Raw genomic sequence first — 144,179 nt, forward strand, 5'->3', positions numbered from 1 at the left:
ATGGCCTTGTAAATATGGGCCCCTTTCATGCATTACTCTGTGTGGCAGGGGCATTCCATGGTGGCCTTAGTTCCCTTAGGGACTCATTTACTATATTTTGAAGCATGGCAACGCAACAAGCCTTCCTGCTGCACTGCCATGTATAAAAATAAAAGGGCAGGAATGCGCCATATCTAGGAGATACGTGGCATTCCTGTCCTCCCCTTCACCGGGCAACAAGAACACAGACACCCTTGCACCATGGTGCAAGGGGGCCTCCTTTGCGGGGATGATTGTTCTTGTGCAGGAAGGAACACCTTCCTGCACAAAAACAACCATTAATGGCATTTAGCTCCTTCTATGCGTGCTGCAGAGTGCAGCACACATAGAAAGAGCAAAAAACAAGGAGAAATCGTTGAATCACTCCTACGGCTCCCCTGGGAATGCATGGGATTTTGATGCATTCTCAGATTTACGACACTTGGTTAATCTGGGAATGTGTCAGGTTGCATGGATGTTGCGTGGGAACACCCACATTAATACGCAAGGAACACCCATTTCACGCAGTGTAAAAGGGGCCCATAATCCCATGTCATGAAAAATAATGCAGGACGACTTTACGTGGCCTTGTAAATATGAGCAGGCACTTTGCGCAGCCAGTGCGTCCAAAAAAGAGACACATCAGCAGCGTAATGGGCTTGTAAAGAAGCCCCTTTGCTGGCGCGGAGCTAATAAGAATAGCAGCGCATACAGCAGTTTATCTTAATCCCTCAACAAGATCATCTTTGTGACCTGGACGGAAGCTTCATTTTCTTTAGAGGGTGGAATGAAGTTTGAGCTTGAGGAAGATCCACAAAATAAGCCCTCCGTCCACAGACAGCATTCAGCGCAGTGTGTCTCTTCATCCTAGCATATGAGGCATGCTTCTGTGGGGGTGGCAGGACAGGGGAGGGTCAGAAAGGCCTCTCTTTGTGGCTCTTGGATAAATGCACACTAGTTGCACTGGCACAAATCTAACCCCTGGCAAAAGTGGGGAGAGCCTTCACTTAACTTCCTAAAAGTGCAATATGTAATTGAGCTATTGCCTGAACTGTAGTTAGTGATTGACACTGGGACAAATGCAGTTGTGGTCTTGGAATAACCATAACATATCACTATTGATGTGATCTGCAGCACGATAAACGTTTCAGACGATTGTAGCCCACGAATCGCCCAGTGAAGATTGGTTGAATTTTACACTGATTGTTTCATATAATATCTGTACCTGTAAGAGTCTTGGAGTAGACTACTATCAGTACTGATTACCTCTCCAATAAAGTGATTTTCCCCCATTTGTAATTCTATGCATCATTTTATCCCCTGGATTTTTAAATGTACTTTTTCTTTTAAAGTAAACACTCTGTCTGGAGCTTGAGTCATTAACTGTTATTCGCTTGGATTGCTTTACCTAGTCACCCAGAGTGTTAAGAACAAAAAGAAGTGTACTTGGTGTTCAATGTGTGTAGAACTGAAGGGTAATCCCCAGGAAGTAGGAAGTATAGCTCTTTCACTGTTACAATAGCCCAGAAACCCCTGATTGCACTAGGACTTCTGAAAAAGTTCCCACACTAAGGGCCAGATGTAGGAAGGCAAATACCGGTCGGTAACGGACGATTTCGACCGTTACCAACCGATATTTGGAGTTTGGGATGTAGGGGCATGTTAAAATACAGATTCGGTAATTTTACCGAATCGGTAAAATACCGAATCGGTAAAATTGCCGAATCTGTATTTTGACATGTAGGTAGCACTGTAATCAGTGCTACAGGGGTTTAAGAATTCGTTATTTACCACCAACTAGAAGTTGCTGGTAAATAATGAAAACCCTTTAAAAAGCATTTCTTTTGCTTTTTAAACAGTGCCATGTTGCAGTAATACATGCCCTAAGGGCATATAGGTCGCCAACATGTGCACCCATGCACAATTGAGGGGTGCACAGGGTGTCAAAGTAACACCCTCCCACCCTTCAATGTTTCCCCCAATTACCGAATCGGTATTTACCGATTCGGTAATTGCCATTCATTCCTATGGGCCTGGAAGCCCATAGGAAGGAATGGCAATTACCGAATTGGTAAATACCGTTTCGGTAATTACCGAATCATACCGATTCGGTAATTAAATCGCTAAAATTACCTACATCTCAATTGCCAGTTCTTAAATTCCGAATCGGTATGATTCGGTATTTAAGAATCGGTAATCTGGGATTACCTACATCTGACCCTAAGTGTTTTAATGTGGAGTGCACCCTACGTTCAAGATGACTCTTATAACATGGATGAGCCCACTAATTTAGGCTTGTGTCCTCTTACTCTGAATGTCACAGGCTCCAAATTCAACCACCTCCCAAATAATCCTCCAAGAAGAAAATAAATATTACAACTCAGTCTCTGAGCTTCAACCTAGACAACTGTCTCTTTAGTTGCAGATCACACCATCACCTGCCAATGTTCCACATCATTTCACATCATTGCCCATGTTGTCTGGTGCATGCTTTCCTCTCACTGCCCACCAACCGTATAAGGCACCACTGTTTTCTATCTGCTTCTCTACTTGACCACAATAATGCTTACTCACTGTGTAGTTTTGTTCCTGACGCCCTTTTCTTTTCTGGTGTGGCCCGTGGTACAGCACAAATCCATCCCACTCTATCCGCTTCAGACAATCTGCAAGCACCATGCCCCAGCACTTCTTGGCACATTGCATCATCTGAAGGACAAGACAGATATGTAGGGTGACCGCTGACTGACAGCAACCAGATGCACTCCACTCAGTCGAGTCAACCAGCCAAAAAAAAGAAGGCATTTTAATTGTGGACTATCCCCAGACCTACTCAGGCTCTATCAGACATCACACACCATGACTTTCAAGAGCAACAAAGCAATTCAAGTGCCCAGTGCAACAGCAATCAAGTTAAGTCAGTTAAGCTACCCTCCTCCACTGGAATACCATAGCATAATTTGTTTTTGTAGCAGAGTACACCCCTTGTGGCATCTTGGTGCTGAATTGCGGATATTTATTGTTGGACTTGGCCCATTTTGCAGGGTCATCCCTGTACTTTTTGCCATCCTCCGGTATTTTGTCTGACCTGTTTTTGTTGGTTTTATGACTCTGAGCACTTTACCATTGCTGATCAGTGCTAAAGTGCATATGCTCTCCCTATTGTACATTGCTGTGATTAGTGATTCCATAATTGGCTGGTTTGGTTTACTTGTCAGACCCTAGTACAGTGCACTGAGTGTGCCAGGGCTTGTGAACCAAATGCTGATAGTGAGTCTGCAGCACTGGTTGTGCCACCCACAGATGCAGCCTGTAAAAGTGTGTCTAAGGCCCGCCATTGCAGAGCCTGTGTGCAGTCTGGTACTGCCATGCTGACTGGGCAAGTGCACCCACTTGCCAGTCCCTAAACCTTCCCCTTTTTTCATTTCAGACACCCCCATGGTAGGCCCAAGGGTAGGGCGCATTGTAAGTATAAGGTAGGACATGCCCTGGTGTGTGTGGCATGTCCTAATAGTGAATTATAGCCATTTTAGTTTTTTACTATTGCAAGGCTATCTGTTCTCCATAGGCCAGAATGGGCAGTTAGATTATTACATTTTATAATCCTAACTGACTCAGGGTACGTGGTAGAAATTCGAGTTTAGTGTGCCTGAACTCAGAATTATAAAATACAGCTTTTAGTGAAGTTGGTTTTTAACATTTTGTGTTTAAAAATACCACTTTTAGAAAGTAGGTATTTTCTTGCCTAACTAGCCAAGCCTGCCTCTGCTAGGTTGTGTATTCCTTGTCTGGAGTTTGAGTGACAGGGCTGGGGGATTCCAGGAGACAGAATGAGTCAGCCCAGTGGTGAATAGAGAGATCTGACTCTAGATGGGAGGGAGGAGTTGCACCTGGGACCTGAATAGGACTGTGCCTGCCCCCCACAGTGCTAGCTTCACCCCCTGTGGTGCGTCTGATGTCTCTGCCTTGCACTGTGAAAAAGAGAAGGAATCATGTCAACAAAGTGCTCGAGGGCTGTGCTTTCCCACCACAATGCTGGCTCCACCTCCTGTGGAGCGTCTGATGTTTCTGCCCTGCACTGTGAAAAGAAAGAAGGAGTCATGTAAACAGAGTGCTCTAGAACTGGTTTGGACTGGGCAAAGGCCGCTCTGCCCTGAGAGGACAAAGGATATTGGGGTATAAATATTGGGACCCTGATCCCAAGAAATTTGATCACTTTTGGACTACAAGAAGAAACCTTTGCTGAGGAGAGGAACCTGAAGAAACTGAGGAGAGACTGTCCCTAAGCTGAAGTGCTGCTTGGGCGATTGGCCTTCAGTAGTTGCCTGACTGCCAAAGAAAGGAGAAACAACTTTGTGTGCTTTATTTTCAACTTGTGAAGGATCTCCAAGGGCTTGGAACAGAGCTTGCCTCCTGCTGAAGTCTCTGGGACAACAAACTTCAGCTCCCCAGAGTTCTTTGGACGTGCCTGCTGCTGCATTGGGCTTACTGAGGGACTTCGTGTCGCAAGGAGCTGGAAGCGCGACTCAAGAGGAAGAAGCGTGTCGTCTTCGCAGCCACTGCTGTCGCAACTCTGAAGGAGGGTGTCGACGCTGTAACTGACGAATTGCACCACATCAAGAGAAGCGTCTCGCAACAAAGAGGAAGCGTGTCACCATCGCTGCTGCTGCCGTCGCATCTTGAATGTCGCCGCTGTATCTGTCGCATTGTACCGCATCAAGAGAAGCGTCTTACAACGAGGAAGAAGCGTGTTGCCGTCGCTGCTGCTGCCATCACATTATGGATGTCGCCGCTGTAGCTGTCGCACTGCACCGCATCGAGAAAAGCACCACGCATCCACTGAGAAGCGTGCTGCCGTCGCATTTTGGATCTCACCGCTGTAGTTGTCACATTGCACGGATACGTATCGCAAACGTCGGAGAAGAGTGCCACAGCCGAGGCTGTTGCTGTCGCAAAACTGAATAAGGGTGTCACCGCTGCAGTTGATGCATCGAACCGAGATTTCTCGCATCATCGGAGAAGCGTGCCGTATCTGGAAGATCTTCACGTCTTTATTTCTTTGCACCAGAACTTTGCCGCATTTCCATCGCTGCAACACTTTTGTTGTAGAAGCCTCACGCATCGCAAGGTACATTGACTTAAAGTGTCGCATTTCAAGAACTGAATAGAACTAAGCTAAAACTACCATTTCAAGTACAGTATTGCGGATTTTTGTCATTTGTGGTATTGTGTTAAGTCTATATAAAGAATTATTATTTTTAATATACAACTGTGTGGTGTCCATCTGTAGTGTAGGTTTTTAGATCTCTAATAAAGCACTACCAAGAGGTGTCCAATATGTTAGAGAACATGGATTTGGACGTTCTCTTCCTAACAGAAACTTGGACTAGCCCTGATTCCTCAGTAGAAATGGGCTTTGCTTGCCCTGATATATATAAAATATTCCATAAACCGAGTACTCTTGGAAGAGGAGGGGGGGTCGAGATGATCTTTAAGGAAAAGTGGAATTTTGCACCCCCACAGGTAGATGATGTTACAGGGATTGAACTGCTGGGCTTCTCACGTCAAGAGGCTAAAGGTAGGATACTCACAGGAGTGGTCTGTTATAGACCTGGGTTTAGACACTCATTATCAAGCTCTATTTGACATCATTACCAACTTGAGTTTAACCCACTCTAGAATAATTGTTTAAGGGGATTTTAATCTGTGGGATAACGATAAATTAGATAATCATTTGAGAGATTTAAGGCACACATGTGAGAACTCTAACTTACATCAATTGGTTCATCAACCGACCCATCTAGGGGGGGCACGTCCTAGATCTTTTGTTTGCAAATCAGACTGAGACTGATGTGGTTGATGTACTGCCTTAAACCTGGACCGACCACTCCCTTATTCACTTTGGTATTATGACATCTAGTGCAGAGGATAGTAACAATCTTTTGTGTACTGAGTGGCAGACAATTGGGCATGGAGACACAAACAATAAAGCAGGGATTAACAGATGTGTACAGTAGGGGAAGACAATAACATTCTGGCAGAGAGTCACTGATAGAGGCACTAGGCCAGAGAGAGATAGATACATAGGAGAGGACAAGGCGATGCAGAGATTGAGACATGGTTTCAATGGCATAGACACCGGGACAGGAATTTATTAACCTGACCACTCGGCAGGGAGGCACTGGGCGTAAGATAAAAGCATGGGCAGTTGGGCCAAGTGAGAACTAGATATAGACACTGGCCTTGAAAGTCCAGGCTTCTGAAAAAACATACCGAGGACCTCAAGTTACCCAGGTGTTGGTGTGGATGCAAGATCACAAGACAGAACCACCCTGTGGGGCTCCCACCCAGGGAAAGCCTCACCCAGGAGACTTCACATTGTTAACCTGGCCAGCTGCCACTACAAAACTAAAGGGCCTATTATGAAGGCGGGTGGACTAAGTCTACCCGCCACCGTACCGGTAAACGGGACCGACCACCAGAGGTGCGGCAGTCCCGCATTTGGATGTGGCGGTCCCCCAATAGGATGTGACTGCCACCCTGGCCGTCGCAACCCGCATATTCAACATTGTGACGGGGGGTGCTGTAAGCAGCACCCGCCACAATGTTGAATATGCATGTTGTGCATTGGCATGCAGAACATGACAGGCACCGCGCGGTGCCTGCCATCTTGTGTATGGCAATGTAGGGGGGGTACAATAGGTACCCCCCAAGTGCTGTCCCTGACCCCCCTAGCCCCACGGGGGCCAGCAACGGGCCCCCAAAGTGAACTCTGCATGCCTTTCCATGGCAGAGTTTCTGCCAAGGAAAGGCATATTAGCGCACACTTCGTAATATGAATGGCAAGGCACTGCCACCATATTATGGGAATTTTCCGCCCGGCAGGCAATCGTGACGATTGCTGGCGGACGGACTTTCCATCCGCCGCGGTACCCCCGCCATGCTAATGTGGTGGGGGGTAAATAGCCATCTGGCGGTGCAATTTGGCGGGCGGATCGCCACCGCCGGTTGGGCGGTGGCTATCCACCCACCATGATAATAGGCCCCATAATGTGCAAAAATGAGTTGTACTTTTTTGTGTGCACTTTTATGTAGCATGGACTTGGCCCAGGAGTATTTAAGCACTTTATATGAACACCGATTACATTACACAAGGTCGGATTTTATTTTTGGGTGTAGTGAGATTAAGGGATGTGCCCAGAATCACAAGATGTTGAGATAACCTCAGGGCTCAAACCTAACCTGATTCTCCACTTCCAAATTTGCAGCCCTGGCCGTTAGGCCATATCTTCCTCTCCTTAGTATGAATAAATAATGTAAAATAGCACAACTCTTTACAACACAGATTCCACCTTTTTGCCAGTGTTCTTTATTAGCTGCAAAAAGACATCTCCATCTGTGCTCCAAAACAAATCACGTCCATTCTTGTCTCTGTTTGATGGACAGCATTCTTCCAATACTTTTCAAATAACTGCTGTCTGTGCTTTAGTGCTCACAGGCTCAGACAGTGAATATAAACAGCAGGAAAGGCACATGTTCAAGATAAATCAATTGAGACAGTATTTCTTTGACTTGTTTTATTTGCACAAGAAAGGTGTTTTGTTTCCTTACAAGAGCAGGCCCTGTGGCACACGACCTCCCGAGAACCGAAAAAATCTAATAACTCTTGTGTTCCTGGAGAAACTGCAGCTGAACAGGCACAAACGGATTGTCCGGGATCCAGATCCTGGTAGGTAGGGGTTTGGACATATTTCCTATAGCTAACATTCAGTATTATTCCAGTTTCACCTTGTAAGAGTTTAATGGTACGTATGATGCCTGTTTAGTTGTTATTTCTATTGAGCAGTAGAACTGTCCTACTTTTTCTTCCTGTGTGTTTGACAAAAGCACCAGAAAATGCAACTGTGTCTCCATGGCATTTTCCACGTAATTCTGATTTTTCACACTCGACACACAATCCATATTCTGCTGCATGATTTGCAGAATTTTACAAGAAAGACTGTTTGTAGCTGAAACTGATTACAATTTATTAAAATTGATGCACATGGGGTGCAATACTATCCCGGGCACTTTCACACAAATAAACTGGTCGCCTTCAACTGTTGATTGCTTTAATCACTTTATTAAAGAGGGGACAGTGTTTTTCAATCACTTTTGTCTGCAGTAGGAAAAAAAAACTTTCCATACTTAAGTTCAATTCTAAATACTGCAGGCGACTTAGGGGACGATTTAAAGTTTGGTGGAGAGGGTACTTCCACACAAAGTCAACAGAGTGCCCTCTCCAACAAACTGAAGGTCTGCCTGCCTAATGTACAGATGGGCGAGTGGTCTGTATATAGACGACTGAGACTAGTCTGTCTCCGCTGCCTTAATGCCCTCCTGACAGACCGGAAGATGGCCGTTGGAGGTTTGTCCATGTGTCTGTCCACCCAATTTAGAGTGGGTGGACACATGGCCAGTTTTTACTTTTACAAACTGCTACCCAAAACGTGGCAGTAAGTTAAAATAAAAACGTTCAATGATTGCCATGAGAGAAAACTCCCATGGTGAGAGGGATGTTGTTGGTTTTTTTGTTCAAAAACAAATTCCTGCTTTGGGATTTGTCTTTGACAATAATAAAAGAAAATTAAAGTGTCTTGTCATGTTGACGGAGCCACACGGCACACTTTCAATGCATTTACAGGAACAGCCATCATGACAGTTCCTGTAAATACTTGAGATGTCTGCTGGGCTGGTGGATAGCTCTAAAATTTGGTAGATGAAGTACCCACTCAATGGCATGAGTAAAACACTCCACCATGGCAAAGATAATAACACAATCTGCCAAGCACTCAATCGGCTTCCGAGTTTTTGAAGTATCTCTTTTTACAGTTAATTTCTCAAAATGTAAAGTATCTCATAATGTTGTCAGAGTTTTGTGCATTTTTTTTGGGTGCATCATTAACAATGTGCAGTAAGTGGATTTACTCTTGATTACATATGTATACACTGATATAGTGCGATTGCATTTCAAACAAATTTCCTATGACATGTCGAAGTGTTTTTTCTTAGCTCTTGTAACTAGGCCTCAATGTATGCCCAGTCGCCATCTTTTTCAAAATGGATGCCTCAGCTATCTTCTCCAGCACATTTGACTGTTCTTTATTTCCTATCTCAGTCACAATATAGTATATTTCTACAAGGACCTTCTTCCATCTCACTGTGCTCTATTCATTCATAATAGTTTGCTGTTGTTCATGTAATCTAGAACTCAATTATTGAATGGGCTTTTGCCTAATTAACTGTATTTTTGTGTGCATTGAGGTGCCTAACCTCAGAGTCACCTTGCCTCATGAAACTGAGGTTTAACATATCTGATTCTTCAACGTGTCTGGTTCATCAACCTCTGGGTGTTCTGTTGGGGTAAACTTTTGGGTTGTAATATTTTCAGGATTCCCCCGCCCACAGTAAGACACACATGTATAAGAAATGTTCAGATCTTTTGTTGCTGTTTATAAAGGAGAGAAGTGCTGCAGAGTTCCCATATAAGTCGCCTATCTTTTCCGCATAATTTAGTCAACCCTGCCATATAATTTGGTGCTCCATTGGAGCCTAATTCCATTGACAATGGTGTATGGGACAGTGTCCATGATAGGTATATGTATATGCTGTGAGAGTGAGATATGTGTATATGACAGTGAAGAGGGAGGTAGGAGTACACAAGAATGAAGGGCAGCTATGAGTGTATGACAGCAAAGTGGAGTAATAGCCCTGGGGAGTGAGAGGAAGGGTATATGTCTGACACAGAGCATGGTCAAAGTGTGTGGTTTTGACAACGGCATGTGGATGTGTGACTAGTGGGAGTGTGCATGCAAAATACTAGGACTTTGCATATACAAATATAGTAAATGGGAGAGAAACTGCACATTTCATGAAGTTTTGAAATTTTATTTGCAAGAAGAAAAGTCTGCAAAAATGTTTTGCAGGAAAAAACACAGAACTACTTTTTTTGCTGACTTTTTATCCCTTTACTTAATAATAAGCATTCCTTATGTTTCCACTTATTTCCTTAAAAAATCATTAAAAAGTATTGAAAAAAACATTCGGGAAATGGCTAAATGATGTGAATTATCCATTCCATTACCAAGAAAGGGGTGTATTTCTAAAACCAGTAAACATGCCATAGTTCTAAATCTAGTGGACATGCTGTGTTTCTGAAACTAGTCCCTTCGTTTTGGTACACCGGGGGACATGCTGAGATTCTAAAATGGAGGGAACGTGTAGTGATTCCAGAACCCATGCAGGTGCCATGCTTCAGAGACTGATGGACTCATCCTGACTTGGAAAATGCAGAGAAGTCTGTCATTCTGGAAATGTGGGACATGTCTTGGTTGTGGAACCTGCGGGCATTTTCTGTTCGGAAACTGGTGGGCATTTAATTATTCTGTAAGTGGCGGGCACTCCCTTACTTTTTTTCTCGCTTTTTCAGGTTCTTTTTCATGCCCATTTTCGCCCTTTGTCACTGTTTTCCCGTCTTCCGCTTCCTTTTGTGTTTTTCTCCTCTTACTCTGGATCAAAGTTTATTGAGGAAAAATAAATGATAGTCCCCACAAATGAGTGTGAGTGGGTCCCATATGCTCATATTAAGCATGGGGGCATGCCACGTGATTATAAACCTTGTTTTCATGTGCATAGTGTCTAACACTGCTAGACATTACTGGATCCTAAAAATAGTGATGGCCCGATTCTTAAATTTTAGGGTATGGTATGACTTCAACTAACTGGAGCCCTCTCTGAGTCAGTGAATAGTTACTCACGTAATCAATTAGAATAGCGAGAAACATAAAGGGAAGCCACGAGTACACATTTAATTCTAAGAAATATCGATCAATTTATTCACAAGTATACTTGTTTAATATGAATGTAGATGTGGTAAAAAATTATGAGTAAGCACAACCAAGCCAAAACATGTTAAACAAACTCACTGTGTGAGGACAACTACAACAGGCTTTGAAGTGATTTTTAAGTGATTTCTGAAATGGGTTGTTTTATCCACTTCCTATGACATCACTTCCTAGGACGCAATCCGGTCAAAGGATGCTGGAAACACCACAGGCCCGATTCACTAAGGTGCTTTCGCCATAAAAGTTTGCTTATGAGTGAAAATATGTTAGTGCTCACCAAGCATGCACAAAAAGAATCCTAGCAAAAGTAATGGGTTTACTGTGTCTGTGGCGTTCTCTGCCGCAAGTACAGAAAAATCTGCAGCATTAAATGTAACGCAGAGGCAGGGAAGTGGGTGTTACACAACTTGATTTCCCTTGTTAGTGTGGTAATGGCCACAAATATGTACGTTTTGGGCATTCACAAACTCCAATCTGACTCCTTCTCTCCCTGGAAACGGTTGGAGAGTTACCCCAGCCATTAGACAGTCTAACTCCCGTTTTTGGCGACGATATAGGGGAAAACCTTTCTCCATGGCGTAAAACATCATGTCTGCAAAGTAAAAAAATAAAATTCGAGCCTGTGGGAGATGTCAGTTGACATTCTGAATCGGGTTTCCAGGGTATGTCTGGGAATATTTGTGAATTTAGAAAATATGTATAAGTATGTTAATCCATAGATTTTAATCTTCGTGTGCAAGTTAACTTTTTTTTTCTCGTAAAGCAGGCCCTGCACATTTCAACCTAATGATCTGATCTGATACTCGCAGACTGCAGGATCCTTAAGACCTTATTTCATTGGGCCTGTCATTTGAGGGTACCAGTTTCTGTATGTAGGAGACCATCGGTCTGTCTTGAAAGGGTTCATAGATGTTTACATGGATTTAAAACCTAAGTCAAGTTGTTTCTCTTCTAAACACTTATGATTTTGATGCATTATGTCAATTTGTACGTTTGATGTCGGGGTTTGGCAAGAGGTGATCCCTCCACCATGATGGCAAGTTGGCCTTCTTAATTAAGACTTGGACAGGCAGGTGGGTGGCGGTCAGGGGAAGAGAAGAACGAGGTGATGAGCCCCCCCCCCTTTTGCAGGCTTTCCAAACAGTAAAGATTTCCATAAATGTTGCTATTCCTGATAGACAGGCCTGGACAGGCTGTTGCGGGCACCGGGCAATCCCCCGGTGCGCCGCAAGGGTGGGGGCTGGTTTTGGGCCCTGGGGGCCGTTTTTGTTACAGGGCCGGTTTTGCAGCATAGCTGCAAAATCGGCCCTGTAACAAAATCGGCCGAAAACCGGCCCTGGCAAAGAGCTCGGTCGCACCCCCAGGGGGCCGGCCGAGCACTTTGCCAGGGCCGGTTTTGGTTCTCAGTCCGGCCCTGCTGATAGACGTTTTCATTATCCTGGTATATTAACCCCAACCCTACCTCAACTGGAAACAAATAACCCAGCTCTTCCAAAGGTTTGCTGTTTCCCCAAAACCTACCTGGTGTGGTTCAGTATTGAGGAAAGAGGCAATGTCTTCTCCTTGTGAGATAATTTTCTGTCCAGATACACGCTGGGGTGAATACATTATGTGATAACGTAGGAATGCTACTCTTACATGCTCATCTTGATATGATATGTCCGGGATTTGGCGATTTAATTTATCCTCACCCTCTTGACCTAACCAATGGTGCATTTTTGCTCCCTCCAAGCTGTGTATACCCCACCTCCCAGCCTTTTGGGTTTAGTACAGCATAGCACATACATTTGTAGCATATTATTTCTTTCACAGGATAGGGATTTTGGTTGTCTGTGAGAATTATATGAAATTCAAGAATTTCCAAACAGCTTGTCCCCACGAAATATCCATAAGGTGGGAACAACATCACTTCCATGTCAGGCGTCTGGTTGGCTTTTCACTGACACCAACTATGTGACTGACGTTCCCAGAGCTATGTTGGCTTTCCAGCACCCATCCTGTTTCTTCCTTAGTACAAACCCCCTCTCTGATCCACAGGCTTCTCATGAACAGCAGAAAAACCAGGACTTTACTACTGTGTGACCTGGCGCTCCGAGCCTAAGTCCTTCTGGCCAAGGCCGCGCAGTAAATATGTGGCAAAAAATTCTGGTGTATTGAGCTCTGGCTTGAAGAGCAAGATGTAGCACTTGGGCAGAAAGGCGGCGACCAGGACACCAAGACAGCTGAAAAGTATGATGGCAGCCTGGATCAGGGCCTTATCCTGGCCAGTGACGCTGGCGTAGCATGGGATGAAGACAATCCAGGCAGAGAGGAAGATAAGCATGGCAAAGGTGATGTCACGTGCCAAGTTATATTGGTGGACCGGCTTTGGTGACAGAAAGGAACACATTAAGGAGATAAGCACTAACAGGGCATTGTAACCAAACATGATGGAAAATTCAATAATTCGATCAATAGAACAGCTGAGGCTGATGGTCAATGTCGTGATGCTCATGGTAGCCAATTTTTGCGATAGCAGTGGAGAAGCCCGTACAAACATGGTGCAGAACAACACTTGCACAAGCAATAGTAGTAGGACCAGCAACCCGCCTCCTTGGGTTATTAACCAATGGGTACAGGAGCCAAGTTTCTGGGGAAAGGCTGTGCATGCTACAATTCGGAGTGACTTGACCAGAAAGCTGGACAGGCAGATGGACAAGGCGCTGGCAAATAATGGCTGCTGTAATTGACAGATGAGATCACTGGGATATGCAACAAACAGGAAGACGCTACAACACATGGTAGCCAGGCCAGCCAGGGCCAGGATACTCAGACTAGCCCCGCAGGCCTGCAGCAGGGGTGTCTGTCGCCGAGCCAGGAAGAGTAGGGTCACGAACACCACTATCAATACCAGAAAAGCCTTAACCACCATGAGGGTGATGACGAAGTTGTTGGTCCATGTCAAGGCCAGGTAAGTCGCAGGGCGGCAGAATGTGCTTCCAGGTTCAGACCACTGACTCTCAGGGCACGGCAAGCAAGTTCCAGGAAAAACTAGGGGAAAGAAAGACATTTGAGGCTGCAGAATCAAGAAAAGGGAAAAGCAAGAACACTACACAGACAAACCCATGAGAAAACAATGGCAAAGGAAGAAAAGTAAGAGCCAGAAGGCTGAAAGCATTCACTTCTGTGGGGTTGTTTGTACATCTCAGGGTCTTATCCACAGACCTTGAAATCTGCAGCGGCTAATGGGTTATAACTTTGACTGTTCTTAAAACTTACTGAGGTTAATTGTGTATCTCAAAGAGAGATGTCTGACCTCAGGAGAGTCAAAATCACTTTCAGGGTTAGATATTTCCAATCTCAGGGTTAATAATGCATATGAAGCAGAAATGTTCCCTAACCTCAAGGGTTAAACTTCCATCTCAAGGACATCAGATGGAAAGAATACATAGCAGGTAATGACCTTTTTCACCCCAGGAACAAGGAATCAGTTTTTGGTACACTCTCTACTAATCTCTGGGTTTGATAATCCGTCTCAGGACTCCGTTTTTCATTTAAAAAACTCAGCTTCACATTTCCCACAGTGTTAAAAAAATGTAAGGGCCTGACTTAGAGGTCAAAGGATGGAGTAAAGGCAGTCAGGGTGGCAAAAGACCTTACTTCTGCATCCATGAATTTACACCCACCATTTAGAGTTCACCACCTGCTCTGTGGTAAACTACGTGTTTGTACAAACCGCCACTACGGCGTTTCATACAAAGCCATTTAGAAGTTTGGTGAGCGCCCTTCATTGGTAATGGATGCGTACAATAAACTCTTTAAAGTTTTTACTTTTCCAAAAACAAACTCCCAAACTGGGAATTTTATTTTTACTGTCCCTCACTGCAGGATATCCCTGGTGGTGACGAACAGCAAAGAAAAAAAACCCTTCCGACTGCCTACTCTAAACAGGAGATATGGTCAGATGGCTTACCTCCGACAACCCATACTCCATTGGGCCATCTGCCAAAGATTTATGCTGAATGAGTAAATTTCACTCAGTCGCCGAAAACCTGGTGGTCCACCCAAGTCTAAATTGGGTGGACTAACTGAGAGGGTGATGGACAGGTTACTTTGTCACAAATTAGGCTCTATATAGCATTTCATCATGTATTGTGTCATTTTTGTTTTTCCCAGTGCATTACATATAGTTGTTCATCTTCTTTACACCAGTGGCACAGAGATACATTGATATGGTTTCTTGCCTTTAAAACGATAAAACTTGCTGCTGCTCTCGCGAGTTCTGACCTTGATGTGTTTCCCTAAATTAAGGGGTGTATGCCATGTGGTACTTTGCATGTGTTGTTGGGGCATTAATGTAAACTTTATGAATCTGTTTACACAACTCTAGATGCATCATATCTGTCTGAGTTATGTCATTCTTATAATGGCCACATTCAAAGTAGTCCCCAGACTTTACCACAATTCGGGAGAATTGATTCACTGGTGGGTCAATTGGTGTATAAACTATAGTATTACCTATGGGTTCATATTGAACCATTAGAGAATGTTATAGCATACATTGCTATTATTGCTTTTTCTGGTTCAATACATCCCACCATCCCAGGCAGAGACCTTCAGGTATTTAAAACCATCACAGGCACAGTTCTTCCTTATTTTAGGGGTAATAGTCTATCACGTACACAAATTCTCCTTGCCTCAGATATTAACTTTTTATTGAGACCCGGATAATTCTAAACGGAAGGGCAAGTAATTCACTTTAGAATCTCAAATACAGTCATGTTTACCCCGTCCTGTTGTAAAGACACTATCCTCTGGGATTTAGGAACATATTTTTCTGAGCTAACTGCAGATTCTTTAGTACATGAGACTGATCCACAAAGCATTTTTTGTGAGTTTTTGAATCTTACTTCAGACTTAGGGCCCGATTTAGAGTTTGGCAGAGAGGGTACTTCATTGCAAGAGTGTTGGAGTACTCCTTTCGCCAAACTCTCGGGTCACCCATCCAATTTTGAGTCTTGCAGACTTCCCGCTGTACATCCTCTGATGGCCCAAGGGATTGCAGGTCCTCAGATATAAGCCATCCGATTGTCTGCCCTACTAAGAGTGGACAGTCGGATTTTTTTTTTACTGTCTGTCACTGTAAGCAATATCCTGGGAGTGAGAGACAATAAAAATAAAACATTGTGAATCAGGCCTGACAATTCAAGTGTAGTACACACCTAATAAAGTATTAATCGACACTGACTTGTAGGAAAGAATGGCTGCTGTGGTTGATCGACTCTTAGAATAGGACACTGGAATTCCTGTTTTTCAATATAGTGCTCAAGAAACAAAAATAGAAGTATACAGTCTGATTGTCAGTACTCATTATATCATCAGACAATGACAGGCCCTCCTTGTTTATATCAAGACCAAATGTTTTCAACCTTGAGCTTAATAGAATATTGTAGCTCAACAAGGGTGTTAAAAGGAATGGTAATGATAAAACTAGGTAAAATCTGACGTGTTCTCCACTCTTTGGGGCACTTAGAGCACTACTTTGCTGAGATTTCACTTTCTTGCAGCTTCAATGTTTCCTGAACTACAGTTTTTCACTTGGTGCAGAATTTTAGCCTATCATTTTTGTTATTAGAAAATAACCCTGTCCATTTCTTGACCGCATCAACCTTCATCATCAGGGCAGGAGCCATAATGCAACCTTCAATCCTTCAATCCTCATCTCCATACTGAAGCTGCTTTTGTTGGCCCGGATTACAAGTATAGGTGCTATTTAGAGCACCTGATAAATAACGATACCACAGGTTACATAGTATGAGTTTGTGGGGAATAACATGCAGATTTTGGTGTTTAACGCACCAAAATCTGCATGGTGCGGTAAATAATGTACATATTTCCCGTTACATTTCAGCAGAATAGATCTGCTAAAATGTAATGAAGCTTGAGGTATTTAACGCATCTGATAACTATTGGATGTGTTAAAACCGGCAAACTTTTAATTCCGACCCCTGCATAAACCGGGGTTTACGCAGAGGTCAAATTAAACTCATAATCAGGCCCTTAGTCTTTATTGCTGCCGTCTGCCTTTATCACATCTTTTAAATACTCTGATGCTCAAATTAAAAATTAGCACACACCTCTCTGGCTCCACTTTGGCAAGTAGGACGTCTTCCATTCATGGAAACATAAAGAATTTTAATCAGGGCATTATTGGCTTCAAAAAGGGTAGTATTTAATCTATGGAAATATTCTAGTGGGCTCATTGTGAGATACTGTGTGAAATCCAATGCAGGAACACTGGACCAGGAATTACCAATACCATGGGGAATGGTACATACTGAGAGGCGGATTTACAAGCCCCATGCGACATCTTTACAACACCATTGCGTCACTTCTGTGACTCAGCGGCGTCGTAAACAATGCGCCACTATGCGACATAATTACAACGTGGCGCATCTAGTGAGATGCGTCACGTTGTAAAGACCTGCACTACATTATACCTGCGTCAGGTATAATGTATGCAGGGTGGGTGTTCCATCGCAAGGAAACCCCGTAAAAGTGACGCAGTGAAATCTACAAGATTTCACTGAGGCACTTTTACGTCCCAGCTGCGTCAAAACCTTACGCCTGCTTGTAGCAGGTGTAAGAAGTGACGCAGCACAGCAAGAATAGGGCGCCCATGACCAGTGCTGGAGTTGCGTTGTACTTGTGACACAACTCCAGCACTGCATCACGTATACGCTGACAGATGCATCAAGCATCTGTATATCCTTGCGCCACGGTGCACTGCATTGTAAATGCGGTGCATCCATGGTGGCACAAGGGGTTTTTAACATCACACAAAATAACTGGCGCATCCCTGCTGATATGCAGGGATGCGCCAGTTAGGATAAATCTGCCCCTGAGTGTGGTATTATGGTAACATGAGGAATTCAACACTCAGTATGGGGGTTGTTTTCAACACTCCGAATGGGGGTTGTTTGTATTTATGTTTTTAACCTAACTCTGTGCTTTATTGTGTTTGCTTCTATTTTCTCCAGTATACTTTTATAAAGTTTCTAATCAAATCGATGAATATTAACTCTGGAACTCAGTGTTTGTGCACTTGTTTGTGCATTTACTCCAGATTAATTCCACCTGCTTTTCGCAAGTGTTTGTGTCCAGGGAAAAACACAGGACCTGTTTCACAAAGGGCCTCCGTAGTCGTGGGGGAGTCTCCGTACTCGGGGTGGAATCTCCGCAATGGATGTATTACAGAGATTCCGCCCCAAGTGTGGAGACTCTCTCATCACTGAGCAGCCCCCGCCACTAGTACAGTGGCCCTTTGTGAATCAGGCCCACAGATTTAACCGCAACAGCTGTAATCCTGATTTTAGAGAGGCACAAGGTGGAATTTCTCCTCGTTTTTTCCTCTTTCTATGCATGCTATAATATGCAGCACACATAGAAAGAGGAAAACACCTCTTGTGATTGTTTTTGTGCAGGTAGGTGTGCCTTCCTGCACACAATCTCCCACAACGGATGCACCCTTGCACAATGGTGCAAGGGTGCCTGCGTCGGTGCATGGCAGTCAACTGTGCACCAGCGCAGGGTGAAGCACAGGGATCCATCATATCATTGTAGGTATGACGAATCCCTGTGCTTTGAAAGTGACTAAGTGTTACTCAGCAAAATGGCTTGCGGCACTGTGCTGAGTCACTTTCTCCTAAATAAGGTCCTCTGTTCTTTTGGCATGTCTATCTGCTGAACAACCAACCAGCTTGCCTCTGGTGCAGATATACTCTGCAAGAGTTGAATCTGTACTTTCAGTATATGCATTTTGTTTATTAACATTTTTACAAAATTGCCCGCTCCCTTCCCCGGTTACCATTGGACACCAGTCCCTTGAACCGCAAGTCCTCCATAGCAGTACAAACCTGTATAGTTGGCATAGGTGCCTTTTGGGCACGCGATGCAGTCAAAGCAGCAAGATTGGGATCCTTTCGCTATGGCCATCGAACCCTCATCACATTTCTTAAGGCAGGTAGATTCAGGCTTCTGTGAAGGGAAGACATCAACAGCTTATGAATCATGAGCCGGTCCTGGGGAAGTTCAACTTGCAGCCCAGTTCCATGCAATTAACATAACGTAATTAGAAATGCATGTCATATATAAAGCATTATATACATATGTGCAGTAAAATAATTCAAATTTAGAACAGAGAATCCAATTTGTGGAAATTGCATTTTATAACTTTACATTCTTGTCTATACTGAAGATCAGGGGAGGGAAGAAGTGTCTGCTTGCTTCCCAGATGATGCATACCCTGTGCTTCAACCCAAAATGATGCTCTTGCTGTGCCATGAAGGAGAATGTGAAGACATGATTTTCTCTTTGGCCCAAGAATGTTTAGTAAACTCATAGATTAGCCGTAGCACCCATAAACCACACCTTTAAGACAGTCATAATTAAGATATTTAAAGTTATTTACATCTAGCAGCAAATTGTTATAATGCATAGCATATGCGATTGCGGTAGTAGATTGATTAGAAATATTTAAAAAATAAAATGTGAACATTATGTCATCGAATATATATTTTGCTTTTGAATCTGTAAGTTATACTGAACACTCGTATAGTAATGGTATATTGAAAAAGATCAGTCATTACTGAGTAATCTGTTATTAAAATGATCTGTTCGCATTCTGTTTTCACGCAGTAGACCTCATTGCATTATACCAAAGTCACAGCAGTATTGTTGATCTGGCTCAGGCTTCGAGAATCCGCAGTTGAAACTGGATGGAGCCTCCATGATGAGTTGTGCAGGGTGTGAACTAGTTGTAAGGGCAATGCTGGCTGAGTCCAGGAGAGATACAGTGACCTTGATAGGTCCAGCTTATGGGCACTCTCCTCAACTAGACGGATTTCAATTAAGATGAACGGTTTTAGTTGCAGGCTCAGGGGCCTTCTCAACCATGATCCACCCACAGTCCCTTCATTTATGGTTAGTCCGCTCCTACTGGTAGAGTACACCCTGTTTGGACAGAAGCTCATTTCTGTCTGTCTCAGTAGAAGGATGCTGCATCTTTCAATGCCTCATAGCATTCGTCTAGTTTAGTGTCCACTACAGTACGTAGCGCTCTCAGTATCTTGGGGTATTGAAGTTATTTGAAGTCTTTACTAGGATACTCTAAGTCCTCAACTGTTTCTGATTTATTTTTTCTTCCTGTTGCTTTTGTAGCTATCTTCTCCATGCCCAATAGTTTCTGTGTCCACATGTCCTCAGTGTAGATTACCAGTGAACCTCATTGAACCAGGATAATCTGTTTCTCAGCTGGTAACATGTGATATTGTTTTCCCTTTTCAGTTATGGACGGGCAGGTTGTTTCATATGGGCTTCCCAAAAGTCTAACCTCTGAGCATTTCACTACATAGGACTCTGTAGCTTCTTTGAATACCTTTGTACCCTGTTTCTACAAGGATCAGAGGGTAGGATCCTTGAATGTGTGTTAATGTACCTTCGTCTTAGCATGCCCTTTAGCATGAACTACCTTCCAGGTGCCCCGCATCTCCTAGTGCCAATGGCGTGTGATGTCGATGGTGTAGGTCCTTTAGAAGACCTCACCTTAAACTGATCCTACAAAGGTGTTGGTGTTAGGAGAATATCTTTCTGTTATTCTCTGTCTAAGGATATCTATGATTCTCTCTCCCATGCCTTCTGGAGTAAGAACTTCTCGTAAGCCTTTGAGATACTCAGGATTCAGCAGATCCATGATATATATAGCATGACCCTCATTTTTATATTTGCTATCTGGGGACATCGAATCCTGCTGGATTTGCATATATCTAAGTCGTTCAACATCAGACAGATTGAAGTCCTTTCTGGCTTGTTCAAATCACTTGAGCTCCCTCCTCTGAACACATCTCTCACTATTTGTCAGCCCCATCTCTCCAAGTCCAGATAATTTACCTTTCTGACTGGTGTTAAGCTCCTGTTCCCCTATAAGGGTGTCAATGGGAAAGGCTATATTATCAACCTCCCACTTATGCCAATGCTGTCCCGGATTCTCAGTGTGGCCCCTGGAATTGGGAAAAGATATAGCTCGGCATCTATGTGTGCCTGCGGGGTCCAAGAGACCACCCGAAGCGGTTTCCCAATATTGATGCAGTTTCCTGTTTGTATTTCTATTCATCACCATATTCAAGCTCTATATTTATTTGCATTAGTTTGGGAAAACAGCATATTTTACATACATGTTTATTGAATATTTTATTTGATTTAAAATTTGCATGTGAGTTTGCCCTTGCAATATTTGAGTTTAACGTTATGTATTCTTACGGTAGTACTTTCTTGATATTTGATAAGTATTTCATATGTAAGTAGTTCCATTCTACTTCCCTAACTATGTAAAGCTATACATTTGTATGAAATGAGTCACATACTATAGCATGAATGTAAATTACGCAATTGTTCTACAAGCTCCTGTCATATGAGTGTACATATGGTCAGTGCATGAAGGTCTCAGGTCAACTTAACCACAGACTAACTGAGAACGTTCCTTTTCCTATTTATACCCACAGCTTTAAGACACATGTTAAAGGGGAAAGGTCTCAGTTGTGAAGCAAACAGCTTCATTGAAGTCAGATCCCCACAGAGTTCTTACTGATTAGATACCTATTGTAAAGTTAAGAGTTGTGTAGCCGGAAAGCTGCTTCTAGCTGCATCAATACTGTTTCCAACTTTCATGCTGAAGTACGAGCAGGGGTTTCTTAACCACATCGATGCGGCGGCTTTTCCCGCTGTACGCGGTAATTTTTAAATTACCGCGTTACATGACGAGCTAAGCTCGTCATGAGCGCACGGCAGGTTACGCTCATGATGAGCTGAGCTCGTCATGAGCCTGGAAGGGGTTAAATACATTTTTTTCTTTTGATAAGTTACATACATTTGCATAGTGCCGCTCTATTATTTTTGCGCTCCTTTTGAAAACCGGGCACCCTTTTCAGTTCTGGGATTCTTGTTGATCAGACTCAAAATCATTTGTTGACATTATATTTGTTGTGTCTTTTATTGTTTAAAAGTGAATTATATTAGATAATAGCCAACAAGGACAGCGTATACATATGTATTGTTAGGTGATGGAATAGATTGTGTGGAAGTAGTGCTTAATTTGAGCCAGTGGTTTCCAGTGCTCAGCACCAGCACTTAATTCTCAACATTGGTCCTATTGACACTCCACCGCATGGTGGCGCTGTCTGTCTAATTTTGGGATTGTGCACAAGAACAATGTTTAATACTTCAATGTACATTAAAAATGAATAATACCTGCCACTCCTGCTATTCTAATAGCTTTAGTGGCCTGGGATAGTCTGAATTGTCGCTGGGCCAATGGATGGCATATGCCGCAGCGGCCTCCTGAGAAGGGGCCTGGCCTTACTTTTTTTACAAATTAAGCATTGCGTGGAAGGCTAGTTCCTATTATGGATCAGTGTAGAGCATTATATGTATGGATGTGTATAGCAAAGGACTTTGCCATATGTTTCATTCTGGTGCAGTGCACGGTTACCGGTTGCTGGTCTTCTGATGCCTTGATGCAAAGTTGTGGGCATGTGATTGTGGTAGATACACATTGACTTCTGGGTGGTGTACATATAGATTCGTGAGAGGATATGGATTTGCTTTTAGGGTAGCAAATTGTTAGCCAGCTATTGGCTTGCAATTCTGTTGTGTCTAATGTGTACTATCGCTGTAGGGCAAAGTCTGAATATGACTTTATTTAGATGCTCTGTTGAGGTGGTACCACTTAGTCACTGTGTGGCTTCCAGCCCTATTGTGTCCATACTGGTGTAAGGGGTTGTGTCCAATGCATATATGCCGTATGATAGCAGCAGAGTGAAGTTGAGTGTTTGAGATGTGCTGGTGTGGTGGCAATGCTTGTCCAGCTCTATTGCACGTGATGGTTAGGTTACTATTAAGGTTACAGTAAGCAGAAGGGTGAGGCATAGGGTCAGGTTGATAATGCTACGGTTAGGCTTGCGTGAGGGGTTGGTGTTATGGTCCAGCTAGGCTAAGAGGTAGTTGTGGGTTAATATAGGTGTATAATACACTGTTGTCAGTATAGTTTCTATTTTTTTTTTAACACAATTTTTATTGATTTGATAGCACAAAAAATATGACATCAGAACGATAATCAGCATTAGCTGTCAGCCCATCACTGGCCGCGGATACGTTGACGTGCATCATACAGTAGGGTGCAATACATCCATGGTCAAAGAGCTTTTGGGAGCGACGTCAATGCAATCAGTCCTTTGCGAATGGTACAACAAACACCCCCATGGTATCCCCCTTCCCCCACCCCCCAACATCCACAGGCTATCTCAACTATAACCCCCTGCCTCCCCCCCACCAGAACATCCCCCCTCCCTCCCCTCCCCCAAGCGTGTCGTGATGTAGTCGCGCTGTAATGCCAACGGGCTTACTACTCCAGTCTTGCCCGACCAGCAGGCTACTGACTATTTTATGGTAGGTGTCATCTCACTTCACAAGAAGGGGCAGCAGTTCAGCAACTGGACCACGCGAGGCGTTGTGTACTCAACGTGATACACTGTGGTGGGTGCGCCCCTGGGCTGGTTGCGGGAGCTACCTCATCGTCATCTGCAGCGAGTGTGAGTTCTATGACTAATCTTTCCCAGTCTCTCGCCCTCTCTAATGCTCGTTCATTACTCGTTCGAGGTGCCATTAGTAGGCGGGCCGCCCCCTCACATTGTGCCCATTTACGAAATTCATGTTTCCATTTGTCTACACTGGGCCCCCTGTTCGCCTTCCACTGAGAGGTTATGGTTCTTTTAGCTAAGAGGAGCCCCAGGTCAATAAATTTACTAGTGACTTTGTTCTTTGATGTGTGGGGAAACCAATGTAGTATACAGTGTGCCATGGAGAATTGTAGGTCCCTCTCCGTAACCTCCTTCAATAGTGTCGTCACCCCTTGCCAAAAGGAGTCAAGCTCCGGACAATCCCACAGCATATGTCTAAAATCTGCATCATCCCTTGTGCATCTTGGACAGGTCACTGATTGGGCTGGGAAGAATTTATGCAAACGGACTGCTGTCAGGTATGCCCTGTGTAGAATGTGAAAATGCACCAGCTTTTTGAGTGTGACATTCAGGTCTTTCTTTGAATCACCCTACCCTTTTCATTTCACACCTTACACTTCCCTCCCTTTTCCTGTGCATGGGGATTTATTATAATTGTGTTTAATGCTTGAATTAACTGATCAGCACATTGTGATTAAAAGACAGTGTTTGCTTTACCAAATGTGATGAATTCTTTAGTTGAAAATGTTTGAAATATTCAATTGCGTACGTTTATGATACGCCTCTCTCTGGGACCCCAATACATGTACTACCTAGCACCCAGGTCCCAGTGACTTTTTGGGTATAACCCCTCTTTGATAACGCAACTGCTTCTCTGGCTTCTAATAAGTCATCCTGCTTGTCCGGTCGCTCGGGGCGTTCCCTCTCTAAGACACGCAATCGTTCATCATCCCTTTGGATGTCTTGTAATAGTGTCTTCCTGGTTCCAGACACCGCCGAGATGCATCTCCCGCGCATCACTAACTTATAGGCATCCCATTCTACATTCACTGACCCCGCCGTCCCCCCACTAAGGTGAAAGTAATCTTCAATGGCCTTGGCTATGGTAGTTCGGAATACCTGATCTTCAAGTACTTCCGGACGCAAACGCCAGGTAGGAATCTTGGGGCGCAGCCGTGACCACTGCCACTGGATTAACAGTGGATTGTGGTCAGAAATAGTGCGAGTAAGATATTCGCTATCACGAATTTCACCGTGTACATCAGGTGAGCATAGAAATGCGTCTAGTCGAACATGCAATTCGTGGAGGGCAGAGAAAAAGGAGTAATCCCTAACCGATGGGTGCTGAACCCTCCAAGTGTCAATTAATCCCCACTTCCGATGCCAGGTTGATCGCGCCTCTGCCAGCCTGCCCGCCGGTGCATTCTGTAAGGGGGGATGTGATCGGTCCAGTTCAATATCGGTGACACAATTAATGTCGCCTCCAAGTAATAGTGGCCCTACCAAGACTGTCGCTAGCTTGCGTGAGAGCAAAGAAAATAAGGCAGGTTGGTCTATATTTGGTGCATATAGGCATCCTAGTGTTAAATCCCTACTGTCTAATTTTCCTTGAATCACCACGTATCTGCCCTCCGGGTCAGTCAATTGTGTTGTGCACTGAAAGCGAACCCCAGCCCTTGCCCAAATTAAGACCCCCCTCCCATATGCCGAGTATGTAGTGTAATAAACCTGTCCCCTCCAGCGGCGTTGGAGCGTCTTCCCTTCTTTGGCAACGAGGTGGGTCTCCTGTAGGAAGGCGATATGAATACCCCTACGTGTTAAAAAGGAGTGTATCTTGTGCCGTCTAGCCATGGTGTGCATACCCCTTACATTCCACCTGAGACATGAGTAACCTAGTGCGGGTCCCATTGCTGACATTGATATAGGCGCTGTTTCGTTTCACCCATCGCCCCGACACGCCCAGGTCCCCTGAACCAAACCCCCCAACTGAAACATCCCCAACTCCCCCTCCCCAGGACAGGCACCCAACACGGCACTCCCATCCAAACAAATAAAATGTACGTAAAAAGTCTAGTCAGTGCAGGCTGCTTGGAACGCCGATTCAATAAGTCCAGATTTCCCCCCAACCCCTTCCCTTCTCCCACGGTTTCATCCCTCCGTCCAGATCCCCCTTAAGTGACCCACCACGCGTCCAGGTGTCTCCCCTCCTCCCTCCCCAAGTGGCACTCAATCCCAAGGCCCAACAGGCAATACAGATACCTCAGGAAGTCAGTCTCGTCATGCATAATGTTCTATTCATCCAAAGACCCCGTCTGCTATTTGTGGGGTGACCACCGGTAGATCGGTCTCTGAGAGACCATGGCCACTGCTGGAACTTGGGCTCTGATCTCCACTCTTCGTACGCTCCGATTTGCTGCTGGCTGGGCTGAGATCTCCATGGCTGATGGCCGCCACCGCAAGACTGCCTTGTCTCGCTCACGGCGCCAATCTGCGGGAGAGGTTGGTCGTTGCATCGGTCATGTGGTAGGAGAGCACTGTCGAGCCGGGTCCGCTGTCGGTGAATGCTCGCTGTGCTCCGTGCGGGCCTCCAGCCAGTCCCAGGCAGCTTGCGGGGTGAGGAAAAAGTGCGTGCTCCCGCCATCAGTGATCCGCAGCCGGGCCGGGAATAACATTGCGTACGGGAGGTGGAGAGTCCTCAATTTCCACTTCACCGCCAAGACTCCAAAAACTGGACCGCATCTGATCCTTCTTCTCGCTCCGGTATTCCCACTATGCGGAGGTTATTGCGTCTAGAGCGCCCTTCACTGTCTTCTGCCCGTACCTCCAGCACCATGACCTTCTGTACCACCTCATTTAGTGTTTTCCGTAGCTCGTCAACCGGGTCTGGGATGTCCTCCATGATCGCTTCGTTAGACACCACCCGTTCCCTGAGTTTCCGGTGGTCATCTTTTAGCAGGGAGAGGTCCGATCCAATGGAGTCCATTCGTTTCTCCAAGGCCTCCCTTGAGGCCATGATAGCCTGCATATTGTCGCTCAGAGAGGGGTCCCGCGTTTTCACAGGAGCACTGGCCCCGGTTTCAGAACCCTCATCACCCATAGTGTGACCCGGATCATCGAGTCGTAATACTCCAAATCCTTTCTTCCTAGTCACCCTGCCCATCCTGGGCGCAGTAGTGAGTGTCTGGATCCCCTGCACCACCTCACACACTGCTTCTCAGGGCCGCCTTGCAAGACTCACTCGACACCATACTGGCACCACACCGGGGTTTCTCACGGAGCAAGGAACATAACCCACGTGGCGGTCCCCCCTCCGATATGAGGTCGCAGTCGTTCAGTGGCTCATGGGTGCAGCGTCTAGCCCCAACTGACCTCGCAGGCAGGTCCTGGCACAATCATCCAATGGGGGGACAGGACTCACCCCAGCAGATCAAGGCTCCTTCCCAATGTAGTGGCCCGAGTACCCCCGTCCACATCAGCTCCGGTGGGGGTCTCTCAGTGGGCCCTCATCAGGTCAGGTCTTTCGGGAGGCAGTAGCATGAGTTGCTCCTCATGTCCACGCAGGGCCCCGGGGGGATTTTGCAGTCGATATGCAGTCGCCAGAGTCGGCGGCCGTCCCCTTCTCTCGATGCCGGGGCGGGCCCTCGTTTCACTGCCTGCACGGGTAGGTCGTCGCTCTCCCAGGGTCAGGATATTGCCCCTCAATCTCTGCTGGGCAGTGTATCAGAGCGGAGCGCGGGCGCCGCCATCTTAGGGTCAGGGACCCCGTCACTGAATCTCCCGTGGAGGCTCACTGGGCACATTTAACAGCTCCCCACCTCTCTTGCCTGCTTGAATAGTGGTCCGGTGCCTGCCGCTCCCTGGTACGGCCCGCTGGAGACGTCTTCCCCCAGGGGAGAAGCTATAGTCAGGCGCTCTGCTTTGCAGCCCCGGCTGCCATTTTGAGGCTTCAGATCTCGAACCTCGCTTAGAGCGGTGCAAAGTGTCCCCACGCTGCCCGTGGGCCTCGGCGCCGTCTTTCACCCGTGTCTAGAGGCGCACGGGAGCACCAGCATTGCTTTCCGGGGTTGGGGACCCGGATCCGAGTTCAGGATGGCTGCGGGAGAAGGGCGGCCACGGAGGAGCTCTGGAGTCCGTTGCCGCCTACATCGGCGGCCAAGCCACGCCCCCGTCAGAATAGTTTCTAATTACATTATTGTTGATCAGTGAAGTTGCAGTTCAGTGTAGTGGCTTGTATGCAGTAGTAGGCCAATAGAGTTATATATAGCCTTTATTATTCTTTAACACAATGGTTTTTAGTCTATTGTCTTTGAAAGGATGAAAGGTCTAGCTCATTCTGCTGAATTTCGAACCAGTGACTAGTGGGTATCTGGGCAGCTGCTCACCCCACTGATCTTTGATAATGGCTGTTTCATAGTCTCTTTTGAAGCTCACCCACATATTAACTATGGTGTGGTTCTGTGTTGCAAGTGAATGTAATGAATCAAATGTATGAAATGATTACTGCATATGTAGGATGTGAGAGGGAGCTGGGTGTCAATGTAGGATGCAAGGCTATAAGGTCGCAGGGCTAAATGGTTAGAACAACTGGAGCTTGGTGTTTGATAAGGTCAGGTGCCTGAATAAATGTTCATTATTACAAAGATTTATAGAGTGTACTGCCACCCGGAGGGTATACAGGCACTGAGCAGATGTGAGTATAGCCAAATCTAGGACCTAGTGATACAACTGAATAAACCAGGTCTTCCGCTTCTTAAAGAGTTCAAGAGGAGGCTCCTATGTGTAGCAGCAGGTCATTCCACACTTTAGGTGCGATGTAGGAGAAGGTCTGACTGTCTGATTTGGTTTTCCATTTTAGTATGTAAGTAGGAGTCTGGACGAGTAGAGTTGTCTGTAAGGTTTTTGAAAGCAGATGCGATTGTTGAGTTATGCTGGCTATTGCTGTGTAGTAAGCAGGCCTAGACTGACCGTTACGGGCACCGGGCAATCCCTCGGTGGGCCGCATGGGTGGGGGCCGGTTTTGGGCCCCTGCGGGCCGTTTTTGTTACAGGGCCGTTTTTGCAGCATAATCGGCCCTGTAACAAAATCGTCCAAAAACCGGCCCTGGCAAAGAGCGCGGTCGCACCCCCTCCCACCGCACCCCCTCCCCTACCCCACAGGGGGGCCAGCACTTTGCTAGGGCCGGTTTTGGTTCTCAGTCCAGCCCTGGTAGTAAGGCAAAACCAAAGGGGATGATGGACGGATTGTTGAACATTGCAAGCACTCACCCCCAGTCACCTGATCTGGGTTTAATCCATCATCATTCTTTAGCTCACTCCGCCACCCCAGTTTTTTAATTGTGCTCATTTGTGTATCGGGAGCATGTGGAGCTCCTTCAGGTGTGGTGTAATGTGAGTGTGGCATGGGAGGTTTGAAGGAGTCTGACTGCTGAGTTCTGAATGGTCTGCAGCCTTATGGTGAGTTTGTGTTGATTCTGGCATAGAGGGTGTTCCCATAGTCCAGCTTGTTTATGACAAGGGCGTGAGTGACAGTTTTCTGGGAGCTGACTGGGAACCCCTTGAAAATCTTCCTCAGCATTTTCAGGGTATAGAAGCTTGACGCAGTGATGGCATTGACCTGGGCAGTCATGTAGAATTTGCTGTCGATGATGATTCTTGGCATGGGCGGTAGGGGTGGGTGTCGGTCTTAGCTCTGTTGTCCACCAGGTGGAGTTCCACAGTGAAGTGTTTTTCCTGAAGATCATGATTTCGGTCTTGTCGGTGTTCAGCTTCAGAGAGTTGGTCTTTATGCAGTGGGTGATTTCAGTCAGGCAGGTATTGAACTTGATCGCGGTGTTATTGTCTGGATTCATACAGCTTCATGCCTATTAGCAGATCTTCACATTTGGCAACTGAAGACCATAGCCAGCAGCATTTGCTAGTAAATCTTCCATCATGTGTTAGCTAATGTGTTGAGTTGCCGGTAAGGGTCCTTATAAGGAACAAACTGCTAGTCCCCGCTGAGCATTGCAGCAGAGATGAGCATCTGTTCATCCAAATAGATACCCATGGCATTTAAGCATCGTTTAACAAAGGCTGTGCCAATGAGCATTCTGGAAAGTCACCTATGGGAGCAAAGAACAAGAGAGTAGTGTGTGCCTGCACAAAGACACACTCTGCTGAGAACAAGGAAGATGCTGTCATGAATTGAGCTAGAAAACACAGGAAACATGTTACCCTTGCTGCAAAATGATCACTGTTCATTGACCAGCTGTCCGTAAGGTCAAAAGGCCATTGTGTAGTGGTATATCAGGCAACCAAGGCAAAATTGAATTTGGGATCTTCCTGTAAGCTGTCACTACCCTTTGGACTTTGTGAGGAAAACCAGCGCTTCCCAACCTTCACGCCTCGCGGAACCCGCTGCGCGGGTCCCGCATCGCAGAGGGGCACTCTCCATTCTTCCTGTAAGCTGCTGCTGGGGTTAAACAGGGGTTGAGGGCTGCGAGCTAAGGGCTGGGACTCCATATCCCAGGAGCCCCAGGAACCCGCGCCCGTTCCACCTGGGCTGCTCTCCCTCCCCGCCCCGCTCCCAACGGACCGGAGGAATAAGTACCGGCTTGCCCTTCACGTCGTGGGATCTTCCTGTAAGCTGTCACTACCCTTTGGACTTTGCGAGGAAAACCAGCGCTTCCCAACCTTCACGCCTCGCGGAACCCGCTGCGCGGGTCCCGAATCGCAGAGGGGCACTCTCCATTCTTCCTGTAAGCTGCTGCTGGGGTTAAACAGGGGTTGAGGGCTGCGAGCTAAGGGCTGGGACTCCATATCCCAGGAGCCCCAGGAACCCGCGCCCGTTCCACCTTGGCTGCTCTCCCTCCCCGCCCCGCCCCCAACGGACCGGAGGAATAAGTACCGGCTTGCCCTTCACGTCGTGGGATCTTCCTGTAAGCTGTCACTACCCTTTGGACTTTGCGAGGAAAACCAGCGCTTCCCAACCTTCACGCCTCGCGGAACCCGCTGCGCGGGTCCCGCATCGCAGAGGGGCACTCTCCATTCTTCCTGTAAGCTGCTGCTGGAGTTAAACAGGGGTTGAGGGCTGCGAGCTAAGGGCTGGGACTCCATATCCCAGGAGCCCCAGGAACCCGCGCCCGTTCCACCTGGGCTGCTCTTCCTCCCCGCCCCGCCCCCAACGGACCGGAGGAATAAGTACCGGCTTGCCCTTCACGTCGTGGGATCTTCCTGTAAGCTGTCACTACCCTTTGGACTTTGCGAGGAAAACCAGCGCTTCCCAACCTTCACGCCTCGCGGAACCCGCTGCGCGGGTCCCGCATCGCAGAGGGGCACTCTCCATTCTTCCTGTAAGCTGCTGCTGGGGTTAAACAGGGGTTGAGGGCTGCGAGCTAAGGGCTGGGACTCCATATCCCAGGAGCCCCAGGAACCCGCGCCCGTTCCACCTGGGCTGCTCTCCCTCCCCGCCCCGCCCCCAACAAACCTCCCATCAATATTGTCACAGCTATATAATTAAGCGAGCATACCGCTGCGCGGGAGCGCGCGGGAGCTCGCCGGGAGAAGCCCGGGACAAGGGCGGGACCGTCTGTGGCCGTCCGGGGCCGACGGAGGCCGGGCTGGGCCAGCCCCTTAACATCTGCAGTTTAGTGTCCCGTGCCTGGCTATACGCTGGATATGGCGACAGAAGAGGGGACCCCAGGGAAAAAAGGTAGACTACGCAACGGTTTATTGGAGAACTACTTCCCCAAGAAGAGCGAGGGAGAAAAGGATTTCATTCTAGCGGAGCGTAGGGCAGAGCGGCGTTGCTCAGTTGAGAGTTTGAAACAAAGACCCCTCATTGACAGTTCCTTGTTGGATTTAACCCGGGAAGGAGGCTCTGTAGATTTGAGTGTGGATAACGTTAGCCCAGAAGGCGTCCCCTTATTGTTCCGTGACTTTGTATCTACACCCGATTTTCCCTTGGATAATATTATAACTGTTTCTCCCACCCCTAGTCCTAATTGTGCCCTTGTCACATCTGTTCCCAGGAAACAAAAACCAAAGCTTTTAATCGCGGCCCAGATCCACCGTCCACCACCTAGTAAAAAAAGAAAGAAACTTAGGGTGGTACCTGGTAAAGTCAAAACCCCGCATACTGAGTTCGGCAAAAGGTCAAAAACCCCCATTTTATCTGATATCACCCCAGTAGTAGAACAGGATTTTATACCAGCAGTAGTACCACCATTGGGTCACAGCCCGTCTGAAGTTGTTATAAAGACAGTGGTTCCAGAGGATGGTACTGGAGCTGCAGTAGCTGTTACCTCATCCCCCCCCCCATCGATAGGAAACTTGGAGTTCTTGTTGAGATCTCTCCTTTTACCTATCAATGAGTCCATTAAAAAGGTGGAAATCAGACTGACCATACTGGAAGCCACCATAACTAGCATGGCCACTCTGACTAAAACCAAGGGGAGCGGGGTGGCGCATCCTACACCTTCGACATTGCCCCCTTCTAATTTGGTACAAAAAAACCCTCCCGCCCCAGTACAGCCGGCCAAGCAAACTCTACAGCCCCAGGGTAGAGTTGATCCCCCCTCCCAAAACGCACAGCCCCCAATTCAACCAAAGCCACCAGGTACCGACTTAGGTGACGCCCCTAATAATCCAATTTTAGAGGCCACGACAAGCAGCAATCAGAACATCCAAGGGGTAGGTCGGAATAACAAGATACCACACAAAAAGGTTCCACAAGTGGAAATTCCCCCAGAAGCAGTGCCCTTTGTGGTGGTCTTGACAGGGGTCCCTCAGATAGCGGAAAATAAGAAGGAGGGTTACGTTGACCTCAAGAATAAAATTATTCATTGGTTGAGAACGTATAGGCCGATAGCGCCCAATATAGATGGGGACATAGTCCATGTTAGACGGATTAATTGGCTGGGAAGTAGAACTAAAAATCTAGAGGGGGACATAGTGGTGGTTAATTTTAGAGATCCCCGGGCTGTTGATTATATTTTAAACTGGCCACCAGGAAACGGCGAAACCCGTATCACCCCTCGAGCTTTAACATATTTCTACCCCAGGACAGAGGCTACCTCTTTTAAATATCCAAATAAATTTCAATCTAATAGGCCTTCTTTTACCTTGCCTCCTAAAAACAACTATCCCCAGCATGGACAACATTTTGCCTTGTTGCCTGATCAGCTCCTACCGTGGTCTAGGGCCCCTTATAGACATATGAGTAACCACGACACCAGGATGAGTCGTTTGAGACCCTTTACCCCGCTGGACACATACAATCGGTTTTCTCAGCTCTCGGGGCTGGAAGACTGCGATTGAAGTTCAGCGCCTGGGGGGGAGTCAAGTGGACCCCGTGAGGGGGAGATCTCACGACGTCCCTGTAGCAGTGTAGATATGGAGGAAGTCGGGCCACCCCCAGTCCAAACTGTGATTACCAATAACATCACTGAGGCTTCTATGTCCGCTAGTCCCTTGACTAGCGTGGATGGCTGTCCTGTGACCACTATACCCCTGGCACAGGAGGGGGTGCGCTGTATGACCATGGTGGACAATGAGGGCGGGACCGGAGAGGGATACACCTTAGTGCCAAAAGGAAGGCGGGTAATAAGCCTCCTTTCCTGGAACATTGCGGGGTTAAAAAGGAAGTTAGAAATACCAGAGTGGCATGTGTTTATTGAGAGGTTCGATGTTTGCCTGTTTCAGGAAACTTGGAGCCTATCTCCGCTATACAAAGCGGGGTATACCACCCACTTTCTTCCAGCAGTAAGTAAGGGAAAGGGTAGACCAGCGGGGGGCCTTACGGTGTGGATCAAAATAGAACTGGATTGGGTGGTTACACGCCACACCCTGGAGTGTAACGATATTCTCCACCTTTCCTGTAGAGGAAAGGTGGAGGGTAGTAGGCTTGATTTTTTTAATGTTTATGCTAGAGGGGCCCCTGGGGACTCTGCTTCTCTAATTTTAACAGCGTTGGACTCCGCCTTAGCCAATTGTCCGTCTTCAGCAAAGATCATCGTGGGGGGTGATTTTAATTGTACGTTTGAACCCCTCCTCGGAGATGATCCTTTGGGCATCGAAGAGGAGGATTCAAAATGGTCCATTCCAACATTATCCCTGCCCCCGATTAGGAAATGGTCAGCTAGGGCAATTCAAATCAATGCACTGACCAGGGACCACAAGCTAAGAGCCCTTAACGGTAGGACTATATCTGATCAGGTAAGGGCACTGACCTTCAATAGACTTACTGGGCCATCCCGAATTGACTACATCCTAATGGATGTCAGTTCTTGGGCGGACCTTATTGATATGGAGGTCTACCCAAGTCAGGATAGCGACCATAATCCCTTGTATTGCAAGTTTTACTGGGCTACCTTAAAAGACAGGAGGGTGAAAGTCACCCCAAAAACATCCATGGAGGTTATCCCATATAATAACAATCGCAGATTGAAATGGGATAAGGTTAAACTCAAGGAGGATGATCTAGGGGCCATTAAATTCTTGGTGGAGCGCTTGACTTTAGACCTGGAGGGCTGGATTGGTGAAGACCCGATTAGCAGGCTCCCTTACCCCTCCCTTGATTCTGCCTATAAAGCCACACTAGACCACGTAGGTCAATTCTTCACCACGAAAGGGAAGAGCAACAGGGCCACTATTGTACCCCCCACTCTTACTAAACCTTGGTATACTGACCAGTGTAAGGGCAAAAGGAAAAAACTGACAAAAGCCCTGATTTCGGGGGACCCCTTGCTGGTTAGAGCGGCCAGGAAGGATTACCTGAAAGCATTATCACTGGCCAAACGCGAGTGGGAGGAACAGCATTGGCAGGACCTATCCAATGCCGTGAGCAGTAGGAACCCAAACCTTTTTTGGGATTTGATTAATAGATCTAGACAGAGGAAATCGCAACCATTGGCTGCACACATAACTAGTCAGCAATGGTTTGATCATTTCTCATCCCTGTATGGAGGTATTGAGGAAACAACTAGCCCTGGGGCAGATGGTTTGGGTGAGGGGGATCCCTTAGGGGTGAACGACCTCCCATTTACGACCACAGAGGTAGTGGCGGCGATTAGACACCTAACCCCCAAGAAAGCAGCCGGACAGGACGGGATTCCTGGAGATTTGTTGATAGTGGAGCCACAGGTCTGGGCCAAATTAATAGCCATAATAATGAATCTGATCACTAGGGGCCACCAGGTGCCAGATTCTTGGAAAGGAGCAGAGGTAGTAACCGTGTTCAAGAAGGGGGCTAGAGAGGACCCTGCAAACTACAGACCTATCAGTTTGATAGACATAATTCAGAAAGTGGTTGGCAGGGTCATCATCTCTAGAGTAGGAGATTGGATGGAGGAGGCCAGTATTCTTTCCCACTTACAAGCGGGTTTTAGAAGGAAGGTAGGCACGATGGACCAGGTCTTTCGTTTTTTTGTTATCTATTGGAAGGCAGTGACCATCAAGAAAGGCAGTTTATATATGGCCTTCATAGATCTCAAAACAGCTTTCGACCTGGTCCCTCGCGCAAAATTATGGAAAATCCTAGGGGAGATGGGATTTCCTAATGGTCTCCTTAATCTAATCGTAAAGCTCCACGAGGGGAATTACGCGAGGGTTAGATGGGGATCCCAGGGACAGTTAACAGATAGGGTCCCTGTGAGGAGAGGAGTACGCCAGGGCTGCGTCATGGCTCCGACCCTTTTCTCCCTATTCGTGAATGGAGTGGTGGACCATCTGAAGGGGGAGGAGGCGGACGCCCCATCCCTGGCGGGGGAAAGAATCCCCACTTTACTCTTCGCCGATGATACCTTATTAATCTCCAAATCCCCAGTGGGCCTGCAAAAACTCTTGAACCGGTTTAGCTCCTTCTGTACCACCCGAGGCTTAACCATTAACACCTCAAAAACTAAATTGATGGCACTCCCCCCCTCCAAAAGATTCAAAAATAATCTTCTGCTGAATGGCGTTCCTTTGGAGTTGGTTGAATCCTTTGATTATCTTGGTGTCCGGATAAACAGCCGCATGTCTTGGAAGAATCACTTGGCCAAAATGCTACTCAGTCACCAAAGAGTATCCGGGGTGACTTTGAGGGAGCTCCGCGAATCAAGCAGTAAACCTGTCTCCCCTGCCATGGCCATTTATGAGGGCCAGATTCTCCCTGCGGCATTATATGGCTCTGAACTCTGGGGGTTCGAAAATGTGTCTGAACTATCGACAGCGGAAAATAACTTTCTAAGGAAGGTGGTGGCTCTTCCTACTTCCACCCCATTGATCCCCCTGAGACTAGATCTGGGTAGAAGAGCACTAAAGGACTTGGTAAGGCTTCGCCCGTTGCTCTTTTGGACTCGTTTGAGAAGAACTCCCGAGCTTGCAAAATACGCTGAAGGGCTTGATGATCTTCTGCTACTGGACACGGGTAAAAAAATAGTATGGCTGAATAGATTGAAAGACCTGGCTCTTAACCTGGGGTTAAGGGATGCATGGGAGTCACAATCGCCACCACCCAAGGAAATGATTAAAAAGCTATATTGGGACTGGGTCCAGAATAATGCGCTGAGGGCTGCGGATGGGGGCTCACTCACGGATCAATTTTTGTTATTTAAGTGTGTGAGGAAATTGGAGCCCTTCCTCGACCTGATAACTAAACCTCTAGATCGTGCGTTATACCTAAAACTGCGATATGGGATGCTTCCAGTGCACGATTTCACGGCGAGGTGGTCAAACTCTGGTACCCCCCTGCGTTCATGCCCTTGCTGTGTGGCACCAAAGGAGTCTGTGGCCCATTTGTTTTTTGCCTGCCCAGCTTACAAAGGAGCTCGGAATCTTTGGTTGAAATCAGTCTGCAGGGAACTGGGGTTGAGGTGTCATAAACAGGCACTCCGTGTACTCTCTACGGACACTTCATCTTCCATCATGATTTGCGGGGTGGCAAAATTCCTGGGTAGTGCGTGGTTGACGCGCTCCAGATTATTGAAACTGCGTCCGGGGGTCTCAACGGTCTAATGCTGCATTTGTTGGTAGCAAACTAGTGTCTGCTGTGTATCTTCTTTTATTTGTTTTAACAATTTTAAGTAGATCTGGTAAATGTATATGCATATGTATCTCTTTTATGGTGATTAATTTGCCGAATAAAGATTATATGAACTGAACTGAAATTGTACAGAGTATTTATTATAGAATACATCATGTATGCTGAATGCCCAATCAGCATCTGACATGGAGTTGAAAAACACTGCATTGGAAATATCATAAGAATCAGCACTCTTCACAGATGTAGATAGTAACTTAAGCAGGCAGCAGTAACAGCTGACAGTAGATGCCTGTGCTGATAGAGTTCTTTAAAAAAATACTAAGTGGACTTCCATGAGTATAACCACCTGCATCCCTATTGTAATGCACAGGAGACAAACCTATGACTTAGCCTCCATGCAAGGCATATTTAGAGATTCATGAGTAGGTTAGAGAGATTGAAAAGTTTACTCAGGGGAGAAAAAAGCTTCATTGCTGCTTAATGTAATCACAGAAGGATTGCGGGTTTACAAACTCTTTAGCACCAGAAGAGCTTATGCAATGACTGAACTAGTTCTAACAGCTTTATGTGAATCAGTTGGAAGTTGTGAGTTTAAGGAATGTATGCACCAAATGGAGCATTATTGTTGTGACTCGTTAGGTAACCACAGGCAAACGTGGATTTATGGGCACTAATTGTGGGAATTGGGTTGTCTGAAGTCCTGGGGCTGACCTAGTATGCAAACCAAAACCGAAGCACCAATTACACTTTAGCGTTCAACTCTCAGGGTATTCAATTTTATTTATTATGTTTTGGCTCTCAAAAGAGGGCCACATAAAAGTGTACAAACTTCAACACACAGCAAATACATTTACACAAAGGAAGAAAAAAGCAAGCACAAAACATATACCAATTGAAAACCCTAGGATAAATACAATACAGACATGTGAACAAAAACTACACAAAGTCGGCAAGTCAAAACATCTCCCGGAACATATTAATAAATAACTAGGAAGCCTTTAAAAAAATTAAAAATATGAAAGCAGAACATTTCATTGGGAGGACAATAAAGTGCAGAGAGGAAGCCATTCAATGTGACAATGCCCAGACGAAGACAGATGGTTTTTAACCATCTGAAGCGCAATTTACGAAGCGCAGGGCAGATCAGTAACACATGCATACAGTCCTGAATATTCACTTTACATAAATTGCACAGAGGAGATGAACCATTCCATTTAGATAACAATCGATTAAGAGGTATTAAATCGTAGCGTAGAAGAAACCAAAATCTACGTATACCATGCGGTAGGGACCATAAAACATAGGGTTGAGGTTGTTTCAACTGATAAGAATCAAGGAGAAGAGCTACATTCCTTTTTTCACAAATTAATTTTTTATCAGATAGAAAACATAGGTCCCATGAGGCTGCTTTCAACACCGACTTTAACTGTAATGGAGAGTACAGAAAAAGAGTAGTTTCATCTAGATTTAACAGTTTTACAGCTTTTCTAAAATTACAAACAAGTTGAGAAAACTCATTGAAATTACCCAACAATTCCTTTCTGAGGAGAGCTCTCATTGTCCCTACTTCAGCTCTAGCAAGGCAAGCCACCCATCTTACAAGCGCACATAATCCCTGGACCCAACTACTCCTAAGCCCAAAGTCGAGCCTACAGGCTGCCAGCGAGCACGCAGTATTTAAGGAAGTAAGAGATCTTAGGAGCTTCCCCTCAATCCTATGGCAAAAGTCCCATTTTTTCACCTCAATAAGTTCAATACCATACAGTATTGTAGCGGGGATTTTGGATCTATATACTTCCAATAAATTCGGAAAGTGCCGTTTCCCCGTTGCATGGTATAGGGAATTTAAACCTTTGCCATGGGCAATAGCTTTGCGTGTACAATGCTCTATATGGAGCTTCTCACTCAAATTAGCTGTAACAATTTTCCCTAAAAAAGTATAGGACTTTACCACCTCCAGTTTTTGATCCCCAATAAACCAACCATAATCTACAGATCGGCACCTCTTCCTGCCAGCTATACACATGACTTTACTTTTGGTAATGTTGATCTTCATGACATGGGCTGCCGCAAAAGAATGCAAAGCATGAAGCCGATTGGCTAATCCCTTAGGAGTTAAGTCAAGTATGAGGACATCATCGGCATACATCATGCAGGAGATCGGTGCCCCCCCCACCACCGGGGCAATGCCCTCCCCGGCTGCCAAGGCGGCAGGTAAGTCTGCCGTATATAAGGAGAACAAAAGGGGAGCCAATAAACAGCCTTGTTTAAGGCCATTCGAAGTTAAAATTGTATCAGATAACCCCCTTTCGCCCCCCAACAAGACCCTGCACCAGGTCTATGTGTGTAAAGCCTTCACCAACTCCAACAAATAGAGTGGGAGCCCAAGCACTGCCAATTTTCTCCACAGCGTTCCACGATCAACTTTGTCGAACGCTGTGGAAAAATCAATAAAGGCGGCATACACAACCCCTCCTCTCACCTGAACATACTTATCTATAACCACATGAAGGGCTGTAAGGTTATCTAACGTACCGTGGTTCCTACGGAAACCAGTCTGTTCTATTGGCAGAATATTGTTCTCCTCAACCCACTCGGAGAGGGATGTTAAAATACATTTCGCAAATACCTTTCCGATAGAGTCGAGGAGCGCAATCAGACGGTAGTTACTAGGACTATCCCTAGTACCCTTCTTAAAAATAGGGACCAAGATACTTCCCCTCCAAGAGGCAGGTACCATCTTAGACAAGAAACAGGCTCTAAAAAGCGGATACAAGATTTTACTCCACCTTACAGGATCAGATTTCAAAACCGTCATTGGGAGTTCATCTGGGCCCATTGCTCCTGAGACGCGCATGGTTTTTATAGCCATCTCGATTTCTTTTTCAGCTGGATAATTACTTAGACCCACAGAAGTAGCACCGCTGTCAGAATCATTACCAATGGTAGCACCGTTGGTAATATCATCAATTAAACTCCCATTCCCTGAGTAGAGATCCCGAATATAGGTAGTCCATACCTCCTCCGCTATAGCGATAGGAGATGGGCTTACTCTAGAGCCACACCCCCTGCCGGTTATTGCCCAAAATTCTCTGATCCTGCCATGCACAACTGCTTCCCTCAGGCTAATCCATACCTTATCCTCCCCTTCCTTTTTTATGTTTTGCCGGAGTCTACTTCTCTTTCTTTTTAACCTGGAAATTTCTTTTCCACGATCCATGACTCTGTCGAGATATTGTTCACGGACTAATTTGTTTATTTCCCCATTCAGGCTACGCAAAATACTGGGGACCACCACTCCGTTTTTGGGTCGGGGCATTTTTTTTGCATACGAAGTAATTTTTCGCATGAATTCTGCAAAGTAAACCATTTCATTCCCACGCCACTCATCTAAAACTAATAGGGTATCGGATAAAAAATCCTGCACCCCATTAATGGCTGAAGGATTCCAAAAGCACCTTCCAGAAGAAACATGGAAGGCCGCATCACTGCCGTGCATAGACCAAGGTGCGATTGTCAAAGGATTTAAAGAAATGGTTACAAACAGTATGCTATGATCACTCAGAGAGGTAGCTATGACCTTAAGGTCCAGAATAGAAGGAAACAAACCATAGTCTGTGATTACATAATCTAGGATAGGAGACCCAAAGGGAGACCTGTGAGTAAATTTAGCAGGCACATCCGACGGTAATCTCCCATTTAATATGAGTCCGTCGACGACCGCTAGTTCATTTAGCAAAATCTTCCCACGTTTATTTGTCACTAATTTATCGGGGAAGAGTGATTGAGGAATAAAGTAAGCCTCTTCCTTAGGTTTATTCCTAAAGTGCTCCAAACTAACATTGGAGATTTTGCAATTCAAGTCTCCCGCCAGCATAATTTCCGGAGGAGATGGGACATTCTTGATTAAAACAATATATTGGAATACCTGCTTTAATATCACATTAAAACACTCCTCAGGAGGAATATAAACATTCAAAATCACAATAGGGGACTTTATGCCATTGTTAAACAAATTATCAATGGTTATAGCATGGAACAATTTGCTTGGATCAATATAATGGGAAAATCTCCATTGCATTTTGTTGGATAGTAAACAAGCAATACCCCCCCTAGCATGCCCTTTCTTAGAAGGGACAGCAGGCACTTCCAGGGCATAATAGTCCTTAGAAACCTTCAACGTATTAATACACCACGTTTCCTGTAAACAGATCACATCAGCTCCCAGGGAATATAAAAAAATCAAATTTCTCTGGGCTACTGTGAATCCCTGCCGCGTTCCAGGAAATGATATTTAATGAGGTGTTAAAGATGTTGAAACAGTCTGGGATTATCTTTAGTTCTTGTAGATAAGGCCCTTTGCAGCCAGTTCCACCGATTCTTGTCCTCTGAAATAGAGGAATTCTGAGTCAGCGGAAGTGGCTTTACTTGGGAGACCGAGCGTTTTCCCTTGGATACCCAAATCCTCAGGTCTCTAAGGGGAGAGGCTATACCATTTTGCCCCTCTCCTCTGAATACCTCCCCAGAAAACAAATTTGTATTCCCAAGCTTGAAAATCGGAAGAATATCAATACCTGTACGTTGAAAGTGCTCAGCTTGCTGTAATATCAAGTTTACAATGATAGGTGAATAGAATTTAACCCTTATACTCGTTACCTTAACTTCACCAAATAGGGAAACTAACTCAATGTCCCTAGTTTGGATATGACGGAGACTTTCTATCTCATTAAAACGTTTAAGGAGCCAAGCTCTATTTAAGGGCAAGTCCCCGTCAAAAAGAGGTAAGAAGTCTAACTCAAGAGTTTCCACTGGAGCTTTTAAAGCTGTTACGGGGCGATCCGGAACCTGGCGATCTCCCCTCTCAGCAACTACTAAGAAAGGAGAGGCCAAAGGATTAAGAGACCCCGATTGATATTGAATGGAACCTCCAGTCGCTGTCGGTAGAAAGAGACTAGGGAGGGGGCCCCCCCTTTGTGGAATACCATCCAAAGATGTTGACGGACACAATTCACTTTCTACCTTAAAAAAAGTAGAAATGGGGGGGTTCACTTCCATATCAATATCCGCATTTGTGGGTATAGAAGAAGGATCTGAAACTATCACTTCATTCTCCAGTGTGGTCAGAGAATTTTGAAAAATTATCCGACGCTGCCTTTTCTTCTTGTATTTTCTTAATGGTTTCTTTTTATTCCCCTTATTCTTTCTGAGTTTACCATTTTTAACCTTTATCTCCTGTTTATCATTAATAGGTTCTTTGTTATTTTCAGACATGAAGATGGGAAAAAGATCTTGAGCTGCTTTAAGGCCCGATGTGGATTTATCTTCCTCCACAATCTCAAGAACTGAGTTGTTAATACAGTTGGGCGCTGCAGTTTGAGGCATAACTACAGTGTGTGATATCAAGACCGATGTCCCCACTTTCTTGTCAAGATCCACTGGAGCCACATTTATTTCCCTCAATGACAAACCATGTTCACTCATAGTGGGGGGGACACTTCTTGTTTCAGATGACTTTTGTAGCAAGGACTTCAGTATTTGGGTGACAGACTCCAAAATACAATCCGAGTTACCAACAAATTTCCCTAAAAGAGATAAAATAGAGGCTAGTAATTGTTCCAAAGCAATCATCGATTCAGAAATTGGTTTTTCACATGCTACCCCTGGGTGACAAATACCTGATAAGTCAAGACCCGGGGGCCCAGAAGCGATTAACAAATCAGACATATCCTGACCATTCAACGAGGGGGTACTACTATACAACAATAGTCCAGATGGAGTAGCACCCCCCGAGGATTTAATAGGGGCTAGAGACTCCACTTTCCCTGTACTTACATAACGGCCGCAGAGATCAAAGTCAATGGATAGTGGTGACGAATCTCCGCCCAACTGATCCTTCGGCGGGGTTTGGGACGCAGATGGTAAATTAGATGGTAAATGAGTGAGTTCCCTATCAAGTACTGGGAAGACAAACTCACTCTCATCATTCCCTTCCGAGAGGACACGGGGAGGAGACACCACTGACACAGACTGTTGTAGTACAGGCTGCACGAGAGAGGGCAGCGGGGATGTAGTGGCTTGACTATGGACCCCTAAAGCCATGGCACAGGCACCTTTTTTTGTAGATAAATTAGCGGTCTTGGGGGAGGGCAAATCCCAAAACTCGAAGAGTTGACATTGGCCCTTCAAAGGGGGGTTATTTACAGATTTATTTCTGGTGCGATTAATATCTTTGTTCACAACAGATATACCACCCACTTCCCTACCAGACCGCAATTTCTTAGACATATTCTAAACAAATGTATCCACAAAATAATCTTATAAGAATAAAATTACTCCTGAAGGGTAAAACACAGAATGATATGGCCCTCCTAAAATAAAAAATATAGTCCAGGCGATGCAAAAATGACTGCCCGACAATGAGGGCAGAGAAAGTGACAAAACAGTCTCAATAAAAAGTTACTTTCTCCAACAGACAGAGGTATTTCCCATAGGCGAATGAACACAGGATATAAATCACTGTCGATGAAAATAACTGGGCCCAGCCCGGCCTACCTCGGCCACTGAGGGCCACAGAGGGCCCGCCCTTGTCCCGGGCTTCTCCCGGCGCCCTCCCGCGCGCTCCCGCGCAGCGGTGCCCTTCAACTTCTAATAAGCTATTGGAGCTAAGGGGGGAGGAGCCGGCAGGGAGAGCGCCCCAGCTGATGTCGATTTGGGGAAGTTGCTGGCGCTCCTGGGACAGGTAGTCCTACGCCAGCAACAGCTCGCAGCCCTGCTTCCCTCTCTCACCCTCGTTCAAGCTGAAGTCCGCCTTCCTCGCAGCGGGACCCGCGGAGCGGGTTCCGCAAGCAGTGGGTTGAAGGCAGGTAAAAGGAAAGGCTCTGCAAAATGTAACAACAGCGTCAGGGCACAAAGGATAAATCCGCCGGTATGTAGAGAGGTAGCAAGACGAGCATTCCAAGGCTTACTCAGGGAGCTGATGTGGGGATTAAAGACTCAAAGCTCAGACACTCACAAAGTAATTCTTGATAAATTGATTGAATAGCCAATGCGTTACCTTGATTATGAAAAAGCACTTTCTTTTACTCTCGACCTAACACTACACCAATAAATCAGCTACCACATCAGGAATATGCTAACACCTTTTGGAAACAGACAGGCAATGCTTCACACAGTTTTTTGAGTGATATGGCTTCTGCCTATGACCACTTGGATCTGTTCTTGAGTTCTTTTATGCCAATTGTGAATTTAACAGTACTGGGGAGGCTAAAAGGTCAATCAGTGTGCAAATGGAAAGTCTCAGGCCCCTATAGACCTCAGCGAGACCATTTACCTTGATCACTGTACGAAGGACTCAATCCGGGTGGGTGCCTTGTTGGTACAGATGCCCAGTCAGTACTTCTTTAACCATCCAGTCTCTCTCCTTCCAGATTCCTCTGAATCCCACAGAGCAGACATAGTCAGGCCAGCAGTGGTGACAGTCGCACTCCCAGGGGAAGATCAAATTATGCGGCTGGGTTGACTAAATTATGCAGCAAGAATAGCCAAATTATGCGACCTAATGCAGCACATTTTGTTGTAGTATTATGTCATAATTTTGTTATTCTGTGGTTGGGAGATGTGGTCTTCTCCCGGATATCACATCTCATAGCAATCTGCCAGTAGCTGTCAGACCTGCAAGGGGTTCTCACCATTCTTGCTGGATATTATTGCCACAGGAAGCACTTCATGTCATCCATCCAAGAATAGTGCAGGATGGAAACTCAGCAGGAAGACGTGGATACCATGGAAACCGATTGCAACTGACAACACAATCTGCAAACAGACTAACCACAAGGAACGATTTGATCTCTTCCCCTAAATGTCAAGAAACATGTTTTCCTAAAGAAAATAGTGCAATAAACAAACAGAGAAACCGGAGTCATCTGTACTTCCAGATGAATAAAAAGATATTGAGGATGATTTCTGAGAAGAGGGTGCTGACCAGTTGTCTCCACTCATGGCATATGATCGACTTGTTACCAAGTGCTACCTCGTGGTCTTATTTATGCCCTTGTTCAAAGAAATGATAGGGAAGTAAAAAATGACTCTGAAGAAAACCTAGCTATGGATTTTATTTCACATTCAACATTTCCAGAAGGGTGCCCAAGCCCCATGGTGAGCTAAGGCCCTGCAAAGACTAATGAAAACCAAATACAATTGCTGTGAGAAACCAAGTGTGAGACGGCGCCCCGGGCCCCCCTTCATAGTAGCCGCCCTCCCACTCACGTACCTCCTTCCTTTCCGCCGGGACTGCAACCCCGCAGACACTTCCCCGCGCCGAGGACGGGGCTCGGAGCAGCAGCCATAACCCACGGAACCCCGCCCTTCTCTCTCTTGCAGGAACCAACCAGAGCCCTGAGTCCGGAGGAAGTACATCCCACCGACCCCGGAAGTCCCGCCCCCGGGTAGCGCCAGAACAGGGAAAAGCCAAGCCCAGGAAGCAGAACGCCGTCGGAGAATCGTGGCAGGACCCTCGGACTGAAGCTGGAGAAGGAGAGGAGGCGTACGACGAAGAGGTGTGGACCGAAGAGTGGTGGAGCCCTCAGGAGGTGGCTGAAGAGCGGCCGTGACTCACAGGAGAGTTGCGGCGGACCGCGTGAGTACCCTAGAGCTTTCTATTCATAGCTCACTAGGAGCCCGCTGTATAGCCCCTGTAAATACCCCTTTCTCTGTAGCGTCACATCCCTTGAACTGTAGTATATTTGTATAGCACTCTCACAGCGTAGGAAGCCCTTCCACGCCCGACCATTCAACACCCTTTTCTGTCTGCCGCCCTGCCTTTCCTCCACCCCGCGCCCTTCCTTCCCTCACTGGCTCTTTCCTTCCCCCATATACAAAGGCAGAGCTCCTTCTCCTGATTTTTATTAATCGTGGGTGGTGTACCAATCCCAACCGGGACGTTGTAACTCCTTGTAATCAGCAAGATAAAGCTGGAAAAGGCAAAGAGTGAAAGGTAGCTCCCAGAGGCGTCCTCCTAACTGTGAAAGTCAATATGAAAATAGGACCGGATTGAAGGTGGTCCATTTTCATATAATCTGAGTGAAAGACCGACAAGATCGATATTTAAGAAGATAAGAAAGAAATATGAGCAGATGCAAACAGACTCATAAAGATTGACAAAACAGATCCAGGGAATAAAATTCACCTGGATGTGACAAATCAGGGAACGAGTCCTGAAGAAGGTGCAAGATTAAAAGAGGCACCGAAACGCCGCGTCGACAGTTTGTTCCTATAAATCTATTGTTCAACAATTATGATGTTTTAACATGTTTGTGGAAAATAATGCTGTATAAGCATGTTTTAACTTAAAGATTTTTTAGAGAGTGTTTAAATTTTTTGCAAAAAGTGTATGTGGATTTCTTGTTGTTTTTTATAACAAAATTGTGTTATTATGAATTTTAAACTTTACAAATAAATGAATGACATTTTTAATTAAGTTTTTCTTGTGTATATGAAGTTTTTCATGGTACTTTTGGGTCTGATATATCTAGTTGTAAATTTGGTAACCCAGACAATACTGCAAATCTCTTTCATTCAGGTGAACGGCCCGGTTGGGATTGGTACACCACCCACGATTCATAAAAATCAGGAGAAGGAGCTCTGTCTTTGTATATGATTGTTGACCCAATCCTTTTCCTGACAGAAAGGGTAGCTCCCTACTCACCACTTTTTGGATATCTTTCCTTCCCCCCTCACTGCCTGGGTGACGGTGACTGCTACCTTCGTGACTTAAAGCTCAAGATAGGACTAACGGTCCCTTGTTTTTCTTCTCTTGCCGCCCTCCGTGGATTCTCCCCACTACCGGAGCCGTCATCGGAGTTCCCGAAGATCTGGACCCGACCCCAAGACCCGGAGAGAACAGCGACCTCCTCCCCTGGATATTCTTGGTTCTACTGGGACGTTACTTTCTGTCTTTTGTTGAATAAAACTAACAGCATAGCCCACTATATTCGGCCTCCTTGCCTGCTTTTCCGGCCTGCGACACACCCACCCTCACATTTGGTGTCAGAAGTGGGATCTGCTGGAAGCATGGAGGCCGTCATACAAAAGATGGCGGATTCACAAGAACAATTCGGAAAACTCATGGAGCAATTCCTGAAGACCACAGAAGACGACAGAGGACAGCTCCACGACGTTCTGAAGGGTCAGGGAGTAGCCCATGAACAAACACTGGGAAAACTCACCGACGCCATGGGACAAGAAAGGCCTATGACCTCTCTTCCCTCTGTGGTCCTTCAGAAGTACGTGCCGCGGGGAAGACCCGGACTACTTCTTCACCAACTTTGAACGACTAGCCCAAGCAGCCAATTGGCCTGTGGACAGATGGGGCCAATATTTAGGTCCCCTTTTAACCGGAGACTTGCAGGCCGCCTATCAACAGGCCAACATACAAGGCAACAACCCGTATGCTGACATTAAACGGTGTATCCTGGAACGTCTCGGTATAGATGACGAGACCTACAGGGTACAACTGAGGCAAGCGAAAGAGAGACCCCAAGAGAACCCCAGAGCCCTATCGTTTCGGATTAGGGATCTCGCAAATCGTTGGCTCAGACCAGAAGCCTCCACAAAAGAGAACATCCTAGAGAAAATATATCTCGAACAATTTTTGAATTCTCTGTATCCGGCTACTCAGCGCTGGGTAAGACAACACTCCCGCCTCACATTGGAAACTGCCATCGAAATTGCTAGTGCCTTTAGCCGTGCTCAAGAACTCCAGCGGGGCAAGGAGGACCATATTCACAGGCCCCACAACGTGACAGGACCTCGCCCCCCCCCGACCTCTGCTTCCCCGAAGACCAGAACTAACCCCCCTTATTCCCTCACCGGTCCTGTTCCGGGCCCCGAATCCCGGACCCCAGTGCTATTCGTGTGGGGGTTTCGGACACATCGCCCGTGTGTGCCCACAGAAGGAGGAGCCAATGGAGATTGGCCTCGTGAGGATACTATGTGTGCACCGCTCAGGGAACCGCACCTCCCCCGTTTCACTGCCCTGTGTCAATTGATGGACAACGAGTCATGGCTCTTGCCGACACCGGTTGCCGTCAAAGCGTTCTCCGGCCTCAGGACCTTTCCCCTCCGGTTGGTAACCCTACGGGAGTCGTAGATATCCAGTGTGTCCATGGGGATACCAAACGTTATCCAACCACCCAGGTTCATGTCCAGCATCACAAAGACCCCGGAACAAGTCTCACCGTCGGACTGGTGACGGCTCTACCAGAGCAAGCCATTTTGGGGAGCGACTATCCGGGACTGCCTATGCTCCTCCAGGACACCACCGACTCCCTGACTCAGTGGTGGAGGGAGGCTCCCTATTCTCAGGGTATGACATCCCCGGCTACGGATCCGAAACCACACAAGCCCAAAACCCAGAAGAGAAGAGAAAAGAAAGACTACACCAGTGCTTATCCCGCACTCACGGAGGACCACCCCTGGCAGACCGACAGGGATTTCAGGGCAGCACAACAAGAGGATTCCCTCCTTCAGGAAGCGTGTGGAAGGGCCCTTGATAACGAGGATCCCTTGCAAGTAGGTCCCTACTTCTACAAAAAGAACGGGTTGCTGTATCGAAAGGGGGGGCCACAACAGAACCCACAGTTGTTAATCCCCGCTCCTTTCCAAGGTACTCTTCCTAGCCCACAGCCACCTTTTAGGGGGACACTTCGGGGACGAGAAGACCAGTCAGGCGGTTTTGGAAAAGTTCTACTGGCCTGGCGTACATCAGAGGGTTAAGACTTACTGCCGGGAATGTGCGGTCTGTCAAAAGCACAGCCGTCACAGACCCCCCCCCGAGTACCCTTACAGCCTCTCCCTCTTATTGACATCCCGTTCAGCCGCATAGGGATGGATATCATAGGACCCCTCCTACCCTCCCGAAGCAGGTGTCGCTATGAGTTGGTCATAGTCGACTATGCCACTCGCTTTCCGGAGGCCATACCCCTACGTCAACCCACGACCCAGAGCATAGCCAAGGCCCTTATCTCTGTATTCTCCCGGGTGGGGTTTCCCCGGGAAATCCTGACCGATCAGGGTACCCCTTTTGTTTCTGCTCCTATGAAGCAAGTTTGTTCCCAGTTAGGGATAAAACAGATCAGGACATCAGCGTATCATCCGCAAACAGACGGATTAGTAGAACGCTACAACGCCACTTTAAAACAAACACTAAAAAAACTTCTAGGCCTAGAAGCAAAGCGGTGGGAAGACATGCTACCTCTGGCACTGTTCGCCATCCGCTGCAAGACACAGAGCAGCACTGGTTATTCCCCATATGAGCTGCTGTACGGGCGCCCCCCACGTACTCTGTTAGACATGGCACAGGAGGCCTGGGAAGCAGAGCCTGATCGCACACGTCCGCTCCCTGAATATCTGGAAAACCTGAAGACCCACCTGTCTATGATTCGGGACATTGTCAGGCAGAACCTCGTCAGTGCCCAAAACAACCAAAAGAGGCAATATGACAAGGGCACCAGAACCCGTGTCTTCGCTGTTGGTGATCTGGTCCTCCTCATGATGCCCTCGTCAGATCAAAAGCTCCTGGGTCAATGGCAAGGACCCTACGCCATCCAACGGCAGGTGACCCCGGTTACCTACAAGGTGGAGCTGGACCCCACTCGGGGTACTTCCCAAATATACCATGTGAACCTGCTAAAAAATGGGAAGGACCCCGTCCGGTCCTCTCCGGAACCTGCCTGCCCCTGCCTTTCCCTTTTGACCCCTGCCTTGACCCCGAGCTGACTCCCCCACAAACTCGAGATATCCAAGAAGTCCTATGTTCTGTGAAAGGGGTCTTTTCCTCTTCTCCGGGCCGCACCGCTATCGCAGAACATGTCATAGAAACAGAGCCAGGGAAAGTTGTCCGTTTACGGCCCTATAGAGTCCCAGAGGCTCGACGGGCGGTTATACGGAAGGAAATAGAAGAGATGCAGAGGATGGGCATTATAGAGCCCTCAGTGAGTGACTGGAACTCCCCTGTCGTCCTGGTACCAAAACCTGACGGGTCTGTCAGGTTCTGTATTGACTTTCGGGAGGTCAATAAGGTATCCAGCTTTGACACCTATCCCTTGCCCCGGGTGGATGAGATGATAGAGAGGATAGGAAAGGCTAAATATATCTCCACCCTTGATCTCTGCAAAGGGTATTGGCAGATACCCCTCAGGGAACGGGACAAAAAGAAAACCGCCTTTTCCACCCCTGAGGGGTTGTACCAATTCACAGTCATGCCCTTTGGGCTTCACAGCGCCCCCGTCACTTTTCAGCGTGCTATGAACCACGTCCTATGGCCCCACTCAAAACACGCCGGAGCCTATCTAGACGACATCATCATCTTTAGTGATAGCTGGGACCAACACTTGACACATCTTTATAGTGTTGTCTCTTCCCTAGGCTCCTTTGGGTTTGCCATCAACCCCGCCAAAACCACCCTGGCAGCGAGGACAGTCAAATACCTGGGTTATCTCCTGGGGGATGGCCTGATAAGACCCCAAGAAAGTAAAACCATGGCCATCAAATCCCTTCCCTTCCCTCAGACAAAAAAGGACCTCCCAGCCTTTTTAGGCCTTCTGGGCTATTATCGGAGGTTTGTACCTAATTTTTCACAGAGAGCCTCAGCCCTCACAGATCTACTGAAGAAAACAAACCGATCTGATGAGATACTACGAAACCCCACACTCGAAGCATGGAATGCCTTCACGGACTTAAAAGACGCACTGACCTCCAGTCCTGTCCTGGTGCCCCCTGACTATTCACTGCCCTTTATACTACAAACGGATGCTTCCGATCAAGGGCTGGGGCAGTGCTATCACAAAAAGACGCCCTAGGGAACGAAAAACCCATACTCTATGTGAGCCGCAAGCTGTTCCCCAGAGAAAGACAGTACGCCGTAGTGGAAAAAGAAGCCCTGGCAATCAAGTGGGCAGTGGAAAGCCTGCGATACTACCTAGAAGGAAGAGACTTTGTCCTCTACACTAACCACAAACCCTTGGAGTGGATGGCCCGGAACAAAGGTCAGAACGACCGGGTCCTCCGCTGGTTTCTGTCCCTACAGCCTTTCCGTTTCATGGTAAAACACCGAAAAGGGTCAGACCAGGGTAATGCCGATTTCCTTTCACGATACCCTCAGTCTCCATCCAGTACAAGAAGGACAGCTAGGGGAAGGGGATGTGAGACGGTGCCCCGGGCCCCCCTTCATAGCAGCCGCCCTCCCACTCACGTACCTCCTTCCTTTCTGCCGGGACTGCAACCCCGCAGACACTTCCCCGCGCCGAGGACGGGGCTCGGAGCAGCAGCCATAACCCACGGAACCCCGCCCTTCTCTCTCTTGCAGGAACCAACCAGAGCCCTGAGTCCGGAGGAAGTACATCCCACCGCCCCCGGGGCAGCGCCAGAACAGGGAAAAGCCGAGCCCAGGAAGCAGAACGCCGTCGGAGAATCGTGGCAGGACCCTCGGACTGAAGCTGGAGAAGGAGAGGAGGCGTACGACAAAGAGGTGTGGACCGAAGAGTGGTGGAGCCCTCAGGAGGTGGCTGAAGAGCAGCCGTGACTCACAGGAGAGTTGCGGCGGACCGCGTGAGTACCCTAGAGCTTTCTATTCATAGCTCACTAGGAGCCCGCTGTATAGCCCCTGTAAATACCCCTTTCTCTGTAGCGTCACATCCCTTGCACTGTAGTATATTTGTATAGCACTCTCACAGCGTAAGAAGCCCTTCCACGCCCGACCATTTGACCCACTTTTCTGTCTGCCGCCCTGCCTTTCCTCCACCCCGCGCCCTTCCTTCCCTCACTGGCTCTTTCCTTCCCCCCTCACTGCCCGGGTGACGGTGACTGCTACCTTCGTGACTTAAAGCTCAAGATAGGACTAACGGTCCCTTGTTTTTCTTCTCTTGCCGCCCTCTGTGGATTCTCCCCACTACCGGAGCCGTCATCGGAGTTCCCGAAGATCTGGACCCGACCCCAAGACCCGGAGAGAACAGCGACCTCCTCCCCTGGATATTCTTGCTTCTACCGGGACGTTACTTTCTGTCTTTTGTTGAATAAAACTAACAGCATAGCCCACTATATTCGGCCTCCTTGCCTGCTTTTCCGGCCTGCGACACACCCACCCTCACACCAAGATTATTTACTACTCCTCTCTGTTCTCTTAGACCAACTATACTGAGCAATGGTTTAGCAATCCTGACCTCTGTGGTCCACAGAATATGGTGCACATTTATCACAGAGATGAGTGGAAACAGCTTTTTAACAGTACTTTGTGATGCCGTTCAGCCTTTGCAGTGCCCCACTTGCATTTCAACACTTTATCAATGAAGTATTGAGAGAATATTTAGATCAATATGTGGTGGTCTACAAGGACAAAATTCTTATCTTGTCTAGCACCTTAAAATAACACAAACATGTCAAAGAAATCTTGCAATGCCTATGTCAAACTCCATAATGTGAATTCAACGTCACCTCAATAATCATTCTTGGCTGCACTCTTCCCATACATGGAATAAATGTGCGTCAATCAAAGGTACAAGCCTTTATCCTGTGGCTGCCACCTAAAACTTTTAAAGCTATCCAAAGATTTATAGGTTATGGTAACATTTATGACTGTTCATTCCCTTATTCTCTACTCTTCTCATTTATTATTTCACACTCACAGAAAGGAGTACTCTTCAAATGGGACACGGAATAAGGATAAACTTTTTCCTCCTCTGATATCTATCTTCACACCTGCTCCCATTCTGAGACTTCTTAAAGTCAACCTTCCATTCATGGCCGAAGCAGCTGCACCAGCCGTATCAATGGAAGCCATTTTGTTCCAAAGAGATGAGGCATTCCATCTGTCCACTTATTACTTCAGAATGCTAACAGAAACTTGAGACATTTCACCATCTACGACAGAATGTTGTTGGCTATCAATGACACATTAAGATGTTGGTGTCATTATCTAGAAGGAGCCAATTATGAAGCAACACTATGGAGAGATCTGAAGAACCCGTTTTGTTTTTTTAAACCATGACATGAGAAAAGCATGCACATGCATATTGGATCCTATTTTTCACACAGTTTTGTTTTTAGATACATTTTTGTCCTGTAAATTGACACTGAAAGGCAGATGCATTGTCAAGAAATAGTACAACAATAAAAGAAATGGAACCTCCTTTTATCCTCTTATTATTTCAGCAAAAAGATAAGACTCCAGGGGCACAAGAACAGCCCACTAAAAGAAGGACCAAAAGTGGGCTACTCTTTCTTCAGGGTAAGCTTTATGTTCCTACATCACAACTATAAAATCAGTTATTACAGTGGTATCATGATACTCCAATGGCCGGTCATTCTTTGATCAGACGTACTGAAGAGTTGTTAGCTCCTAATTTCTGGTAGTCTCATCTACAAGTCTGTATACCATTATGTGTCTTCATGCAACTTTTGGCTACAAGTCAAGAGTAGCCATGCTAGGCCTAAGGGATTGTTATGACCTTTGCCTACACCCTAGCAGCCTAGGAAAATAATAGTGATGGACTTTATGTTAGACTTACTACCTTTGAGTATGGCATAGTCCTATGGGTGGTAGTGGATCTGTTTAATAAACTGGGATATTTCATTCCTTACCCACACTTCCAAAATCAATCAATCAATCAAAATGTCTTTAATCGGACAGAAAAGCAGAGGATCAGCAATAAAATACAAAATATTGACATCTCAGCTAAGGCATAGTCTCCTACAGTGGGCGATAGAGTGTTCATGGACAATTCACAGAGCATATGTATCACAAATATTTAAAATACATAACGTTTCCTAATAATAAAAGCCACTCTAATGTAGTTTAAAATTGCATGGCAAATGTCTAAAGATCCTAAACCCTGCAGGAACTCAAGCCCATCCATATAATGTCTCAGTTTTATCTTTTGTAAAATGGGGCCCAATAGAAAGACCGCGGGTTGAGTACAAAATGCAAAACAATGTACAGTGACTTGTGATTTGCATACAAACATTGTCACAATAACATTAAGGTAGATCGTGTTGCCAGACCCCTGACTGAGGAAATCAATTTAAAGTGCAATGTGCATAATCAACAAAATGTGAGATAGTGACTATAAGTGGGGTTCATAATCCATTCTAGATAGGCTTCCATGCTCCTTGTTGTTGACACTAATGAGTATCCAACAATTGATTCCTTGAACTGGGCCTTCTCTAGGCGTACGTTGGTACAATAAACTAAGTAATGCTGTTCAACCAGTTCCTTATGTGTAAACCCATTTTAAGAGGGTTTTTGTATAGTTCTGGGGCCCTATAGTCTCAAACGTTTCCCTCAAATAGGAAAGCCAAGGAATCAGATCAGCCCTGTCATGCGACAAACAATCAGTAATACGACTTCTGATGAGGGCAGCCTCCGGGGTTCCTGAAGATTTAATCCAGAGGAACCCTCCAGGCAAGATATTCCAAGTTCCTCATTGCATATAAGGGTGGCAGTACCCCCAGGAACAGTCACTAGCCTATACATAAAACGATTTTCAGCACGTTGAAGGACCCCCGTGTTACAATAGCCCCAAAGCCCTGCTTTGTATACCCCTACCGAAATACATTTGCTTTCAAATAAGTTTAGCATTTCTTTGATTGGTTTGTGCTTTAACCTATGTGCAAATCTAAATATGGACTCAATATTCCTGTAAAGATGTTGCGTTATTGAGGTTAATATTGCAGTCTTTGCTAAATGTTTTTCCCCCATGAAAAAACGCTTGGATTTCATACTTGAATAGCCACAGGTCATAATATATGTATTGTAATAATTTACCTGCAGGTTCAAGTCGTTCATATAAACTAAAAACAAATCTAAAAGAGTCTGTAGGCCATTTGCCGCGCAGGCAACAAGCATCGCGCCATGAGCATACAACAAAATGGGTATTGATTTGTTTCCCATATGTGGCATCTCCTTTAAATTTTCTAAGTATTTATTAATCCTGTTAACATAAAGCAGGAATAGGAAAGGAGCCAAAACACCCTTGTCTAATGCCCTGGGTATAGCTAATATGAAGGGAGCATTCCCCTGAGGGACTGTAACGGACCCTTACTGTGAGGTCGGTTGTAAGCGCCTTATGAGGATGAGGGGTTCTTTCTTAACACCCATCCTTTCCATCATATCCCATAGCTTGGAGCGATTCACCAAGTCAAAGGCACTCGATAGATCGATGAACGCCAGATATATCGAACACCCTTTAGTCCTGACATATTTCCCTGCTATGATGTAAACATCTAGACACTACAGTGCCAATTCCAGGTCTTAATCCGTATTGGGCTTCTGTCAGGTCATTGCATTCCACAGCCCAATCTTCCAAGCGGTACAGTAACATTCTACCCAAGGTTGCTACAGTCCAATAAAGAAATTGGCCCATAGCACGTCAGCTGGGACCTATCCCCCTTTTTAAAGATAGGGACAACAATTGCTGTCCTCCAGGAATCAGAAATAGGGCCTGACACTACAGGATCTAAAACATTTGTTAATAGAGGGACCCACAAATTAATGTTCGATTTAAAAATGTCACCCGGGACACCATCAGGGCCAGGAGCATTTCCAGAAATACATTTTTTAATGGCTAGAGTCACTTCATGAATATTATTAGGGCTTGGGAAATCGTAGGGGTACTGAATATTTGGACTTCAATCTCAAATTATATTAGTCGACAGATTTTCTGGTGAAAAAAATCAAGAGAACTGGCCTATTCTTTGATGATAGAGATAGCTTGTCTACATGTTCTACCTACAACCTTACTCTCAGATTGAAGCTCACAATTTACATTAAAGTTTTGGATAGCCTTAATGTCACCACTGGGCGTTAAGACCAGGTTTCAACACAAACAGATGGACAGACTGAGAGTAAATCAGACCATCAAACAACATTTCTGATGTTTTATTAAAGAGCATCAGGATCACTGGATGTATGGGATTCCACAAATTGATTTCTTGTATAATTATTCTTTACTGAGGGCTGATTTAGCATTTGACAGACGGTACTCCATTTGACAGAGTGGCAGAGAGCACTACCTTCATCATGCTGATAGACCACATCCCTCAGATTAGACATGATCATCAGCCCAGCGATCATCTCTGAACATTGAAAAGAATCGCCATCTCGGAGGTAAGTAACAAAGAATTATTATTTTAAAAAACTATAGTGGAGGTGTATGGTAACACTGTAACATCAGGACAAAAAAATGTAAAACAAAGGGTAGCAAGGGGACCTCTCTCAAGAAGTGTTAAAATTATTTGTAAAAACTAGTGGGCAAAAAGTCAGCAGGACCTTCTATGGCCAGGAAGCTGAAACAGTGAGGTTGCTGTGAAAACTGACCTTGAACCTCGTTTTGGAATCCCTCCCTGCAAGTGGTTAACACCCAGTGGTGCATCATTAGTCATCAAATGGGGGAACATCCTTTACAACGCAACTTTTACTCCACACTACCATTACGACGCAGCTATTACAACGCAAGTCGTTACAACGACTTGCGCTGGAGGGCGCTGTAGGATAGGGAATAGTTTAATTTTCTATCCAACACCTTCCCTACTATCCACGGTGACTGGAGTTGGAATAGAAAATTAAACTATTCCACTATCCAGTGCCCCCCAACGCAAGTCGTTGTAACGACTTGCGTTGTAAAAACTGCGTTGTAATGGCATGCGGAGTAAAAGCATGCGTTGTGATGTCATACATCCCATCAAATGTAAGGAGGTCTTCATTATGTAACACATATCAGGTTTAGGTAATGAGGAAATAGTAGATGTGCTAACAGGCCAGTGCGTCCGAAGGATGTGTCTGATCCCAGCACGCTAGCGCTGTTTGCCTTGAAATTAAGGTGTATTACAGGTGCCCCTCGGGGTCAAAGGATATTTCATATAAGCTCAACTATACTTTTTCATTATATGTAAATTGCTGCAGTGATAGTTAGTGCATCACAGAAAGGCAGGGAGGAAGGTTAAGGCCCTTGCAAAGGTTTGACAAAGGAGCCCAGATCAGGTGTAAAATGGTCCCTTCATCTATGGTCCCACAACCACAACCCATGGGTTTGTCAGAGGAAGGACTCTGGAGCTGTTAATTGTCCTGGATCCTTCTGTCACTGGTGTACTCAGAGCTGAAGCTCACCCTCATACCTGAAACCCCTTGGCACTGCCAAGGTGAGAAAGGGAGAGAGTATAATGGCTGGGTGGAGAAGGTGACACAGATGCTACTGTTCTCTTCTGGGTGGAGGGGTGGTTGGCTTTCATTAGTCTGTCTTGGCTGAAGTGAGTAGGAAGATTCTACTCCTCTCTTCTGAGCAGGAAGAATAGGGTGACTTGCATGGCTCGCTTCTGGGTGGAAAAGTGTGCGATGGCATCCACTACTCTCTGCCGGGAAGGGGAGAATGAAAGAACACCCTCTACTCTCTCTTGCGTGGAAGTGGCATTGCTTCCATTATGCTGTATTTAGAGAGGGAGAGGAGTTTCCACTACTCTCTGCTGGCTGAGAGAGAATAAGTGGATTCTGTTTTGAATGGAAATGAATGCCATGGCTTCCATTAGCCTCTCCTGGTTGGTCAGGAATAAGAGATTGTCCACTATTAGCGAGGGAGAGAGTGATATTGCTTCCAGTACTTGGCTTGAGAGAATGGAGTGGATTCCAATATTCGTTAAATTTCTAACTTGGCCTCTTCGATTGCAAGCTTGCACAGTACCTCTTTCATGCACACACTGGAGTGTAGTGCTAACAAAGATTGTTACCTGGCTCTTCGTGTGCCACTGAATCTGATCAGCATCAAGGGTCAGATTTCCTGTGTATTCACCAACAGTGCGGAAAGGCATCGCATTCTTGTCCACCGTCCAGGTCAGAATGTCATATCCAATATTCATGTTCCCAAATTCATCATAGTAGAAGGTGCTGTTTCTCATGGTGAAGTTTATAGTCTTTAATTCTTTCAGCAGCTGGAAGATAAGAAAAATGGCAATAAGATTCTGTTCATGACAATGTGTGATTAAGTATACTTCTCTCCTTACTCATGACACATTACATGTTCTCTCGCATAGGCCATGAAACTTACTTTCAACTTGGCCCACAAGCAAAGACTCATCAACAGAACCATGAAAAGGACTCTCTTTCAAGACTCTTTGCTTCGGCAGAAAGCGTACTCTTCTCATGGACTTTTGAAAGTACTCTGCTCCAAGACAATAAAAATTATTATTTTCCACCCTGTAGCCCATCCTGCCCTCGTAAGCCTTAAGGTGCCCTCTCCTCATAGACCAAAGCATGTAGCCTTTCCCTGCACCATAAAAAGCATGCATGTTTGCACCATGAAATATACTCTCTAGTCAGGCAAAAAACAAAGTTTATGCATGTAGCAGCAGGTTTTCTATTTCTGGCACTGGATATTATTAACCCCTTCGACGCTCATGACGAGCTGAGCTCGTCATGAGTTACGCCTCTCGTACGCTCATGACGAGCTGAGCTCGTCATGTAACGCGGGTTTTTTAAAAGTGCCGCGCACAGCGGGAAAACCGCTAGCACGCATGCGGTTAAAGACTCTTCATCTGCACTTTGAAAAGTACTCTTCTACAAGGCCTTCAAAGGACTCTACTAGAGTCTTAAAAAATACTCCTAACCCAACAATTAAAAGGGATATCACCCTATTCCAGGAAAGTTCCCTTCACAAGACCATGATCCTGCCCTTCTGGTTTTTATAACACAGAGATCTACTCCTGAGGAAGTGCGCACTCATCATACCAATGTGAGAAACACAGGTTGTTCTGTACAACAGTCTCAAACTGTGACATGGTTTTTATCTCTTCCAAAATTAAGGTGGCTTTTCTTGATACTAAAAGCAAGTGTGTTGTGCACAACTTATGAAACTTTTAAAACAGTGGTGGGTATTACACAAGTGCTCTTCACAGGTGATGGTAAGGTACTGTGGATGGGGGGTACTCAAGTACTCATTATGGCTTGTACTAATGGTCAAAGGCGGTACCGAAGTTGGCATCTTGAGCCATAACCAAGTACATGCCTTAGTATTGTGGTAGTTATTGGTGCCCAGTAGTCAAGTGCTCTTCATTGGGAGTAAGCAAGAACTCTTTATAGATAGTGCCTAAGTGATAATCATCTGTGGTGCACAATAAACGTTTATGGGTGGAGTTCAGTTTGCCTTCAGAGGTGGTATCGACTACTCTTGAGGATGATAGAGCGCCATGTTGTTTTGAAATTTGTAGGGGTGCATTATATTCACGGGTAGTTAGCACCCACATATTTAGATGATTGAATTAACGTGTGATCAATATAAATGTAGTACTAATTGAATATATTGCAATATGTAGAAGTGTACCCATACCTTTTGAAGACTAATGTAGTGCCTTGATCGAGAATATGCCTAGGTAATGCAAACATTATTGCTTCACGTATAAAAATGTAGCATTAGGATTAACGTGCCATATTTAAGTTGCACGTCTAGGGTTGCTTATTAATAAATTAGAGTAATGCTCTAATGTGTGCAAATGTAATGCTTTAGAGATTAAATGCAATAATGTTTTAGGATGATTTCAATGTAATTCTTAGGATGTAGTATTAGAAATGCATTTAAACGTGTAAAGGCCTGAGACATGAGAACGCCAGTAGAGGCCTAACTGCAATTTCTTAGCTTGGCTAAAATGCCGTAGTTCTGAAATGTATTTTCCTCGGGAAAGGCTCCCTTTCTCAGTCGTATTTGGATTGTAATTTTTGTGTGTGCAAGGTTGCTTTCTCACACGTTTCTTTCGCAGGTGCAAGGACGTTTTCTTCGTTAGTTAGAATGGTTCATTGTTTTAGGAGTTAGGATGGTAGAAGCGAGCACGGTGGGAATACATCAGAATGTGGAGATGTTACATTTGGCGAAGAAGGTGCCTGGGACCCAAGGACACAGCAACGGTTTTTGGATGGAGTCGCAGTCTTGCTGGAAAAATCCAGGAGCAAGTACCTGCCTCAAGGGGTGTGGTTAAGGTGTGTCTACTGTTTTTGGGATTTAATATTAGGGACAGCACCCTGAGGGTGGAGAGCAGACTAGAAGCAGACTTTGAGGAGAGGGGAACAGGAAGGAGCATCTTAGAACGAGCTCTGTAGCTTAGGCTACGTGCTTATGGAAAGTGAGCGTACTTCCTAGGAAGTCTTCACTGCTGACACAATTTTTCTTGCCTGGGGAGGGATGCTAAGTAAGGATGTCACCGTATAGTTAGCGTAGGGACAGACTAATCTTTTCTTCCTTTGAGTAAATGCAGTCAAGGATTCAAGCAGGGACTGTCATGGTTTGCCTGATGCGTTTAGAGATAACGTTACTAATTATCTTGAGTCGTCTGAGACTCTTGCGTAGGATTATGTTTGTATTAGTTCCAGTTTATTTCCTAAACCTCTTGCTGAGGTGCCTGTATGTTCAGTTATTCTTGGCTTTGTAATAAATCTTCGAAAATGCATTCCATAGTCAGTGGTCCTTAAAAATGTATTTGATTGATTATTTCCAAAGCTATCATAAGTTATGAATTTGGTAATTTTTCCTTTACACTTCCTAGCAGGCAACAAATGTCCAGTCGACAAGGATTCTAAAGAAATAAGGTAAAATTTAGATAAGAATCCAGATCGAATCAAGGACATACTCTAGTACTAATCCTAGTGGGTACCCACACACTCTTCACGGTAGTAGTCTTCATTGGCTGCAGCCAGTTACTTATATGAAGCGAATGTAATTAATTTTGTGGTTTGTTTTCAAGTAATATGTATGGATAGTACCCAAATACTTTTCTCAAATATTATCCAAATTGGGTGTAAAGGGTAGTCAAGCGCTCCTACAGCTTTCACACAAATTTTTTCAAATTGCAGATTAACACTCCGTGTTCTGCGGTGCCTTCAACTAGGGGAATAACACCCAAATTCCCAAAGTACTCAATCAGAGATTGATTAGACTATTCACAGTTGCTGACGCACAAGCATATTATCATAAATCACAGTATGGTAATGTATCACAAACAGAACAATAATAAGTTGGGCTTCTGTTCTTTCTTTTATTTTCAAAGGATCTTCCACTCCCAATGCGGTTTGTCGCTATAGGGATTGGCCCAAACGACTTACTCAGGGCTGGAAGTAATACAAATACCATGGTTGGAGTACATAACATAATTACACACATTATTTTATCATGTAGTGAGCACAAATTTTCAACCTCGTGCAGAAAGAGTAATCAAAATGGGTGACATGTAACAGGATCTTAGAGTGCTCTTTAAACATAATTACGCACGTATTTTCTAATTATTCTCCTATTCATTTAAATTCTAAAGAAACAATAAAGTCAATTCTAATGTTATGAGTTCTAAACATTCCTACCATTTACTACACCGAGTTCCTCTTAGTGTAATATGTCCAATGATTTTCCTATTGTTGTTTTATCTTAGCCAACCCAAGTGAATGGCATGCTCCAATCATTACCAAATAAAAAAGGGGTAACTTTGTACCTTAAACTTCAATTCAAATCGGTTGTCTGTAAGGATTAGATTAATAGACTTGTCACTATTGAACTCTGAAATTTCTAAAGACAGGGGTCCCTAGACAGTTACGACATATTTACAAATAATAAACATAGGCTAAATAGACTCTATGTTCTTTGTCCAGCCAGACAGAGTTTTAATATTTAATAAGTGCATAGACGGAGTTTCATATACAATTTCAAGTGGGCACAACCTGCGTCCAACTCACAAACATAGACAGACAACAAAAATTGGGGAAGGGTTCAGGCAAGGGGAACGAGTCTGCGTAACATACAATCTAGCAGATGTGAATAGCATGAAAATACCATTGCACAATGTAATCTACAATGTTTTAGATGCATATGGTATATAGAGTGTCGACAGCGTTTCGATCCCTAGGGCAAAATGGGGAGATCATCTTCAGGACTTTATAAATGTACATGCCTGTGTACGAGGAACTCTAGACATTACAATATCCATGTCTAAGTACATTAAGCAGTTGTTAACATATATTATACATTTCATGGAGGAGGGGATTGAGGGAGGAAAGGAAAAATTTAAGGGAAAAATACAATGTTACTGTAGGCAACGACAGACCATACATGATAAAGCTACTTTTACTTGTGTAGTGACAGAAGCTAAATAAACGGGTGGAAAAGGCCATGTGGAAATGGCTAATTGTGGAGAAGCTAGCACTAAGTGGAAGGGTAAGGAATAGGAAGGAGCCAAGTAGCAAGCGATCTGCTTAGGCGAATACTGAGGCGGAAAGTAGGTTGTGCGGGTTGATTACAGGCCATGCAGATTACCGCCTGTGAGACTAAAATCGCGGGCCATTCATGTGGCGCTAGATGAGGTTCTTTACCCGGTTACAGCAAAAATATCGAAACCACAATATCGACTAAAAAAAACAACGACTACAACAATATCGACTAACAACAATATCGACTTCTAAAACATCGATAATCACATATTTAAATGAAAAAGTCAAAATATCGAATACAAAAATATAGATAGCAAATTGATCGATTTTTTAAAATATCGACATTGCTATTTCCTTGAATAAATCACTTTATTATTTAAAATAGAGTCATACTAATCATAATTATTCAAATATTGTTTATATAAATTTTTTAAATATATTATATATTTTCCTAACATTTATAACACACAATTAATACAAACATACATTTTATAATACATAAACAATGTTTTGAACGACTAAACATTTCTTACTTCAAATTATATATATTTTTCCACTTTACAACAATAAAAATAACGTTACCTATACTAAATAAGGCCTTACACATTACAAAAACGTTAATTGGCGTCACCCATATAAGGAAAGCAATTAACATAACAGATAAAAAAATTCAAATCCACAAATAAAAACAGACTATCAATTTAAACAACCAATCCTATTTCTGAAACAATTAGACTAATACTATATAAACAAGATTACAACAAACTAAAAATGCAGGCTACATCTCCTAACTAAAGGAAGACGAAACTCTGCAGGATTTCTGAAAGAAAACTGATTGACTGCAACATAAAGACAGCTACACCTATCTAAAGTAAGTACTACTACATTATTAGCCATCCAAAATGTAACTCTCAAACCTCACACCTATGTTTAAAAGCCAAATACCTAAAATATGTATTTTTTTTACTACTTATCCTACAGACAAAAAGAAAATACAGAAGACCTACACAACACCTGGACATCAAAAGTTTAATATAAATAAGTAAGTATATAATTGAAATGTAAATTAGACATTTAATAGATAGGTAACTAAATAGAAAGTAGCTAAAACACCTCTATCACAATATCATAAATAGTAATAAAATATTTGTACACATTTTCTCTACTTCCACAGGTACAAAAAGATATACACAGAAAATAACAGTTTAAAGAACATCAACACCTGAAAAGAACTACTTGAATTCATCAAAAGAATTACAGGTAAATTAAAAATGTATTAAACTGTATTATTAGAATACAACATTATGTTTTCTAAAATTTTAATGACATTCTCTTTTAATTACCTCCTAGAAATACAATACTATCATGACTGAAGGAGCTAAATTCATTTATTCACAAAAAGGGAAAATGCTTCTTTGTTACATGGGATATGTCTACACTCAAGAGAAACAAAAAGATTTGAAAGTGTTTTGGAAGTGTACGAAATATTATGCCAACAAATGTTATGGTAGAGCTATAACTCAGGAAACTACTGTTACTTATACTAAAGAACATAATCACCCACCCAATGTAACAGAAATAGAAATTAGACAAATGCTAGATTCCCTTAAAGAAGCTAGTACTAGAACAGATCAACCAACAACTGCTATTCTGAAACACCATTTAAGTGTACTTCCCCAACATGCTTCTAGCCAATTACCATCTATCGAATCCCTTAACACCTTAGGAGCTTGTAAATAAACCTCCCCAGTGCTGCGCTGTCCATTATCCAGTGCTGAACTGGACGTCCAGCGGTCGCACGCAGCACTGGGGAGGTAGTGCCCGTGACGACCGTTGGCCGACGGCAGCACTTAAAGGGTTAAAAGAACTGTAGCTAGACAAAAAAGAGCAACATGCACTACTCCTCCCACACCAAAAACTTTTGAAGAAGTGCAAATTCCCCCTGAACTCTCTGTAACTCACAATAAAGATAATTTTATACTCTATGACAACAAATCTAAAGATAAAAGAATTATAGTGTTTGCCACAGCAAACAACATGACTAAACTTACCCAATGCCAAACTTGGATGATGGACGGTACTTTTTCTGTATGCCCCAAACCTTTTTATCAATTATACACCATCCATGGTCATTTCCAAAATGCAAATATTCCATTCCTTTATGCCCTTCTACCAAACAAACAGCAAGCTACCTATCAAGAAATACTAACTGAAGTCATTCAACATACTAACAACTATTTTCCACAAAAAATTATCATTGACTTTGAAAAAGCAATGATAAACAGCATCCTTAAAACATACCCACACACAGCAATACAAGGTTGTTATTACCATTGTAATCAATGTATCTGGCGACATCTACAAAAATCAACCTTGAGTATCCAATACGCCACTGATAGCACATTTGCTTATCAAATAAAAAAACTCATTGCCCTAGCCTATGTTCCACTAACAGATGTAACTGAGCACTATAACTTATTAATAGACATCCCCTACTATAAAAGAAACGAAGAAAGACTAAGCCCTATGCTTGACTACTTCGAAGACACATGGGTAGGAAGGCTACACAGATCAGGCCATAGAAGACAACCCAAATACCAAATAGCTTGGTGGAATGTCTACCTTAGCACACTAAATAAGGAAGCTAAAACAAACAATGCAGTTGAAGGATGGCACAATGCCTTCCAAGCAACTACAGGCCGAGAAACGCCTACCCTTCACAAATGAATACAATCCTTACAAAAAGAACAGAGTTACCAGGAGCTCCGAATGGAGCAATCAGTAACTTTGATCGGGCCTAAACTCACCAAAGAAAGTAAAAAAATGTATAACACACTCCAAAGTCAAGTTACCCTCTATCCAACTAGCAAAGGACTAGAATATCTATCAATGATTGCCAAAACTATTCTTTAAAACATTACATAACTATACACATTAAATTAAGCTTTTTTTTCTCTAAAATCCTTGATTTTAACATGTAACAATTTGGAATTAAATTATCAAATACATAATATTAACATATATAAAATGTATTTAGATAATGTATTTACAAAATGTTACATACAACGTAATTAAAGCAAAATTTAAAACAGTTTACCCACCCATAAAATTATTAGAAAATACTTACATTTCTGTTGCAGCTTCAAACGTAATCCAATTCCAAACAATCCATACGACACCATTGCAAAAACCCATACAATCCATGGAAGCCCAAACAAAAATGCTAAAATACAAGCAAATCCATAGCGACTCCTTTCCAATGTAATAGACACGAGATACGATAGAAAACCCGAAAAAAATAATGTTGAAAAAAAAACGCTCCAGGATAACTTGAAATCCCTAAAAATTGTGTTTAAAAATACAAGTATATAATACTCGTCACACAACTCTGATCGAAAAAGAAGGACCTCCTCGAAAACAGTAAAACGCGACGATAACCTGGAAAAAAAAAATACATACCCACCCACACAAAAACACCCATACATATATAAATACACATATTTGTACACCAAACATATTATCTTAGAAACATTTAAACATATTACCTCACCTCACAGCAGCATCCAACCGCGATCTGTTGAAGCACCAAATAAGCCTTTGTAACATTACGCGGTTAAAAAGTAGTCCCTGTATACAGCAAAATCCTCTTTAATTTCTATATTCCAACACTTAAAAAAATACACTGAGTATTATATTAAGTGTAAATAATTATTTAATTAGTAGAAAATTATTTCTTAAATATACATTCCTTTCAAATAATTATTCAACTGTTATATGATACTTGAAATAATATTTGATGATTTATATATACATTTTGAAAATAATCTATATGTAAAAAAAATTGCATCTATAACTTTGTTACAAATAATTTGTTTATAAAAACAGCAAATATTAGTTGAAACATTATGTATGTATATAAAAATGTATTTTTGTGTTTATCTTTGTAAAAATTATTATTATAAATATTTTCAATATTCATAATATTAATTTGAAAAATATATGATTTCTTTGTAAAAAAAACAAAAATGTAACTGTTATAAAAGAAATGTACATATTTATCTATGACAATATATTCAATGTGTATGTGAATAAAATAATTGTTATTAAATGAAAAGTACATATTACCAATTTGTTTCTTTACCTATTTAAATTACAATATATGTTAATAAACATAAAAATAATGTTAATATCATTTATGTGTGAAAAACATATATATGCACTTCATATATATTTTTGGATAATAAAAACTGTTTAGTTAAAAATTTCAATTGAAATAAAAAATAAATCTCTACTTACAATTTATTTATTAAATGTTAATAAACTGTTTTTCATTTATTGCATTTAACCCTGTGTATGTTTCCTTCTTTATTATTGTATATAAATATAAATTGCATATGAAATATTCTATATAAAAATGCATTTTAAAATTTAATCTTTGTAAAAGTGTATTAATCTTTTAAGTACTACAATAACAATAATTATAATTAAAACACAATTTTTCTGTGTACTGTAAAAACTTTATTATAGTATCCTACCAATAATAATTTTTTATATAAAAAAAGTTTTCTTATTTCCACTGCACCAATTATAAACTTACAAAACCATACTACACATTAAAACCATACAAATTACGATTCCCATTTCACCAATTGTAAAGTCATGGAAGGGGCTGGACACTGAACCCATACTAATTACTATTTCCACTCCAATGGGTGCAACAGTAGGGAAAGTCAATACTTCATATATTAATAAATAAATAACAAAATATTATCTATATAATTTTGTTAACAAATGATTAACTATTTAATTTAACCTAATAATTAATATATCCAAATTACTAAATAACTATCTTTATTTCTATTACTTACCTATTAATACTAATTTACAACTAATTACCAATAATTATTTTGATAATAAAAAATTAAATGTAATTTTTTTTCTATTAAATACAATAAAATAAAAGATGTATTACGTTTGAACACATACTTTTACAACGCATACCTTTACAACAAATTTTTTACAACGCAAATAGCATTACAGCGCATTTATTTACAACGAATGTTTTTACAAAGCAAATACCTTTACAACGCATAGCATTACAACATAAGTATTTATAATTATATAATATATTATTTAATGTAAATTAATAGAAAATAATTTAATAAAATGAAATAAAATGTAATTAACTTAATGAAAATTTAAATTGACCTTATTTTTACCCTTTACCCCTCTACCCTAAAACTCCAAACTGACCCTGAAACCTAAAAACACCCCTTTACCCACAAACTGAAAACTGACCCTGAACCCAAAAAATACCCCTTTACCCACAAAATGAAAACTGACCCTGAACTCTAAAAATACCCCTTTACCCAAAAACTAAAAACTGACCCAGAACCCTAAAAATACCCCTTTACCCGCAAAATGAAAACTGACCCTGAACCCTAAAAATACCCCTTTATCAAGAAACTGAAAACTGACCCTCAACCCTAAAAATACCCCTTTACCCACAAACTGAAAACTGACCCTGAACCCTAAAAATACCCCTTTACCCACAAAATGAAAACTGACCCTGAACTCTAAAAATACCCCTTTACCCAAAAACTAAAAACTTATCCATAACCCTAAAAATACCCCTTTACCCACAAACTGAAAACTGACCCAGAACCCTAAAAATACCGCTTTATCAAGAAACTGAAAACTGACCCTCAACCCTAAAAATACCCCTTTACCCACAAACTGAAAACTGACCCTGAACCCTAAAAATACCCCTTTAGCAAGAAACTGAAAACTGACCCTGAACCCTATAAATACCCCTTTACCCACAAACTAAAAACTGACCATGAACCCTAAAAATACCCCTTTAGCGAAAAACTAAAAACTGACCCTCACCCCTTAAAATACCCCTTTACCCACAAACTGAAAACTGACCCTGAACCATAAAAATACCCCTTTACCCACAAACTGAAAACTGACCCTGAACCCTAAAAATACCCCTTTACCCAAAAACAGAAAAATGACCCTGAACCCTAAAAATGCCCCTTTACCCACAAACTGAAAACTGACCCTGAACCCTAAAAATACCCCTTTACCCACAAACTGAAAACTGACCCTGAACCCTAAAAATACCCCTTTAGCCAACAATCCAAAGCTATAAGATTTTAAATATAATTATATACCTACCAACACTTACGTTGTAATGGTATGCGTAGTAAAAATACCTGCAAACTAAAAACATTTGATCTAAATACATGCGTTGCTATGGTTTTAACGTTGTAAAAGTTTAATTGTAAAGGTATTGCATTTTAAACGTTGTGTGCTAAACTTTGTATACCTTAAGTAAAAAATATTTTTTCCTTATTTATTATTATATTACTTCCCACTCTATTCCCATATAAACAGACAACCCACTACAGAAAAGTAAATAATTAATGTAACATAATTAGCTAATAATCAATTAAATAAAATAATTTACCAATTATATTTTAATTAATGAACAATAATTTTTACATTAACATTAAATTAAATATTACTACCAATTAATAATTTTACATATTTAATTGATTATATTTAAATTACTTCCCACCCTATTCCCCTATAAACTCACAACCCCCTACATCACATACATTATTTAAAACAACATAATTAGCAATTACTCAATACAATTATATTAATTACCAATGTAAATTTATATAAGTTCAATACATTATTTGATTGACAATTATTAAATTATTACTACCAATTAATAATTTAAGCTTTTGTAAATAATTATAATAAAAATACTTCCCACCCTATTCCCCTTTAAACCCACAACCCACTACATGACATAAAATTTATAAATTCACATAATTAGCTATTAATAAATTAAATTATTTACCAATTAAATTTTATATGATTTAAATATATGATTTAAGTAACAATTATTTTAATTTAACTACCAAATAAGGAAATTACATATTTAATTATTTAAAATGTAATGACTTCCCACCCTATTCCCCTATAAACCCACAACCCGCTACATGACATAAAATATTTACTTTTTCATTATTAGCAATTATTCAATTAAATTAAATTAATTACCAATTAAATTATATATAATTAACATATTTTAATTAATTTACAATTATTTTAATATTAATACCAATTAATTAATTTACATATTTAATTATTTATAATTAATTTACTTCCCACCCTATTCCCCTATAAACCCACAACCCGCTACATAACATACATTTTTTAAATGAGCATAATTAGCAATTAATGTATTTCATTTAATTAATTACCAATTAAATATTATATATTTAAAAAAAAAAAAATTAACAATTAATTAAATATTAATACCAATTAATAAATTTACATATTTAATTAATTATATTTAAAATACTTCCCACCCTATTCCCCTAAAAACCCACTACCCGCTCCTAGAAATTATTATAGTATTTGAATTATTTATTAAAATTAATAATTATTTTTTAAATTATTTCTATATAAATAAATAAATAAATAACATATATTTTAACAACAAATGTATTTCTAAAACATAAAAACAGTGTACATTTAACTATTAGATATTATTTATATCCATATTATTTGTCGATATCATGACAGTCGATATCATGACTGTCGATAACACAACTTTCGATATTTTTTAACTACTAAAAATGTCGATATTTTTTACTGACGATATTACATACTCGATATTTTATCTATCGATATTTTTTAACATACATAACAATCGATAATAAAAACTTCGATATTACTTACCTCGATATTAATGCCATTTCGATATTCTGGAGTCGATATTATGTCCATTCGAAATAAAAAAACTCGATATTTAGACTGCACACCACTCTAATCCTTACAGACAACCGATTCGAATTGAAGTTTAAGGTACAAGGTTGCCCCTTTTTTATTTGGTAATGATTGGAGAATGCCATTCACTTGGGTAGGCTAAGATAAAACAACAATAGGAAAATTATTAGACATATTACACTAAGAGGAACTGGGTCTATTAAATGGTAGGAATGTTTAGAACTCATGACATTAGAATTGACTTTATTTTTTCTTTAGGATTTCAATGAATAGGAGAAGAATTAGAAAATATGTGTGTAATTATGTTTAAAGACCACTCTAAGATCCTGTTACAAGTCACCCATTTTGATTAGTCCTTCTGCACGAGGTTGAAAACTTGGGCTCACTACATGATAAAATAATGTGTGTAATTATGTTATGTACTCCAACCATGGTATTTGTATTACATCCAGCCCTGAGGAAGTTGTTTGGGTCAATCCCTATAGCGACGAAACGCGTTGGGAGTGGAAGATCCTTTGAAAATAAAAGAAAGAACAGAAACCCAACTTATTATTGTTCTGTTTGTGATACATTACCATACTGTGATTTATGATTATATGCGTGTGCGTCAAAAACTGTGAATACTTTTCTCAAATGTTACTCAAGTGTTCTTTGCAGCTGCTGTACAGGTACGCCTCGCGTCACTGTGGTACTCAGCTACCACTCAGAGAGCTGCAGACCGTACGCTTCTCAGAAGCCTTTATCAATTAGGAATACACAAGATAAAAGAATTATATCTCCAATAATACATTGCTCTTGTCTACTGGATGACCTGCACCCGGAATCTAGATTTGTATAACCTTTCTGGTGCTTCGGTGTGAGAGAAATGGCACAAAGAGGCAAAATGTATGAGAGAAATGACACAGAACAGTCACAGTGAGAAGAAAAGACACATAGCGAGACAATCACAAAGAGTGAGAGAGAAGTCACAAAGAGCAGGTATAAAAAGGCACAAAAAGTTGCAGTAAAAGTGAGAGAAAAGGCAGCAAGAGTGTGAGAAATGGCACAAAAGTCACAGAGAGAGAGACCAAAGTACATCAGAGAGATATAGAGTGAGATAAAGAGAGAGTGAGAGCAAGAGGAAGAGAGGGAGTGCCTCGAGGTGCTGGAGCCGGGTCCATAAAAGCCTTGACTGGTCGAAGGACTGGTCGCAGGTAAGTCCATGGGTGGCATGACACACTCTTTGCAATCTCAGGCTCCCTGCGTGGGGACCCTCCTCCCTGCATAAACCTTATAGATGTTATGGAAAAACAAAAACCTCACCCTTCATCACACCCAGTCCAGAGCTGGAACATGCCCTCTAGGGCAACCACCTGGAAAAAAAGAGGCGAGAAATAGAAATATGGAGTGATAAATAGAGAGGTTAGATAATGAAAGATGAGGATGAAAGAGAGGCGTAGTAGATGGAGGCGAGATACGGGGAGGTAAAAAGAAAACAGTGGCGGGTCCTGCGAATGGGCGGAAGGGAGTTGACCCACTGCTTTGATCCGCAGCCCACCGTCAAAATAATGCACTTTTAATTTCTGGTGCATATGAATACTCATATCGCAGTGGGTGCATTTAATCGTATTATTAATTGCCATCACGAAGGGAGGGGTCATGGCTGTTGCCATTGATAACTTCAGTGCTGTCTAGTTAAATTGGAAAAATTAAATTGTGCATGACAGACTGACCGGTCTCTGGACTCGCCCAGTCTGACATGCCCTCTTCAAGGTTCACAGTACAAATCCACTCTGAGTAGAGGCCAGGGGCTGGGGCAGAGAACGTAGCATTCTATGTCTTCACTGGGATGCTGTGTTGCCTTACCTCTCCGATCCCGGCGCAGGTCTTATGCTATTTAATATGATAAAAAGTGGTTCTTTGGCATGTAGCAACCTCCAAGCTTACAGTAGAGCCAGACTGCGTGGAGTGGGAAGACGATTGAAAATGGGCAATTATAGCGCTACCTTATCTTAAAGCACACAATGATGGGACATGTTATTTTTTTTTCTTCTGCTGGAGCTTCCTTCTGTCTGGGAGCATCTACGAAGATATGAAGTGGAGCGGTCCGTGCTGGCAGCAGAGCTGTGTGTGTGTGTGTGTGTGTGTGTGTGCGTGCGTGCGTGAGCGTGTGCCTGTGTGTGCCGTTCGTCCCCAAGAATGTGTGAAGGTTTTGCCTTCTTTCTAAAGCTTCTTCAAGGTGACACACATTGCAGACAAGTGATAAAATACTTTTTGCCACGTAACATAACATGACATAAATAGAAGACTCTAGTTCTGAATCTGTTGTGAGGTTCAGTCTAACTGTGATCGTCTACTCGACACCCGCATGGCCTTTCTTTTGTCTTCTTGTGCACCCGACTCTGGGGGCCCTGCTTCTGGTGATCCACAGGAGCTTTGCTCCCACAACCTGTGTCCTGCTTGTGAGCAGCAACTAACCGGAGGCACCCTATCCCTCATTGGATAACATTGGGCCACAGCCCTCTGCACCCGGCCACCCTAGTGCCGCTAAGAGTGCTTTGAGAGTGCATCCTTGACCCTGGGGGAGCCCTGGTTCTAACCCCAGAATACCAACTCCCAAAAACCTGTACTTACCTGCAAACCGTTAACTTCATTTTTCTCCATAGGAATACATTAACTGTTTTTCCTAAACATTGTGTGGAATTGGTTTTGTATAGAACTTTGAAAAATTGCAAACAACTAAAAATTGCTTACTTACCTTTTCTCTAGGAAATGTCCCAGTGTGATATCTAGGTATATCACACTGAGTAGAAAAAGTAATCTAGAAAGTAATCTGTAAGGCAATCCAAAGTAATCTAACAGTAATTTCCACTGTATTGAATGCATTTACAAACCTGTAACAAAGTAATTTTCATTCAGCTTGCTTGTATTGTTCAACCTGCCTTGAAAATTAACATAGACACTTACCTGTGCCAGGCTTGCTTGGTTCTAGGAAATAAATATAACTAAATAATATTTTTATACAAATCACTTTGGTCTGAGTTCAGTCTTTGAGTGTGTGCCATCATTTGCTTATTGCGGGTGTACAACAAATGCTTAACACTACGATCTAATAAAGCCTTATTGCTCACCCACACTACCACAAATAGAGAGTAAGGTGCTATCTACTTGTACCTCTGCCTACCTTTGGCGTTCCACTGGACTTTCTGCACACTAAACCTCATTTTGGTATAGTATAAACAGAGCCAGCTTCCTACAGCCCCCACCTGGCTGTGTGCTCATAGAGCCCGCTCTGCCACTCCTCCCACGACCCCTCATCTTCCTTCTCCAGCTGGCCATGGCCTGCAGGGAGCCTCCATGTCGCCACATCATAGCGCTCCATTTGCCCCCCATACATAGAAGCTATCATGTTCTTGTCTCCAGCTCTGGTCAAGCGCTCAGGACCCGGTGGATACACAGGTTCTCAACTCCCCTAATGTACAGTGTTATATCACCCACTGTCCATGGCCTGCAGGGTGCCTCCATGTCACCACGTTATAGCGCTTCCGTTAGCCACACAGACATAGAACCCATCCAGTTCTTGTCTCCAGCCCTGGTCAAGCGCTCGGTACCCAGTGGACACACAGGTTCTCACCTCCTCTGACTACAGTGTTATTGGCTTCCCTCCTTGATCCTCCCTTTCTTCTTTTCATTTATTGTTAGAGGAGTCCGAACCACCTTGTTCGGCTTAGCACCCCTCCATTCCTCTACCATTCTCCGCCTGCCTCCTCACTTCTCATCTCTACCCCTACTCTTCCCCTCCTTCTTCCCCCTCCCCTTCCTCACTACCCTCCTGCCTTTTCTCCTTGCCTCTACTGCATGCCCTGATGCCCTCTCACCATTCTGGTTCACTTATTCTCCTTCATTCCGCTCATTCCCGATGCCCAAGACATTGGCCCCCCTGACGGTCCTGTCCTGGAATGCCCATTACCTCACCCACTATATCAAGTGGAAGAAGGTCCTGGTGTATCTGAACACACAGCGGGCCGATATTGCCTTGTTGCAGGAGACTCATCTCAGTGGCCCACGTCTGATAAACTCAGGCACAAATGGGTCGGCAGGGTTATTCACAGCAGCTATGGCCCACGACCTGCACAAAAGTAGGGTGGCCATCTTTCTGTGCTGCTCATGTCCCCACACAGTTTTGTAGATGTGGATGGAGTCAGAGAGGACGTATGCTTTAGTTCACCTCAGGACTTTGGACAGAGTTGTTTGTGTGGGTTCAATATATGCACCTGTTGGGGCCAAGGTGACTTTCCTCCTGAGTCTCAACCGCATCCTAGCCTAATTTAGCTCCCTGCCTGTCCTGTTGGGCAGCGACTGGAACTTGGCTGTGGATGCTATTCTTGACCACACTGGCCCAATTGATCAGGTGGCTAACGAAGATAGGGCCACCTTGCGCGACATCCATGAAGACAGTGGTCTACTCGACATCCAGCATCTGCTGCACCGAACCAATAAGTCCTATACCTTACTGTCCTCCGTCCATGGCACCCAGTCAGGCTAGATGTATTCCTAGTCTTGCACTCCCTCACCCCACTGGTATCGGATGCCCATATCCTGGTGGGCTCGCTCTGTGATCATTCCCCAGTCATCCTTCAGCTGGATTGGGGTCTCCGTGACCAGTCCAGATGCCCTGGCTGTTTAATGCTTCTTACTGTTGGCAACCTGAGCAGAAATAGCACCTCTGCTCTCATGTCCAGACATATTTCGATGACAATTAAGGCTCAGTGGAATTCGCGCAGATGATCTGACCAGTGGCAAGGGCCATGAACAGAGGGCAACTCCTGTGTGAAGCCACTATCCATTATAAGCAGAGGATGGTACAGCAGGTTGCCTTGAAAGTGGACAACCGGGGTCAGATAGGCTGTACACTACCCATCCCCATCCTCTTAATTCCACATGCCGTCGGCTGGAAAAGGCGCAAATTAAGCGGAATGACCTTTTTACCTCCAGGGCCGAATATGTGCTCCACAAACTCTACTACCCTTGGGCCGATTCACAGAACTAACTTAAGACAAAATCATAAACTTACTACTTTTGGTATTCACAGAAGCCATTTAGTAGTCTTAAATTAGGATTTTGTCTTAAATTAGGATTTTGTCTTGTTACGATTTTATCTTAAGTTAAACTTAAGACAAACTTAAGTTAAACTTAAGTTTAACTTAAGACAAAATCGTAACTTAAGACAAAATCGTAACTTAAGACAAAATTGTAATTTAAGACAAAATCCTAACTGAAGACAAAATCCTAATTTAAGACTACTAAATGCCTTCTGTGAATACCAAAAGTAGTAAGTTTATGATTTTGTCTTAACCCCTTCGCAGCGGGGGTAATTCCCCCACTGTGCTGGGGGGAGTGGGGGCGCACACACCGCCCTGGTGCTCGTGACGAGCTCAGCTCGTCACGCAGCATGTTGGCGCTGTGCTCATGATGAGCTGAGCTCGTCACAGCAACACCCGTTTGTGTGCAACGCTCAGCACAGCAGGGGAATTATCCCCGCGTGCAAGCTTTGCGGCCGTCATGAGCACGCATGTGGTTATGTTGGTTCTGTGAATCGGCCCCCTCGGTTATAAGCAGGGTGAGAAACCTGACAGAGTGCTATTGGCGCAGCTTCACTAGTGGGAGGCGGTGGTTGCCATCCTCTTAGTTAGGGAACATCCCGGCCGCCTCGACACGCTTCTAGGGGTTAGCGGATGCCTTTGTGGAGTACTATAGCCGCCTTTAGACTCTGAAGTTGCCCACTAATGAGCAGCGCATTGTGCAATTCTTTGGGGCAGTCCATGTTTCGCAGCTGAACGATGAGGGGCGGGCCCTCCTCTCCAGTGTGATCATTCAGGAGGAAATTGTGCAGGTGATATCTCCTGCCTCGTACAGCAAAGCTCCAGGGGAGGATGTTTTCCCAAGTTAATTCTATAAATGGGCTTCCGCTGAAGTGGTGGTTTCTCTTGAGGCGGCTTACAAGGACGTGGAGGAGCAGAGCGGTCTGGGGCCAATCACTAATAAAGCCCTCATAATAGTGCTCCACAAGCCAGGCAAAGACTCACTGTCCCATAACAGCTACCACCCCATTTCGCTTCTTCACGGCGATGTTAAAATCCTGGCTGGTGTTTTGGCAGCCAGGCATCATACACTGGTCAGCTTTGTATCGGGTCAGACCTCCCGCAATCATTTGAGGACCCTGGCTGATGTTCTATGGCTGGTTAAAGATCTGCCAGATGAGGCACTGGCTTTGGATGCTGAAAAAGCGTTCGATCGCATCGAATGGGGCTATCTTTTTATGGCCCTGTGTAAGTTTGGCTTCAAGGTCTGCTGGCTCTATGACAGCCCAACGACTCAAGTGAACGGTGGGGGCTACTTGTCCACCTCTTTCCTGAGGGTGTCTTCTTTTTTCGCTACTAATCATGCTTTCTCTGGAACATCTAGCTCCAGCCATTTGTCAGTTGCTGGAGATTGTGGACATTCTCATGCCGGGGAGGGGGTCCTTCTTCCATCCATCTCTATGTGTATGTCATCCTGCTGATACTCCAGGATCTCCCTAGATTCCTTCTGCCACTTTTCACACTCGAGGAAAAGTTTGCGCAGATCACAGGTTACAAAATAAATTGGGGTAAGAGTGAGGAGCTGCCTCTCTCCTAGTCCACCACGGGAGCCGCTGTCCAGGGCTACCGCTTTTGTTGGATGCAATCCTTCCTCAAATACTTGTGCATCCTTATTAGTGGGGGGCTGGCGTACATGACGAGGGACAACATGGAGCCCCTGAAATAATGGATGTGTGCAGACTTTGTGAAATGGACCCACCTTAATCTCTCACTCTGGGGATAAGTACAGGCCGTCAAAATGGTCACCTCCCCATGATTCACAAACATGTTTGTCCAGGTCCTACTCTTCCTACTCTGGGACATTGACATTAAGGGGTTCACATGGGTGCAGCCAGGCCACAGTAGGCGATTCTTAAGTTGGTGGCCAATAGGAAGTGCAGAGGTCTGGGCTTGCCCTCGGTGGAACACTACTGCCTGGCGCTACACCTTTTACAATTGGTGTTCTTGCAGCAGAGTTGCCTCCCCCTTTGGGTCCTGATTGAGCAGAGCTTGACCCGCAGCCCATCTGGCCTCCAACTGCCCTATGTTTATGGAGCTCTCAAGGACTGTTCGGACAACCCCATGCTCCAGGCAATAGATTCTGCTTGGAAACTGGCTCATGGCGTCTTTTTGTGGATCCCTGACTGCATGTGGAGTCCCGCTCTGGCCAATGTCGCATTTTCCATCACGGTGGGAGGGCATACAGATGTTCTCTGAGATCCTGAATATTGACTCTCTTACGTCTTGTCAACCCTGCAGTAGGAATCCATCTCCCCTGACCCAGTCTTGGTGGTACCTCAAGCTCTGCCACTGCCTCCGCAGTAGACTGGGGATACCATCGTGGTGTGTGCCATCCTTTCCCATTGTCACCTATCTACGAGTATGGGGCCGCTTCCGTGGAGTGATGTCAGGCCTCTACAACCATATGGTGCAGCACAAGTATTGGTTGCCCAAAATTGCAGACCTGCGCATCTCCTGGCAGATGAAATTGCATGTCGAGTATGGGGAGGAATGGGTGGAGCGCCTTCACAACCTGGACCATGGGGTGAGGGAGTCCAGGATGACGTTTTGCCTCTTCAAGATGGAGTAGGACTGGCACTGAACACCATACAAGCTAATACAAGCTAATACCCCATTCACATGGACGAATGGGTCGCTCTAGTGTTTTTGAAATATCATACAAACAGGAGCGGGCTGGCCCCCTACTCCACTACCCCTGCTGGCGGTGTGGCCAGCTTGGCTGAGACACTCCTCACATTTTGTTTGACTGCCCCGCCATCAGGGGGTTACTGGCGGAGTTGGCAACCACACTGAGCCGGACTTTGTATCTTCCCTCCCCACTTTCTCGTTACTTTATGACTTTGCTAGCGCCCCCACCGCTCGATGACTCACCATGAGTGGCAGTTCTTAGCCACGGCTCTAGCCTCCGTGAATCTCAGTCTCTTGCAACATTGGCGCTGCACCATGTCCAGTCTCACACGGAATGGCTTGTGACAATGTTCAAGATAGCGTCTTTTGAGAAGATCATTTATGCTCTTGCCGACAAGCTTGATGTTTATCGTAGTACGATTCATGTTATGATTGTCCAAGGCGTAGCCTTTGTTTACATCACACAAGGTTATTCAAACCAAACTAAGATGAGAAAGAGAAATATTCTTATACTTGCATATCATTTTATAAAAACATAGGTGCAGCGGCATCAACAAATAAATAAAGCAATAAAGAAGATAAGCACATCATTAAACTTGACCTTCTAGGCACATCCAGCCCCTCTTGTGTAACATCCGCTGCGCACATTGTGCCAGAAGGCCCCAACGTTACATTTACATTTACATTTACATTTACATGCTGCACCCTCCAATGGCCAGGAAGATGATTGCACTACTTGAAATCCAGGACACTGCATAGCGCACTGGCCCCCTGGGGTACCTGAACACAGGCAACCTCCCCAAAGTTCTAGTCAGTCCATACGTCACGGGTTAGGGCAGGAGAGTCCAGGACCACCAGCAGGTCAGTCCACCCCACCCACCTGCCCAGTGTAGACACCAATCCTACCCCCCTCCTGGGGTCAGTCCAGTCTTTAAATCTCATTCTCGAGGGTGGGTTGGCAATTGACGCCGCGTTGATGTTGACTCAGATTCCGGGCAGGATCCTAACGGGACAAAGAGGCCTTAAATGGCCCCCCAGGTTCTCGCTGCGCCTCCAGATGACCTCATTGCCCCGGGCCCCCATACCTGCATTTCCGGGGCCCGGCAGGGCTCCGACCAGTGGTACGACTTAGGGCACCCGACCCCTGGCCACGGGGTTGCCTATTCAGGAGGTGTGAACCTCATTCTTAATGGACGAATCTTAATGAGACCCGGTTTTGTCTAGCCCGCCCTGCCTCAGAACTCAGGGGTGTCCTACTTCTGGGCATCTCTTCCCTTCTGGGCTCTTCACTTTCCCAACTTCACTTCCTCCATCCTCCACCCCTTCCCCCACTCGGCCCCCATTTTATCCTTTCTCCCTCCCTCCTGTGGTTTGGTGGTGCCCCATTCTCTGTGTGTCACTACATATGCACTGCCACGGTCTTCCCTCCCCTCGGCCCACACTTCTTTCTTTCTTCCATGACCCTTGCCGCCGCCCTCCGTCTCCCTCTAGTTCAGGGGTCTTCAAACTGTGGGGCGTGACCCACTGGGGGGCTGTGAAGTGACAGAAAGGGGGTCGCATATTCTCGGTCACACAGGACTACAAGGGATTCAGCCCCCCTCCTCCCCCCTCGGGTGTCTCAGCTCGAGGTGCTGTGGGCTCCGCTGGGCTGTGTCTGCAGTCTTATCTCCAGCACGGCACGCCTGAGTTTTTCACAGGTCTTTAAAGACCATTTGCATATTTACATACCTTTTGTAAACTGGTTACTGAGGCTGATGTTTTTTTTTTTAGTTCCAGTACCCCCTGGGCCCCCACTCTGCCTGTTCCTTACATTTGTATTTTGCATTTACTGCTGTAGTGTGAGAAGGCATTTCATGAAAAGTAGGGTTGCCAAAAGAAAAATGCCTGCCGTGTGTTGTTTAGAGAGCCTGCAAAGACCTCCTCTTGACACTAAATAGAGTTATAAATAAAAAAGTATATATTCATTTGTTATGTGACTTTTCTGTCTCTGTTCCCTTTAATTATCAGTCATGAATCATTGAGGCAGCCCTACAACACAATTAAAAGTGCTTTCTGTTCCAAGTATGCACAGATGAGTGCTGAAATATACAGCTTTAGGTGACTACCTATTTTTGTACAAATAATGAGCAGGCAACCCAAACTATAGGACTGGAAGTTTGTTGCAGGATCAGCATATTATTTATTTCCTCCACCCTAGATCCCTAAATAATGCCATAATAGCAATAGTTTAACTTATATCTTAAACCCTACGCCGCTGTCAATAATATGCTGAGTTACTTCAAGTGTCTGGAAATGCACCCTGCATTCATATAACTCACTCCTCATTCTCGCCCTTCACTTTCATGCTCAACTTGCACACACAGCGATCACAATGCACTCACACCGATCACCACGCACTCACACCATTCACCCTCTCACCCTGGGCTCACAGTGATCACTCTGCACTCACAATGCACTTACACTGTTCACCCTGTACCTCATCCTGCAGTCACACTACTCATCCGCACTCATCCTGTACTCATGTGACACTTCATTCACCTGTCCCCCTCAGTGCTCAATTTGCAACTCACTCACACAAGCCCAACACTAACCATGCATTCATTCGTCCCATTCTGCACCTACATCCGCACCCAAATTCATATGCTCACCTCACTCACCCTGCAGTCACTCCTCTTACCCTACTCTCAAACTGTTGCATCGCTCACCGTGCACTCACATTGGCACTCTTGCCACCCACACAGTGCAGAGGGTTAATGTTCCTGCTACAAAGAACATGTAGTAGGCAGATCACAGAACTAAGTGTGAGTAAACTATGAGTATTCAATCACAAAAGAGGGGCGAGGGTCAGATAAGTTTAGACTCTACCACCCCAAACCCCCAAGGACCTCAATTGTACACACAAAAGGGGTGGATAGAGTAAGTAACATAAAAATACATATATACACAACAAACAGAGAGGGCCCCAATAGGGCAAATCGCTCTATTTGAAAAAACTGCCCTCACTCACATACCAAGGTATGTGACATGCTTCATCATCGGGCCTGCTTACAATACGCCCTGGTGTACGCCATACAGGGCGGAGCATGAGGCAGGGGGAAAAATAATACATTTCTCTTAACACAACATATAGTCAGGACAAATGAACATAGACAACACTTAACACATAAATTGGTGAGAGTCGTGCAAACACCAAGTGATCTCAACCGAGGAGTGCGACAAAAAAGTGCAGTATGAGGAGTGATTAAAACTGATTAAAGGTGTCAACCAGAATGCAACCTTTATTAAACTTTTCTTGACACCTCTACCAGGATTAAAAGTAAATGAAAAAGGATGGGAAAACGCCTCTAAGAGATAATTAGGAACCTCAAGGCTTCCCTCCTACCACTGCCAGAGTCAACATGTTTCGACCGCTCTGTATGCGCCTGTAAGGTCACTCCGGTCTTCTTCAGGACCGTCGCATTCGGTGTCACTCTGGGTTCCCCCGTACTTCGGAGAAATATTACCCCAGCAGGGAGGCAGGTCAAATCGATCCGTACCTCTCCTGTAATGTATGTGGAGAGTGTCCCCTCAAATGCGGGAGAACGTTCGCTATAGCAAAGAGAGAGAGTAGAGAGAAGGTGATTAAATCCCTTATTAGAATCCACCTGCTCTTTCTTTCAATTGTATCATGTCATCATTGTCTATAGCCATTAAAATTAAGTGTCTAGTGTTGAGTATAAGACCCCGAATGCATGTTATGCACGGACTCCTGCTCAACTTATCACTTGTCCCTGTATAGGCAAATATATACAAGACACAGTTCCTTATAATTGACCATGTCTCTGCATTAGCGTAATCACTTGTACCTAGTACCTAGCCCCACACTATAGCCGAGGGGCCATCGTAATACCACAGTCTCCAACTATTGCTGTTAAAGTGCCCCCACTCAGGATGTTATATATTGTGTGGTTCACTTACCGAGTTTATATCAATTACAAACTCGAACTGGTGTCCGGTGAGGAGGACGCCAAAGAACGCAATCTGGAAAATAAGTATGGGAGGAGATGTTACCTTTGAAATCTCCGCCTCCCAGTATACATCTGTTGGTACATATGTCACAAACTGCTCTTGAGCATTAGAGAGCCTTCGTTGGATATTGGCTGTCACCTGCGCTAAAAGCGCTCACCCCCTCGAGCCCTCTCCTTACCGTTCTATAGGCCGTCCTGGCTCAGTCACCCACGACGCGTAACACCGCGTAGATCATGCACGCCGTGTTTCCCCATTCTCTTAATGTTGTGAACCGGCTAGGGCGTACCACGTGATCACGTGTTGTGTGTACAACAGTAAACTATGAGTAGCACTATAAAAAAAAAATGTTTGTCAGAAAGGTGCTACAGAGAGATGAGGTGCATTGTTGGTGAGTGGTAGTGAGGGAATTCATGGAGAAGGCACAGTGTGCGACCAGTGCAGGGGCTAGCCTTGCCTGGGAGTGTTGAGCGACCCCCCTCCACTGAAGTTCGGGTCTAGTGGCTCTCCTGCTTCTGCCTATTATTATTATTATTTACATTTGTAGTGCGCTATTGTTACCAAAAGGTGTCCTGGGGCTAATAGCCATCTGCTGCCTGAAGGCAAATGAGAAACACACAGAAGGGGAAGGAGAACCGGCCAAATGGGGTAACCTTCAGAGCATAGAGTCAGGTTTTTATATCTTCCAAAAGGATAATAGATTCTTGGTGGAGCGAAGCAAAGGAGGGTGCACCTTCCATAACTGTGCGGCCTGCACCAAAACAGCAAGACAGACAATTTGCGCCTTCCTGAAATAGGGGACAATAAGCAGAGTGGCACAGGCCGAGAGGAGCATAGGGGTCCAACCTGTGTGCTCAGTGAGGACAGCAAGGGAGTAAGAGAATTCGATTGAAGAGGTCAGGGATGAGGAGAAATGTGAAGGACCGAAGGGAAGTGCGCAAGAAGTGAGTGTGAGCGAAAGGTGAGGGCACAGAGGAGGGCTACTGTTAAACTGTGAAAGATAACTGAGAGATGATCTCTGACCTAAAAAGATAATTTGATGAGACATGGGTGACGAACAGCAGCAATAGGGGAAGAGAGGGAGTACTGGGGTGGGTGCTGAGCAGCGATTAATTTGTAATAAAACATGTGCCGGGGCCATCACCAGTAGGCCACTCCAACTTTAACCACCCACCCATTGCCATGCCTGCGCGGCCAATGACAATACCTATGCAACTACCAACCCTAACACTTGTACAAGTGTGACTATTCCGACTATTTCAAGCCCACAAAGCTGTAAGAATATGGCTTGGCTGTCAGGAGTTTATTGTTATTAATGTATATTGAATTAATAAACAGCTGTTCTGCTCATCCCTAAATTACACAGGCAGAGGTCACCATGTGGAAGACTGTCATAGTGCCAGCGTGCACAATTAGGTGCCAGTGTGAAGCACCGGAAACCACCTGCTCAAATTAAGCACTGGTGCTGAGGTAACAGGGGAGAGAGACGTTGGTTCAAGAAGGTGTGGAAGAACAAAGGGGAAATGTGAAAGATGAATGGGGGGACTTGGAGAGGTGTAAGATACAAATAGACAAATATTTGAGAGACTTGAGTTGAATGAGAAGTGCAGACGGGCACAGGAGGTGACAGGGCCAGAGAGGCCATGAGATAAATGCAAGAGTCTGTTAGAGATGAGGGCAGTGAAAAGACAGAATGGCAAGAGGTGATTAAAGGTGAAGTGAGAGGTTGAATGAGGAGTGTTCAGAAGTTGTAAAAAGGGGTGAAAGAAAATGGCCTGCAAAGTGAGAGAGGGATCCAGGATTGGGAGAGGAGAGAGGAATGCCAGGGAGGGGTGAGAGGAAAGTGGCATGGGTAAACTGCTCAACTCTGCACAAGACCCCCAGGGTTTTAAGGGACCCATGCTGCTCCTGGCCAGGGCCAGATGAGCTTCTAATGTGGCAGCACGTATTCCTGGGGAGTGGAAGGCCCATCACAAATGTTGACTAGACACCTTTCTGATGTTAATTGCTGTATTTTGGTTATAAACTTGTACTGATGGGGTAAAATCTTTCCTCAGTGTTACTGTGTGAAAAGAAAACAAAAGTCAAAATAATGAAGCAATGCTATCCCAAAATACGCGGTATCACATAACAATATTTACATTTTCTTCCCACACCATTAAGTCAAGCCTGTGGCGTAATTTGGTCCTCACCTGCCTCATAATTCCAGCAGCCCTGCCTAAAGGTTTAGACATTTTTGTCAGGAGGACATTGCGCACCCTGCATCGCCATTTGGCGTTGCAGCATGAGCGATGTAATTCATTTTATTTATTTATGTATGTACTTACCTCCGTTCAGCCGTATGCCGGAGTTCAGTACCCCCTCAATCTGCCCCTCCCCCGCCCCACCAACCCGCAGCACTCACTCGAGGAGCCGCTACTGCAGGAGGGGGTCCTTACGCCTGAAAATGTTGACAGGGGGTCTTGGCACCCAAAAGATTGAAGACCTCTGCTCTAGTTTCTTTTTCTGTAATTGAGGAGTCGGGGGTCCCCCATCGAGCTCCCCCATCCCCGCCTCATCCTGGGGTTTTGCTTCTCCTGTTGTTTATCTGGTCTCATGACATTGCGTAATAGAGCCTGTTTTTTATATCTTATGTTTTCTTTTGTACTTACTATGAAAACGTATATAAAGGTTACAAAAAAATCTAACTGTGATTTGTTCTTGACACAAAATTAGATTGAGACAAGATGTGATTTTTACCATGTATTATTTAAAGGCCTAGCAGGAAACAATGTGCAATGACAGAACAATAAAAAGAATGCATGGTTATCCACCGAGGCTGCAATGGAAGGGTGCCAGCCGCTATCAGAGGAAAGGTTCTTAAGTTTTACAAGTTATGCTGTGGAAGAAGCTCTCTTCAGACAGGCTCCTTGCAAATACTTCTTGGACTTTTAATGTCAAGTTATTTATTTTATTTTGAAGGTATTATATAGCGCGAACAAGACCCTTACGGGTATCAGAGCGCTTTACATGCCAGATGTAGGAAACAAGAGTAGACATAGTAAACACAGTTATAAGTGATTCAGATATACGATACTCAGAAAGGGAAAAAAAAACTAGTGATTAAAATGTGGAGCTCAAAAAACAGAACTAGTAATTAAAATACAGTAATAAGTCAGTACATTCAAATGAATTTAGCCCTGAGAATCGCTTTCACTTCTTTTTTGAAGGAGGCAGTGGAAGGGTTCTGTCTTGTTTCAGTGGGCAAAGCATTCCAGATCCTGGGAGCCATACCATAGAAGGATCGGTTATAGGTTATTGTTTCTTGGCAAATCGTTGTGGTTTCAGTAGAAGAGTCTTGGCACTCCTGGAAGCTATATTGCCAGCAGAGAGCACCAGTTTCTGAGCTAGGTAGTGCGGAGAATTGTGGTGTAGGGCCTTGTGCGTCATACAAGCGATTTTCAGATTAATTCTAACTTCAAACGGTAGCCAGTTGAGGGCTCTAAGGTCTGGAGAGATGTGAGAGGTTCTCTTTGAGCCCGTGATGAGTCTCGCAGTCTTAACAGGGCTGTCGACGACCTTGGGAGGCCGCTTAAGGTTACAGCCCCATATTCCACTCTTGGGATTACTAGGGGTTGAACTGCTTGTTTGAAATCGTAAGCTGGCAGGAAGGGTTTCAGTTTTCGCAGGGTCTTCATGGGAAAGTTAACTACTTTTGTGGAAGCGCTGATATGCTTTTGCATCTTTAGGTTACTGTCCAGAGTCACACCTAGCGATTTTGCTGATTCGACAATGAGAGGTTGTCCTTTGAGAGCTGTTAAGTGCTTCATCCAGTCCAGGATAGTGGATGCTTTGTTAGGGGATAGCGATTAAGAGGAACTCCGTTTTGAGGGAGTTTAGTTTCAAATGGTTTTCGGCCAGCTATGTTTGGGTTTTTTGTAGAGTTGTGTTGAGCGATTTGATGTCTTCAAGTGAGTGGATCCTGATGTAGATTTGGGTGTCGTCTGCATACATATGGAAGTGAATCTTGGAGAGACTGAGAAGTTTGGTGAGTGGTTCCATGAAAAGGTTGAAAAGAGTGGGTGAGAGGGAGGAGTCTGGCATGGGGTTGGATAGGGATTTATTGACCTTGAACCGTTGAGATCTATTTTGGAGGAAAGAGGCGAACCAGTTAAATACAGCTCCAGAAAATTCCATTCTGTGTTTCAGGAGCTCTAGCAAATTGCCATGTTTGACGGTGTCAAATGCTGATGACAGGTCGAGTAAGATTAGTAAACAGGCTTCGTTTTGGTCCAGGATTTTTAGAGCATCGTGAATTATGTGTGTCATGGCTGATTCGGTACTGAGAAAAGCTCGGAAGCCTGACTGAAATTGGTTAAGCAGGTTGAATTGTTCGATGTGTCTGTTCAGCTGCATGTTAACACCTTTTTCCAAGAGTTTGGCTAGCACATTTGACGTCTCAGCACGTATTGCTGGTAAAGTTACTTAGGTGTTGTTGGAGCACTCACAGGTGAATGCTAATCAATTGCTAGAAACATCTGAAAGGGCTGGCTAATATAAATAGGGCATGTTATACTATTTGGGAACAGAAATTAAGAGGGCTATAGTGTCCTCCTACTTTGGATCAAAGTTGGGACAGTTGCAATGCGTTTTTAGGTCTCGCTGAACCAACGCGCATGCGTTGTTCTGCGAGAGTATAGTAGGCGAAACAAACTCTTGAAACCAGCGAGGATTGTCCCCAATGCATGTGAGGTACTCAAGCGCGACACTTCCCCAGCGCGCGCTTGGCCTCACTTCTCAATCACACCCCATATGGTGTTCCCTCCCACTCGCTCGCACATCAAAGGCTGCTGCTTCCCCGCCAATGCGCTCCCGCCCCGCCCCCCCACAGCAATGCCAAGAGCTTGTTGTTCGAGCCTGTTCCTTCTGCCGGCTTTTGTGCCAGGATGTTCTTATCATATTGTCTTTTTCTCTGTGCCTTCACCTCTCCAGCCCCTCCCTGCTCGCCGTGCTCCTTGCCTCCAGCCCAGGCCAAACTCATGCTGTTGCCTTCATGCTTCTGTGCGCTTCGGGCGATCTTCCTGTTGTGCACTGTTTGATCACTCGATGCTCTGTATCATAACTAAACGTTATATGCAAACGCAGATTGGTGCACAAATGAAGCCAACGAAAAATGTGTCTTAACAGACTCGGAAGTTATTTCATTCCCAAGAACTGACGGTTCTGTAGAATTGAGCAGTTTTTATTATCATTCCCTGTCCCCAACACCCAGCCGGATTTCTTATTTCCCCATCTACCCCTAATCCGCAGTCAATAGAGAGACTCCACAACAAACCTATAGACATTTCTTTTGTGAGTACAATAAATATTACCTCCTTTAACTATCCCCTTGCGAGTCTTTTCCTGGAGTTTCTTTTGGGAGTTCCAATTGGGTGTCAAATTTACAAAGCGAGTGGCCTCAACCCCTAGCGATATCACCCCCCCACATTGGCTGGGTTCCTGTTCCCTTTGTTTCCACCCCCCTCCTGCTGTCTCGCAGCTTGTGGCAGTCATGGAGGCGCGCGTTTGCTTTCTTTACTGGCACAAAGACGTGCTTCGCTTACAATCAGCACGCCATGCCCACTTCCACTTTCGAAGTGCAGGCGGGACAATGGCGGCCGTTTATACGAGTGGTCAGTAAGCGCCTTCAACATTCGCTCCAAAACCTGAAGCAAGCAAGTCTTAACGATCATGCTAAGAAAGCCCTTGCATTTATTTTGTGGACGATTGCAGCCAGTTGTACAGCACAACTGATACACTCTCTCTCCCTCTTCATGAGAGATGACGGGCCCTGGCTTCCTCCTATTTGTCAAGTGTGTTTTGGTTTGGACTTGTTACGCAGTTTACGGGCTTCACCTACTCGTTTTGTGGCAGGATAGTAGGAACACCAGAAGTGCGAGCTTCCTTTATTACAACCAAAAGCTGTCAATTGTATTGGATGGTCCAGCAATTAATGTATGGCAACATGTTTTCCTAAAAGCTGTGTTATGTCACCCGTATTGTTTGCTGCAGTGTAAATATATATGAATTAATAGCACGCTATTCCCCCACTGAGTTCTAATTGCTATATTTCCCAGCGTTTCTACTCTTTAAATGTGAGAAAGGATGTGGTGTGATGAGTTAAAAGCTGGCAAGCTAAGTTCTAGTCTCAGCGTCTGCTTGACATCATATGATTCTACCCGTACCCAAAAAATTAATTTGCCTGCTACTCATGTAAAAAGGCCCAATACCGTCAGGTCGAGTTCGCTCTGTAAAAAAACGGTGGTGTTTATTATTTTTAATCAGATCAATGATAAAAAAAAGTATAATATAAAATGCTTTTTGCAGACAAACAGATCAGGCACTATTCACTGCAGTGTCACTTTCAGCCCCACACACTTCCTGCAGCAGCTGAGCCAAGAAGTGAGGGGAGACAGAGCTCGCAGCATCCCTCCCTGCTCCAGGCACCAGGGCCCCCTCCTGGAAATGGAGCCTCCCATATCCTCTGCTGTGTCAGCCCCCAGGGATGCTAAACTCCCACTGCTGCACCCCCCACATCCATACTCCTTCTTTCACCTTTGCTGCGATTTCATACAGGGGTTATAACTCCTGCTATAGGCTCCTGCTATTGCTTTGCCCACAAGTATGTATTTACTCTACCCCTCCCCTGTGAAGTCATGACTCTCTTGCCCCTTCCATTGCAAAATGCTGATTTTAGCCCCAAATACAATTTGTCCCATGTGCCTTCCTTTAAACTGCTGTATTTCCAGATCGTGCTGCTACATTTAACTACACTTAACCGCACAACAGTTCATGTAACTTTAATATTTTTATAACTTTACAAACTTGTTTCTTGAGTGACATCGCACTGAAAATGTCCAATATCAACCTTGCGCTTGTCTTTCTTTTTTCGATGTCACTCAAAGTTTATGTTAAGATAGAAAAGTTTGAGTGACATTGCACTGAAAATGTGAAATTTCAACTGACATCGCACTGAAAATGTCAATTTTCAACCTCGCGCCTGTTAAGAAAGCACTTTTCAAAAGTCAGTCATGCGCTTCCTTCCACTTTCATACACCCATCATTCATCCATCCATCCACCCACTCTCCATACATCCATACTTTCCTCCATCCATTCATCCATACAACCTTCCACACTTTCATCCACCCATCATTCCTCCATCCATCCACCCACTCTCCATTCATCCACCCTTTCATCCATCCATTCACCCACTCACCATTTCACCGTCCACCCTCCGACTACACCCTCTAACTCCACCATCCAACTACACCCTCCAACTCAACACTCCAAATCCACACTCCAGCTCCTTCCTCCAACTACAAATCCACCCTCCAAAAACACCATCCAACTCCACCCTCCAACTCCAACATCCAAATACACCCTACAAATCCACCCTCCAACTACAACTCCAGCCTCCAAAACCACCCTCCAAATCCACCCTCCAAATCCACCCGCAAACTACAACTACAGACTCCAACTCTACCCTCAAAATCCAACTCCACCCTACAACTCCACCATCCAACTCCAACCTCCAAATTCACCCTCCAACTCCAACCTCCAACTCCACCCTCCAACTCCACCCTCCAACTCCACCCAACTCCACCATCCAACTCCACCATCCAACTCCACCATCCAACTCCACCATCCAACTACACCGTCCAACTACACCATCAAACTACACCATCAAACTACACCATCCAAATCAAAATCCTACATCCAAATCCACCCTCCAAATCCACCCTCCACCATCCAACTCCACCCTCCAACTCCACCCTCCAACTCCACCCTCCACCTCAAACTCCACCCTCCAAATCATCCCTCCAACTCCACCCTCCAACTCCACCCTCCAACTTCACCCTCCAACACAACCCCTCAACACCACAGCACCACTCAACTCCACAGCACCACTCAATGCCACAACAACACTCAGCGCACAGCATCCCTCAATGCCACAGCATCCCGCAATGCCACAGCATTACTCAATGCCACAGCATCACTCAATACCACAGCATCACTCAATGCAACAGCATCACTCAGCGCCACTGAATGCCACAGCACCACTGAATTCCACAGCACCACTGAATGCCACAGCATCACTGAATGCCACAGCACCACTGAATGCCACAGCACCACGCAATGCCACAGCACCACTCAATGCCACAGCACCACTCATCGCCACAGCATTACTCAATGCCACAGCATCACTCAATGCCACAGCATCACTCAATGCCACAGCATCACTCAATGCCACAGCACCACTCAACACCACAGCACCACTCAACACCACAGCACCACTCAACGCCACATCAACACTCAGCGCCACTGAATCACTCAGCACCACTCAATGCCACAGCACCCCACAATGCCACAGCACCACTCAATGCCACAGCACCACTCAATGCCACAGCACCACTCAGCACACAGCATCCCTCAACGCCACAGCATCAATCAACACCACAGCATTACTCAACACCACAGCATCACTCAATGCCAAAGCATCACTCAACGCCACAGCATCACTCAGCACCACTCAACGCCACAGCACCACTCAACGCCACAGCACCACTAAATGCCACAGCATCACTGAGCACGACTGAAGGCCACAGCATCACTCAGCACCACTCAACGCCACAGCATCACTCTGTGCAACCATTCAACAACAACTGATTCTAATATGTTCTCTCAATGTTTCAAGCTTTATTACAAATGTCACAAAAAGATGTTAATATTTCACTTCTGTTCTTGGATTTTCATCACAATAAAATACACTGAACATAATCTTCCCAAAAGTTATTTACAAAAGTTTAAGCTATTGCCATTATAAATTACAATACCTTTTATTTAAGTATTAATTATTAAAAAAAATACAAGCCGATGTTATTTGTAATATTAATACATCTAAGTCATGTAAATACAACACATATTGCATTACAAATGCTATAGGTGTCACGTTTGCGAAAGTTAAAACTATTGGCATTGTAAATGACAGCTAATAATTTCGCCATTTTCAAAACCAACACATAAATAAAAAATTTGTCATTTACAATACCAATACCTCAAACTTTCCTAATGCGAGACCTATTGCATTGCAAATGCTTGTTGGGTTAGGTTTTATGTATTTTTTTGGAGCACCATTGAATTTCTGATGCGATGTTGGCTACTGAAAGTGTGAACAGCGCGGACAATTTATATTTCTTTTTTTACATGGAAAATCATTATTGACAATAATAAAGTTGACAATCATTACATATTTAAAGTTTTTTTTTAACTTGTCGTCAATCCTACATGGCACGATGTATTGCACAGAGTCATGTTTTATATAGTATGCTCCATGAAATTTTTACTTTTGTATTGTTTCGACATTGCAACGATTTTTGTTAATTTGTTAATCTGCAAATAAGGATTTACTTACTTACTTACATATTTAATGAAAGTATTTAAAATGCTTTATTTTTTTATTATTTTTAGTTCTGGTGATTTAAATTTTCAACTTTGCAAAACCACTTTGCATAAAACCATTTATATTTCTTGAGTAGAACATCAGAGAGATATAAAAATAACCTACAAAGGCCCAAAAACCTTCATATCATCCCCTTTGTAGTGTAAAGTATTAGATGTTTGTATAAGAGTTGCTTCACTCCCTCTACTCTGTATGTCTGGGCCTACTCTTTGCTTAAAGGACTTGTGAGAATTTCCCATGGAGTTGTATAAAAGAATAGCTTGTTGAAAAATATTGCACTACAAAAATATCAAAGCCAAAATGTTGACTACTACAATATTGTGAAGATAAGTATAGGATATAAAGGTAAGTATATAGCTACTATTCTTAACTCCACAGCTAAGAAGGTAAGAATGTACAGATAAATGTAGATTTACTATTTTTACCTCCACGTATATGGACCTTGCCGAGGTAGATCAAGTTACATACAGGTGGAGGTAAAAATGGTAAATCTACATTTACCTGTATAGTCTTACCTTCATGACATTATGGTAGGGATATATTAGCTACAATACTTTTGTAGCATATTTAAAATAGGATATTCTGGTAATGTACCTTACCAGTGAAAAAGAGAAGCATAAAATGAAACATACTTGCCATGCGTGTGGGTAGGTGTTGAGCTTGCAGTGGGTTCTGTTGCAGAGGAGCATCTTGTACAGAGCATGCGCCACACTATACACAGCAGTGTAGACGCCGTACACCATCCTCTGTGTCAATGGGTCATGGATTATGGAGGCGTTGGCAGGAGTGAGATTGCTGCACTCCCTGCATGAATTCTGGAATGCTTGGCGCTCATAGTCCGCCTCTGCATTATCATTGCAAGTGCTTGCAGACTGGTCGGTGGAGGGCCGCTTTGCTTGTACTGCCAGGAGTCCAAGGACATTCCTCACGTAGCCCTCCAGTCCTGCTATTGGTTGACTCTTGGCTGTGAAGCCAATGATAGTGCCAATATTTTCTATACCCGGCATCTGGCGAATTGTGCTGGAGAGCGACCATCCACTGCTGGCGACCCAAACCATTTTCAGTTTGGCCATCAGAGCCACGGCCAAGAAGGATTGAGCCTGATCTTCTGATGAAAAGAGGACAACCACGCTGACATTAGCTTCACGGATCTTTCCAATTATTTTCTGAGATTTCTTAACAGAGTCTGCAGAATCATCAATGGGTAGGAAATCTTCATATGAAATGCAGATCCCAATCTCATTGGCTATGAGGGAGAAATGGTAGACTCCATCCTCGCCATATTTATTGCTGCTGCCCAAGACTGCGATCCAGTCCCACCCTAGTCTTTTGAGGAGCCACATCATCCCCCGGGCTTGGACCGCGTCACTCGGCACCGTCCTTAGAAACGATGGGAAGACCTCGTTATCACTTAGCATTTCGCAAGAAGCCGCAAAGCTTATCTGAAACAACAAAAGAGTTATTATAACTGCCTGGCCACATAAGGATGTAGTCCTTTTTTCATTCATTATGGTTTCATCCAACACAAATACCAACAAATTATGTCTGATTTCCTTTAACGGCATAGCATGCAACAACTACATTGTTTATACTCATCACCTTGTTCTCTGTGTATTACTTTCTACACAATTGAGTTACGCTACACAGAAATGTTTTACCGAACAAATATTCCTCTATTACCATATATGCTTTTTTTTACTGTACACACAATTGTGTCATTATACACACACTTTTACTTTTGTACAGAATAGTTTTTCTGTATAAAATTGCAGAACAACACTGTGTTACAATGAAAAGCGATTGGAGTAAAATTGCATATGTTGGCGTTAAGTAACAATTACGTTTACTTACACAAACCCCTTATACTCAGCAGTATTTCAGGGGCTCATTCATGATAGATCAATTAGATCTATGCAAGGAGAGCCAGCCTGGGGAGCAGAAGAAAAGGCTCTTTCATCATGGGTATAGATTGTCGGATACATGTTGTGACAATAAAACAAACGAAGCCAACCAGGATAACGAAAGGAAAAGCAGGATGGCCAAAGGACATGACACAAGGAAGTTTCAACCCTACACACCCTATTCAGTTGCATAGTCCCCTCTGTTTGCCACACATTCCGCCAGTTATCAGAACACCAGAGTTGGACTGGCCTATAGGGCAGTCTGGCAGTGCCATAAGAGCAACTCTGAATGAAATTATGAATGAATGAAGTTAGATTTATCAAAGCGCACAAATAACCAGGGGGCATATTAGCAAGAACCTTGTTAAAACTATCGCCGTTTTAGCGGCAGTAAACTGCCGCTAAAATGGCGATAATGGGCTTGCTTATATGCGTTATAGAATTCCAATAGAAGCCCAGGTCAGATGTCCTGCACATTTTAACGAGGTTCTTGCTAATATGCCCCTCGGTTCTATGCCTAAGGTTTTACAGAGTTAAGTTTTCAGTGCTTTTTTAAAGTAGGAATGTGTCTTCAAAATAGGGACCGGTCACAGAAGAGAGTTCCATAGATTGGCTGTAGCCTGTGAGAAGGCTCTACCGCCCCATCTTGCCTTCTGACATTTGGGGACAACAACCACATTTCGATTTGCCAAATTAAGTTGTCTGGTAGGGACGTACCACTGGAACATAGATCTCATTGCTCCAGGAACTGATCCATATAGAGCCCTGTGAGCAAGGCACAGGGCCTTAAACATAATGCGCTTTCTCACAGGTAACCAGTGCGGCTTCATTAGGTCGGCTGAGACTGACTGGTACTTAGGAATATCTAGTATCAATCTGGCTGCTGCATTTTGAACTGGTTTCTGCTTGATTAAAGCCGATTTGTTTATGTCCAGCTAGAGTGCATTACAATAGTCAAGCCTGGACAATATGAGAGCCAGAACCACTTGCTTATGCGACGATATTGGATTAATGGAAAAACGTTACGGAGCATCGTAATGATGCAGAAGCATGTGGAGACTATGCGACTAACCTGCTTCTGAAAGGCCAGATTTGTGTCCACGATCACCCCTAGTTTTTTCTGAGTCAGAGGGGATCGTCAGTGATCCCAGCATCTCTGGCCACCAGTTGGTATTCCATATGGATGGCTAATTGCCACAAATTAGGACCTATGTCTTGTCTCTATTTAGTTTAAAACAGTTATGTTTCACCCACTTGGCTATCGTCTCCATACAGTGGCTGGAATTGGCTGAGACAGACTCATTATCTTTTGAATTGGAGACAATTACTTGGGTGTCATCGTACTATGAAAATGCCTGGCTTGAGTGTATGAGTTCCAGGTTTGTGGCAGTATGTCAGCCGGTATTGTGGTGTGAGCTGGTTATATGTGTGTAGGCCGGTGTTGATAACACCTTTTTAAAATCACCAAGATACAGCAGCAAGCAGCACTGTGCAGGTGATGGTAGGTCGCACTGGCGCACAGAGCAGCACTAGCTGGGCGTCTTACCTGGCATGGAAGGAGCAACACCACGTCATCATATCAGGTGTGCCGTGGCAGGGAGTGCAATTTTTAATTTGAAAATAAAACCACTGTCACACAATCAACCATTGTTGCTTTCCCAAGTTCCCTGCCAATAGACCCGTGGGCGCTGTATGCACATTGACCAATCCCAGCTGAAGTGGCAGCTCGCTGGTTCTGGGCAAATGGGCTATGGCCGCTTGCCTGTGTGGTACAAACTATATAGAAGTATGAAGGGAATATGACAGCCTGTCTCTCAGGTTCTCTCATGTATTGTATTGTATTGTAATTGCATTTATATAGCGCTTACTACCCCTGACGAGGCGTTGAAGCGCTTTTTCAGCGGGTAGCACGCTACTCCGGGACCCATAGAGGATTAGTGTTGAATTAGTATAGTGAAACATGCAAGTACATTTTAAGTGCTGGGATTGAGACTTCCGTCATGACTTCAAACAAAGTAGTTGTAAAGGGACAGCTGAAATTCCAGGAGCCTAGTCCCGACAGTTCGACGATTTCGAAGGGCTGGAAGAGGTCCCCCGCTACACGGCGGAGGAGGGCACTGGACATTCCAGGAGCCTAGTCCCGACAGCGCGACGACTTTGGAGGGCTGGAAGTGGTCCCCCGCTACACGGCGGAGGAGGGCACTGGACATCCAATGCTGTCTTATTTTAAGCGCTTTGATAACCTAATCGGTTCAAGTTACTGAAATGTGCAACGTTACTGATTCTATGTAAACTGCTGTGATATCATGTATTGATTGAGACTTCCGTCATGACTTCAAACAAAGTAGTTGTAAAGGGACAGCTGAAATTCCAGGAGCCTAGTCCCGACAGTTCGACGATTTCGAAGGGCTGGAAGAGGTCCCCCGCTACACGGCGGAGGAGGGCGCTGGACATTCCAGGAGCCTAGTCCCGACAGCGCGACGACTTCGGAGGGCTGGAAGTGGTCCCCCGCTACACGGCGGAGGAGGGCACTGGACATCGAATGCTGTCTTATTTTAAGCGCTTTGATAACCTAATCGGTTCAAGTTACTGAAATGTGCAACGTAACTGATTCTATGTAAACTGCTGTGATAACATGTAACGAAACTGGTGCTATGTAAAGCGCTCTGATAACCTAATCGGTTCAAGTTCGCGCTATAGAAAACTCTAAAAATAAATAAAATAAATAAATAAAAGTGGTGGATAGGTTAGTCAGTTATTTGGATTTGGAATGATAGCAGAAGGATAGAGGAGGACAAAGGTTTGTATTTATTTATCGCTCGCTTGTTGACGCATGCTATTCAGGAAGCCTATAAAGGATTAGTGGTGAATTAATATGGTGAAATATGAGGTAATTTCAGTGGTGGATATTAGTCTGTTACTTGGAGTGAGAAGGATAGCGGATGGATAAAAGGGGAAGAGAGATTTGCATTCATATAGCACTTGTTACCCCTGATGGGTGTTGAAGCGCTTTTCTGGCGAGTAGCACGGTACTCAGACAAAATATCGAAAATAAAATATCATAAAGACAAAATATCGAAGTTAAAATATCGAAGGTAAAAAATATTGGGAAGCAAAAATATCGGATACAAAAATATCGTAATAGGTAAGTAAGTATAAATATCGATAATAATAATATCGTATGACAAAATATCAACAATACAAAATATCGTGTAGTAATGGAAAAAATAAATAGTATAGGAAAAAATATAATAATTGTACATAAAAAATTGATAAAAAGGTCTATATTAAAAAATTAAAATATATTTAATAAAAAAATATTTTAAAAAAACATCTAGTTTTAGGAGCGGGTAATTGGGTTTATAGGGGATAAGGGTGGGGAGTGTATTAAAATGTATGTAAAAATACATAAAATAATAAAAAATATGAAAAAAAAGATAAATTTTAAAATAATATTTAAATTAATAATATTAATAAATAATAATAGATATCAAGTTTTAGGAGCGGGTTATTGGGTTTATAGGGGATAAGGGTGGGAAGTAATGTAAAAATAATTAATAAATTAATATATGTTTGTAAAAAATTTTTATTAATAATTAATTGGTAAATAAATAATATTAATTAGTTAATTAATTAATATAATGTTGTACATTATTTTATATAATAATTAATTGGTAATTAATGAATATTAATTATTTAATTACTAATTATAATTTTGGACATAATTTTAAATAATAAATAATTGGTAATTAAATAATAATAATTAATTGGTAATTAATTAATATTAATTAGTTAATTAATTAATATAAATTTGTACATAATTTTAAATAATAATTAATTGGTAATTATTTATTAATAATTAATTAATTAATTAATATAAATTTTTACATAATTTTAAATAATAATTAATTGGTAATTAATTAATATTAATTAGTTAATTATATTAATTAGCTTCATTTAGTTAAATATATATTTTTTACTTATTGTAAATTAATTTGGAAAAAATAATATTAATAATTAAATGTATTTATTTACAGCTAATGTGCTAATATATTTACTTTATTGTTATTGTTAATTAATAATTAATTTGTAATTACATAATAATAATTATTTTTGGGTAAAGGAGTATTGTTAGAGTTCAGGGTCAGTTTTCAGTTTTTGGGTAAAGGGGTATTTTTTGGGTTCAGGGTCAGTTTTCAGTTTTTGGGTAAAGGGGTATTTTTAGGGTTCAGGGTCAGTTTGGGGTTTTTGGGTAAAGGGGTATTTTTAGGGTTCAGGGTCAGTTTTCAGTTTTTGGGTAAAGGGGTATTTTTTGGGTTCAGGGTCAGTTTTCAGTTTTTGGGTAAAGGGGTATTTTTAGGGTTCAGGGTCAGTTTTGGGTTTTTGGGTAAAGGGGTATTTTTTGGGTTCAGGGTCAGTTTTCAGTTTTTGGGTAAAGGGGTATTTTTAGGGTTCAGGGTCAGTTTTGGGTTTTTGGGTAAAGGGGTATTTTTAGGGTTCAGGGTCAGTTTTCAGTTTTTGGGTAAAGGGGTATTTTTTGGGTTCTGGGTCAGTTTTCAGTTTTTGGGTAAAGGGGTATTTTTAGGGTTCAGGGTCAGTTTTGGGTTTTTGGGTAAAGGGGTATTTTTAGGGTTCAGGGTCAGTTTTCAGTTTTTGGGTAAAGGGGTATTTTTTGGGTTCAGGGTCAGTTTTCAGTTTTTGGGTAAAGGGGTATTTTTAGGGTTCAGGGTCAGTTTTGGGTTTTTGGGTAAAGGGGTATTTTTAGGGTTCTGGGTCAGTTTTCAGTTTTTGGGTAAAGGGGTATTTTTTGGGTTCAGGGTCAGTTTTCAGTTTTTGGGTAAAGGGGTATTTTTAGGGTTCAGGGTCAGTTTTGGGTTTTTGGGTAAAGGGGTATTTTTTGGGTTCAGGGTCAGTTTTCAGTTTTTGGGTAAAGGGGTATTTTTAGGGTTCAGGGTCAGTTTTGTGTTTTTGGGTAAAGGGGTATTTTTAGGGTTCAGGGTCAGTTTTCAGTTTTTGGGTAAAGGGGTATTTTTGGGTTCAGGGTCAGTTTTCAGTTTTTGGGTAAAGGGGTATTTTTAGGGTTCAGGGTCAGTTTTGGGTTTTTGGGTAAAGGGGTATTTTTAGGGTTCAGGGTCAGTTTTCAGTTTTTGGGTAAAGGGGTATTATAGTAGTATAGAATATTTTTATATGTGTAGGTGATATAATTATACCAATAGGATATTTTTGACAAATTAATAGTGTGTCTATAGTATTAATTTAAGTATTGTGTGTTTATTTAGATGTGAAAACATATAAAACGTTAATTAATTATGCAAACAGATGCATATAAAAAGTCGATATAGCTGATAATCCGATATTGAAGTGCACGATATTTTTGATGTCGATATTATAGTTAATGTCATTATTTTTTGTAGATAGCGATATTTTTGTTTTCCGATGTTAATGTAGTCGATATAAAAGTAAACGATGTTTTTGTATATCGATATTAAAAAATCGATATTTGTGTATATATCTAGTTAAGTATAGGAAGCCGATATATTTGATTTCGATATTTTTGCTCCGATATTTTTGTACGTCGATATTGTGAATGTCGATATTTTGTCAGACATTCGAGTAGCACACCACTCCGGAACCCATAAAGGATTAGTGTTGAAAATTAGTATAGTATAAATATGAAGTAATTTGAGTAGTAGATATGTTATTCAGTTATTTGGGCAGTATATTAGTATAGTTGAATATGGAATATGGAATTTGAGAAGTGAACATGTTAGTCTGTTAATTTTGATTGAAAATGACAGTGGAGGGATAAAAGAGTGAAGTTTTTTTTCAAGCAGTAGGAAGAGGCTTTTGGATGAGTAAAAAGGAGTTTTGGAGGGAAGGAGTCAGAGGGGAGAGTTTAGAAAGGTTTGTTTTAGGGAATCGGTGTAGTAAAAAGAGATGTCAGATGATGCAAGGAGGAGTAGATTTGTTAATAATTGTATCACTTTTCGTATGATAAAGGCCTCCACACTGGACTTCGTAACAAAGCAATAACCTAACTCCAAAGAGTTCCTCCTGCTCACCTATCGCCAGTCTGAACAACATGACCCAATCTCCCCTTCGCTGAAGGCCCTCCACTGGCTCCCTGGAAATGAGTTGGCCTCTTTTACAACGCCTTACAAGGCCAAGTTCTGAATTGCGAAGTTGACCACTATCTTCCAACCAGGTGTCTCAAATCTTCCATTCTTAACTTATTGGCCATCCTTTGGGCTTGCAACAAGATATTCAGAGGAATGGCCTTTCATGTGCAGTGCTCATCCCCACGGAGCTCTCTGCCTTTCTCTGAAAATGGAAGGTGACTTACTCAGATTCAGGAGATTGCTAAAAACCCGTTTCTACAAGTAGGTGGGTAAATTAAAATAGTATTATAGCACCAGGTAAAGCAATAAAGACAGCACCTTCTGACTTATGGTGTTGGAACTGGGGAAGAGGCTTTATGAAATCAAGTAGCGGACCTCCCCTAAGTCCTGTCATTGAGGCGCTGTTCCCGCCTATTTAGCAGTGTTGACTCTGTCCCCCTGAGTGGGCTGAAACACCATTGAAAATCAATGAGGTGGGCATTTGATTTCAGGTTTTATTAACAGCGATGCATTACTACTATTCCAACTGCCTTTGTGACACAAGCTAAGCCTAAGATAAGTCAGTAGTTTGAAACACTGTGTGGGTCCGCTAAAAGGTTTCTTTAAATTACTGGTGATGATGGCCTTCTGAGGTCTTCATCCACCAGAGAGAGAGGTACTGGATGTTCTGGTGATGATATTCAGACTGAGGCTAACCATGTTTGCATTACAAACATCCCATGATGGGGAGAAGTTTCTGAAGGACCTCAAGGTTTTTCGGATATAATCAGTGACTGACAAGAACTCACCAATTGGGGTACAGCAGTCAGGTATTATTGAGTAATACCAACTCCTTACAGGGATGAATACGTTTGTTGGCTGAATAGCTTTCTTCAGTATTTAGGACTTGGAAGTATTCTGTTCTAGCTGTGGTGCAAGGTTATTGTACCTTCTAAAGTCTACTCTGCCAGTGGTACAGTGAGACAGCTTTGATTTATTCCTATGTCTTTCCAGTGCTCTGCCTCGATATTTTAAGTTGCTACGGTTGTCTGTGGCAGAATGGCCAGTCCGGTATTGACCAGCAGTCCTATAGCACACAGGGTCCCAGGTGAGGCTTCTGGTGGCAGAGACAGATGAACCTCTAGCATCTAATTATAGCTACCAGTTCTTCGCCTCTAAAATGAGGTAGGGGAACTTTGATTTTGGCAGGCCAGTAGCTCTGCCATTTCTTGGCAGGGTGTCCACTTCCCCAAACTCTTAATAACCCACAACGAGTGATACCTGCAAAGATTGGGATTGATACCACTTCCCTCTCCAACCTGGAAGAGCGGGTGATGACACCACTTATTTGGGTCTTCAATGACTGACTTTAGAAGCAGAATTGACTATGGCAATGCACTCTATGCCGGCACCACCAAGAAACTCCAAAAGAAACTACAGAACATCCAGAATGCCTCCACCAGACTCATCCTGAACATCCCACGCCGCAGCCACATCACTGGTCACCTGAGAGACCTGCACTGGCTACCGATCAACAAAAAAATCACCTTCAAGTGCCTCATGCATGCCTACAAAGCCCTCCACAATGCCAGGCCTGCATACCTTAACCACCGCCGCTCCTTCTACACTCCCACCAGTCATCTCCACTCCGCCCAACTGGCCTGACCAGCATCCCATGGATCAGCAAGACCACGTCTGGAGGAAGATCCTTCTCCTACCTTGCAGTCAAGACCTGGAACTTCCTGTCTGCACCTTAGGCAAGTGATGCAATAATTCAGGAAGGACCGCAAGACCTGGCTGTTCGACTGAACCGCAGATCCACCCTCTCAGCACCTTGAGACCCTCATGGGTGAGCAGTCACACTTCATAAGAACACTGATTGATTGGTTGTTTGTTTGATTGACTGGGTCTTTTCCTCTTCTCGTCAGACATAAAATGGAGGTTGGAGTCTCCATGTTTTCTCCTTATGCCGGGACCTGTGGCTGACACCACCTGCCCATCCAAGAGAGAGACTCGTGGTGACATCTCCTTCTCCCACTGTAGTAGGGAACACTTGTTTATTGGCTTATTTGTTATTTTTCAGTACTTAATTTATGCCAATAAAAATAGTTGCTACCAAAAAACAAAGCTTCTAAACATATTAAAAAAACATTTTGAGAAAGAGAGCTGATCGGAGCCTTTCCAAGTCAGGGGCTTCTATTACTGGAATTTCTTCAAGAACAAACTCTAGGAATTTTACCACTAATACGTGGCTGCTCACGGAGTATTTCCGACACCACATTCGTCTAACAGGATATGATACTGTCATTAGGACCTCCTTCTCTGTGTGCTGTCATCAAGCACAGCAGTTTACCTACCTGCCTAAAGACCTGAAATTGAACCCACCTACCTGCCATTGCTCTACTGTCTAGAATCCCCTGCTGAGATACACAGAAGAGCACCATCCTCTCCAACTGCTGATACACAGCAAAGTGTCACACTGATGAATACCCTGAGGTGTATTTCTGTGGTGTAAGGCACAAGTCTTGAAAATATGAGCAACACAATGTATAGCTCAGTAGTTAAAGTGAAAGGGGCTTAGTTACAAGCCCATTGCGCCGTTGGTGCATGACCTTTTTTGAATGCACAGGCAGTGCAATAGGCTTGCCCATATTTACAAGGCCACGTAGAGTAAACCTGTGAGACTTTTCATGGCCTTGTAAATATGGGCCCCTTTCACACATTACTCTGCATGAAAGGGGCATGCCATAGACTTTGCTGTAGCTGTTCCCATGCAACATCCATCAACTTGACGCAGTCCCAGATTTACAACATTTTGGAAAACTGGGAATGCGTCAGAATCCTACCGACGTTCCACGAGGAGAAATCCTATGCCTCCCCAGGGGAGGTGTAGGAATGACGTAACAATAGTGTAACAAGGAGAAATACTTTTATTTCTCCTCATTTTTTCCTCTTTCTATGCATAGAAAGAGGAAAATGGCATTAATTATTGTTTTTGTGCAGGAAGGTGTCCCTTCCTGCACAAAAACAATCATCCACGCAGCGCAGGCCCCCTAGAAAATGATGCAAGGGTGCCTGCGCTGGCGCATGCAGTCAAGTATGCGCCAGCGCAGGGATGGTTCTTTTTGTTGTTAATACGACTCATTCCTGTGCTTTGAAAAGGATGCAGCACGACACAGCTAAATGCCTTGTGGTGCTGCGCTGTGTCATTTTCTTGTAAACGAGGACCCTAGATTGTAAAATCCACAGGAAGTGGGGAGTAGGTCTAGGACTCGTGCCTGGCAAACATGGGTAACTTTTATAGCCCTACTGCCCCGGAAATGAGCTTCAAAAGGACTGAAGAGAATACATCTGCAGTCTGGGTTTGGAACCTGCAAGATCTGTGTAAACTGAGGGATAGTTCTGCGGTCTGAAACTTGCTGCCCTAATATCAGGGTCAATCGGAAGATAGTTCTGTGATTTGGGGCTTTTGGAAACTGAACAATAGCTTTTCAGTTTGAATTATGCGCCTGTGTAAACTGGGTACCACGAGAGACAGCTCTGCTGTCTGAACACAACCTGTAAGACCTGTGTAAACATAGAGGTCCGTGTAAAGACAGAAACCAGGGCCATTATAGGCTGCAGTTTTAAATAATACACCTATCCCAAAGTTTACACACAATATGTTTCCTGAGATTGCTGAATCCCCTTCAGCCTTCAAGAACACGAAGAGAGATTACAAAACAGCAGCACAAATCAAAATGCTTGGTACAATTATGAGAGGAACATTGGGGGTCCTTATAATGGCAGACGGACTTCAGTCTGTCCGCCATCGTCGCGGGGATGGGGACCACCCGCCTATAACGCGGTGGTCCGGCAAATGAAATTAGGATGTGACCGCCATCACCGCGGCCGCAAACGGCATGTTTAACATTGCAGCTGGTGATGCTGGCTGCAGCACCCGCTGAATTGTTAAAAAAGCACTGGTAACATTTCCCTTCACTAAGTGCCAGGCAACATGCGGTGCCTGCCACATGGTGCAGGGAAATGGAAGGTGCCCCTCAAGTGCACACACCAACTGCCCCTGCACAAGGGGGGGCTGCAACGGGTCCCCAAAGTACATCCCCACCAGCCTTTACATGGCGGTTGAACCACCATGGAAAGGCTGGCGGGGATCCAGCATCCTGATCTGGCGCACGGTGCCTGCTAGGCACCACCACCATTCTGTGGATGCGGCGCGGTCTGACATGCAATCCAAATGATTGCCTCTGTCGGACCCGTGGCGGACGGGCTTTCCGCCCATCATGCACCCTTGCCCGCCATCCTAATCTGGCGGGTGGTAATTGGCCTTACGATGGCGGTGAACCCGCCACTGGCAGCCTGCCAGTGGCAGGTTCACCACCATCGTAATCAGACCTATAGTTCGGTATTCAAAACGGTGTTGTTAGTCAACACAGATTTAAAGACTGGTGCTATCTTTTGTGTTTTTTTCTTATTTTCTTTTCCATCTCTTTGGAGGGCAGAAGCCCCAGGGAGCTTTTTTCCTGAAAATCTAATAGTTGTCATACCTCCACAGATTAAAAGTTAGCTCCTATTCTGGCCTTATCCAAGGGCCATGACAGTTGCTGATGTTCGACCTTTTGGGGTGGGAACTGTATGCTACTGCGAGCTTTTTTCTGCCTTGTCCAATGGCCAGGAGTGGGTTTCAGGCTGTATTTTTATGTCTGGCTACAGACAACTTTTTGTATGGATAACCTCATGCCATCAATTTTTAAAACAACTACAATAAGAAATACAAAGAAAGACAGTGGCCATGGGGCATGGTTTGGTAGCCAATTATGCAGACGCATGAGTCTGCAGCTCTGCGCTGATCAATCAATTATCCTGTGATTTTCTGCCCACGAACGGGGGGGGGGGCTGGGTCCAAAGCTGTGAGCCCTTTCTTAGCAGCGGCGGGAGCTGATCTGCCCGTTTCTGACTGGTCTCGATCGCCACAGAGCTGACTGCGACGAGCGACGATATGAGAATGAGCTGCAAGGCAAGATGGGGGCAGGTTAAGCAGGACCTTCATATCCCAGAATGGCTGGACCTTGCTGAGAGTGATCTGCAGGGGAGAAGGACCTGGGTCCGACCAACCCCCACAAAAATATCAGCGTTGCTGAGGAGGTCCACAACCAAAAAGAGAGACAAGCAGAGCGGCCCGCCGAGCTATTGAGAATGCATGGTGCCGTGAGGGAGACAAGAGAGACTCAGCTGCCTCGAGCTGAGGGTCTGTATCATAGGAACACGGGTGAGTAGAGAAGCGCTGGGGGTGAACGAGTATACCGCTGCTCCCGCGTGTGCCCCAAGTTAACACACGCATACGTCACAGACCTGTGAGCACTGCCTGTGGTGAAGGCGGCCCACAACACTCCGGTAGGCAGAAATCCTTCTTTGGCAGCGGGCCCTATCTGTGGCGGGCCCAGCTGGAGGTAGTGGGCGATGCAGCCCGAGTGTAACATTGCAGCGGCGGCTGTCTGGGGCGTCAGATATGGGGTGATTGCACCTGAGACGGACCCCTCCCCCTGTTGCTCTGCGGGGGGCTTGGAACTTGCGGTGGGGAACCCATGGTTAACCACTATCAACAGCTGCCTGCACTGGGGCCTTGGAGTACATCCTTGGGGTGGGCTGCTCACGGCTTTAATTGACAAACTGAACGATTTGCCACGAGCGGGGGCACACCCAAGACAATTTTCCCATGCCCTGGCTCTGCTACAATCGCTGGTGGCCAAGACTGGGTCAGGTGCCGTGCCACAGAAGTTTCATAACTGGGAGATTGTTCAATAATCATCTTGAAGCGCAGAAGCACTATGCAAAACTAAGATTGCAAAAACCTGTTTCTCCACAGGACACAGGCACCCTTGACAGGGAGACATGGTTTTAACTGCAACCACTGCGGGCGTGCCCTCCCTTCCACACACCTGAGCTGTATTGTTGTTGGAATGGTACTGGGGAATTGGTTTCCTCGACCTTTGGATGCAGAGTCCGAACCCAGTGCTGGGTGAGAAAAGGGGCCCCAGCCAGTGGCGTGAATCGAGCGCCCCAACTCCTACTACTTATCTGTTATGAATACTTATGTCCATAATGGTAAAACCAAGAGGAAAGGGGACTGGGGGGGCTACGGAACGAGAGGAGGAAGATCTGGGTCGCCACATGGAAATCCCTGGTGGTTCTTACCCAGTGCAGCAACAGCTCGCCGAGAAACTGGAGGACATAGCAGACACCAAGTCCACTTTCCACCAGGAAATTAGTACTGTCTCAGTGGGCTTGGGGCAACTGCACACAGAAAATCGCAAGCTGGCAGAGAGGGTTGGAACTGTGGAGGCCATGGTGGCCGAGCTCCAGCCCACACAACAATCATCAGCCCAAACAGTCAATGACCTCACAGCCCTAGTAAAAACTCTAGAGCGACAGGCAGAAGATGCTGAAGGTTGCAATAGATGAAACAATATCAGAGTGGTGGGTTTGCCAGAGAGCAGAGAGGGAGCCGATATGCTGGCCTTCATGGAAGACTGGATCCACAGTGTGGAGGCCCGGAGGTTCTCTCCACTTTCTATACCCTTGAGCGAGCCCATAGAGTCCCGGCCCACCCACCAGAGCCGGGGAGGGCGCCGCGCCCGGTGGTGGTGAGGTTATTGCACTTCAGGGACAGGGATACTATCTTGCAGAGGGCGAGGGCTACGGGTCCTTTCTCGATCAACAACAGTAAGGTGTCCATATTCCCGGATTACACACCTGATGTGCAGCGATGGAGAGCATTGTTTACCTAAGTGAAGAAGGCACTCAGAGACGAGGGACTACAGTACTCTCTAATATTTCCAGGCAAGCTGCGTATTACCCTAGAAGGGAAGACACACTTCTGTGAAGAACCCGTAGCGGTATGGGAATGACTGGAAACCTATAGACTGGGAGGCCCCTCCCCAGCGGCAGTAGATAGCCATGGCGGCCCAGCTGGTCACGAGGTGGGGAAGCGGTCTGGAGAGTCCGAAACAGATTTGTCAGGGTAGACAGTGTTTTACTCCCAGAGGTTACTCCCAGATCCGCAGATGATGTCTGAAAAGTTGGCTTTGCTCCTGTGGATTGATGTTGATATAGCTTGTTTTGTGCTGGGGGCGCAGCGGGCGACTGATTACACTTAAGAGCCTACACCCACTAAGATGTCCATAACTAGACTTGGTTGGGATCTTCTGTCGTGCTGAATGCCCTATTTGCAGTTTGGGTGGCTGGCCGTTGCCGGGCTGCTCAGGGGAATGGGAGTTGGGTTTTTTGCAATTTTGTAAGTTTATATTTTAGTTTTGTTTTTCTTACAATGCAGCTATGGTGCTACACAATATTTGGGACATGGGGTGTGGGATCTGGGAGACAATGGACGGACCTGTTATTGCAGGTCCGTCCATTGTAGGGGGGTACCCATGGTACCCCCCTACATTTCAGTGCACTAAGTGGCAGGCACCATGTGGTGCCTCCCACAATGTGCACTGGAATGCACAACATGCATTTTCAACATTGCAGTGGGTGCTGCTCTTAGCATCTGCCCCTTAGTTTGGTGTGCATGCAATCCTGCATTGCCCATACCTGATGAGTTGCACTACTACTGCTAAAACAAGGCCAATGGAGGTACCAATGTGTGAGGTAGACTGGCCTCAAGGGTCCTGTGACCTCAGTGACAAAGTCACTATTGCTCTAGGATGTGCTGCTTCATAGGCCTGCCGGCAAGACTGGAGGTAAATTTCAGTATGGATTGTGGTGGACAGGCCTTCGCGGTTAACCCACACTTGCCACTGCTAGGGTTCACCTGCTGGTGCTAAGACACCAGGCCTTCTAAGGTCTTGCGGGGCCTTCTAAGGTCTAACATGGGAATGGGTTCCCTGAGGAGAGTGGTCTGGGGGACTGGTCATGTAGGCTGAACCTGGTTCTCCAGTTCCAAATTTTGCAGCTCTGGACATAGTGCCACATCCTCTACCCCACTGAACACCATGCTGCCAACCTGAGAGAAACACACACTGTCTTCAGCTACAACCCAATTGTGCCTGCTATAAACACCTGGATGCGACTCAATTGAAATTATGCACTGGACAGGAGTAATATGCTACCTGAAAAAAAAAGTAATAACATCCTGGAAAAAGCAAACACCCATAGGGAATGAAAGATTAAGTAAAGCAAGTGAAATGTAGGAAGGAACAAGATGGTTACCTTAACTCTTTTGCACTTATTGTTCAGAAATCAATCAGTGTTTTTCCCTGAAACGTTGAGCACATCACTAGAGGGTCTGTAAGGGACCCATTCGAATGGCTATTACTTACATCCTTACAAAATGTAAGCAGTATGGTTTAAAAAGACCATATCCCTGAACAACATGAAACGTTTTTCACTCCACACATTAACCAGGTATTGTAGTATCTCCTGGAATAGTGGACTTCCCCACCCAGGGAAAACAATGTTGTTCAAAGAAAGACGAGAAAACGAAAGCTGCGCTTCACTGGCAAACTCTGTAAAGTGGCGCTAATGTGTTTGGGTGTGAATAAAACCAATCTGGCCACTTTGTGACCACTCTGACTTGCTTTATTTAGTTTTTTTTTGTATTTTGAGCCTTTGTTATCCTCCCCTCCAGAGGCTGTACTTTGGAAAAGAAAAATGTCAGAAAAGACAAAATTTCCAGCAAAAGTGTTTCTTTCCTTTTTGGATCCATTTCACTGGGGAACTGATGAAGGAGAGGAGAGGAAAAAGAGGGTAAGAGCGGTTTCTTGAAGTCACAGCTTTCATTCAGCAAGTGAGGAGGAGTGAGAAAGGAAGAGAGGGAAGAAGAGGTAGAAAGAGGGGGGCAGCTGCCAGCAGCAAAGCAGGAGAACTGGACACTGTCCTTGTCTTCTCTGGGCAAGATGTATAAGACAGAGGGGCAGATTTATGAAGGCCTTGCGCCGCCGGTGCGTCATTTTTAACATGGGAAAAAGTGACGCACCGGCGGCGCAAGGCCTTCATAAATCTGCCCCAGAGTCCTTTTCCTTCTCTGGCCACCCCGCCCATCTCGGAACGGCCAAGCCTTATCTATATGCCTTGGCAATTTGTGCCATCCTGGGACGCATTTTTTAAATAAAAAGTAGAGTAACGGATTCTATTAAAATAAAAAAGTAAGTGCCCTGCCGATACCGCACACTTCGAACACTCATGTACATAGTCTTTCTTAAAAATGCAACAGAAATACGGGCCTATTACCAAAAGCCTCTACTATATAATATTTTGCTTTATGTGCCTATTAGGTTTATGACTTACAAAGCAAACTTGATCTTCTAGCTCCTTTAAATAACACTCTTCTTTGAAGGCCCATCTTGTCTTTGCTAATGAACTTTGTCCAGCAAAATGACTATACTCCCGGTTTTTATATTGTTGTAGCACAAGATGTTGCTTCAGTATGCAACTTCGCCTAAAGAAAGGGTGCAGAGACAGAATATTGAGTAAAAAATATTGAGTTGTACAAATATCGAGTCATTAATATCGTGGTTCAGAAATATCGACAGCAAGAATATCGTGGTCAAAAATATCAACTTAAGGTAAGTAATATTGATTTAAAAAATATCAAAGTGTTTAATATCGCTTGCAAAAATATAGTTGTTAAAAATATTGTTTTCTTATTCATGTTATCTATTTTAGTATATATTTTATATTTATGTGATGTAGGTTATTTTGTATAAGAATTTTTTGTATTTTTAATATATGTGTTGAATTTTTAGTAGTTATTATTTTGTTATTTGAATTTTGTGTTTTTAGTTCCGTAGCGGGTTGTGAGTTTATAGGGGAATAGGGTGGTAAGTAATTTCATTACATTCTATTCATTGATTATTTTTAGCAGTTATTACTTTTTTTTAATTTTAATTTTGCGTTTTTAGTTCCGTAGCGGGTTGTGGGTTTATAGGGGAATAGGGTGGGAAGTAATTTAATAATATTAAATGTATTGATTATTTTTTATTTATTAATATTTGTTTAATTGAGATGTTATAGTGTTAAATGTGTTAAGTAATTTATTATTAATTAATTAATATTTACTTGTTAATTCATTTTTATTAATAAATTGTTAATTAATTATGATAGTTGTGTAATTAATTTTAGGTGTGTGTTGTGGTGTTTATAGGAGTAAAGGGTGGGAAGTAATTTGTGTTTAATTAATTAATATATAGTTGTTAATTAATGTTAATTATTTTGTGTAATTGTTTCTTTTTTTGTGTGTTGTTTTTACTTCCAAAGGGGTAAAGGGTGGCTATTTAATACATTTATATTATTTAATTAGTTGTTAATAGTAATAGTTTTTAATTTAAAAATAAGTTTTAATTGTGTTTTATTATTTTATAGTTTAATTTAGGTGGGTGTTGTGAATATTATAGTGTTAAAGCGTGGGTTGTCAATTAATGTTTATTCGTTTTTTAAATTAATAATATTTTTAATAGATTTTTATTTATGTTAATGAATGAAATAAATATAATTAAAAATGTTGAAGTGTTTTATTATTTCGGCGGTGTTATAGGGTAGGAAATAAAATAAATACGTTTATGTTTTAATTAATTTGTTTGTTTGTAATTATTTCCTAGTTTAAAAGGATTCGTTTTTATACAATTATTTATTATTTTATTTTATATAATATTTGTAGGTTTTTGTTATATGTAATTAATATTATGTGTCTTCTTTTCATATGTGTACTATATTTAATTTTTTATTTATGAAATATTGTTTATTTGTATGATTTGTTTAAATCTTTAATATATTTTTTAACTGTTTGAGTGTGAATAGTAGTTTTTGTTTCTCCGCTATCCAACACTTTCCCTAATGTTGCACTTACTGGAGTGGGAATAGTCATTTTTACCCCTCCGCTATCCAGCACTTTCCCTACTGTTGCACTGTTTGGATTGTGAAATTTAAGTTTAATTTTTTGTAATAGTTTAATGATTTAATTTATTATAGATGTTCGTTTTTTACATATTTTAAATCATTAATATATTTTTAATTTTTATATTATTTTAAAATGTTAACATAAATTATTATTACGTTTTTGTTATATTTTATTAAAATGTATATTACATTTATTTTGTTTAGTTAATTTAATATTTAATGTATTTAATATATGTTATTTTATTTTAGATTGATCTAAAAGTCAATATTGTATACATCTATATTTTTTACATCGATATTTTGGAGTCGATATTTTTGTACTTACCTGTTTAAGTATAGGAGTCAATATTTTTGTTGTCTATATTTTTTATTCTATATTTTCAACATCGATATTTTTACATCGATGTTATGTCAGTGAACCATAGAAAGTCCAGAGCTATTGGCTTTGCCAGTGCTTACCTTTCCCTGTGTCGGACTACTTGACCAAAAAGATGTGTGACAAGGACTTTTCAGGTGTACGGTTTACAATTGCGAGTAGGATACCAGGGCAAATGGATGGCTATCCCAGTCCTCTTTCTCACAAAGTTGTGCAAGTCAAGGACACCTGTGGCCCCTGTGTCCTGTTTGTAATTGAAAAAAGGACACTGGCTTGTACGCTGGCTATCCCAGTCCTCTTTCTGTGGCAAGGTTGTGTCACGATTGCTAGAGTAATCATGAAAATAAACAGCTGGTACATGCCTCACCCAGCCCCATTTCAGCCCTTGGCTAAGGATGTGGGGTTTTAAGTGTTGGGGTGAGTGAAAAGCTACACAACTCCCCAGTCCTCTTTTGTTTATTATGTTTTTATTTTTTTTTATTATAATATTTATATATATATATATATATAAAATATTATATAATTTATTATGCACATACTACCTGTTCACCCTTATTCGCCTTTGTTTGTTTCAATAAAGGTTTTGAAATTTTTTTTTAAAAAAAACAAACTCCCCAGTCCTCAAGCAAGGTTAGAGGAGTAATGGTGGTCAAGTAGGATGCAGAGCAAGGTCATCCTGACAGTCACTCTTCTTGTTTAGGTCAGGCAGCCAGGAGCTAGACATGCGCCAACTGTGCGGGCTCCTGGCTGCCTGGGCTAAACTTTGCCTGGCTGAGGATTTCAAAGCCCTGTGGGCTTGACCTCCTCAACCTGGCAGAAGTGCCTTGGGCCCCCCCTCATGATGAGTGGGAGCGTCTCCGATTGCCTTGGACCTGTGCACTTCAGTTTTAAGCCCTGAATTGCCCAGGGCTGAGTGTCAATCAGTGACACCTCGTCACCGGGTGGGGTCAGCAGTCTCACTGACCCACATCTCACTCTGTGATGAGTGAGGAACCGCTGCCTTCCCTCATTAGCTCAAGTAAGATCAGCGAATGAGGGAAGGCAGCAGTCCCAACCCTCCTGGGACCTCCTAGGCTTTCATCTCCTAGAGCTGCAGGGCAGGTAAATGTTATGTTTTTGAATGCTTGGTGGGTGTGTATATGTGTAAATGTATGAATTTGTTGTGAGTGAGTGTTGTGAATGGGTGTGTGTATTGTGAATCATGCATGGTTGCGAGGTGAGTGAGTGTATATGTGTGCATGTGTGACTCGCCCACCCCCTCATTTCTCAAATTACCGGCCGCCAATGAGAGAGAGAGAGAGAGAGAGAGCAAGAGAGAGAGAGTAAAGATAGAGAGGGGAGCGAACAATGAGAGAGAGAGGAGGAAAGAGAAAAACGAGAGGGGAGAGGGTATGGAAGAGCAGCTGGGTTGAAAGTTTTGCCAGGGCTGCTTTTGATTCCAAGTGCAGCCTGCAAAGCAAGTGGGTACATAGATGACAGTGTAGAAGCTAGACTGGAGCCACACCAGTAATTAGGATAAGCGCTTGCGTTTAGAAAGACAAGACAAGGTGCGAAAGAGTGATCAGCATTTCTAAACAGGACTGCGATGGAGAGTTAAAGGCATAAACTGCAACTCAAAGTCATCTCGTACCTTTAGCTCCCAACCATTATAATTGTCAAGGCATAACATTACTTTGAGGGGCAAATTCCGATTCGGGTCGGAAGGGCTCCGAACCATGTTCGGAGCTCTTCCGACCTAATCGGTACGTGTCGGACGGATTCCTTTCCGACCGAGCCATTCCGATGGGCCCGGTCGGAAAGGAATCCGACTCGGATTTCCGGATGGCCTACGACGGGCTCAGAGTCTGCCATCTGGAAATCCTCCAGTACGCCCCCGGTCGTCTCTTTCCGACCGAGGGAGTACGATGGCAGTTTTCCACTGCCTTTTCGTGCCGGTGTGTCCGGAACAAAAAGGCAGTCGGAAACTGTCTCTGGGGGCCCCCAGCAGGGCCCCCACGCTTGTGAGGCCGCCGAATGGCGGACTGGGGGCACCTATGGTGCCCCTCTGTCGATCTCTGCACCTGGTGGCAGGCACCTTGGGGTGCCGGCCACAGGGTGCAGGGATGAACTGCATTCCTGCTTTTCACATTGCAAGCATGCTTTCCGCTCGGAAAGCATGCCTGCATTGTGAACCATAAAAATGCGACCGAACAGGGTTCGGTCGCATCATACTAGAAGGGCCGTAACCGACCACAGCAGGTCGGTCGATTATGGCTCCTGACCGATGTCGGACGGACTCAGGTCCATCCGACATCGGAATAGGCCCCTGAGTGTTGAAAAACTGCCCTTTTTAAATGCATCTAGCAAATGTACCCCTTGTTTTAAAATAATATTTTGACTTATTCAATTCATTCACCTACTCAAATCGTGGAAAATATGCATGTGATTTACATGCGTAAAATAAAAAATATTCTTGTAACGTTTGCATTTGGGAAAATATCTAGGTAATTTTTAGAGTGTTCAAACAGTCAGGAGGCCTCCTCAGGGCACCAATAAAAACATCAAGAGCATAAAGGTCTTGGATCCCTGCATATGGTTTGTATATGAAAACATGCACTGTATATCATGGTTTGTGCTACAGAAAGTGCTTGACTTGGGGTGAATTCTTGCATTCCAGGGTTGTTTCCATGGACCATCATGCACGTGAGTAAGGGCTGCTAAGGGGCACGCTGGCCATCACACATGTCCATGGAATTGCTCCTGTCTCTTAGACCCTACCAATAACTTGATGAACCTAACTCCTGTTGGTGGGCATATAACGTGGAGGGCTGGCCATAAGAGTGCCATGAAAAATCTCCTTGGCCACTCCCAAGACTAGTGAGATTTTTAAATCCCTTTAGTCCTAGCCAGGGTGGGCATAAGGGTCCTTCAGCTTTTGATCTCTCTCCTATCATATAACATGCAGAGGAGGAATAAGACATAATTGGTTTGTTCGAGGCCTCCCCGATTTTGCATAATGCAGAATTGGTTCACCCTCTGCCCTCTTATTTCCCTATGTTCCTCCTAAAGTGCAAGACCATCAGGGGGAGTTTTTTAAATGGCCACATTTTCTATTTGAAAAATAACCTGCTATACCAAGTGTACCATTTGTGACTGCTGTACTATATTCCAGTAAGTTAAACAGCCCATTTTGGCATTGTGTTTCCTATTTTGAATTATGAACATCTTGACATTTCAGGTCAAAAGCAAGCAAAGCAAGATGGCTGCCGAGTAAACATTTTCATACCGATAAACATCATTCAAATTCAGTTATGATCAAAAATTCACCAAGCTTAGAAAGGTAGCAAAGGAGGCCAGGCACTACATGCCTTAAAAATGTAGTGTTCACCAATGTTTAGGTCTTGCCTACTAGACAGTACAAGCTAACTGTTTGCTAAAATAACTACTGTCAGCTTACAGTGGTATTAGAGTCCACCCATTGGTTGGCTCTACTGTCACTTTCATTTGTCTGCTCTTTATTCATTTACTTGTCTGGGCTTTCCTTTCTTTTCTTGTGTTAGTCCGTCAACTGGAGCCGGGCCTCCTTACTTGCGTCCTAGCACTGATGCTTACTTTTCAGGCACTACTTTTTTCTTTTCGGTTAAGCAGTCCTTGCTAGAATTTTCGTTTTCCAGCTGTCTTCCTCATGTACTTAACTTCTTTCTTTTTACATGCTCTGTGTTTCTCTCTCTTGTCCATGTGCTTCTCGCGGCCCCATCTGTGAGACACTTGCCCGTGTGTGTGTTCCCTCCCTGTTGCTTTCTTGCCCGTGTGCTTCTCCCGCCCAGTTCCATGTTGCGCTATCTCACTCATGTTCTGCTCTGTTCCTGAGACTTCTTGTCTTAGCCTCTGTGCTGCTTCCCCCACCTCTGCTGTGAATCATTTTTACTGGTCTTTAAGAGACAGCTCCTTGGAGACGATGACCAGTCTCACCTGCAGTCCATTTAATTTGTGTATGTGGAACGAAGTACGAAGAAAAACTACAAGACCCACAAAAACGTAAAAGCAAGGTGTGGAATGCAAATAGATAGGGCAAGGTACAAGCCTTCGCCTACTGTGGTCGTACGGTGTAACTAGCTGAACGGTGGGCCAGTCATAAAAACCATCCTAGTGTTGCTGGCTCAACCGACCCTGCGGTTTGCTTCAGCCACCCTCTTTCATGTTATTTACCCCACCTGTTTTTAAAATAAAATAAAAGCTTTTGTGACGCTTCATTTTTAATTTACTGATCCAACTCTGATTGGTAAATAAACAGAAAAATGTGCAGCCACAAAATGATGCAGCTGCTATTCATATGCTTTTTCTCCTCTTTAGCGATGCAACATAGCATCGGCGATGAAAAAAACCATTGGCAAAGCCAATAGGTCTCAAAGGCGAGACCTATTGGCTTTGCCAATGGTTTTTTTCATCGCCGGTGCTATGCTGCATGCCTGTTTATTTCCTGAGAAAATTCCATTGTAATCCCATCTAGGTCCTCATTATAGCTTGGCCCCTCCCTCCCTTGGACCAACCTACACAAAATGTTTTAGTATCGAAGTGCACAGTTGGTGCATATTGGTCAAGGTAGGTCAAAGTTATTAGTGACACTAGAGCAAATTTTCCAATAGATTGTTGTGTTCAACTTCACTAAAGCGTTTATATATCTTTAGAACTATGAATTGGCTCAAACAATAATAAAAACAAATCAAAGATACCTCTAATGTACTCCTTAGCTATGCATATTGCTTGACTTTAAAGCTTGGCAACCAAAATGTAAGTTCTGGGAGAGAGATTTTGTAGAATGAATGCAAAGTATATGCAAAGCAAAGCAATGGAAATAAATGCAAACGTGCAAAGGCCGCATCCACCCAGAGCGTCTTCGAACAAATTTGTGGCTGACTGAAATGCTTACACTCCAAAAGAAATGCAAATGGGAATTTTACATCCACAGATGTCACAAATCGCAATTTTTCCTGCGTCAGACGTGAGAGTAGTTCATAAAGTCATGCCATTTCTTTCCAAATGAGTACCTGTCGTTTCTCTTTAGCTCGTTGTAAATGCAGGACTACAAGTATAATAATGCAAGGGATAAATATTTTCTTTTAGAAACTGGTACCCGTTAATGTACAGCTCAAGATTCCTGCATCCCTGGATTATAGCACTCATGTATGTTTAGCGAGAGACCTCTTACATCACTGGGGCTGTTCGGAGACAATACAATTCGGGTGTATCGAGTATGGATTACAGTGAAAGGGTTATTTATATCCTCCACAGGCACAATTACCTTTTCCTATGGTGCTCCTTCTCCAGCAAATGGGCTTTATTTGCAAATCCCACTTGTAATTGATGCTGTACACGAGAGTTCTACAGTCAGTATGGTTGGGAATGTACATCAGAGACAAAGATTTATTTCATTCGTTATTTTCCCTATGACTACAATCGCTCTCTTTCTCTTGGCAGGTTACTGCTCCTTCGCGGCTTTTGCAAGACATCGGATGTTGTAAGCACAGCTGGGCGTTTCACGTTCAAGATTCTAATCATATGTATATTTGTCAGTTATTTTACAACACTCTTGTTCGTTACTATTCCAGAGCACATGCATACAAATAATTAAGCCTCTTGTCACCAACGTGTTCGTTTGAAATTGCCAGTCTTTTCATTGTATTGCACATTGAACTCAATCTGATTTCCCCCTTCTGAAATAAAAAGTCATACTGACCAATATGGTTGTATTTGCACGGTGTCCTGGGCCTTGCACACGTTCTCTTCAGTGCAGTTTCTTATTTTGTCCAATTAATTTGAGGCCCAACCCAAAAATGACTCTTCTACGCCACAATATATGATTCATCCTACTTTCCTATTATTGGCACCATTAATATGGTATGCAGGCTACTCTGCTGTGGAATACTTCTGATCATCCTAAACGCCTCATTATGTTGCCCATTGTTCCCCCCATATATCACGATTTTCTACTTCCAAAGAAAACATTAACACTATCCTTAAACAAAACACTCAAAAATCGTTGAAAAACAGACACTTCCAACACCAGGCGAAACATCATTCTCAATAAACAAAACACACCAGTGGAGTGGGGTGCCACAAAGGCTATTAGATTGTAGGTAGAATGAGGCTTCCTAACCTGGTGATAGGTGGTGGACAAACCACAAATGGAAAAATAGCTGCATTTTCTTTTAATACTATGAGCTCTCCCTTTATCTGGCAATATAAACTTTTGCATCAATATACTTTTATTCAAATCACATCTCAACACACAGCTGAATTTCCTCATAGAGCTTCCTAATAACCACAATAGCAGCCATCCACTTAAATACCTCATTAGCGTACACATTCACAAGACCTGTTATGTTCCATTGTAAATTTTCTTTGAATTCTTAACCCCTTCACTGCGGCGGCTATTCCGCCGCAGTGCTAAGGGGCGGGGCCGTGCCACGGCGCTCCCGTGCTCGTGACGGAACCGCTCCGTCACGAGCCTCAGGTGAGCTGTGCTTGTGATGGAACGGTTGCGTCACGGACCCACCCGCCCAATAGAACGCTCAGCGCAGGCGCGGAATTCGCGCCGCGCAGGCGCGGCGAGCGGGCCGTGATGGAACCGTTCCGTCACAAGCACAGCTCACCCGAGGCTTGTGACGGAACGGTTCCGTCACAAGCATGCAAGGGGTTAAATATGTGTGCCTTTGCTCACCACAGGCGTCATTCATTTCCTAATCTTAATGTAAGAATGTACATTTCTAGACATCTGTGAATATTACTGAAAACTCCTAGAGCATTTGAAGTTCAGGAACTTGTGCACCTGTCTGTCCTACAATCCCCACCTGTAATCCATGTGACAGTAGCACCATTTCCTTGATCGTGGGATCATAAGGAATAAATAAATACTGCTTGTTGGACCTAAAGTTTTCAGGCCACCTAGGGTAGCCTGGCCTAGGGTAAGATCATCTCTAATAGAGGCACATGTGTGAAGGTTGCATACCACCCAGCAGTAACTTCAAGCAATTCCACTCAAAAATGACGCTACACCAATCTTTGTGTAAAAATAAGAGCTGGTTTATAAAAATACTCTTTGTTTACTTCTCACTCTCCTCTCAGTTGCTTTGCATTTAAATACAATATACAATATTTATAAGTTCTTTCCACATATAACCAATGACATAAGGAGAATCCGGTTTAGTAGTGCTCAGTTATTTTACAATGAATGTCTCTGGGAGACACTTTCTTCTTAGACGGCTAAAGCACCCCCCTTTTCTACTAGAATGAACACCCAGGCTAGGGTGTTTCCAGTTTCCCCAAGAGGATTATTACACTTTAACACAATTCAGATTATCACTTCAGAAATATCTAGAACTTTGGACCCAAGGAGGTTACCTCCTTCGCAATAGGGGAGACAAACCCAGGATTACAGTTGTTACCTATAATCACAATAACAGCTCTAACATCACCTCTTCACAAGCAGGCACAGGATGAGGTCACTACGTCTTCTTCTCAATTTCCCCCCCCCCGTAAGGAAATCTCCAACTATACACCACCTTCAAGTTTGCTACCCACAGTGTCTCAGGTTACTTCCTCAGCTGTGAGGTGATTTCTTGCTTTTCTCAAACCTCTGTGCCTTTAACCCCACCAGCCTTTCAACGGACTCTCTCCACTACCCAGGCTAGTCATGAAGTTACTTTACTAGGATGAGGTTAATGAGTGAGGGTTTCAACAGTTATTCTCACAATTGGGGCCTGGACAAGCTCCTTCCCGGCGTCTTAGCTGACTTCCCAGACGCTCTGTACTCTTCCCCCTTTATGCACCACCTTACTTGGAGCCTGATGTGAGGGTTTCACTGCTTCAAGGCTCTAACTCTCCGTCCTCCTGATGGCTCTTCGCCGAATTTCCGACTCTTCACCCAACCGCCAGCCAACAGAGGAAGCCGGGCTGAGGCGGCCGGTGTTTCAGCCTCCGCCGCGAGCCTCGCTGCTTACTTCCTGGTCCTGCCGCAGTACCTGCGTGGAAGATCAGTGTCTCCGCTGCGAGCCTCCGCAAGACGACGTCCCTCACACGCTCGGCCACTGCTTCTTTCTTCCGGGCCTGCGCAGTGTTCAGCGCTACGCCGTCTCCCTCCTGAAGTGCCGCACCACTGGGCCTGCGCGGTGCTTAGCGCCAACTTCAATTGAGCGCCCTGCTCAACTGCACCTTCGCCGTCGCTTGCCCTTGCCTCAGGGGAAACTTAACAGCGCAGGGTGCGGAAACTCACTCCATCCTTCTCCTTTGGATTACCGGTGAGGAATTCCCACAAACAGAAAGGGGAGGGAAAAGGAGTCTTCCCTTGACTACCGCAGGGGAAGTGTGAGTCAAAGGGGCTCAGGGCCCACAGCCACGGCCATACCAATCCTCTCAGGAAGTAAGGACCATTGAGAGGGTTCGGTCAGGGGCAAGAGGGGGAACGTCTTCTGGAAGAGGTTGTCTATCCCAAAGACCAACTAACTCCTTCTAGTGCATCCTCCTCCTCACACCACTGCCTCTCTCCTCTACTTAACTGGACTGCACAAAATGGCTTCCTGACCTCTGCCCTTATATAGCCTGTACACTCAGGGTCCAGTAGGGTCTGGAAGGTTCTGGAAGGCCTAATGTTAACCTATGGGGCATTCTAAGGTACTGACAGTTGTGGCAGTTAGTAGCCACCATTTTGTTGAACTAAGTGAATTCCTGTCATGAAGGGCACCTAGGCCCGAGGTGAAAAATCAGAAGGGCGAAAGAACATCTATCCCCCATGCCAACACCATAAAAATCTAGTGGATCCAAAGAGATTCAAGGGGTATGAGGGGCAAAAAGGGGACAAAATAAATAATAAATAGTAGGGGCTACACACAAGGCCAGACAGGTCTAACACGCGTCCCCCCCAGCTGAAAGTGGGGAGAGCTACCCAACCCCTTGGGAGTCCTCATCACTAAGGCGGAAATACCTAGAGAGACCGTCTGCATTGGCGTGGTCCACTCCAGGCCGGTGTTCCACCCGGAAGTCCATTCCCTGTAGGGAGATAGACCCTCTCAGCAACTTGGGATTCTCCCCCTTCATCTGCATCAGCCAACGAAGGGGTCGGTGGTCAGTCTGAACTAGGAAGTGCGAGCCAAACAGGTATGGCCGCAGCTTCTTCAGAGCCCACACCACCGCGAAAGCTTCCCTCTCAATTGCACTCCACTTCTGTTCCCGGGGAAGCAGTCTCCTGGATGGGAAAACTACAGGCTGATCCAGGCCCTCTTCATTCAGTTGCGATAAGACTTCCCCAATGCCATGTTCTGATGCATCTGTCCGGACAATGAACTCCTTGGAGAAGTCTGGGGCCCTCAGGACCGGTGCTGCACACATTGCCTGCTTCAATTTTTCAAAAGCTTGCTGACAAGCCTCCGTCCAAACTACCCGTCGAGGTTGTTTCTTTGAGGTAAGCTCTGTGAGGGGCGCTACAATAGTGCCATACCCCTTCACAAAGCACCGGTAGTAGCCTGTGAGGCCCAGGAAAGCTCGGACCTCAGTCTGGGTCTTGGGGGGGTTCCCAGGCCATGATTGCCTCAATCTTTGCCTGGAGGGGTTGCACTGTTCCCCTACCTACCAAGTGTCCAAGGTACACAACCGACCCCTGCCCAATCTGACATTTGCTGGCCTTGATGGTCAATCCAGCTTGCTTCAGGGCCTGGAGAACTGCTTGCAAATGTTGCAAATGGTCCTCCCAACTGCTACTGAAGACAGCAATGTCATCCAGATAAGCAGCGGAAAAACCCTCCATTCCGGAGAGGACCTGATTCACCAGCCGCTGAAAAGTGGCAGGGGCATTCTTGAGCTCAAAGGGCATCACACAAAATTGGAAGTGTCCCTCAGGCGTGGAGAAGACTGACCTTTCCTTTGCTCCATCTGTCAGGGAGATCTGCCAGTACCCCGAAGTGAGGTCAAAGGTACTTAGATATTGGGCAGCTCCCAGCCGGTCAATTAATTCATCCGCCCTAGGGATCGGATGAGCATCAGTTTTAGTGACTGAATTCAGTCCCCGGTAATCCACACAGAATCTTAGTTCTGGAGTGGTGCCTGGTGGAGCGGCTTTTGGCACTAGAACCACCGGACTGGACCAGGGGCTGTTGGAAGGTTCTATAACTCCTAGCTCCAGCATCTTGGCAACCTCACCATGGATGCTAGCCTTCACCTTGTCGGACAGCCGGTAGGTCTTTGACTTCACTGGTGGGCTGTCACCTGTGTCCACATCATGGGTACACAGGTGAGTCCTTCCCGGGACAAGGGAGAATAACGTAGAGTACTGCTCCAGTATCTGGCGACAGTCCTCCCGCTGTTCAGGAGTTAGGGTTGGAGAGAGAATCACTCCCTCCACTGACCCATCCTTTTCTTGAGACGAGAACAAGTCTGGGAGAGGTTCGCTTTCCGCTTCCTCTCCCCCATCAGTCACCATCATTAAGATGACTTTGGGCCTCTCATGGTGGGGTTTTAGTCGGTTAGCATGTAGCACCCGTAGGGGCTGTCGAGGGGTCTTAAGGTCCACCAGGTATGTGGCCTTACCCTTCTTTTCTAACACCTCAAAGGGGCCTGTCCAGCGATCCTGGAGGGCACTTAGCTCTCCAGGCTCCATCACCCACACTTTCTGGCCAGGATCCAACTCCACCGGGTGAGCGTTGTGGTCATACCACTCCTTCATTACTGCCTGACTGGCCTCCAAGTTGTCAGAAGCTTGCTTCCACAACTTCGCCATTTGGCTCCTGAAGGCCAGCATGTAGCTCACCACATCCTGGGGGGGTTTCCTGGGAGACTTCTCCCATCCATCCTACACCAGGCTGAGAGGACCGCATACAGGGTGCCCATACAGAAGCTCAAAGGGGCTGAAGCCCACTCCCTTCTGTGGCACTTCCCTGTAGGAGAATAGCAAACAGGGTAGGAGGACGTCCCACTTCCTCCGCAGGCTCTCGGGCAGACTTCTGATCATGCCCTTCAAGGTCTTGTTGAACCTTTCTACCAGTCCATTGGACTGGGGGTGATAGGGAGTGGTGAACCGGTAGGTCACTCCACACTCCTTCCACATTGCCCGCATGTACGCTGACATAAAGTTGGTCCCCCTGTCGGACACAACTTCTTTGGGGAAACCCACTCGGGTAAAGATCCCCATTAGGACCCTAGCCACCACAGGTGCAGTGACAGTCCTCAGAGGAATTGCCTCTGGGTACCGTGTGGCATGATCCACCAGAACCAGGAAAAACCTGTGACCAGCTGTTGTTGATGGATCCAATGGCCCTACAATGTCGATGCCCACCCTTTCAAAGGGGGTGCTAATGACAGGAAGTGGTTCCAGGGGGGCTTTCAGCTTCACCCCTGTTTTCCCACTGGCCTGGCAGGGTACACATGTCCGACAGTAGTTATTGGACGCCACTTTCATCTGAGGCCAGTAAAAGTGGGGGACAAGCCGAGCAAAGGTCTTGTCCTGACCTAAGTGTCCTTCCAAGGGTATTGCATGAGCCAATTCCAGCAGAAAGGCTCGGTACCGTTGCGGGACTACCAAGGCCCTTGATGAACCAGGTAAGGGTACCTTGGGTTCACTGTAGAGGAGTCCATCCTCCCAGTAAATGTGGTAGTGTCCCGCAACGTCCCCTGCTGCCTGGGCTTCAGCCTGTCCCCTCAGTCCCTCAAGGGTAGGGCACTCCTTCTGGCCCTCACAGAACTCTTCTCGGGTAGGTCCTCCCTCCACATGCCACTCAGCAGGGATGGGTAGGTCCTCCAGAGAGACTACTTCCCCCTCCACGGACTCCTGGTCCACCACCGCAGGTGGCCGATCTGTCACATGGGGTGTGGAAGCCGAAGCAGGCTTCTCCTAACTTCGGATCCGTCCCTTTTTGGCAGCGGGTTGGGCCATTGTTCCAGGCTCCAACCCAGGCGAACTCCCTCTCCGGGCAGTCGCAGACCTTGTGCTTACACAGGCCCAGTCAGGTGTACCCAGCATCTCTGTATGCGTTCGGTATTCCACCTCTCTCCAAGCATTGTGCTCCATGTCATTCCCCAGCAGACAATCAACTGGCACGGCAGGGCTTACGGCAACTCGAAGTGAACCTGCAACCCCTTCCCACTCAAAGGGAACCTCGGCCACGGGGTAGTGGCCCATTCTGCCGTCAGCCATCGCAGCGGGGTGGAGTACATTGGGAATCACCTGCTCTGGTGACACCAGTTGACTTCTTACCATAGTCATACTGGCTCCTCTATCTCTCAGAGCCTCCCCTCTCTGGCCATTGATGGTGATCCACTGCCCATACTTGGTAGTATTTGGGGGCACCTGGATCTTAGGAACCATCTCCCGTTCTCCCAGGGACACTAAGGTGACACCCGCCCACTCATTCCCCTTATCTAAGGGCAACTCCTCCCCGAGCGCTACACTAGCTACTCCCGGGGCTTTTCCTCCGGTGGGAGGGGGTGGTCTCTTTGGGCATCTGACATCTCCCTTATAATGTCCAACACCACCACATTCGAAACAGTGGACAACCCTTGGCTACTGACTTTGGACAGGATGAGGGTTTCTGGGCGGGTTAGGCTTAGGGGTGAAACCTGTTCCCTTTCCCTGGAAACTGTTTTGGGGACCTTTAGAGAACTCCTGCTTTTTATCTCCCCCCTCCTTCTTCTGGGGGGCGCCCTGTCCGGCCTTTTGGGAATCCCCTCCAGTCCCCTTTGAGGACACCCGGGTACTTGCCCAGATGTCCGCCTCCTCTGCAAGCTTCCGGGGGTTGGTCAGCTTGCTGTCCACCAGGTGTTGGCGCAGCTCGGGAAAGCATTTCTCGAGTAGATGCTCTTTCAAAAATAGATCATACAACCCCTCATAATCCTTCACCTCACTGCCCTGTACCCAGCCCTCCAATGCCTTCCTTGCATAATCCAGGAAATCCACCCAGTTCTGGGTGCTTAACTTGTGGCTCCCCCTAACCTTTTGGCGATACTTTTCCGGGGTTAGCCCAAACTTTCTAATCAACGCTAACTTCATAGTGGGGTAGTTGGTCTGCTCCTTTGGTTCTAAGGCTAACAAGGTGTCCCTACCAGTAGGAGGCATGTACTTGTACAACCCACCCCCCCAGTGTTTCTCCTGGATCCCATGGGCTCTTAAGGAGACCTCATAGGCAGCCAGCCACTTGGCTATGTCATCCCCCTGACTATAGCTGCCAATTATATCCTTAGGCAGGTAGGGTCTGGACTCCCTGGTTGGTTCTCTGGTTTCGCTGCCACCATTTGGAGAGTTGGCGAGTCCTAACTGTAGAGCCTTGAGTTCTAGCTCTTTTAGTCTAAGCTCATGAGTCATCCTCTGTTCCTCCTTCTCCTGTTCTAACCTGGCTAACTCCCACTTCAGCTTCCTTTTTTCCCTCCTGTCTGTGAGCTCCGCTTCGGTCAAGCTTCCCCCGGAGACACTACTGCCCCTCCTAGAGGAGGTCATTGGTCCTGGGAGTAGGTTTCCCACCTCAGGGTGGAATAATCCTTCTACCTCTATGACCGTGTCCCGGTCTGTCCCCTCCTCCTCCTCCTTCCCTTCTCTGCGCGCTTCCACCCAAGCCCTCAAACTGGTCTGGAGTTCCCCCTTCTTGGCACCACGCTTAAAGAACACTCCCATTTGTTGACAGAAGTCTTTTAGCTGGGCCACAGAATAAGTGTCCAGTTCTTCCAGTGCAAATTCCATTTTGCTAAAGGCAAATCAAGGTCAAGCACACAAAAAGAATAGAGTTACAAGGGCAACCTGAAGCTACCTCCACCCCACCACCAGGAATACATTTGGAAAAAACAAACGTAAAATTAGGAAGTCCGCCAGGAGAAAACTCCAGGTGTAGGCTAGTGGATTACACTTAGTTACTCTGTCGCAACCACAGTTTTCATCCCACCGCTGGACACCAATATGTTGGACCTAAAGTTGTCAGGTCACCTAGGGTAGCCTGGCCTAGGGTAAGATCATCTCTAATAGAGGCACATGTGTGAAGGTTGCATACCACCCAGCAGTAAATTCAAGCAATTCCACTCAAAAACGACGCTACACCAATCTTCGTGTAAAAATAAGAGCTGGTTTATAAAAATACTCTTTGTTTACTTCTCACTCTCCTCTCAGTTGCTTTGCATTTAAATACAATATACAATTTTTATAAGTTCTTTCCACATATAACCAATGACATAAGGAGAATCCGGTTTAGTAGTGCTTAGTCTTTTTACAATGAATGTCTCTGGGAGACACTTTCTTCTTAGACGGCTAAAGCACCCCCCTTTTCTACTAGAATGAACACCCAGGCTAGGGTGTTTCCAGTTTCCCCAAGAGGATTATTACACTTTAACACAATTCAGATTATCACTTCAGGAATATCTAGAACTTTGGACCCAAGGAGGTTACCTCCTTCGCAATAGGGGAGACAAACCCAGGATTACAGTTGTTACCTATAATCACAATAACAGCTCTAACATCACCTCTTCACAAGCAGGCACAGGATGAGGTCACTACGTCTTCTTCTCAATTTCCCCTCCCTGTAAGGAAATCTCCAACTATACACCACCTTCAAGTTTGCTACCCACAGTGTCTCAGGTTACTTCCTCAGCTGTGAGGTGATTTCTTGCTTTTCTCAAACCTCTGTGCCTTTAACCCCACCAGCCTTTCAACAGACTCTCTCCACTACCCAGGCTAGTCATGAAGTTACTTTACTAGGATGAGGTGAATGAGTGAGGGTTTCAACAGTTATTCTCACAATTGGGGCCTGGACAAGCTCCTTCCCGGCGTCTTAGCTGACTTCCCAGACGCTCTGTACTCTTCCCCCTTTATGCACCACCTTACTTGGAGCCTGATGTGAGGGTTTCACTGCTTCAAGGCTCTAACTCTCCGTCCTCCTGATGGCTCTTCGCAAATTTCCGACTCTTCACCCAACCGCCAGCCAACAGAGGAAGCCGGGCTGAGGCGGCAGGTGTTTCAGCCTCCGCCGCGAGCCTCGCTGCTTACTTCCTGGTCCTGCCGCAGTACCTGCGCGGAAGATCAGTGTCTCCGCTGCGAGCCTCCGCAAGACGACGTCCCTCACACGCTCGACCACTGCTTCTTTCTTCCGGGCCTGCGCAGTGTTCAGCGCTACGCCGTCTCCCTCCTGAAGTGCCGCACCACTGGGCCTGCGCGGTGCTTAGCGCCAACTTCAATTGAGCGCCCTGCTCAACTGCACCTTCGCCGTCGCTTGCCCTTGCCTCAGGGGATACTTAACAGCGCAGGGTGCGGAAACTCACTCCATTCTTCTCCTTTGGATTACCGGTGAGGAATTCCCACGAACAAAAAGGGGAGGGAAAAGGAGGCTTCCCTTGACTACCGCAGGGGAAGTGTGAGTCAAAGGGGCTCAGGGCCCACAGCCACGGCCATACCAATCCTCTCAGGAAGTAAGGACCATTGAGAGGGTTCGGTCAGGGGCAAGAGGGGGAACGTCTTCTGGAAGAGGTTGTCTATCCCAAAGACCAACTAACTCCTTCTAGTGCGTCCTCCTCCTCACACCACTGCCTCTCTCCTCTACTTAACTGGACTGCACAAAATGGCTTCCTGACCTCTGCCCTTATATAGCCTGTACACTCAGGGTCCAGTAGGGTCTGGAAGGTTCTGGAAGGCCTAATGTTAACCTATGGGGCATTCTAAAGTACTGACAGTTGTGGCAGTTAGTAGCCACCATTTTGTTGAACTAAGTGAATTCCTGTCATGAAGGGCACCTAGGCCCCTGGTGAAAAATCAGAAGGGCGAAAGAACATCTATCCCCCATGCCAACACCATAAAAATCTAGTGGATCCAAAGAGATTCAAGGGGTATGAGGGGCAAAAAGGGGACAAAATAAATAATAAATAGTAGGGGCTACACACAAGGCCAGACAGGTCTAACACTGCTCAACAGAGTAACTGCGTTATTGCACACCTTTATTTGTCATATACACTTGACCTATTACCTTTCACTGTTAACATGTATATTTGATGACGAACTACAGATAGATTCTCTTGCTTGGAATGAGGAACAAGCATATATGACTGATTGAATGTGACCTTATAATGTGGGATACTCTTATTTTTATTGTCAATGTATGAAACCCAAAATGAAAATACATAAATAATCAAAATAAAATCATACTCCACTAAAATATCCCCCACTGCAATGATAGTAGACTCCTCTCCAAGCTCACTAGGGGCATCATCTGTTACAGCCCACCTTATGAAAGATGTCATATAATGTCTTTTGAAATCTTGGTATACATCACCTGAATCAAGTAGTGTTCTCACTGGATAACCATTAACCTTCATACCTTCAAATGGTGGCAGAACCTTCCCAATAGGAACATCCTTGTTCACCAATATCAGTGCTTCCTTTGCATTATTTTTGATTTTACCCCAATATTCTGACTGCAATCCCTCCACAAAACCAGATCCTTTAGAACACCTCGAAAAATTATCCGGCTGTAGAAGTATCATGCAAATGCCCTCATACTTTGCTCACTTACTTGCAATGGCTAGATATTCTGCACTGCCACTCAATGCCATCAGAAAGGGAAGCAGCTGGGACTGTTGGCCCCAGACCCTGCTTATTTTAGCCACAGCTAAATCTATTTAAATACCACAAAAGCTGGCCTAGTATATAAGATCCTGTAGGACATTGGGTTTCTGGTTAAGTGGGAAGAAACCCTACTCAAGCATCAGCTACAAATCTTGTCAGGGTGAAACACAAGAAAACCCCGCATTAACCTGTGCTTAACCCTCTGGTAGGTTGGCACAAAGCAGTTAGCCTTAACTTGAAAACAATGTGTAAAGTATTTATGCAGCACTTCACGCAGTAATAAAGTGGAAAAACAACACACAAAAGCCCTATATTAATTTAGAAAATTAGAGTAAAATTTGATAAATTATTTGAGACCAAAACGTCAAAAATCATATCAGTAGAACCAGAGTTATGCAAATTTAAAGATTTAGGAGACATTATTTCTAAAAAGCACAAAACGGCAGCTGTGTTAACTGGCTGCACCGGAACAGGAAAAAGTCACAAGTTTAGGCCGACTGAGATTGAGGATGGGTCCGCAACAGGGATCAAGTAAGGCCTGCTGATCAAAGTAACTTAACTCCTAGTGTGCAGTCTGAGCAGCGTTGTTTTGGGAGGCTTTGCATCATCCGGCATTGGTTCCAAGAAGCTCAGAGGTCTATAATGCAAGGTCCTGCGTCGAGTTCTGGTGAAACTGTTCGGTGAGGCTTTGTGAGGTTTCGCTTCGAGGCACAGATTTGGGTGAAGAGCACAGCTAGGCTGGCAAGGCACCCCTATCCCCACTTCTAAGGGTCCAGGACTGCAAGGGTCCCAGCAGGCAGAGTCCATGTGTAGCACTCAAGAGAGTTGTAGCCTTCTCTGTCTCTGATCAGGAGGCCAGCCAAATTGCCCTTGGAGTCACTCTGTTGGTCGTGGGTTCAAGATCCAGGTCCAGTCCTTCTCACTCAGACAGCAGAGCAGTAGGGCAGCAGAGCAGCAGGACAGCACAGTAGCAGTCTTTCTTGCACCAGAACAGACCAGCAGTGGGCGGGGCTTCTATTCCATACTCCAATACAGCATGGCCAGCAGACCACTGCATGCACTGCCCAGGCTCGACCTAAAAAGGCCTCTCGCTCAGTTACAGCTAAACTACAGCAAATCATGGGTGACACAAACAAGTCCCAGCCACCTCAAGTGGCAAAAAAGGATCCATCTGACAAGACAGCAGAGGTAGAGGCTATTAATCAATAACAGTGTCTTCTTCACCATCTTCTCCAAGAAACAAACATCCCACGTCACTCAGGGCCCGATTCACAAAGGTAAACTTAGACCTGAAGTCTGACAGCCAGATTTACAAAGGTAAATTTACACTTTTGTGTAAGTTTACGTTTGTTTTAGAATTCCCAGAACTGCAGTTCAACAGGAGGTATATGAGTTCAGAGACTACACAGTCTGGGCGGAGAACTCTGCACATAAAAAGATACGACATGCTTATCTTTTTATGTGCTGAGTTCTCTACCCGACTACAGAGTCACTGCACTAATAACTTACTATTAAAATGCAGTTTTGTGAATTCAAAAATAAATGTAAACTTACACAGAAGTGTAAGTTTACCTTTGTAAATCAGGCCCTAAGTTTAGATCTGAAGTCTTCGTTTAGACTTAAGGTCTAACATTAGTCTTCAGGTCTAAAGTTAGACTTTGTGTCTAAGCTTACACTTCAGGTCTAAACTTAGAACTCAGATCTTAGTTTACCTTTGTAAATCGGACTCCCAGTTTCTCCAAGCCTCCATTCTGATGATGGTGATAGGACCTGGCCCTGCTCCCACATGCCATCAAGCCCAGGTGTAAATTAGTCCCATGGTAAAAAGAAAGTTCAGAAAAATCTGGTTATAAGGCACACTGCTAATGATGCTAATGAAAATGGAGTTGTAATTGTTGGAAAGAGTGGGTCTGAGAAAATGTCTATTAACATAGAATGAACTGCTGTCCCTGTTACATTACTTTTTTGCCAAAGAAATGCAAAACAATGGCAGCAAGAAATGCTAATGCTTAAGAACTTGTAGAGTGCACCATCACCCATAAGAGCACCCTGGTGCTAAGGTATTACGAAGAGTGAAGTGAGGTAGGAGCAAAGAAAAGAAGTTAAGTAGAGAATAGAAAGGCTTTCAATGCTTTCTGAAATGTAAGGTATTTCCGTGGGATCTGGTAGAGTGTGAGAAACTGTTCCACTGTCTGATAGCCATGTATGAGAAAGAATGGTTTACAGAACACATTAGACAAATCTTGGGTAAGACAAGGAATTGGAGTGTTGAAAATCTAAGAGATTGTGACTGGGAGTAGCGATGAATTTTGGACCATACATTGAAAGGGCAGAGAGTGTAGAAGGCATAATGAACCAGATGAAGAGCTTTGAAAATGACATGTTGAGTGATCGTCTGCCAGTGCAGAGAAGAGAGCTAGCGAAAAGAGGGAATCTTAAGATGAAGAAGAAAAGTAAGATGCCTGTAGTGTTCTGAATGCTTTTCAACCACTAGAGGGCATATGATGGAAGGAGAAGGTACAGCAAATTGCAGTACTTTAGGCGACAGAGGCCTATAGTCTGGAATGCTATTTGATGAGTTGGGAGAGGGATTAAAGGGGCAATTTTGCTGAGGGTATGAAGCTGGTAGAAACATGATGCAGAAACCTTATTAATCTGAATGGACAAGAAGACGTTTGATTAAGAAAGGACCCACGCTCGCAAACTTCAGAGACTGGGGTTGATACAGGTCCAAGACACACAAGCCACCAGTCAGGACAACAAAGTGATGCATCCTTGTCAACTAGCAGGATTTCTGTCTTAACTGTTAAAATGTAATGAACTAAGCTGTTGTTCCGAACTTCAGAGTAGTCACAATAAGATGGATGAAGAGCTGGGTACCATCAGCATAAGATACAAGATACATGACAAATGCAGCCCTGATGAGAATGGCAAGGCAGGAAATACAGATTTTAAAGATCATGGGACTAAGGTAGGATTCTTGAAGAACTAGATTAAAGTGACTCCAGGTAATCGCCTTGCCATGGACTCACTATGACCGAAGATGGAAAAGAATACTTTTGTGACAGACCCTGTTGAAGGTGGGTAAGAGGTCAAGTAGTACCAAGGTGCAAGGTAAAACACCATAACCACAACCACAGAAACGTTCACCTTTGTTATACCACCACACCCCTGCCCGACCATCCTGGCACTGGGTGTGAATTGACTCACCTGAGAGTCACACATACAAGTGTGTGGAAATACTGGTAGAAAAGGAGGCTGCCACTTACAGAAATAGTTGATTAAAGTGGTCATTTGGTTACTCTACTACACATCCGGATGCCAGGAAAATACCAGGCCTAGTAGCTCCTAGCATGACTCTATCTGTAACTTCTACTTGGGAACATATCACCCCAGATTATTTACACCCATTCACCCCAACTTCAGCAAAGTCTTATGTGCCCAGCCAAAAACAACAGACCACTAGCACAGCTTGGATTGGGAAACCAAGTATGAACAATATGCCAGTCTGGTGATTCTCTGGAAAAGCGTGGCTCCAAAAACCCACCTCACAGCAGTTATGACTCCACCCTAAAGAGTACAGAGGATCAGAGTGACCAGATGAAGGGCAGAGTTTTTCAGAGGGTGCACCAGGAAAGGGGACCTGGAATAAGAGGCGCTTACTGTGAGCTTATTCCTGAAAAAGGATGACTTAGCATTATGTGAAAATATTCCCAGTAAGTATGTACTTGTAAAGAAAAGTACATTTGTATCTGACGCCTCCCTGGCATTTAGTCTCAGTGAATCAAGGTCACAGGCAGAAATAGTTCACAGTTATCAAATCAATAACCTATTTACATTTTTTAAGATTAATCTCTCATTTCTTTTCTCTAAGAAATCATATTCAAAGTTCACCAAAGTTGTGTTTCAACAGTAATCAATCAATCACTTCTTGAATGTATGTATGTATATATGTATGTGATATTTCTATGGTAGGAGCAAGGCGAAAAGGCAGTGGAGCACAGTACAGGGTCAAAGGCACTCAGTCAACGAGTGATAGAAGAGGTTGCTGGTTTGTGGACTGGTAATCCATTGTAAAGTAGTGTTCTTTAAAGAGATGAGCCCTCAACTCTTTCCTAAATTTGAGCAGCATGGGGTGTTCCGGTGGGTATGGGAATGGTCTTTTAGCCACGATGGAAAAGACATGCTGACTTGTTTTTTTATCTTATTTTACACTTCTTAGTATGCAGTCTGATGGTGTCCTGGCTGCTGGCATGCCAAGGACCACTGGAGATGTTGAGCTTGTTTGCAGATATATGGGATACTGGTCGTGATGGCTCTGTAGGTGAAGCAGCTGATTTTGAAGATGGTGAAGGCTGGCAAGGAGAGAAAATGGCATTTTATCAGGATGGGGTGATGTGATCATATTTCTTCAGGCCCTGATAAGGTGTCCTGTGAAGTGTAGGAAGTCCTTAAGTTGTACCAGTGGGGAGTCTGGAAGGCCTTGAAACAGGGCGTTACAACTAATCAGCAGTTCCGATGTCACTTTCTGGAAGACATTGTTTCACTTTCCTTAGAAGACAAAGCTGGTACCAAGCTGTCTTTATGTTTTCTCTCGCAAGGTTCCTAGAGCTGATTTTGGTGTCCAGGGTGAATCAAAGTGATTTTGTGTTAGATCTGGCATCCTTAGGGTGGGATTCCCCCAGACATTTAGCCTTTTACCTCCTGTTTTTGCTGACTCTTTTTGTTAGCCTTAGGACTCTGAGTACTTTACCACTGCTAACCAGTGCTAAAGTGCATGTACTTCTCCCCGAAACAGGATGACATTGGTGTGAACCTGTTTGGCACATTTGATGTACTGGTAAGTCCCTTGTAAAGTGGTACACCATATACCCCCCAGGGCCTGTACTTCAAATGCAACTAGTGGGCCTGCAGCACTAACTGCGCCACCCATATAAGTAGCCTTTCAAACCTGGCTCAGGCCTGCCACTTCAGTGGCAGTGTGTGAAGATTGCTGTCACTTTGACTTGGCATTTAAAATTACTTGCCAAGCCTTAAACTCCCCTTTTGTTACATATACGTCACCCCTAAGGTAGGCCCTAAGTAACCCTAAGGGCAAGGACCCGTGTATTTGAAAGGTAGGACATGTGTGTTTAATCTTCATGTGTCCTGGTAGTGACAAAACCCCCAAAGTCGTTTTTTCACTACTGTGAGGCTTACCCCTCTCCTACGCTAGCATTGGGAATTCCTTAATACACTTTAGAGCTGTAATTCCTGATCAGAGAGAAGTAGCTTTTCATATCTTTGAAATGGTAATGAGAACTCCTCCTTACTGGTGAAGTTGGATTTAACATTACTGTTTTAGAAATGTCACTTTTAGAAAGTAGACATTTCTCTGCACTTACTGCTCTGTTTGCCTGACAGCCTGTCTCTAATAGACGTCTGGGGTGGGCGACAGCTACACTTTGTGTATTTCCTCTAGACAGCCACAACACAGGAAGGATAGGTGTGTCTGAATACCCATCTATGTGCATCTGTATTCTGATGGCCTTGCATGGGCAGGATGGAAGGGAGGGACTAACAACTTCACATGAATAGGCTGTATCACACACAATGACTGATTACCTCCCACAGATAGCCTGGCAGAGAGGACAGGTTTGAAAGGGATACTTGTGCACTTCAGAGAGCTGCTTTTAAGTCACCCCCACATCAAAGACACTTTTAGGTAAATGTACTGGGTCTGTGACCCCCCTAAAATCAGACACTACTTGACTTGTAACTGAAGCTCATCCAGAAGACTGGACTGCGGATCTGCAAGGCCTGCTTTTCTATTTGTTGCCCTGCTGCTCTCTGTTTCTGCTGAAGAAGAGCTGTACTCTGCCTTCACTCCATGGGCCTCCTATTGCTTGAGATTCAGTGATTTCAAAATCTCTACCCCTGCTCCTGTGCATGACTCACTGGAAGTGGTCCGGATACTTGCAACATGGATTTCGATGCAGCTCCTGTCTGTGTGTAGCAGAACCGGCGCATCGACCAGGTTGTAGGAGTAAAATCGGTGCATCGCCTCAGAACCAGAGCTCTGCCATCAGGGATTGGCGAATCGGACAGCAAATCGCTGCCACTGCAGCTTGGTGAGATTGATGCATCCCCTCAACTGCCTGGCAGAATCCAGTGCATCACTTTAAGGCTCTCGGCTCTGGCACCCGTCTTTGGAACGGAAGCATCATCTTCACTGCATGGAAAAGATTGACGCATCCAGCGTTGTTGTTTGTGACCAGGAAATTTACTTGGTTCACCATGGCCTGTGTGGTACCTCTAGCCCTTCTGCTTCAGGCATTGGATGTCTGAAGCAGAGGAGTCTTTCAAGCAGAGCTGTGAATCATCGGCATATTGGTGAATGTTGAAGCTGCTATCTGTGAGTAGAGTATCAAGTGGCTTCATGTGTAATCTATTAAGCAATGTTCAACAAACAGGGGTGTTCCTGCACCTAACAAAATTCTCATTTTCAGAGTTCAGCTTTCTGGAGTAGCTAGGGAAAGCACGTAGTACATGAATTCCTGGTGGAACTCCCTCTCTGTCTCACCCCACAGCCCAGATACCAGTACAGGCTTCGCAGAACCCAAAATAACAAGATGAGTCTTACCAGCCGTCGTGCACTCTTAATTATTATACAGGTCATGACAAGGAAAGAAATACCTTTGTTTCCTTTCAAACACTCTGCACCTACTGAAGGGAACTGAATACAATAATTCCCATCAGAATCTTCCTTGAAGACCAGCTGCACACTGTTCAGGCCAAAGACAGGTGCAGAGGTTGGGGCAAGGTCCCTTTTTAGGTTTCGCCTGGCGAACAGCTGCGCAGCAGCGTTTCGCGCAGGCGAAATCTTATGTTAACAGTATGTGTGTGTTGTCCCGCCTCTCTGTTCCATTGGCTAGCTCCATAAATGGAGGCTAGCCATTGGAACAGAGATGCGTCACTCATTCCCCGAGCAGATTCGTGGGCGTTCCGGCGATTTTTACTCATCCCGCCCATTTTCGTGCGTCATGCGGCGGTGGGCGGTTGTTTTTTTTTTGTTTCGGCATGTTGGTTTCATTTCCAATGTGTGCCTTGCAGGGGTGGGCTGCGCGATTTCACTTTCCAAGAGTTGCTAGCAGTTAAGCGGCATATTTCACTCCCATTCCCGCCCCCCCTCCCGCTGTCCGTGTGCCAGTCCCCGACCCCTCCCGCTGTCCGTGAGCCCGTCCCCCCTCCCGCTGTCCGTGAGCCTGTCCCCCCTCCCGCTGTCCGTGTGCCCGTCCCCCCTCCCGCTGTCCGTGTGCCCTCCCCCCTCCCGCTGTCTGTGTGCCCGTCCCCCCCCTCCCGCTGTCCGTGAGCCCATCCCCCCTCCCGCTGAGAATGGATAACCTCACGGTCTCAGAGTACGATTCTTACAATGTGACCCCGTCACCCGGAAACTCTTCTGAGGACATCCCCAACCCGTTTGTGCAGCCGGGCTGGCAGATCGCCCTCTGGGCAGTGGCGTACTCCATCATCATCGTGGTTTCCGTGGGGGGCAACATCATTGTCATGTGGATCATTTTGGCCCACAAAAGGATGAGGACAGTGACCAACTACTTCCTGCTGAACCTGGCCTTTGCCGAGGCCTCCATGGCCGCCTTCTACACTGTCATCAACCTCACCTATGGCATCCACAACGATTGGTACTACGGCCTCTTCTACTGCAAGTTCCACAACTTTTTCCCCATTTCGGCTGTCTTTGCCAGCATCTATTCCATGACCGCCATAGCCTTGGACAGGTGAGTGAGCAGCTGTTTTTTTGCACTTCACATTGCAGACTGAACTTCAGGTCTTGGTTCTTTCTATTGTGGTCAGATACAGGAATTTTGGTCCTGAGATATTGCGTGGCTTGCCTCAGATCACACGTTTGGTAAAGCGTGGATGCCGAGATTTTAAGCTCATGTCTCATGTCTCCTGGTTCTATAGTCTACACATTAACCCCTATATTTTGAGCAGGACCAATGGAATTGTTTAATGGGGAAAGAACAGTGTGCGGTGGGCTGCCCGAATTAAGTGGCACGAAATGAACAGTATTACTTTGCCATTTTGTCATGTTAGCACTCGTCCATACTGTCTAGACAAAAGTTTTACCTCATTCAGCGACTGAATTGTGAACAGTGCCCGTCCCCCCTCCCGCTGTCCGTGTGCCAGTCCCCCCTCACGCTGTCCGTGAGCCCGTCCCCCCTCCCGCCGTCCGTGAGCCCGTCCCCCCTCCCGCTGTCCTTGTGCCCGTCCCCCCTCCCGCTGTCCGTGAGCCCGTCCCCCCTCCCGCTGTCCGTGAGCCCGTCCCCCCTACCAGTTTGGAAATATATATGTTTGTGTCTTTCCTCTAACGACATCTCACAACTTCCACCCCATGTGCCAGTGCGCCTTATTTAAGTTATGGGATGTAAATGGCTCGGATACAGAGGCGGGCCTGGTTCTTGTGATATAAAACCAAATATAAATCAATAAAGAGCCCCTTTGGTCGCTCCCGTGAGCTGCACTTGCTTTCCTTTGCTGCTCCGAGTGCACCCGGTCGGTCCCTCCACCAGCAGGGAGTGCACTGGAGTCACTGCACGTGCAGCTCCCCCTCGTGTTTGAGGATGCCGAGTCAATGTAAAGTCATCAATTACGTTGCCAGGGAATAAATGCAAGATATTGAAACAACATTAAGCAGCCGGTAAGTGTGAGTCACGAGGCCTCAGTTTGCTGCATAAGTTTTCACCAAAATGTGTCAATGGTCGTCTCATTAGAAGCACTGGCGTTAATGTGTCTCTATAACGGCTCCGGGTGCAGGGGGTGCTGTGCCCATGTGTGGGTGAACTGGAAATACAAAGGTAGCATCATGGCATCCCGAGTGAAGGTGAAGTACCTGACCTGATAAGTGATGCTCGGTCCTGTGCCGGAGGTCACTCACCTCTAGCACTATACTGTCTTACGTTTACCAGCTGTTGCGATGTGCGTAGGGATCTGTAGCCGCATACTGCAGTCACAAGTCAACGACTCACTATTCCCAGAGTCAAAAGTGCGATTGTATAAAAGGTCCGAACTGGCTCAAGGTGTCACACCACTAGTGAGACCACTTGGTCACTGTTACTTTATCAAGTCAGTTAGGCTAGTGCAGGTTCCTGGGTACCAATGCTCATAGAAGGTATTCTGGGAGTTGTTTTCGTTTGAGTGGCAGGCCGGATACCAATGGTTTGTTCAGAATAGCCAAGCACTGGAAACATGGCTGTGCTTGCTTCCCTGCCCCCTGGCTATGCTTGCTCCCCTGCCCCCTGGCTGTGCTTGCTTCCCTCCCCCTGGCTGTGCTTGCTTCCCTGCCCCCTGGCTGTGCTTGCTTCCCTGCCCCCTGGCTGTGCTTGCTTCCCTGCCCCCTGGCTGTGCTTGCTTCCCTGCCCGTGCTTGCTTCCCTGCCCCCTGGCTGTGCTTGCTCCCCCGCCCCCTGGTTCCCCTTCCCCTGGCTGTGCTTGCTCCCCTGCCACCTGGCTGTGCTTGCTTCCCTGCCACCTGGCTGTGCTTGCTTCCCTGCCCCCTCGCTGTGCTTGCTTCCCTGCCCCTCGCTGTGCTTGCTTCCCTGCCCCCTCGCTGTGCTTGTTTCCCTGCCCCCTCACTGTGCTTGCTTGCCTGCCCCCTCGCTGTGCTTGCTCTCCTGAGTGTGTGTGTGGCTTTGGGTGGGTGTGTGTGGCTTTGGGTGGGTGTGTGTGGCTCTGGGTGGGTGTGTGTGGCTCTGGGTGTGTGTGTGTGGCTCTGGGTGTGTGTGTGTGGCTCTGGGTGTGTGTGTGTGGCTCTGGGTGTGTGTGTGTGTGTGGCTCTGGGTGTGTGTGTGTGGCTCTGTGTGTGGCTCTCTCTGTGTGCGTGGCTCTCTCTGTGTGTGTGGGTCTGTGTGTGTGTGGGTCTGTGTGTGTGTGGGTCTGTGTGTGTGTGGCTCTCTGTGTGTGTGTGGCTCTCTGTGTGTGTGTGTGGGGGGGGGGGCTCTGTGTGTGTGGGTCTGTGTGTGGGTCTGTGTGTGGGTCTGTGTGTTTTTGTTTGGCATTTGCCAGATATTAAACTATTGGCATTGTAAATGACAATGCCATGTATTTATCTGTTTTCAAAACCAACACATAAATACAAATTTTGTCATTTACAATGCCAATAGCTCAAAGTTTCAAAAGGTGAAACCATTGCATTGTAAATGCTTGTTATATTAGAGGCCACAAAATGGCCATTGGAATCTCACAGCAGTTCGCCTGGAGTATAATCTGCAAAGAGAAAGAAGCAACTGTCTGATGAATCAGTTACCTTCCAGAAAAGGTAGTTTGGCAACGTCATCACCATCTCAATGCTCAGTGTGTTGACCGCAGAATCAACTCTTCATGCCTAAGGCAGTGCGGTGCCACCTCAACTTTTTGAAGACACCATGATCCCTCCACATAGAGCCCACTGTGCCAGACGTGGAATGGATTGCCAACGCAAAGACTTTGCCTAACATGACACCATCCAACTGCCCTTTTAAATAATGGGAAGCTGAATAAAATGTTTTGTTCTTCACCTCCTAAGTATTCATTGTGAGTAAAAAGGGGTTCCTAGACTATGGGTCTAATTTAGAGTTTGACAGACAGTGTACACCAAAATGATGATCTGCCAGCACTATTAGAAGTCAGGAGGACTTTCATTTTTCTGAGGCTGTGGCCCTGCTAGCACGCTTTCAGAAACACTACATTAAAAGCCTGACAAAAGTGGGTCATGTCTTTTTTGGTTTTAAAAAACAAACTCCCATTATGGGGTTTTTGGAAAACCGAAAGGGTTGGTGAGTGCCACCTGAAACCAGAAGAGATCTCTAAATATGGCGGGTGGCAGTCCAGCCATCCTAACTAATAGCCGGCAACCCATCATACTTTAAATTGGGATCTTTATCAGGGCAGGACTGGCCATAGCGGGCACCTGGAAATCCCCCAGTGCGCCACACGGGTGGAGGCCGGTTTTGGGCCCCTGGGGGCCGTTTTTGTTACAGGGCTGTTTTTGCAGCATAGCGGCAAACTCGGCCCTGTACCAAAATCGGCCGAAAACCAGCCCCGGCAAAGAGCTCAGCAGCACCTCCAAACCCTGGAGCGTACTGTATTGATATATACAAAAAATACAATTAAAATGAATTTTTCAATAAAAATATTTCCGATGAATCTTGTTTTCTTGAATATTCTTTATTTTCTGTTTTAGTGTAGAAGTCACTACATAAACAACAGACGGTGTCGGCTCTTTTTTAGACAACGGCAAACTATATATAGCCCATACTTCGCATACACCAATTGTTAACTACCGCTTAACAATTGGTGTATGCGAAGTATGGGTTATATGATACTGGTATACTTGACTAAAGTCATTATACATTAGGCATTTTAAGGTCTTCATCCGTAGTTTTGAGTGACAGTTGGTTGTTGTTCATAGCTTGCCGTCATCTAAAAAAGAGCCAACACCGTCTGGTATTAGGCTTCTTTTGGCAGACGATAAGTGCAAATAGAGTATTAGAATATTAGATAAACTTTATGTTTACGTTTTGTGCTTTGTAAACAGAGGCCATTACTGGTTGTAACGTGGAAGTATCAGAATGGGGTATTTTTGGCCAGAGCCAATCAGAAGTAGAGAGAACAGTGTTTGACTAGCAGACAGGAAATAGGTATATTTTTACCGGAAAGAAAACAGTGGCGGACCAGAAAGGGAACCTGTAGGCCGCGCATGGAGTTTCAATCACTTGGGCCAACGAGGCATTAGATTATGAGTGGGAATGGTCTTCAGACAGGAAACGAAGTAACATTTTTACCTGAAACTAATGGTAGCGGACCTGTGAGAGAACACGCAGACCGCGCATGTGATTTTAATTATAGAGGTTAATGAGGCATTTTACTATTGGAGGATGAGGTCTTTAAATAGACGGTGACACCTAACAGAACACGCACTCGGGAATTATCGGGCCATGGGTGCGGATTGGAGGACTGACGTTGAAATTTAACGGGGAGAAAAGATCGAGAAATTTAGTCAGGGGAGGTAACTTGGTGCTTTTATCTTGCAGGTGCTAAGTGATTGTCTGGTTTGTTTGGTTTCTCTCGGTGCAGAATAAATCAGAATTTTGAAGCCGAATCCCTTCTTGTAACAAGGAACAGCTAATAGAATTTGTCGTGCAATATTGATGGCTGGGAGGATTGTCGGCACTTTATTAAGGTATTTTAATTTTTCGGGGGTCTCACTGAGAATTTTGTGACTATGCAACAGGTATGGGAAACTTAGAGGGCGAGTCTTGAAATTATTCTTTTTATCTGGCAGATAATGATTATTGCGTAGGAAAGGCCATAGAAACCTCGAAGAGGGAGCATCTGTATAAAGGAATTATTTTGAAATATCACGGTAAGACTTCACCTATGTGAGAAATTATAGTAATCTGTGACTTACGGATTTAAGGGGGATTCCCCACAGTAGAGGGTCGAGGCCAACAGTTCATGTGGCATTGTGTACAGAAGTTAGGGTAGCAGGATTCGTCCTCTTTTACATAGGAGGACTCTCTTGATGATTGTTATCATATGGATATTCATTCGCCATTATAATGTTTATAGATCGAACAATCGTTCATTTACGTCGCCCTCAGGATTTGGATGTTAAGAATTTACAAGCATCACCAATAAGTTGTAAGCATCTTGTTGATAATAAGGTGAGCTCCTGTTTTTTGAACATCAAATTAGATATTCGGATGTTATGAATTTACAAGCATCACAAATTAGTTGCAAGCATCTTGTTGACAATAAGGTGAGCTCCTGTTTTTTTAACATTAAATTAGACAGAGGATAGTGACAAAGATAGTGATGACACTAGTAATTATACCTTTTAATTTCAGGTTTCAATTATTTATGCAGTACTTCTCCAGTTCTTTTTTGCTATGTTTTATTTGTTCCCACATTAAGAAGCTATGTCCCACATGTGAACACAGGATGTACTTTGGAATTCATGAGGGCTCCTCAGAATGTTTAATAGATATGGAACACTATGTTGTCTCATCCGTCTTAATATGTTTCTGCATAGGGAAAAGCATTTGTGTACTTTTGCTTTTTGCAAAGATTGCAGAATTGCAGGCTAAAACTGTGTTTCTAGAGTTTACTGTATGTACAATATGTATTATGTACTAGGATCTCAATAATAGATTTTCAACTAATTTTATACTTGTGGTCCTATGGTATATATAACATAAGTGGCTGCTTTGAAATTATATGTATAGTTTTTTAATTTAATTGTGATTCTTTGTTTACATTTCTTGTATTCACTTCACAGCCCTGATGACGTCCTAGACATAGGACGAAACGCGTCGGCTGTTGTTTATGTAGTGACTTCTACACTAAAACAGAAAATAAAGAATATTCAAGAAAACAAGATTCATCGGAAATATTTTTATTGAAAAATTCATTTTTTATTGTATTTTTTGTATATATCAATACAGTACGCTCCTACTTCATTCTGTGTTTTGTTGCATGTTTTTTAGAGGTAGGACGGTGCCTCTATAGGTGGTAGAGCGTACATCGGTCTAGTTTATACTAGTGAGAGAATTGCTCTTTAGGTGCACCAGTCAGATGACCCCACATAGTCCAATTTTGGAAGATCTTTCCAAAATACCAGGTTCTCAAGCGGATTATATTACATCAAAAATGCACTGACAAATACAGCCATCAAACTAACAGCAGACATGTGGAGAAATGGTCAAGTTCCAGGAGCCCTGTGCATTACTGCCCCCTGAGTATCTTTCAAGGCATTTGACCATGGGGCTACCACAACCACCTGTTCTGCCACAGAAGGCATACTATTGCAATTTCCAGTATGGAGAGAGCACATTGGGGAGTAAACATTCGGGAAGAATTGAACAGTTAACCTGGCAAAGGGTTTCAGTATTGGTGTTTGCCGGGTGTTGGTGCCAGTGCCTCTGGCAATGGCTGTAACGCTGTCCATGCCATGTCAAATGGAGTACACTTTACTGGCCGTTGTTTTGTTGATTGTATGAAGCTTATTCTGCAGGACTTTCTCAAAAATAAAACAGCAGTTCATGAAATACTGGTCATCTCTCATAGGATTTGTACTCGTGATAACCTTTCTTTTAGAGGGGCTAAGGGCCTCCATATTCATTCATTCATACACAGGGTTCTTGCACACTGGAACTCCTTCTGCTTATTTGAATGTCTGCTGAGCAATGCAAAGAAATAAATGAATTTGACATTTAAGCAAAACATAACATAGCGCTCACAGCCATGTCAATGAGAGTTCATAATTGGGGGGTGATGGACAGCCTAAAAAAATTGTGTCAATTCTTGTGACAGTGCTACTATGTGTGATAGGATCCATCAGCACCAAACCCTGCAGCCTAAACTGCACGAGCTCAGAGAAACATTTTAATATAACCAGAATTGTGAAGCTGCTGGTTTGCTTCAATGCCTGCTCAAGAATCTTGAGATAATTCACTAGCTGATCACAGAGACAGTTATCAGCAGTCCATCTGTGCCAGTATTCTGATTCAGTGCTGCAAAAATGTCCTGTCCTTGCTGTATTTAGCAGTAGGCAGATTCGTGGGGACACTTCTACATCACTTTCAGACTATTAACTTCCACCACCTGGTTTCCACAAAAATGCCATTGCTATCATCCCCAATCTCACCGGCCTCTGTTTTGTTCTTTAAAAAGTGACAGGAGTGGCAACAACTTCAGACTTGGAGGAAAACCAGGACAGTCCAGAACCCAGTAGACTGACAATGAACTATCTCCTGTAACCAGATGTTTTCAGTGCAGCTGGGACAATTCTCACTGACAGAAGAACCAGCTTATCGGCACAAAATGTCAAGAAATTAACAAAGATTAAAGTGATCAGGGATTTTCTCTCACTAGTATGAGGCACCACCGGATGTGAGATAGCAAGTGAAAGGGTTTTCTGTCAGAAAGCTCTAACCGTGTTCTCTGGATCAATCCGAAACAATGCCCTCTTCCAGCCCTCATCACTACTGACCACACACAGTGTGATGTTAAAGAATAGCTGAACTGGGGAGGTGGCAATGGGATAAGCGAGAAAACAGAGGTATTGTTTACAGGTAGGAATGACTATGTGAAAGCAAATAATTCCATTAATATTCTGCCATAAAATTTCAACAATAACTCTCACAGTCACAGTGATATACCTTGAAGGTATAGCTGTGTAACCTACTCTCTTTGTTCTTGATATGAAGCTGAATTTGCTGAAACTGAAATATAGTGAGATATAAATGACCACAGAAACACTAATTAACCTCCTTTCCCATTGGCAAGAAAACTACCTCTAACTACATTTGCCTTCTGACATTGAGTGGATTATGCTCTGATGTAGCTTTAGTGCAACTGGAAATTACTTCATATTCATTAATACGCTGTGTTTCCTACTCTGACCACACATGTATCCCTTACTAAATGCTGCGTGTACCTTAAATGCATCTTGTACAAACACTCTGTCTGTCTGTCTGTCTGTCTGTCTGTCTGTCTGTCTGTCTGTCTGTCTGTCTGTCTGTCTGTCTGTCTGTCTGTCTGTCTGTCTGTCTGTCTGTCTGTCTGTCTGTCTGTCTGTCTGTCTGTCTGTCTGTCTGTCTGTCTGTCTGTCTGTCGGTTTCTCTGTCTATCTATCTAAAAGTCTATATAACGATGTTAGATTCTGGAATTGCTCTGTCCCATCACAACATAACTTATCTATGCTCGAAAACAGTTCAAAGTTTGTTTTCTCAATCAACCCAATTTCCAGAATACTTTTCTAAAACTAGAAGGTCTTTCAGCAAACTCTCAATGAAGAAGAATTGTTCGTCCAACATAAATTATGATTCTGTGGCCACGTAGCTTGATTGCCTAGCAAGGTCGTTGTGAACCACGAAGAAAGTTATACTAAACAATAAAAGATGGCCGCCACCAACTCTAACTCTGGTGAGATTCAGCAGTTTTTGGAAACTTTCGTTTGTTGTCTTCTGGCATCACTCAGTGGAACCTACATTAATGGTAAGCTTTAAGTCAGGGAGCACTGCCACTTGATTACCATTGCCGGCCTCTCTTGCCACGAAAAGTACTCAATGTGGTTGGGTTTGGAGCAAGTGAGTAGGTATACAATAAAGTACCTCCACTTAGAACCATGTCCCATAAAGCTGTGTGCATGTGGGTGATGCAAGCAAACTGAGCAGTTGTGTGGGAGACTGCTTTCCTGAGAGAATTCTGAAATTCTTCTATTACGTTTGCTCCAACTCTCACTTATTGTTTTGTTTTACTCTCATGTTCCATTTTGCTGTCTTTCCTCCTTCTTTCCATCCTTTCTTTATTGTTTCCATCATCCATCCTGCTGTTTTATGCATATATAGCCATCCTTCTTTTTCTCCATCTTTTTTTCTTTTTATCCATCCAGCCTTCTCTACATCCTTCTTTGTCTTTTTCTTTCCTTCCCTTTTCATCATACTCCATCCTTACTTATTGCCATCGATCCTTCTCTCAATCCATGAATCCATCGACACATTCATTCTTTTCCCCATCCATCATCTATCCTCTCCATCCATACATCTCTGCATGCATTCATCTCTCCATCGATCATCCTCTCTCCGCCCTTCTCTGAAATCATCCCTCTATCCTTCTCTCCATCCATTCCCCCACCCTCTACCCCATGCTTCCCTCTCTGCATTCATCACCCATCCTCTCTCCATCCTTTGGACCATCTCTCCTTTCCTCAAACCCTTTTGAACCCTCACTTCCTTCCATTCTTCCTCTGTAAGAGGTCTTAATTATAGAGACCAGAGTGTCTAATGAAAGTCAAAGGAGCCATAAACAAACAAAGGGGGTTATTTACAAGCCCCTGTGTGCTGCCAGAACGTCACCTTTATTGATGTTAAGGCGGCGCGCAATGCAGTGCCATATCTACAAGGCCAAACAAAGCCACGCTGCATGGCTTTTCATGGCCTTGTAGATATGGTGTGAGGCAATGCAGCGCAAGTCACTGCCTTGCCTCGTACTGCAAGGAGGAGGCCTGACATTGGCGTTATGGTGGGAGTTCTCATGTAACACCCATGGCATTTGACACATTCCCAGCTGTGCTTTACCTCTAGTGACTTAATCATCAGAGTTTAAAGTGAGAGAGAAAATAACCCGATTTCTTACACCAGAATCCCACGTCATTTTACAAGGTGCAAATTACCTACACCCAAGTACCAACACGTGAACGCCTTTCTTTGCTGTGCTAGTCCAGTAATTGCTCTGCCCTCGAATCTGCCAGGGGTAGTTAGGGGCTTCAGCATTCCTGCTGCTGGGTGGAGCTTGTGCAGGGAGGGGCAGGAAAGACAGATTATGGGACATTGGTAGAAAGGAAGCAGAGTGTTCTTTCTGCTGTGGTCGTGTACATTAAAGTGCCCAAAATGTGCAAAGATATCTCAAGGAGTCCTTTGGTCACAATGACAGTGCTGTTGTGAACTACGAAGCAATCAGGCCTGTTTGCAAGTTGTGTGCAGTGTTGTGAAGTTCACAGCAGAGTAAACATAATGGCTGTAGAAAAACAAGGGAGGGCGAGGGTGAGGCAGGCAGGGGAGCGAGAGTAGAGCAATGTGAACAAGAGCCCGCTGCCACGCT

The 144,179-nt window shown here is 44.5% G+C and overlaps 1 protein-coding gene and 1 long non-coding RNA gene across 2 annotated transcripts; one reads left to right on the plus strand and one right to left on the minus strand.

Moving 5' to 3' along the window:
- Positions 1–12,969: 12,969 nt before the first annotated feature.
- On the minus strand, positions 12,970–91,954 carry LOC144752470 (taste receptor type 1 member 3-like). The gene is made up of 5 exons (XM_078640393.1): positions 91,940–91,954; positions 91,344–91,886; positions 57,221–57,421; positions 18,794–18,914; positions 12,970–13,928 (listed from the first exon to the last, which is right to left on the minus strand). Exons 1-5 carry the CDS (start codon positions 91,952–91,954, stop codon positions 12,970–12,972), a joined length of 1,839 nt encoding a protein of 612 aa, XP_078496519.1.
- Positions 91,955–138,856: 46,902 nt separating this feature from the next.
- Positions 138,857–140,676, plus strand: LOC144753145 (uncharacterized). Its single transcript, XR_013594221.1, has 3 exons — positions 138,857–138,939; positions 139,146–139,240; positions 139,855–140,676. It is a non-coding gene; the product is annotated as an uncharacterized LOC144753145 (long non-coding RNA).
- Positions 140,677–144,179: the final 3,503 nt, after the last annotated feature.

The sequence above is a fragment of the Lissotriton helveticus genome, chromosome 5_1 (assembly GCF_964261635.1).
Source record: "Lissotriton helveticus chromosome 5_1, aLisHel1.1, whole genome shotgun sequence".
NCBI lineage: Eukaryota > Metazoa > Chordata > Amphibia > Caudata > Salamandridae > Lissotriton > Lissotriton helveticus.

Bases quoted from the DNA above. Each gene is read 5' to 3' on its own strand.
- LOC144752470 (XM_078640393.1), bottom strand. The intron at 18,915-57,220 runs GTAACAATCTTT...TTCCCTTCACAG, and splicing joins AGTGGCACACGAAGAGCCAG to AAGCCTGAATCTACCTGCCT. The intron at 13,929-18,793 runs GTTTGTACTGCT...TCTTTCCCCTAG, and splicing joins CACCTATGCCAACTATACAG to TTTTTCCTGGAACTTGCTTG.